The 144,179-nt window shown below is 33.5% G+C and overlaps 3 protein-coding genes across 6 annotated transcripts in view; all 3 read left to right on the top strand.

The window, feature by feature from the left end:
* Positions 1 to 22,328: 22,328 nt before the first annotated feature.
* Positions 22,329 to 57,298, top strand: LOC143239600 (uncharacterized). Of its 4 annotated transcripts, XM_076480846.1 has the most exons (4): positions 22,349 to 22,594; positions 27,549 to 28,269; positions 49,275 to 49,342; positions 52,507 to 57,298. In XM_076480846.1, exon 4 carries the CDS (start codon positions 53,248 to 53,250, stop codon positions 55,879 to 55,881), a length of 2,634 nt encoding a protein of 877 aa, XP_076336961.1. In that variant the 5' UTR covers positions 22,349 to 22,594; positions 27,549 to 28,269; positions 49,275 to 49,342; positions 52,507 to 53,247; the 3' UTR covers positions 55,882 to 57,298. The 4 variants fall into 4 exon arrangements, with proteins under 4 accessions (XP_076336953.1, XP_076336961.1, XP_076336971.1 ...); XM_076480838.1 differs by lacking the exon at positions 27,549 to 28,269 and having other exon boundaries at positions 22,329 to 22,594; XM_076480856.1 differs by lacking the exon at positions 49,275 to 49,342.
* Positions 57,299 to 84,560: 27,262 nt separating this feature from the next.
* CCT5 (chaperonin containing TCP1 subunit 5) lies at positions 84,561 to 115,719 on the top strand. The gene is made up of 11 exons (XM_076480881.1): positions 84,561 to 84,858; positions 88,923 to 88,983; positions 90,309 to 90,473; positions 95,101 to 95,299; positions 96,808 to 97,000; positions 104,342 to 104,491; positions 105,727 to 105,846; positions 107,817 to 108,002; positions 111,227 to 111,364; positions 114,071 to 114,251; positions 115,385 to 115,719. The coding sequence occupies exons 1-11, from the start codon at positions 84,754 to 84,756 to the stop codon at positions 115,510 to 115,512; spliced, it is 1,626 nt and encodes a 541-aa protein (XP_076336996.1). The 5' UTR covers positions 84,561 to 84,753; the 3' UTR covers positions 115,513 to 115,719.
* A 15,465-nt stretch (positions 115,720 to 131,184) lies between these two features.
* LOC143239613 (protein ABHD8-like) overlaps positions 131,185 to 144,179 on the top strand; it is a 22,287-nt gene continuing 9,292 nt past the window's right edge. The window contains exons 1-3 of the mRNA XM_076480895.1: positions 131,185 to 131,318; positions 136,468 to 137,462; positions 144,162 to 144,179. The exon at positions 144,162 to 144,179 is cut by the window's right edge and continues 144 nt beyond it. Of these exons, the coding sequence (XP_076337010.1) occupies positions 136,555 to 137,462; positions 144,162 to 144,179 (926 nt within the window). The 5' untranslated portion in view covers positions 131,185 to 131,318; positions 136,468 to 136,554. The remainder of the gene's footprint in view (positions 131,319 to 136,467; positions 137,463 to 144,161) is intronic.

The following is a 144,179-nucleotide window of genomic DNA, read 5'->3' on the forward strand; positions in this document are numbered from 1 at the left end:
GTGAATTCTTTCATCTTATCGTTTCGCATGAATAAGATTGAATAATTTATATATTAAATAATCAACTGTGTTCATTCTTGTTTGTTTGTTTGTTTGTTTGTTTGTTTGTTTGTTTTGGAATTTCGCACAAAGCAACTCGAGGGCTAGCTGTGCTAGCCGTCCCTAATTTAGCAGTGTAAGACTAGAGGGAAGGCAGCTAGTCATCACCACCCACCGCCAACTCTTGGGCTACTCTTTTACCAACGAATAGTGGGATTGACCGTCACATTATAACGCCCCCACGGTTGGGAGGGCGAGCATGTTTTGGCGCGACTCGGGCGCGAACCCGCGACCCTCAGATTACGAAGCGCACGCCTTAACGCGCGAGGCCATGCCAGGCCGTTCATTCTTGAAACTGTCAATTACACTTAAAACTAGAACAACAAGATATTATTTTGTTACAATTCTAGAAGCTTATTAATTAATTTGCTTAAATGTGTAGGAAAGAGAAAAACAATCTGAGAGAACCCGACGAAACGTTGTTCGCTCCTCTACATAAAACAATTTTCTCAACCCATAGTAGCCGTTTTTATATATATATTGATCTGAGGTAACGTGTTTTTTGTTACGAGCCAGGCACGTACAATGAGATTGGATATCTGTGTTTAATGTTATTGTACGTTCGCATCATATAAGGAAATGCATTGTTTATAAAGCTAAATGGATACTCCAACAAAATCAACTATTAATAATGATAACCTATATAATTTAGTATTTTACTGTAAAATGAACAAAATGTTAAGATAAGCCTTCTCTTTCTCGACGAATTAACGTAAACTGTCGAGCTTATCCAAAATTTACCTTTAAACACACTTTAAAGGTTTTTATTTTATTACGGGCTTAACATAACAAGTCATTTTTAATGACGAAACTAGAATCTAGTATTTGATTACAAGTTCGACTAAATAATGTATTTTCGTTACAAACCTCTTTTTTGACCGGCGTTTCGTTCAGTTTATTTGTTGATTTCTTCTTCAATCAACCAGACTTTGGCTACAAACATCCGAACATATCTTATATTCTGTATTCTCAAGACGGCTGAAACGGATATTAAAACTTAAAATAAAGTACTGAGAAGCGTTTCGACCTTCTTAGGTTATCTTATTATATTAATTATGCTTATTATAAGACAGCGATTAACTTCAATCTGAATACTTATTAGGATTGAAGCCTAACAAGAAAGGTTTTCATGTTTCAAAGCTTACTAAATTTCGCAAATAGTTTCCATAGACGTTTTTGTTCCAACGTTCGAACAATGACTTCTCAGTCCATTTCACGATGATTTATTTTAGAATATACATCAGTTAAATGGTAAAATATCCACGGTCTCAGTTTCTAGCACAAAACTATTACAACTCGTATAATATTTGATTTCGTGTAGTTCTTTAATCATGATCAAAGTTTATATACAAGATAATCTAAGTTTTCTTTTTTCCTGTCAATAGACCTCAGTTTGAGAACAAATGAAAAATCACCACGCTTCGTTTTAATCGCCCCTCCTGATCGATCCGTCAAGAAACTGATTACTCCCCAAACATGAGTCATTCCCACAGTACTCTCGATGTCATTAGATGATTAGATCTGGTCATTTATTGCCACTTTTCGTCTTAATGACTCCTTCATAGAAACAGCATGCTGCTAATGAGTCTCCAAAGACCAATACAACTCTCGTAAAAGAGCACTTCATTCTTCGATAATACCTGATAGAGTCATTAGGGTTAATATTTTTGTTTGGTGAATCATGATTTAAAAGTTACATTTCAAATGGTAATTATATTTTAAAGTATCGACAAAAAGTTTACATGGTTCTGGTACTTTGTGTGGAAATTATGTCTGCACATTTTCTCAGAGGTACACTTGTGTTTAACAAACCATTTCCAAAATCGTCTTTTAGTCAATCAACACGCCCAATGAAATAACTTCTAGAAGATGTTAACTGGATCCATACTGTGGTTTGAAACCCAGAGCCTCCTGGTAGCTTAGAGTAGGAAGCTCATTTGATAATTGTCGTATATCTGGAAGTTCATCTTCTAACTGACGCTAAACGTACTGTAGAGATACTGTTGTGCTCCGAGAATTTCCTTATTTTTCAAAACTTACAATGACATACAATGGTAACTCGATGTCCAATAAGAATAACAGTTGTTTAAGTTGAAAAAAATATAGATAAATAAAGAAGAAACAAGTATACATCGTAGAGACTTGTTAAATTTTCTTCTGAATTTTAACAAAATATTCCATGTGTTTAACTAAAACCAAAAAAGCAGGATTTTTGCTTTCAAAAACTGCGATTGAAGTAGAAATGGTTCAAATCAAAAATTGTGTCTAAGGAAAGAAAATGTTCCCAAGGAAACGACATGATATAAACACATTATTCGAAGCCGTTCTCGTGGATGAGTAAAATTCACATAAAAACATAATGCAAGAGACTGAGTAATAGATGTTATAATGAAATATACTGTACTCATACGTACAGGGTTTCCATCATCAGTGACGAGTGTTATGTAAGCTGTAAGCATAATTGCAGAATATATTAAACTTTTTCATGTGAAACTGCTTGACTCCATTTTTATTGGCTACGTAAGAAAGTTATGAAATACTATTCTTACAAGCTACAACTTACACTACGATAACCAAAAACACAAAACATTAAAATTATTACCAAAAGCACCTATAACTAATCAATGCTGGACATACAGGTAAAAAAAAAACATTATGAATGTCACTGCGTGAAGTTAGCCAAGCTCAACAAATAGGCTGCTTACACGTGTTGACACCAGTTTATAGATATCGCACGCAGAATAATACAAAAACAAAACACACGTAATTCGAAGCACGTGGGAAGAGCTTCTAACAAAGTTGGTAGCCATAATGAGAGTTAGACGTTAAGTATCATCTGCTGAACACTCATTGTGAATAAAAAAATAAAAACAATGAGCGTCTACACTTACAAAACAACCGAAAGGCTCTAGTTTATTTGTATTAGGCTGTTGCTGGGATACACTTTAGAAGGAAGACCCTCTTGTTTATTTGTACTAGGCTGTTGCTGGGATACACTTTAGAAGGAAGATCATCTTGTTTATTTGTACTAGGCTGTTGCTGGAATACACTTTAGAAGGAAGACCCTCTTGTTTATTTGTACTAGGCTGTTGCTGGGATACACTTTAGAAGGAAGATCATCTTGTTTATTTGTACTAGGCTGTTGCTGGAATACACTTTAGAAGAATGATCATCTTGTTTATTTGTATTAGACTGTTGCTGGGATACACTTTAGAAGGAAGATCCTCTTGTTTATTTGTACTAGGCTGTTGCTGGGATACACTTTAGAAGGAAGACCCACTTGTTTATTTCTACTAGGCTGTTGCTGGGATACACTTTAGAAGGAAGATCATCTTGTTTATTTGTATTAGACTGTTGCTGGGATATACTTTAGAAGGAAGATCATCTTGTTTATTTGTACTAAGCTGTTGCTGGGATACACTTTAGAAGGAAGATATAGTTTATTTGTATTAGGGTGTTGCTGGGATACACTTTAGAAGGAAGACCCTCTTGTTTATTTGTACTAGGCTGTTGCTGGGATACACTTTAGAAGGAAGATATAGTTTATTTGTATTAGGCTGTTACTGGGATACACTTTAGAAGGAAGACCTTCTTGTTTATTTGTACTAGGCTGTTGCTGGGATACACTTTAGAAGGAAGATATAGTTTATTTGTATTAGACTGTTGCTGGGATACACTTTAGAAGGAAGATCATCTTGTTTATTTGTATTAGACTGTTGCTGGGATACACTTTAGAAGGAAGATCATCTTGTTTATTTGTTTTAGACTGTTGCTGGAATACACTTTAGAAGGAAGATCCTCTAGTTTATTTGTATCAGACTGTTGCTGGGATACACTTTAGGAGAAAGATCATCTTGTTTATTTGTATTAGTCTGTTGCTGGGATACACTTTAGAAGGAAGGTCATCTAGTTTATTTGTATTAGACTGTTGCTGGGATACACTTTAGAAAGAAGATCATCTAGTTTATTTGTATTAGACTGTTGCTGGGATACACTTTAGAAAGATCATCTAGTTTATTTGTATTAGACTTTTGCTGGGATACACTTTAGAAAGAAGATCATCTAGTTTATTTGTATTAGACTGTTGCTGGGATACACTTTAGAAGGAAGATCATCTTGTTTATTTGTTTTAGACTGTTGCTGGGATACACTTTAGGAGAAAGGTCATCTTGTTTATTTGTATCAGACTGTTGCTGGGATACACTTTAGGAGAAAGGTCATCTTGTTTATTTGTATTAGTCTGTTGCTGGGATACACTTTAGAAGGAAGGTCATCTAGTTTATTTGTATTAGACTGTTGCTGGGATACACTTTAGAAAGAAGATCATCTAGTTTATTTGTATTAGACTGTTGCTGGGATACACTTTAGAAAGAAGATCCTCTAGTTTATTTGTATTAGACTGTTGCTGGAATACACTTTAGAAAGAAGATCCTCTAGTTTATTTGTATTAGACTGTTGCTGGAATACACTTGAGAAGGAAGATCCTCTAGTTTATTTGTATTAGACTGTTGTTGGAATACACTTTAGAAGGAAGATCCTCGTGAATTAGTTTTTGCAATATAAAATGTTTAAAGTTCCAGTTCCATTTTTAGATACATATTGACAACAGATTTGTCTTACACCTTAAGTAAAGTCAATTCTAATTATATTGCTATTGTTATAATTGTTGTTATATAAATTATATTAGCTTCTGTTTCCAAAATTGGCTACGGCTGACAGGAAGAAGTGGCCCACTTATAATGGCGTTATTGTGTTCTAATGACATGTAAACACTATAAACAGGAAACTCTTGTTAACAATGTCATCGTCGTAAGAACCATTAAAATAGGTTCACACTCAATTTTTTGCCTGCTAACTTTTTCATGTTCTAAAGGCACTCATAACAATTACTAAATGACAGTAGTAGTAGTAGTCACAAGTTTAACAGTAACTATAACCACAATCATGTAACAGCAACAATTACTAAAAACTAATAGCCAGAAAAGAAAAAAATAGCAATCACAAGTGTTACATGATTAGGACTATTAATTTCTAGTGACTGTTACTGTTACACTTGTGATTGCTTTTTAGTCACTAGAAACTAATAGTCAAAATTATGTAACAGGAATAGTCACTAGAAACTAATAGTCGTAATCATATAACAGTAACAGTCACTAGAAACTAATAGTAACAATAATGTAACAGTAACAGTTACTATAAATTAATAGTCACAATCATGTAACAGGAAGAGTCACTAGAAACTAATAGTAACAATAATGTAACAGTAACAGTTACTAGAAATTAATAGTCATAATCATGTAACAGGAATAGTCACTAGAAACTAATAGTCATAATCATGTAACAGGAATAGTCACTAGAAACTAATAGTCATAATCATGTAGCAGGAATAGTCACTAGAAACTAATAGTCATAATCAAGTAACAGAAATAGTCACTAGAAACTAATAGTAACAATAATGTAACAGTAACAGCCATTAGAAATTAATATCAGAAATAATATCAGTCACAAACGTGTAATAATAACAGTGACTAGAAACTAATAGTTACAGATGGTAGCAGTTTCATGTGTGTAACAGTGAGTATAAATTAAATCTTCTAAGTGTAGCAAACACAAGCATGTAATAGTAACAGTTATTAGAATTTAAAAGCCAGTTATAATGTCAGTCACAAGCGTCCCAAGATAATAGCCTCTAGAAACTAACATCCAGTAACAGTAACAGCGACTACAAACTAACAGCCACTAATAATAGCAGTCACAAACGTGCAACAGTGACTACAAGGTAAAGCCATTAATAGGAGCAGTCATAGGCATGTAGCAGTCACTGAAATTTAACAACCAGAACAATAAAAATGACTACAAACTAACAGCCATTAATAGTTTTAGTCACGAGCATGTAATTGTAACATTTACTAGAATCTAGAAGCCAGGTATAGTAGCAGTCACAAACAAGTAACAGTCACTGGAAACTAACGCCCAGCAATGCATGGAAAAGACAAAAGCAAATGGAGAAATTCAGATACTTAAGGATGTATATTACCTTAGGCCGAAATAAGGAATCAGAGATAAAAAGGAAGGTAGCATCGCCCAAGGAAGCTATTCATGAAATAGGAAATTATTTGAGAACAAAATTTCAGCGTGTGTTCCAAAATACGTGTAATGAAATGTTTTGTCTGTTTCGCTTTTTTCTCCATGTGTAAAAGTTGGACAATTGGTAAAGCTATTCAAAGCAGTTTAGAAGTAGTTGAAATATGGCACTTTAGGAGGATGTTGAGAATCTCTCGAACACAGAAAAATGACAAGTGAAGAAATGTTACAAAGGTCAAGAGCTCAGAGCTCCCTTGTAGCAGCAGCAAAATGTAACAAACAATCATTTATAATAAGAGTAAATAGTACTTAATAACCATTAATAACAAAAGAAAATTGTACCTAACAACCAGTAATAGTAGCAATAAATACTACCTAACAACCAGTAATAGCAGCAGTAAATAACATCTAACAATCAGTAATAGCAGCAGTAAATACTACCTAATAACCAGTAATAGCAGCAGTAAATAATATCTAACAACCAGTAATAGCAGCAGTAAATACTACCTAACAACCAGTAATAACAGCAGTAAATACTACCTAACAACCAGTAATAATAGTAGTAAATACTACCTAACAACCAGTAATAATAGTAGTAAATACTACCTAACAACAAGTAATAGCAGCGGTAAATACTACCTAACAACCAGTAATAGCAGCAGTAAATACTACCTAACAACCAGTAATAATAGCAGTAAATACTACCTAACAACCAGTAATAGCAGCAGTAAATAACATCTAACAACCAGTTATAGCAGCAGTAAATACTACCTAATAACCAGTAATAGCAGCAGTAAATACTACCTAACAACCAGTAATAGCAGCAGTAAATACTACCTAACAACCAGTAATAGCAGCAGTAAATACTACCTAACAACCAGTAATAGCAGCAGAAATACTACCTAACAACCAGTAATAGCAGCAGTAAATACTACCTAATAACCAGTAATAGCAGCAGTAAATACTACCTAACAACCAGTAATAGCAGCAGTAAATAACATTTAACAACCAGTAGTAGAACAATAAAGAGTACGCAACAACTAGTACATGTAACAGTAAATAGTACCTAATACTTAATAATAGCGACAGTTAATTAATAAAACTTAACACCAGTAATAGCAACAAGAAATAGTGCCTAACACCCAGTAATAGTAAAAATAAATAGCACCTAATAACCATTAACAAAAGCAGTAAATTGTACCTAACGGCCTGTAATATTGATAGTAACTGTAGATGTTGGATACTTTGCAATATTAGCATTTCAAGGAATTAATATGAATGTGAAAAAAACTATTGGAATGTTTATAAGGCAGATCCATTTACATCTCAAGCTGTGGATATATTCAAAATGTCATTGAGACGTTTCACAATATAAAATATCAGTTAGTGTTTCCAAGAGGCTCTTTTGTTAGATTTTTTGTATTTTCTTTTCTTAGTAGACAAACATTTGAATGGCGTCCAGCAAGATTACAGTTCTAGCGGTTACAGAAAGGAGATCTCTGTCAAAGCAGGCAGTTTTGTTTTATATTGCGGTATCCATATATCACTTGTTCTGGTGTATGTTGTAGTTGTTCTAGTGTCGTAAACAAAAAAATATAGATTTATTAGATTATATTTTACAATGAAATATCGTGGCTGTAAAAATAAAGATATTCAGCACTTTAAAGCAAGCTGCTCTAATGTTACAAACTCTACATAAGTTTCCTTTAAAAATGTAATTTCGTTGAAAAGATATGGATTTTGGTTTATTTTGAAGTTAATTTTCTTTCTAAAAATTCCGAAGTTGTGGACATCGATAAGACAAAACTTCTTGCTCTTCGAGATGCAAACGATTTGTTTATGTCCACCTGGCTTCACCCGCAAAGGGAATTATGTCAACTTCAGTTGAGCTGCTTTCAAAATACCCATCTAGCAGATAGAATTTGTAAAGCCTTCCGTTAACTTATTGGATTATAGTGTTTTAATACTTCAAATTACTTCCACTAAGTAACATTCTCCTTTTTATAAGGATATTTTTTTTGGGGGGAAAACTCCTCCCGTAGATTTCATAAAACTTCACATTTAACCAATTCTGAGATATATAATTAAGTGAAGCTGGTTCTGGTGATGAAGTAATTAAAAAAACTTTTTTAACTATTATTTTCTGCAGTTATATTCCTTCATCGTCAAGGTCTTGATTTCACTTGTAAACATATTAACAAATATTTCAAACACCCGAAACCCCGGAAACCGTATTATGCGTATTTCCAATTAGGATTCTGTTTGACACAATTTAAAAAAAAACAAACAACTAATTCGATAAGAAATGTGAAATCCAATTATAATACCATGCTTCGCAGGTGTCCCTTCCTTTCATTTTACGGGATCTTATACATTCCAGTAATAATCCGTTTTTATGTCGATTTCATATCCAGACTACTAGACTTTTCCTACACTCTTAGTACTACGTTGTCTACCTCCGCTTGACTAAATAGTCGACGTTTAAAGGCACTAATTGTGGGTCTTCCACAACAGTGAGTATAATATAATAAATTCTCGTGGCGAATGAATACACAAGTAAAAATACCCTTAAACTCTTGATGCAAGTGTAAACGATGTATAAAATCAACCCCTTCTAGATGAGCTTACAAAACTTTCCAACGCAATTTTTTTCTATATTGTAATTACAAAATCTTGCAAAGCATCACATTTTAAGGCATAAAGCAAAAGGACAGATTTAGTCTTGAACAATAGTGATAAAGCTGGAAAAGACGTAATTTCAGCAGAGGTAAAAAGATTGTTCCACAAGTGACTTCCAGTGTCACACCGAAAGCTAAACATCTTGCTTCTGGAAGTAAGTCAAGGACAAAATGGCCGTTTTCATCTAACGTAGTAACCTCCCCTAAACCTGTAACCAAGATAATTGAGATGGAACACCAACAGTTGACAATTGTACAAGTAGCATACATCATACAACAAACGTATGTCGTCACACTACACGTAGTAGTTTGAAACTTAAATATCTGCAATAGGAGCTGATCGATGTATTATTGTGCTACCAATAACATTTTAAACATGATACACAGATTTCTGGTTGATTTCTTATTGTTGTTGGTGAAAGCTGTTATAAAGGTTAAACATCCACGAAGTCGATAAAGATAAATAGAGAAGTTTTTAGTATTATCTCGCTAACCTGTTCAAACCACCATACTCTAAGAATATATTATACGCTAACGTTCTCATATCACTATAACCTAAGAATATATTATCCGCTAAGCTGCTCGTACCACTATACCCTAAGAATATTTTATCCGCTAAGCTGCTTAATCCACTATATCCTAAGAATATTTTATCCGCTAAGCTGCTCATACCACTATACTCTAAGAATATATTATACGCTAACGTTCTCAGACCATTATACCATGAAAACATATTATCCTTGACATTGCTCATACCAATATCTTTGAGAAATTGCCATTTTCTTGCTAACTGGATAACAATTAATTATGCTTCTATCAAGACAACGTATTCAACGATTCGTCCACGCCGACATGACAGTTCTTCTCCAAGATGCAATTAAAAATGAGAATCTGTGATATACCATTTACAGATATCTTCCACTGACCTCTGTGTCTTTACGGCGTTCAAACGTAAAACATCGTCCAGGCATGACTAGTGCATTCTTAGAAAACACGTAAAGACAAGGGATATCATTGGTATCAGAGTATTATTGGCATCACAGATTATATTTTACAAACTTATAAAGTTTACTTTAGTTTTAGATCAACATTATTATTTTTGTTTTATTTCTTGGTATTTTATAATAGGACCCGGCATGGCCAGGTGGTTAAGGCACTCGACTCGTGATCTGGGAGTTGCGGGTTCGGATCCCCATCGCACCAAACATGCTCGTCCTTTCAGCCGTGGGGTCGTTATAATGTAATAGCCATTCCCACTATTCGTTGATAAAAGAGTAGTGCAAGAGTTGGCGGTGGGTGGTGATGACTAGCTGCCTTCCCTCTAGTCTTATACTGCTAAATTGTGGACGACCAACGCAGATAGACCTCGTGTAGCTTTGCGCGAAATTAAAAAAACAAACAAACTGTTCATAAAATGTAAACATACCTTAATGGGAAAACACAAGAACATGTTTTAATTTTAACCCTCTCTTAGCAAGTAATATTTGAGTAGCATCAAATATACAAAGACAAAAAAGTTAATTTGAGAGATAATAAACTTATATCAATGAAGATATTTCTTTACAGGTATATTGGAAGAACAAGAAACACTAGAGGTAATATTCGATAAGCATTTACACGTTCAGCAATACATAAAAATACAGCTCATTTAACCTAAATAATGATGTATCGAAATTGTATCTCAGGACTGCTGGTAGATGTATTAAGACTCTTATGAAAATAAAGCAAAGAACAACCGTATCATACCTATATAAGCAGTCTTGAGATACATTTTTACTACGAGTAAGTTTCTCGTCGTCACGAATATGTTGAAATTGGTGTAAAAGACGATTCAGCCATGCAATCTTAATGTGTGAAAATATATTTTATGTTTCAGCATATTTCTTGCCTTTAATAAATCCACGTGAAGAGTATTGCCTAATATAATCCACTATATATATCTGTTAATTTCTATTTTTACTGTTCTTGTTGGACGAAAACAATGAAGGCCAATTTCAGTGTGAACGTTATATTACTAAGTGTACTTTGCTCTTTTTGAAGTTTATATGTTTGTAAAATAAGAGTCCTATTTAAGCTACAAACAGATTTAATTCGTCATTATCGTTTTTTCGAATCTAGAATCCATCTGAAAAATTCGTTTCTCCTTTTATGCCACCTGTGCAAATACATAACAGAACAGTGTCGTAACGTAACGAAAATGATACTATTTTTTAAATAGATTCACACATACGTACGTCGTCGACAAGTTCTATTTTCATCCCTTCTGGTATATTCCCAGCTGAATAAATTAGTGGAAGTAAACTGTAGCATCGTAACTTTAGTTACTTCGTATACATTTGGGTAAGTTTAATAAAAAGGTAAAACTAATATACATTGACTGCGTGCTACACAGCTTTTACACAAACACCTGGGGAAACCAGTTTTATTATATTTACTCCATTCTTATAAGTTTTACACTCTTCAATAATGATTCTAGTAAGAAATTGGTGAATTTGTTTATGTATTCTGGCAAAATGCTACGCTGTTCTGTGACTGTTACAAGAATCAAACCACAATTCCTAGCGAAATAGGAAGAATGTATTTATGTTTAAAATTATTTTTCGTCACGAAGCACCGATAACGAAACTGAGTTGATTGTTCTGTTAGAGAATTGTGAAATTTGTCGCAACTGGGAATCAATTATTGATCACAAAATGTTCTCTGATGTTTAATTATATAAAACTTGAACATTTGCGTTTCTGTGCAAACTGACGTTTAGCTATGCATTCACAACACAAGACTTAACGAACGTGAACTCGACAGAATAGCTTCTCTAAAGATTTATTAGAAGACTACAGAGAACCTATTAAAGCACATGCAATGATTATTGCTGAATGTCAGCGACGTCAAATTTATTGACATCAGAAAGTTAATCTTAAAATTCCAAATGGATCAGTCGTCTAGCATGCGTTCCTGTGAAGGCAATAACCATAACGAAAGTACGAAGAGCAGGTTCAAATGTTATATATTTATCTACCAGCCTTCTGTTAAATCAATATATACAACCACTTGAGATGACCAAACATTTCAAGCTTCGAGTGACTGGATGTTTCTGAACGCTACTGCACGAAACTGAAGCACGTTCTAACGGAACTACGTGGCACACGGGTACTTCATTGCTCTGAACTGTAATTAGTGTAGAGAACTTACACATCGCAAAAAGAAGAGACCTCTTCGTTGTCATGGAAACTTAAAAAAACGAAAGAGCTATTAAAATCGTGGTCTTACGCCAGTAAAAGCTGGAAAGTAACTTCACGTATCAGCTTTACATTCCACGCGACAGCATTTCCAGAACTATTCATTACAGAAAACGTTATTTTATAAGACATCACAGGACAAAAAACAAAATTAATATTTGTGTTATGAAACTATTTAACCATAATTTGTTGGAATTATTAATTATAAGTTAACTCTTCAATACGGTTATCAATAGTAAACGAGATCTATACCATATCAGCCGACAGTTTGTTTGAATTTCGCACAAAGCTACTCAGGGCTATCTGTGCTAGCCGTCCCTAATTTAGCAGTGTAAGACTAGAGAGAAGGTAACTAGTCATCACCACCCACCGCCAACTCTTGGGCTACTCTTTTACCAACGAATAGTGGGATTGACCGTCACATTATAACCCCCACACGGCTGAAAGAACGAGCATGTTTGGCGCGACGGGGATGCGAACCCGCAACCCTCAGATTACGAGCCGCACTCCTTAACGCGCTTGGCCATGCCGGGCCGCCGACAGTTTGTACTTCAAGGCAAGAAACTCGAACATAAAATAATATAATAGTTAGAATACGTTTACTTTCGAACATTCGTCGTCCACTTTCGTGAAATATTATTTCATCAAAATAATCTATATGTTTACAAATTTAAATTCGTTCTACTGTATAAGATATAGCAAGTTAAACTTAAAGGTTAAAAGTACATGAAACATACATGCAATCTTGCTTCGAAAACTATTACATTTGGAATTCGAAACCTCTTAGTACAAAGTTAAAAAAACTTATTCGGGAAGCCAACTTTTACATTGATTTTTTTAATTTGCACGCAAACTGATTTATTTCAGGGCATGAATAGAAAATTAAAATTGTAGGGTATGAGAGCGAATATAGGCGTGTGCAGCAAAGAGGCTAGAACCACTTCATATGTCTTCTTTACTGTAATTATGTAACGACCCCCACAGAAGTTAATTTTAAAAAGCTGTTTGCTCGCTAAACTTAGGATATTTCTAAATTCAGCCTTTAAGCACGATATCAGTTAGATATTAGATAGATTAACAGATAGATATCAGTTATATGGTATATGTAGATTAACAGATAGATATCATCTATATAGTATATAGATTTACAGATAGATATCAATTAGATAGTAGATAGATTAACGGATAAATATCAGTTGGACAGTAGTTAGATTAACAGATAGATATCAATTAGACAGTAGCTAGATTAACAGATAGATATCAATTAGACAGTAGTTAGATTAACAGATAGATATCAATTAGACAGTAGATAGATTAACAGATAGATATCAATTAGACAGTAGATAGATTAACAGATAGATATCAATTAGACAATAGTTAGATTAACAGATAGATATCAATTAGACAGTAGATAGATTAACAGATAGATATCAATTAGACAGTAGGTAGATTAACAGATAGATATCAGTTGGACAGTAGACAGATTAACAGATGAATCAGTTAGATAGTAGACAAATTAACAGATAGATATCAATTATACAGTAGACAGATTAACAGATGAATCAATTATACAGTAGATAGATTAACAGATAGATATCAGTTAGACAGTAGATAGATTAACAGATAGATAGACAGTAAGATACTGAAAGTACAAACATGTACATCTCACGCCACTTCATCTACTAAATTGTCAGACCACCAATTATGATGACTCAAAAATCTGGAAAATATTAAAGTTAGAATTTACTAAAATATATAAAATTGGAAGTAAAATTATGGTATTATTGATATAAGTTTATCAAACAAAAGCATTTATTTAAGAGTAATTTGTGATTATTACATTTCTGTTGAAGTAAAACAACAACAAATAATTCATATAAGAAGCAAAACCTTGAAGAATATTCTATCTTTCCTGACGCATCAGGGGTTCGATTCCCCTCGCTGGACAAAGCAGATAGCCTGGCTTTGATGTAAGATAAAACAGACACACACCCTGACGCATCACTCAACAGAAACTGAAGTGTGCGTGCTGTAAAACAAAAGACAGTTATTAACAGATTCACCTAGCGGGTTTTACATGTACTAAATTTGTATCAAACGTTTCTATATATTGACATAAAAAAGCATCAGAAGGTATGTAAACATTATTGTGAGCAAAGGTTGAATTATCAAAGCAAGCAATTCAATGAAAGAACTGAGCTAAAAGAGACCGATGGATGAAATATTTAAAACAATAACAAAAACACACATTTATAGGCTAAGAAAACGGATAACCTCATGTACTGTTTTAGGACATAATAGATAAGACAAACTAATGGACCAAATGTATATGCGGAGAAGAGAAAAATAGTTTGTATTAAATAACTTCAACGCGAGATAATAAATAATTTATATACATAATAATGCAGTCTATGAGTTATAGGTATTACTAGTCACAATACTCAATTATGTTAACGTAATGTTTTCTTAAACCACTTTAGTTTAATTTTGTTACTCCAAAACTACACATTTTGTTTATTTTTACGGTTGTTTAGTGTTGTTTCTTTGCAAAACTACACAGAGCTGTACCCCTTCATAGCCTACTCTCTTTGTCAATGCAAAATGAGACCAACTCTTGACTATAGAAACATCAGCTAGTCGACAGAACCACTGACCAACTCTGACTATAGAGACATCAGCTTGTAGATAGAGCCACTGACCAACTCTTGACTATAGATACAGCAGCTAATCGAGAGAACCACAGACAAACTATTGACTCTATTGACTAAAGAGACATCAGCTGTTCGGCAGAACCACAGACTAACTCTTGACACAAGATACATCAGCTTGTCGACAGAACCACAGACCAACTCTTCCTTATAGAGACAGCAGCTAATCGAAAGAACCACAGACTACCTCATGAGTTACTCTTTGTCGTCTAATCGAAGATAAAAAATTTTGCCTTAGCCGCAAAGTGTTGAGCGTGTTTTTATTTTATTTTTTGCGGGAAAAGGATACAAACCAGAAATCCACGGATTTACAGTTCTGACGTATTTATTGGTCTCTAGTCTAGACTCCAAAACTGAGACACAAATGGTTTACTTTTAAGACGTGATTGGTAAATTATCCTGTTAAAGTTGCCTTCAACAAAATCCTAAGTTTTCAAGCTTCCTTTGCGTGTACAGAAACGTTTATACTACGATTACCACTTTTTTTTTACTGTATTGCAACAGTGAAGTATATTTATGAGTAAGCACCTGTTACCACATAACTACTAGCGATACTAAAAAAAATATGTTGTTTTTATTTACATGCCTATCCTGTATTTGGAAATGTATTTCTTTGATTATTTTAAACAAACAAAAACTGACAATCACTGTCACCTCTCATTTGGATTGGTTTGTTTTGAATTTCGCGAAAAGCTACACGATAGCCATCTGTACTAACTGTCCCCAATTTATCAGTGTAAAACTAGAGAAAAGGCAGCTATTCATCACCACCTACCGCCAACTCTTGGGCTACTCTTTTACTAACGAATAGTGGGATTGACCTCCACATTATAGCGCTCCCACGACTAAAAGGGCGAGCATATCTGGTGTTACGGAGATTCGAACCCTCAACCATCATATTACGAATCGAGTACCTTAACAAACTGGCTAATCACATCTGAAGCTTTCTATGATAAAAAACAAAAAGTGTAGTGAAATGCACTGTAATTAATTTCCCGTGTCATGTTATGACAGTAATATAATGACAGTAAAATATTGAAATAGCTTTTGTCACACATTTTTAAAATGAAGTAATATAAGATTGATGAAAGCGTTTATGAAAACTAATGACGTGTTGTGACGTATGAGGACTAATGAAACGCTTATACGCTCTTTGAAGAAAAAACAACTTAATTATACAAACCATATCCCTGTCGTAATACAAGCACACACGGAGTCAGAAAATCACCTCGTCAACAGAGACAAAGTCGTTTTTCACATTTTTTTTTTTTTACTTACTGTAGAACAAGAAGTGTAGAAATTGAAAGAAGCTGTGATTAGCTTATAATCAAAAGAATCATTCATATTTAATTATACAGTGTAATGATAACATGTAGCGAACCGTTACTGGCCGCAGTTGGTTCTCCAATTGTAAGGTCATGCGAACTACATAAGAAGCATTCAGTTTCTACTATGAGGTATCAGACGGTTTTGTATGGAAACCATATTTCAGAATGCAGCATCAAATCGAAACCAATTACAGAGTAATCAAACATGTAATGTATATTTAAATTACTGTTTGGTGCGTGCTTAAGATGTTATCTTTACAAATATCTATTTTGTAAAACCCTAGTCAATATTCTAGATCAGAAAAAGAAACTGCCTATATTTGATAAATACATTTTTAAAGAGTTTGTTACTGACTTAGATCTGCATCATTATAAGAAAAGAAACAATGAAGATACCTTGTCACCAGCTGGTGGCTGGCTATTCAAGTAATCTTAGTTTCTAATTGAAACATGTCTTACTGACTAAAGTCAGTGGAAGCGACACGAGAAAAATAATTAGAATAAATTTAGTTAATTTTCTCGCTAGAAACGTTTCATTGAAAGATTTTCTCCATTAGTTGTGAAGTGAGATTAGGTCAATAGAAGCTGAGAGCTAAGAAGTAAAGTAGGCTTAGCTAACTCTCCCACTACGGACTGGTTAATTAGGTGATTTTACTCATCACTTGGAGAGTGGGATTTAAACAGTGCGAACAGAGAGACAAGAAGTAAAGTAGGCTTCGCTAACTCTCCCACTACGGACTGGTTAATTAGGTGATTTTACTCATTACTTGGAGAGTGGGATTTAAACAGTGCGAACAGAGAGACAAGAAGTAAAGTAGGCTTCGCTAACTCTCCCACTACGGACTGGTTAATTAGGTGATTTTACTCATCACTTGGAGAGTGGGATTTAAACAATGGAAACAGAGAGACAAGAAGTAAAGTAGGCTTAGCTAACTCTCCCACTACGGACTGGTTTACTGAAATGGTTTACCTGTAGTTGAAAAGTGAGTTTATTCACTTGGCACAGTGGAGGCGAAGGAAAGGGGGAAAATAATAATAGAGCTTTAATTCAACACAATCACAATAGTTGTGAATTTTTCTCATCTGGAAAACTTCCCTGGCTGCTAAAGAATAGAACAAGACAATTCTATTATTTTCGCAAAGTAATGGGATTTAAGGAATCCATCAGGAAACGTTCATTGTTTGCTGACAATTACTTATCTATTGATATAAATATTAATCCCCATATCTTTTGGATTAATGTCCATTTTGAATTAATTCGCTTTCCATTGACCCGACGATTTGTCTGTGGACTCACACTGCTAAAATCCGGGTTTCGAAATCTGTGGCGGGCAGAGCACAAATAGCCCATTTTGTAGCTTTGTGCTTAATTCAAAACAAACCAAACTAAATTAATTCACAAAACTATATGCTTGTTATATTATGTGTTAGAATTTATATCATATATATTATATGTTGTTTGCTCGAGCGTTCGTCTGTGTTCCATATAAAAAGCTGCGCTCGCATCCACAGCTCAATATTTACAGGAGAACAGGCATTGGTGTCCAATTTTATTTCGTAAACAGGAAATTCTATACTAAACTATTAGGAATTAACCAAACTATCAATCACATTTCAAACTGTGACATACCTTAAAGAATAAAAACATAGATTAACCTTATGTTAATGTTGCGCGACTTATTAACCATATATTAACTTAAATTTTTCCCGTTAAGTTAGGAACGGGTACGTTTCTCATGTGCACATGCGCACAGAAGGTTAACTGAGCTATATAAAAATGTGTGTGTTTTCTTATAGTCACATCGAGCTATCTGCTGAGTTCACGTAGGGGAATCAAACCCCTGATTTTAGCCTTGTAAATCCGTAGACTTACCGCTGTAGCAGCGGGGGACATATGAAAATGATTTTAGAAACTCACCTCTATACCCAGCATGACCAGGTGGTTAAGGTTCTCGACTCGTAATCTAAGGGTCGCGAGTTCGAAATCCAGTAACACCAAACATGCTCGCCCTTTCACCCGTGGGAGCGTTATAATGTGACGGTCAATCCCACTATTCCTTGGTAAAAGAGTCGCCCAAGAGTTGGCAGTGGGTGGTGATGACTAACTTCCCTCTAGTCTTACACTGCTAAATTAGGGACTGCTAGCGTAGATAACCCTACTGCAGCTTTGCTAGAAATTAAAAAAGACAAACAAACAAACCTCATCTCATCGGTAACGCCCCATCAATTCATGCTCTGTTACACATCTTTAAATAACCCTGCAGCGTAGTTTCCGATGAAGCAATGTCTTTGTAAAGTTTTCTATCGAAAACACGCCATTCATCTTTGCTTACTTCCAATAACACTATGTAAAACAAGTCTTGTTCCTGGATAGTATGTGTTATTTTTTAATTGCTTATGTTGTAAAAGTGCTTAAAATGGCCATTATTCCTTTCGAACTTTGCTTTTGTGACCTGAATAATGAAATTTAGAAATTAACCTATTTTATATATAAAACTGGCAAATTTGCACATTTTCATTTACATAAGGTCTTAATAAAACAACATATGAATCAAGATTTACATGTATTTATACTAAATTTATACAAAAATGTTTAGAACTGAGTAGTTTTTCGAGATTTGCGACTGTAATGTAAATCACTTTCACGTATCAGCTCCCAAATATAGTCTCTCATAATGTTTTCATTATACGCTCCCAGGTCACAAAAGTAAAGTGTGAAGAGCAAAATACCGATTTCGAAAAAAAAATCTTAATTATACATATGGTATGGCTGTAAGTGTGTGTTTTTCTTATAGCAAAGCCACATAGGGCTATCTGCTCAGCCCACCGAGGGGAATCGAACCCCTGATTTTAGTGTTGTAAATCCGGAGACTGGCTGTAAGTAAAAAACAATGATAAAATATCGGTGCATAACGTTAATGCAATTTTTTAACCGTTCAAAACACAATTAAAATAACAAAGGTTTATAACGAACTGAATAAACTTCATCTTTTCATAAAAACAACATATCAGAAACATTTTTTTATCTTATAATAGCTTTAATTAAGGGCCCAGCATGGCCAAGCGTGTTAAGGCGCGCGACTCGTAATCTGAGGGTCGCGAGTTCGCATCCCCTTCGCGCCGAACATGCTCGCCCTTTCAGCCGTGGGGGCGTTATAATGTTACTGTCAATCCCACTATTCGTTGGTAAAAGAGTAGCCCAAGAGTTGGCGGTGGGTGGTGATGACTAGCTGCCTTCCCTCTAGTGTTACACTGCTAAATTAGGGACGGATAGCCCTCGAGTAGCTTTGTGCGAAATTCAAAAAACAAACAAACAGCTTTAATTAATAATGACAAAAGTGTTTGCGAATTCATATGAATACAAATGTACAAGAAATTAATTTTTTTACATTTTTGACGTGGTAACATTAGTCTTTAGTTTTGTTAACTGTAAATATTAAAGATATGCCTTTAAAAAGATGAATACCCTATCTGGTTGAGATTGATTTTTCAGTCAGAAGGTCTTGTGACAATGTCATCAAGAGAATTGCATGTCCACAACTCAAACGACAAGCCTTTGACGTACTTATGACCTGTCATTTTCATGACAGGACAATACATTAAAACTTTATAACCTCTATCTTTAACAATTTTCTGCCAAAGAGTTATCATAAAGCAGTTCCAGCTGTGTCTGAAAGGTATGAAATACGTTTAGTCATTGTTTCACTTTACCTACTCCTAATAAGTAACCTTACCTACATTTATCATACCGAAAAAATACCAATACATTTCTAGTACTGACTGTTTAAACTGACAAACTGTTTGTATGTTAATACACTTCTATAATAAAGAACAATGTCGAATCATTTAATATTTCAAAGCTCTTTGAATCAATGGTTACTAAATATTTCTAGTTTCTTTGCTTAAAATGTAACCTATGTAAGCAAGACCTTAATAAGTCAGTCTTATGTAAGCAAGTCTTAAAGGAAACTGGTCCTATGTAACCAAATCCTCAGTAAACTAGTCTTTTGTTAGCAATTTCTCAGTAAACTAGTCCTATGTAAGTAAGTACTAAATAGATTAGTTTTATGTAAGCAAGTCGTCAGTAAGCTAGTCCTATGCAACCAAGTCGTCAGTAAACTATTCCTACGTAAGCAAGTTCTAAGTAAACTAGTTTTATGTAAGTTCTAAGTAAACTAGTTTTATGGAAGCAAGTCATAAAATAAACTGGTTCTGTGAAATCAAACAAACAATGACTATTTATTGTGTCGTTTGTTTCACACAATACTGAAACTAATGACATCATGTATATATATCATTTTAGTAATCTTTTTTGAAGTTAGCCATACTATTGTGCTCGTTTTTTATGATTTGGTGTCATTGTAGTAACCAACTGACATAGTTATGACACATCAAGTTTATTGGGGTGTCTTCCAATAAATTTATCCCCCCTCCGACTTGGTCCCACGGTCTAACTTATCGCCACAATTAAACCATCACATGCACAACGCATCTAGCACATTTCAACCATGTTTCCTTGATACCTTTCGCTTTACAAATTAACTTCCTTGTTTTGGTTTTCATGGTCTCGAGTAAGGTCCAGGTCCAGTCCAGGTACCTAGGCCTCAAAAATGGTGCAAAAGTCTTCATTTTGCCTTATCAAAACAACCCAAACATTTCCGGAATGGCTAAATGTTTTTTTTTTTTTTTTTATCCACATCAAGAGAGCGGGCCGACTGCTGAAGCAGACGTTAAAATTTTATAATCAGTAAGTATTAAAAACAATATAACGTTATCACAAAGACAACTCCAAGATATTCGTTTGTTTCTTTTGAATTTCGCGCAAAGGTGCTCGAGGTCAAAATGTGCTAACCGTCCTTAATTTAGCAGTGTAAGACTAGAGGGAAGGCAGCTAGTCATCTCCACCCACCGCCGACTCTTTTACCAAAGAATAGTGGAACTGACCGTAACATTATAACGCCCCCACGGCTGAAAGGGCGAGCATGTTTGGCGCGACGGGGATGCGAACCCGCGACCCTCGGATTACGAGCAGCACGCTTAACACGCTTGGCCACGCCGGGCCCATTTTTAAAGAAACAGCATTATGATCTAGCATGGCTTGAAATGAATTAAACCCATGAAAGTTTTCTCAGAAATACTTAATTTTAATTTATGTATTCGTTCGTTTTGTTTTTTGTTTTTGAAATTTCGCACAAAGCTACTCGAGGGCTATACGTGTTAGCCGTCCCTAATTTAGCAGTGTAAGACTAGAGGGAAGGCAGCTAGTCATCACCACCCACCGCCAACTTTTGGGCTACTCTTTTACCAACGAATAGTGGGATTAACCGTCACATTATAACGCCCCCACCGCTGGGAGGGTGAGCATGTTTGGCGCGACGCGGGCGCGAACCCACGACCCTCGGATTACGAGTCGCACGTCTTACGCGATTGGCCATGCCAAGCCTATGTATTCGTTCAAATTTATGTTTAATTTGTTAGTAATCTTTCTAAAAATTTGTCGCGATGTCTTCTTCATTTGTCTCATGTCCTTGTAGAGGGTGACTGTAATGTGACATTAAGGGATAGACGTACAATTAGTGAACGGGTTACACGCTTCTCAGCGACAAATATTATCTATTTATTTGTATCTGTCTGTTTATTTATTTATCTGACGTTTCTTGGGTCAAATTCAATTATTTCCTCTTGTGTCCCCTTTTATAAATAGACTGCGTATCCGAGATCACGGGCAGCACACTTTAGAAGGAATTTTTGGAACTTATAAATAATTTATTCCAAAGCCTTTAATAAGATTTTACTCTATTATAAAATCGTCAAGTTCTCTATAGTACCACTGTTATTACGTTTTTAGCCTATTCGTTTTACCTTATAAAACACAAACTTTTTCGTCAGCTGTTTGAAATTATTTTTCTTAGAAACACTTCGACAACACTCTTCAGTTTTATGTTATATTTAACATGCATAAGTAAGTGAAACGTCCAAATACAACAAACGTTTCGGCTTTCTTAAGAGCTGTACAGTTGAGTAAGTTATGTCACCGGAAGTTATAAGTAAAAAAAAATAACTTTTTCGAGAATACACGTTTTGGAGATTGGGTTAAGTTAGCGCCAACTGGTGTTCAATTACGATCTGACGAATGAACAACAAGCGCTGTTTCTTAGAGAAATCACGTGGCAAGTGTTCGTGAAGCTAGGCGTCAACTCTACCGAGTAACTCGCCACGCACTGAGTGATTGAAGAACAGAGCGGTTAGATGAAACTTCGTAAATGCTGGATATTACCAATTCTTTATCTGTACACAGTAAACTTAAAGCTACTTAAGTTCACGATTGTTCTTTTTACCTTATAAAAGTAAGCTGAATACATTAAAGCTCGAAAAACATTAAAAAGGCCGAAGATAAAAATATATCAAATTTACTTTTAGAGCATATAAAGAAGTTACAGCGTGACTCTTTTCAGCCAGGTGTAAGTATGTATTTTCTTTACAATAAAATTATGTGGTACCACTTTCTCAGAAGTAGTCATCTAGAAATATAGTTTCTCTGTCGTAGAACAAGTGAAATTAAGGTTTGTACAGCACTTTCAGTAATAAATCTGTTTCTCTCTATATATATATATACGTATGTATATGTACTGTGAACTGTCATTATTTGCATTATGTTTTATCTGAAATAGTCGAGGGATATTAACATGCTAACATTGAAAGCCTTTATTTGGCTTTATTACATTAAAAAATAAAGTTGTACAATAATACGATGGTATAAGTAAAGTAAAAAAGCATAAAAACGTCATAAAAAGTATATTTTAATTACGCTATTTAATTACAGTTGCTGTAATATTTTATTTATTATTTGAAAATCTCGTTGATAAATAGTAAAACATAGTAATTTTGTAAGTTTACTGGGCTTATTTTACTGAAATTGACCAGTTTTATGTGATTATTTTTACGAAATTATTTTAAAAGTTTCAGCGTAGGACCTTAAAGATCGAACTATTAAATAAAAAAGACGTACTTTAAATAAAATGTATCCATTTCAAAGCACTGAAATATTTCTATGGTACATCTTAACGTAGTGAAATTCATTAGAATTTCGTATTGTTGTAAACAACTAATTACGCATGAATGCTACTCTTAGGTAAAATCGATAACACAGTTAGTTATCTAAGAGTTTAAAATCATAATTCGTATCACTCGTCTTATTTTCATTCTTTATAAAAATAAGAACATTAAAATGAATTGTTAGCGAACCTGGAGTCAGTAGAAAATAAACATTTCTTTTGTGATTTAAAATCTGAATTTATCTTTATTTGTCTAATTGTGTCAAAATTAGTTTAGTAATACAATATCTTATATTTTCAAACATCTATTTTAAAATTTGTTATAAATTCTAGAAACAATTAATTTTGAGGTCTCGTCCCTCCTGGGCGTCCCCCGCTAGTACAGCGGTATGTCTACGGATTTACAACGCTAAAATCAGCGATTCGATTCCCCTCGGTGGGCTCAGCAGATAGCCTGATGTGGCTTTGCTATAAGAAAACACACCCCTCCTGGACTTATATCTGTATAGAAACTATTTTCAATAATTGAATTCCATCTACACCAGCGTTAGTGTACATTCTAAGTAAACAAAATACAGAGTGTTCGAAAAGTCATTGTGCACTTATATATTTATTAACACATGTTTCAATATAGAATACAGGAGGTAAATATGAATAACAATTATAAAAAATGTTAATAGTGACATCCGTTGGCATCAGTATAGGCCTGGATCCTTCTTATTTTGTTTCTAAACACCGCTATCAGTTGCTGGCTTGAAATAGACTGAATAACATATGATTACAAAACTGCACAGTGACTTTCCGAACACCCTGTATAACAAAAAGATACCACTAAATACGCCCAGTTATCTTAAGAATCGATTATAAATTACCATATCGCCTCTGTGCTAATTAATTCGTGATGTTTTAAGACATGCATATATTATGAAAAAGTTGTGCATTGCATTTTATAACTTTCTAAACAATAAAACAATTTCCGTATCTAATACAAGTATAAAAAAATGCGAAAGTCTTTTCAAGAACCTTTGAAGCATCACTTGTTTCATATGTCTGTTTGTGATCAGATTTCAGAAAGAAAAATGAAGCTTGAAAATCACCAGGCATATTTCTCCTGAAAGCAAGTTCTAGTAATTTGCTTGTCTAGACTTCATTTTCAGAAAAGATTACTTTTCACGTTCGTTTTCCTTCGAGATTATTAAAATCAGTTTTTAAAATTAATGATACTATTTACTCAGAAATTGCAAATAAGTTTCTGCTATTTTTATATATATTCGTTTAGAAGACCTTACTTATGATTGGAATGAAAACAAAATCAATTCATTGTTGTTTTTGTGTTTTAAAGAAGGCTCACATGGCCCTGCATGGCCAGCTGTGTTAAGGCGTTCGACTTGTAATCTGAGGGTCGCGGTTTCGAATCCCCGTCGCACCAAACGTGCTCGTCCTTTAACCCGTGGGAGCGTTATAATGTTACGATCAATCCCACTTTTCGTTGGTAAAAGAGTAGTCGAAGAGTTGGCGATGGTGGTGATAACTAGCTGCCTTCCTGCTAGCCTTACACTGCTAAACTAGGGACGACTAGCGGCAGATTGCCCTTGCGTAGCTTTGCACGAAATTCAAAAACAAACAAACAAAAAGGCTCACTTAGAAAATTGTACACACACCAAACATCTATTATTTGGCTTCAAACGAGCTCGCTCTCATTATAATATACATAGAAAATGCATGCAGTAAATAAAATCATTTACAGGATTTGTAAGTATCAATAACATTGATAAGTTTCAACAGATCCATTATAAAGTTGTGGCAATTTTGTATTTAACTATCTAAAATACCCGTACGTTTGTCACTTGTCATCTATCTTTTTAACATAATAAACATTAAAAGTGCAATAAATATACAAGAAGGTACCAATACTAAACATGAAGACATCAGTGTCAAGAATTCTATCAACATGGAATTAGATGGGGGGTCAGTCCTGTAACTCTGTGTCAGGCTATGCTGATTTAGTATTGGTTTGTTTAGAATTTTGCGCAAAGCTACACCAGGGCTATTTGCGTTAGCCGTCCCTAATTTAGCAGTGTGAGACTAGAGGGAAGGCAGCTAGTCATCACAACCCACCGCCAACTCATGAGCTACTCTTTTACCCACGAATAGTGGGATTTCAACCGTGGGGACGTTAAAAGAGCGAGCATGTTTGGTGTAACAGAGATTCGAATCCGCGACCCCGGATTACGTATGAGTCGAGTGCCTTAACCATCTGGCCATGCCGGGCCATACTGATTTAGTAGTTTTTCTGAAATTAGATGGAGTCATCCCACCTCGACTTTCTTCCTGACATCCTGTTCTGCTGTACCAAGTCTGATACTGATTGATCAAGTGTAAAAACATATAAATAACAGACGCACACACACATAGTAACATTTATTTATATAGATTACATTTTTGTAGTCGTAAAAAGATCTGTATCTTTTGAGAACTATTTAATTCTTACACAATTAGTAAGTTTGTGAGAAAACACAGATTTTCAACTTTCAAGGCTCGGAAAACTAAAACTCGCTCTCCTTTTAATCCTGGTTTACATGTGAACTTTTCTCTTGCGTCTTACACGTAAACAGTTTTCCAACACGCATCTGATTATGAACGCATCGATATGCTTTTAAGTGAAATATAGCCAGCTGTGACGTAAACAGGTTGCTCAGAGTTAAGACTAAGGGCTTATCAGGTTTCAATATTCACGGCTGGCAGAAGACGGCCAGCTCATTATGCAATTAAGAAATTACTTAATTGGGTTTTTGATTGTTTGTCTTTTAGGGAAAAAAAACCACATTAGACTATTCGACTGAATAAATGTCCGAGTATAACAGATCAGTTGATTTCTTGCTCGTCATTTGAAAAACATTGTGAACGTGTGGTTAATTTGAGAAAATGTATCATTTGTCCTTTTAAACATGAATATGGGTAGAAACAAAATAATTACTTTAACGTTACACGAATATATTAAAAACTATGGTATAGTAAGTTATTGTACGTTGAAAAGGATGATTGATTTATGAATACAACAGTTTGACGTGTTTTTAAATTTTTTTTAAATATTTTATTGTTTTAACTTTTACTTCAGATATTGTTAGATATGCACGAGTATTTCCGTTTAAGTAATTGTCCATATTTGCGTTTACGTATATTTACATTTTAACACATATTCGTTTTGTGCTAAAGAACAATGGTGTTATCCAACATAATCTCTAACTGGCTCAGTGGATAATGAAATATCCGCGCTGGGATCTTCACTCAACCCTTTTACCATTTCTATTTTGCAGAGTTTAGATGAGTATAATATTTTGACTTGAAGTCTCTCTCAACAATGAAGACTTTTTATTTTTTAATTTACCTTTTACCACTATGAGCTTGTTGATTTGTGTAAAATACTTTTCAGGGTAAGGATGTTGCGCGAATCACTGAACTCTTTCTAGAACAAATTATGCCCAGGGCAAGAATCAGTGAACACTGTCTAGAACAGATGATGTCCGGGGCAATAATCAATGTAGACAGTCTGGAACAGATTAGGTCTGGGACAGACTAATAACAGCTTTTCTTAACACTGGGTGGGACTGGGGAGTTGGAGGGTCAATAAAACAATTACATAAGTAAAATATGAAATACATCTAAGATTAGATTAACGGACGGTATTAGCTTAGAGCGCCATCTGCACTGCAGGGGAAGAGACCCTCTGTACACTACAATAGCTCCGGCTCGATATGCTGCTTAAAAATAATAAATATTAAATACCTTGTTTCATGTATATCGTGTACCACATTCAAGCTTTCCTAACTAAAGCTTATGATTCTCATTGTAAGTTTTGAATTTCGCGCAAAGCTACACGAGGGCTATCTGCGCTAGTCGTCCCTAATTTTGTAGTGTAAAACTAGAGGAAAGACAGCTAGTCATCACTACGCACCTCCAACTCTTGGGCTACTCTTTCACCAACGAATAATGGGATTGACCATCGCATTATAACGCCTCCATGGCTGAAAGGGTGTTAGTTTCTCTAATTTTTAAGATACGCTAGTTTTAAATATTGGTTGTTGTTTTTTATAATCACCCTGTACATCCACTTTTTCGAACGCACCATCTACGCTAAAGTTAGAATAAATTGCAACATATATAGATTTGTACAGCGCGTGCATTGACCACTTCCACAGTACTGCCACGTCTTTTGCTTCACGCGTAACTGGCTTTTTCTTTACAAATCTCTAAGAGAAAGAGGATTTATGAATTTAACGCTTAAAGCTCTATAACAACATAGATCGCGAGTTTCTACAAAATGGCGTATAACGTGCTTAATTTGTTTCCGTTTCAATAGGTTGGTAGAAAGAAAATCCCAGAGCTTCAAGCCATCTTCACATTGAGGATTCACTTCGCATCACTAAATCTTACTTCTCTTGTAATCCCCAGCTGCACACTTTATGTATGATAAAAGAGCAAGGCTTGTGCTACACCACCTACAGGCGACTTCTTTTTTCTATTGTTTTAACATGCTACTTTACTGGAATATAATAAGTATTTTATCTCGGACCGATTTACTTAAAGTTTTGTGAAATAATGCTGGCATTTCTGCCCAAGCATTAAAACAAGTAAACATCCAAGTTCGTTATCTATTATAATACACTGCAATTTCGTTGAATAAAATATAAGTTGTACTATATACGATGTTAACACTAGTAATAAAACAAAACGACTAATCCGCGTTTATTGTAACGTTCAAGTTGTCACGTTGTTGTCAAAAGCCATGAATTAAAATTCTTATAACGTTAGAAGCTACTCGTTTAAGGTGCTCACTTACATTCGTGATAGTCGTCCCTAATTTAGTAGTGTAAGACTAGAGGGTGGGCAGCTAGTCATCACCACCCACCGCCAACTTTTGGGCTACTTTTTTGCCAAAGATTGACCGTCACATTATAACGCCCCCATGGCGAGCATGTTTGATGTGACGAAGATTCGAACCCGCGACCCTCAGATTACGAGTCGAGCGTCCTAACTACCTGGTCATGCCGAATTACCATGAACAAGAATTGTTAAGAAAGGTATGTAAACATTTTTTTTACCTTTTTTTTTATTATTGAACTTCATTTGTATTGATAGCTTCTTTGGCCGTGTCAAAAATATGTATCTATCTTTTAAATTATTGAAAATTTATCTGTGGAGAATTAGAGTTTGAAACTAAACTAACTTTTCATTCTTTTAAAGCTCTCCGCCCCCGCTAGTACAGCGGTAAGTCTACGTGTTTACAACGTTAAAATCAGTGGTTCGATTTCCCTCGGTGGGCTCAGCAGATATCCCGATGTGATTTTGTTATAAGAAAATACAAATACACTCTAAAGCTTTCCGAATTTGTTTCGACGTCTTGATTACATGTAAGTGTAAGAAAAACACTGACAAATACGCTTTACTGATTTGTATACTTCTTTGTTGTTAAGCACAAGGCAACAAAATGAGCTATCTGTGCTTTTCTCATCTCGAGTATTGAAAGCCGCTTTTTAGCGTTAAAAACCTTTAGACTTCCCGCTGAGCCACTGAGCGGCCTCACTTTAAGGAAAGAAATTTTATTTATAAACTCTATTTATAAAATTTTATTTTAATATACAAGTTATATTGTTGTGATAGGCACTATTTCTCCAATAATATATTGTCTATCTTGTTGTGATAGACAGTTATTACGTATTATGGTTTATCTCGGACCAGCCTTTTAATTATGCTACCTATTGCGATTCTTAACAGTTTAAACTGAGTTACATTGTAATTTTTATTTAGAAATTCAATAAATATTGATATGTATCAACTTTATGACATTTTGCAACAAGTTTGATACACAAAATTTTCTTTCATAACACTAATATATTTTAATATACAAGCAATAATACAGCTTATAGTAATGTGTATTACAAAAAATGATTTATATACACATGTTTTACAAACTTACAAACAATACTGAGCCTTCTATCTGGTCTGGAACTGAATATTGCATCGACGGTTCACGATTAGCGAATTAATTTTGTGTTGATGCACGGGTACATTTCACTTAACGGGAAGCTAACTAACTTCTTCATTGATTTTTTTTCACCGATGAAGCGGTGAAATGTCCTCGTAGAAATGCTAAAATTGAAATTAATTTACTGAAGTTTGCAATGTTCGAAATCTATAAACCTTACTGGTCAAATATCTGTAGTTTCGCGATTAATTACTGCTATAGCTTCCAAGGTTTATAGTAAACCAACTGTAGCAAACCAACAACAATATACTGTCTCTCCGCGAGTAACGATGGCTACGTTTTTTAATAATTAGGCGAGGTTCTCGAGATTTGAGTTGACAGCAATATTGGTGTTTACATACATATATATGCATATACATTATTGATTCTTACGCTCGAGAACCTTCTATAAATTTAGGGAATAAGCGGAAATTTCGCAATACATTTTTAACAGTATAAATATATATATATTTAACTGAAACAAACATCAATGTTAATATAAATATACAATAGTAAATCCATAACACATTACTTTGTTTTAAATATACAGTCTACATTATTCTTATAGATACTACTTCGACACTGATATATTGTACATTGTTCCGGTAGACGTTACTTTGGCACTAATATACATATATTATACATTGCTCCGGTAGACGTTACTTTGGCACTGATCTACATATATTATACATTGTCCCGGTAGACATTACTTTGGCACTAATATACATATCTTATACATTGTTCAGGCAGATGTTACGCCAGTTCTTATACTTACTATGCTTTAATCTGGTAAACACTTCTTTGAATTGTTCCCACAGACAGTATATCTTCTCTCTTTGTCGTCCACATTGTTTTCACTTGTGATATACGCTATTGATTTATGCAAACGCTACATAAAATCTCTATTCTGTACATGTATTTCTTGCACACAAATGGCGTGCAAGTTTATGTCTATAGTTTAAATGTATCGTGAACAAAGCCACCGGATATTAGAGTCGAAGTGATAGTAGTTACGATCACTGTTAGCATTTATGAGAACAGATGTAGTGGATATTATAATTAAAACGGTGCAAGTGTCAGAACTGATGTGTATGTTGAACTGATGTGTTTCAACTAATCTAGTGTGCTTATGAGCAGAAGTAATGTGTAACCATTATAATGTGTAACTGAACCAGGTAGAGCATGATTATATCATCATAATACTTGTTAGAACCGTCTTTGTGCCCCCTCCGAAGATGACAATTAATTGTGGTCGATTCTTGACCTTAAGTTTCTATACGCATCAAGTGTCTGACGTTTGTTCAAAATAAAGTCACGTGCTTGCATTTAAAGGCTACTTGACAGAATTTGAAGTCGTTTAAAACAGGCAAAAGTATTCAGTTTTGGTGATACAGTTGAATAAAGACAAATGAATGAGACTCGGAATGGCCAGGTGGTTAAGGCACTCGACTCGTAATATGAGGGTCGCGGGTTCGAGTTCCCCATCACACCAAACATGCTCGCACTTTCAGTTGTAGGAATGTTATAATATGACAGTCAATCCCACTATTCGTTGGTAAAAGAGTAGCCCAAGAGTTAGCGGTGGGTGGTAATGACTAGCTGCCTTCAATCTATTCTTACATTGCTAAATTAGGGACGGCTAGCGCAGATAGTCCTCGTGTAGCTTTGCGCGAAATTAAAAACAAACAAATGAATGCATGAAGCTCAGTGGACGCTACGTCCAGTCGCTAATAGGTGTCACGTGATATCGATGTTTCTTAAGGGTGGCCAGGAAGGTTTGTTCATGAGGTCCGAATTTAATTTTTTGTTTCGTATTGAAGTTGAAATAATTATTTTAACTGTTTTAGTAAAATACTGCTATTTATCCTTATACGAACATTACTTTATAGTAAAATAGAATATACACTTAACTTCATATTCAATACTGCTTTAAATATAATTTTATTCTTACCGACTCACTTTAGAAGCAAATAATCACAACTAACAACTTGCACTAATTTCCTTGTCAGAGAGATAGTGTTCATAGAACTTCTTTTTTAACAGAAACGAAACGGAAAATATGCACGAAATGCTCCTGTTTTCTTGACCTTTAGTTGTAAACGTTTCATATTCGACCGCCATCTACTAGTACAATAGAATGTCTGTAGACATTCAACACTAGAAACCGGGTTTCGATAACTATGGTGGTCAGAGCACAGATAACCCATGCATGTAGTTGTTTGTTTTAATTTAAGCACACGACTAATATAAGTTCACTTAGCCAATTATACAGCTTGTATGTTTATGAGATACGTTTCTTTATAAATAGCTGTACTGTTTGTTTGTTTGTTTTACTTTCGCGCAAAGCTACTCGAGGGCTATCTGCGCTAGCCGTCCCTAATTTACAAAGCCTCGGCATCGACGTCTTTCCGACCGCCAACCTCGACGTCGCGTCTTTACCTACAAAATTGTCCGCGGCGTGTGAGGTTACTATCGGTAGGCGGCGCGCGTCAGTATTCGCGCCAGCATTAGTTAAATGTGTGAGGATATATCTCGATTCGTGGTAATAATAGTATCAAACCCACACAGACTGATTGACACTAATCCATACAAACTGGAAAATGTTATCCTTATTTATAGCAGCTCTCACCAGCTAATGTAAAACGTCACTACTTCATGTTCTAGCATGCTCACTGCACCTGAAGTATCACCTTCATATTGATTGTTTTTAGGCGCAGATAGTCAAGCTGCTTTGTGCCATAAAACACCTCGTTTTCTAGAGAACACAGGTGTTACAACAGTCTTGCTCACACACTTTTATTGAAGATGCTACACAGACAAGATTATTGTGGTACACCTGTAATACTGTGGTGCAAATGTTCTCAAAAGGAACATCACGTTCCCATCTTGCTTAATGTCTTAAACTTCATCCCCCTATGGGGTCTACAAGGCCGTTTTAACCAATGAGCAAAAAGAGCAGCTGTCTACGGCCTCTTGTGCATTGAAAGCAAAATAATAAATAATAAGATATGACCTTTCTAATACAATATTAATAATAAACAAGTTTTTAAAAGTATCTTTTCATATTATATTTCTCTGCATTTTCACTGCTAATAAATACAATTTATCAAACTGTATGGTGTTTTATTAAACGTTTGCATTTCTACTTGGGGTTAGCATTGCTTCTACGCGGCACTGAGTGCCTAGTTCACATTCTATGACCCCATTTGTTGTTCCACCTATTTTATAATTACTATGTTTTTTAACTCGTCAAATCAATTCATAAATATAAATATCTTAAAATAACTTAAGATAATGTTTTCTAATGGATTAAAATCCTTAGGTGGAAGCAATAACGTATTCACTCCTGCTTCCAGTTTATAACGATACCTTCAACGTTATTTTAATATCCATATCATTTTAGCCAAAATCACTCTCCCTAACCCGACGACTCAGCGATAAGCTTTTAAGAGCTTATAACGCTTGAAATAGGAGGTTCGATATCCTCTGTGAGCACAATAGAGATAGCCCATGATATAGCTTTTACGTTTTGTTGGTTTTTTTTTTTGCGTTGGTGGAGATGACGTAAGAAACATGGCAATGTACCATAAACCCCAGTTTGCTGTATCTCGTCTGGCCCATCAATAGCACAGTGGTATGTCTGCGAACTTACAAACCTTAAAACTGGCTTTTGATCGCCGTGGTGGGCAGAGCACATATAACTCTTTGTGTAGCTTTGTGCTCAATTACAAACAACATTTCTCATCTGTATGGAATTTTCACTCAAATGAAGAGATGGTAGCTAACGAAGGTGTGAAATTTGAGTTTTAAATCGAATTCGATTGATGCTTATGAATATGTGTCCTATAGTTTTTATTTTCCTCATTATTGAAGGACTTAAATGTGTCGATGTCGCTTGCTTAGGACTAGGTAGAATATATGCTTATATAGTGAGAAAGGTTTTGGTTTTAGTTTAAGAAATGATTTTTATTACTTTTCATGACTAAATTGTATTGTCATTTCACAAGGCCCCCCAGTGGCTCAGCGGTATGTCTGTGGACTTGCAACTCTAAAAACCGGGTTTCGATACCAGTGGTGGGCAGAGCACAGATAGCCCATTGTGTACCTTTGTGCTCAATTCAAAACAAACAAAACAAAACATTTCACAAGCCTCTATGAAAAGTAATTCAGTTGATATGGTAACGAAATATACCGAAGTTCAAATCGCCTTCTGATCAATTAGCCTGTTGGGAAAATATTTTAGCAGCAAGTGTTACTGGAGTTACAGTAAAACTATAGCTGCTTAAAATAATATTAGAAGCTTTCTTCAAAATAATCTTTGTTTGTTTTGAATTTCGCACAAAGCTACACGGGGACTATCTCTGCTAGCCGTCCCTAATTTAACAGTGTAAGACAAGAGAGAAGACCCATTGCACCAAACATATTCGCCCTTTCAGCCGTGGGGACGTTATAATGTGACGGTCAATCCCACTATTCCTTGGTAAAAGAGTAGCCCAAGCGTTGGCAGTGAGTGATTATCAGTAACTGCCTTCCCTCTAGTATTACACTACTAAATTAGGGACGGCTAGTGCAGATAGCCCTCGTGTAGCTTTGCGCGAAATTCAAAAACAAACAAAAAAACAAATTTATTGGAGTAAAAGAAAGAAAGAAGGGTTCGTTTGCTTGAACAACCAATGTTTATCAAACTAAATGACTTTTTGTACCGGAGACTGTGAACGCATGAAGTACACTCTCTCCTTAACTTAGACGAGAACTTACGTTTTTTAATTATGATTTCAAGATTTTGTCGTCTGGAAGGAAAGACTTAACCCTCTAATTACATCCTTCCTTTCAGTTAGTACACCATTTCATGATCTCCTTTGATCTTTCTACAAGAAATGTTGATATATTGATGGATGCCTTATATTTACTTTAGGGTTTTTAATTCTTCAATAGTCCTTCTGGAACAGTGGCTGAATCTGCTTACGTTGTCAAGAGAATATCACAAGATGTAAGGCTTGTGAAACTGTGTTATAATTAGATGTAAGGCTTGTGAAACCGTTATAATTAGATGTAAGGCTTGTGAAACTGTGTTATAATTATGTTCCAAAAAGAAAATAAAAAAAATGTTTTACTGAATTCTTTGATTGTTTGTTTGTAGTTAAACACAAACCTACACAATGGTCGATCTACTCTCTGTCTGCAAATTTAGACTGTTTCATTTAACTATACAGATCACAATGCCGTCCAAAGTGGGGGCTGAAGATCTATCCAGCTGGTATCACTTTACCTGTTTGTGTTTATTTCATGAATTATATTGTTTTGGAAACTTCTTATAGCAATTTTAACAATATACAATGGTTGGTCCTTACGTTCCGGGCCCCCAGAGGCACAGCGGTATTTTTGCTGACTCACACCACTAGAAACCGGGATTCGATATCTGTGGCGAGCAGAGCACAGATTTCCCATTGTGTAGGCCCGGCATGGCCAGGTAGTTAAGGCGCTCGACTCATTATCTAAGGGTCGTGAGTTCGAATCCGCATCACACCAAACATCCTCGCCCTTTCACCCGTGGGGGCGTTATAATGTAATGGTCAATCCCACTATTCGTTGGTAAAAGAGTAACCCAAGAGTTAGCGGTGGGTGGTGATTACTAGCTGCCTTCCCTCTAGTCCTACACTACTAAATTAGGGATGGCTAGCTCAGATAGCCCTCGTGTAGCTTTGTGCAAAATTCAAAACACAAACAATCTTCTGTGACATTTCCATCTTTACATTTTAGGGTTTTCTGTTTAACCCTAATATCCCCACTTCTAATATTTAAGTTAATTATATTCGGTGAACTACCTTCATCTTTTAATCCAGAATCTGTATATTTTCTGAGAAACGTATATAAATATATGTACACGCATCTTTAAGCACAAAGCTTAGCTGTTTTATTAGGAAAGTTACCTTTACTTAGAAGTGTAATTATTATTCTCAAGTTTAAGATTAATTATTTTCACTAATTTGTAAACGTGTAAACACGGACGACAAATCTTCTTAAGTATCAATTGCAGTTCTTAATTTTACTTTATTTGAACACAGACTTAATAAAAAGATCATGTAGATAAAGGTTTGTGTTCGTTGTTTGTCCTCCTACTTCATCCGACACCTTTATTTCTTTAAATTTAAAAATGTGTTTTAATTCTTTAAAATCGTGACAAAACTGCGTCAGCGATGTCTTTATAAAGTAGCTTACAATGTCTTGAAACTGCTAACTCATTCTTCCGAGTAAAAGAAAATCTACATATTATTTAGTCACATACTTCCGTATCTTAAAGACTGCTTTATACCTCAACGATTATCCATCTTATATAAAAATAAAACAGGTTTTGGTATAATTTTTGCTCATTAAAATATTTCGTTAGAACACACATTTGTACAGAAGAATGAACTGTGTTAGAACCTGTTCTTGTACAAAAGAATGAACAGTGTCAGAAAAAGTTATTTTATAAAACAAATGAACCGTGTTAGAACATGTCACTGTACAGAAGAATAAATAGTATTAGAACATGTTCTTGTACAGATGAATGAACAGTGTTAGGACATATTATTTTATAGAAGAATGAACAGTGTTAGGACATATTATTTTATAGAAGAATGAACAGTGTTAGAACATGTTATTGTACAGAAGAACGAACAGTGTCAGAACATGTTCTTGTACAGAAGAATCAATAGTGTTAGAACATGTTCTTGTACAGAGGAATGAACAGTGTTAGGACATATTATTTTATAGAAGAATGAACGGTGTTAGAACATGTTCTTGTACAAAAGAATAAACAGTGTTAGAGCATGTGTTTGTACAGCAACATAAATATCCATTGCTGTAGTAACAAATGGACAAAGGAAATAATAAATGAAAGCAGAAATTCCTGAGTTCATTTATTTAGCTGTGGACGAGATTAAGTTAACTGTTTCATTATTAACGTGTTTTGGGTATCAGATTATCTACATCTTCTCCAATGACAAAATGGTAAATACAGCATATAGGCAGGAATCTCTTCTTTGCTTACCTAGCATAATCCACCTAATTTACAAAGATGATTTTCTAGCACCTATTTTAATAGTCCAATCGCGCAGAAATCCATAGAGATAGATTGCGGGGACTTGAAACATGCGACAGTTACGTTGACAGATTTTTTCTATGTTCGTTGATTATCACCTGGTACAAGACGCCGCAGTTTTGCTTACTATTTTTTCAGGTCTTTTCCTTTATGGTCCTAGTATCCCAGGTTGATCCATATTCCTGAGTTTTACAATGTTATTAAATGCAGGGATATACCTATCTTGGAAATTCTAAATCACTGATCTGAACATATATTTATGATATGATTGTATGAATATGTTATGTTGGAAAGTGTTGTTAAGTACCCTTCTTAAAAGCGATCTTACTTGAAAGTATCACCCTACCTATATAACGCTAAATATTGACAATTATAGTTCTGCTACCTTCTTTTCCACCGTGATTGTATATCGACTGTAGTTACCATATCACTTGCTGATTTTCGTACTCAGAACTGTTTTGGTATAACGAACAGAACGTTTCTTGATTGGTGCTTGTTGATTTAATAAAAGCGAGCATATAAACTGTTGAATGTCCGAGAACGTAAATAACGTTTCTAAAATGATGTTTATTTTTATATTGTTAAAGTTTATATTCTTCTTAAGAACCATTTTGTGTCAATAGATATTCTTTATTATCAAGATCATTTTAGATAACAGCTGAGTACCTTTTCCTAATAAATGTAATTTACCTTTTCTATCAAATCAAATGATAATATAATCAGGTACTATTTGTTTGTTTTTGAATTTCGCACAAAGCTACTCGAGCAAACTAATACATGTGCTTACAAGGTACATAATTCTTCTTGTGATTCCTGGCATAAGCACGTTTTACTGACGTCACGACAGTACGAATGGCAACGTTGAGCGTCTTTCAGGTGACATATTGCTGTATGTTGGTGCGAGTGGTTGGCACAGGCGGCCTTTGGCACCATTTCGGAGAAACAAACACTGAGAAAACCGCATTTTCTGAACAACATTTTGCTTTTCTTTACTGTACAGTATCAAACGTGAACCATATATTTTAATTTAATTTTTGGGCATAGATACCAAAGTTTGATTGAAATGCGGAAACATATTTTATAGCTCATTTGCGTTCATGAAGGTTTTGGTGCTGAGATTAATAGTTAAGGGTTTTTTTTAATATCATAAAAGCATGAGGTGAATTGTTTACATGTACTTTACAAATGAGTCCTGGCATGGCCAGGTGGTTAGGGCTCTCGACTCGCAATCCGAGGGTTGCGGGTTCTAACCCCCACGCATGAAAGATGCTTGCCCTTTCTGTTGTGGTGGCATTATAATGTGACAGTCAATTCCACTATTCGTTGGCAAAAGAATAGTCCAAGAGTTGGGGGTAGGTGGTGATGACTAGCTGCCTTCCCTCTAGTCTTACACTGGGTCCATTACCAAATACAAATCTTTTTCTCTTTGTGAACTGAATTGGTGATCAAAACTGAAGTTCTAGAGGAATAAGATAAATAAAACTATGTTCGATATTGTATTAAAAACTACAAAAAGTTTTCAAAATAAGTAGCTAAGTAGACCCTACTTGCGAACCTGAATGTTTAACAAATTGAATAGGTGGAGTCATATATTTCCAATAAAATAGTTTTTACTGGCAACATATCGCCTTTTTATTCTTGTTGGAAAGTTGTACGTGTGACTACAGCTGGGCAGACGTTTAAGAATTCATTGGTAGACGAAAAAGCTTATTTGTAGCTTAAGTGAATCTTTTATTTGGGAATACTTTTATATAAACTTATTGGAATTTTTGTTGTACTCAATTTCCAAAATTGCAAAAAGTAATTTTTTCGGTTCACTACCACGGATGTACCCTTATCGGGTGATTTTGTCCATCCAATAACAGTCATACATATATATATATACATCCTAATCCATCTGATGTTCTTATATTTTCTCAGGATCCCAATTTCATCTTGAATTATAAAAGACCACCAGGAAAACATTTCTTCGCATAGACTTTTGAAAATCATTTTTTGGGGGCCCCAGTGGTAGACGTCATCCACAGGTTATCCCTTTTCAACTAAAACGGGCTTTAACTTTGCACTTGTGTTATTTTATGAATATCCAATAGGCGTCTTGTACATCAAAAGATTTACAAAACAAAATTTATTATAAATGTCCAATTAAATGGAAAGAGGCAAGACAAAAGGAAAACACTAAAAATAAAAATATGTAAATAAGTAAAACAATATTTATTTTAAAAATGAGTTATTTATTATTTATTTATTTATTATGCCAAATTAATTTTACTCACATTTTTTATCAACTCTGTTTATCATGTTTATCGTCGTGGATATGAGGATAGATTACTTCCCGATCTGTTTATATTAAAATAAAATACACCATTCACATTACGTCTACCCCTCTGGTACAACGGTAAGTCTTCAGATTGACAACGCTCAGATCAACGGTTCAATTACTCTGGGTGGATTCCTTACATAGCCCAATGTAGTTTCGCTATAAGTTATTTAGTGTTTATGTCAAAGCTAAGAAAATAATAGCATTCAACAAGATTATGTTTCAACATAAGTACAATAAATATACACATTCAAATTTTAGTCCTAGTTACAAATAAATTATACTTAGTATTTTACTCTAATTGACTTTTCCTGATAGGTACAACGACACGACATGGCTGAAACAGAAATTTCCTTGAAATATTCAGATAACAGATACTGCTAAGATGTCTTAAAGATTGTTTGGGAATATCGTTTGTTCTATCTGTAAAATTTTCATTTTAAAAGCTCACTTGGCTGGAAGTTAAGAGGAATACATATAACAGCATTCTATAATGCAAAAACGGATGTTATTCATTTTTTGGACTATGTTGACAAAATTATGTTCACAAAACAGAAAACTAAAAAACAACCTTTCAAAAAGAGACATTAATTCCATTAAAAACCTAAAACAAGACAAAAACATAAAAATTCTAAAAGCAGATAAAGGTAACGCTATAGTCATAATGAACCCGAATGAATACATCCAAAAAATGAATAACATCCTATCAGACACGAACAAATTTAAACCAATACACACAAATCCAACAAAGACACACGAGACGCAACTGAACAAATTACTACTACAAATGAAAAAAGCCAACACAATTTCACAAACACTTTATTCCTACCTACGTAAAACCGACTCACGCACACCGCAAATATACGGCATCCCCAAACCTCATAAACCAGATTTCCATTACGACCAATAATGTCCACATATGAATCGTTTAACTACAATCTTGGTAAATACATAGCATGGGCATTCTCCAAATATGTAACATCAGCCAGCTCATTCATCAAAGACTCTTTTAATTTCAAGTCTAATCTTAATCAACTTAATCATAAAGCCTTAATGGCCAGTTTCGATGTTATATCTCTCTTTACAGAAGTTCCAACCACTGAAGCCTGCAAGATAGCCTTAGAACTCTATATCCGAGACCCTAACCCAACTATAGAAATTCCGAGTAACCAGTTAGCAACCCTCATAGAATTCACCACGATAAAGACAAACTTCATGTTCAACAACCAAAACTATATACAAACAAATGGCCTAAGCATGGGCAACCCAGTATCACCAGTTCTAGCCAATATTTTTATGACACAAGTTGAAATACAAGCAATTAACACAGCATTACATCCACCACTATACTGGTACAGATATGTAGATGACACGGTTGCGGGATTCAAATCTACAGAACACATACTTAATGTTTTCAATCACATTAACTCTATACATCCCAACATTAACTTCACATGTGAACAGGAAGAAAGCAATCAAATATCATTTCTGAACCTCAAAATTACAAGAACCGACACACAATTCAAAACAGAAATTCACCGAAAAATCACCCATAATGGACTATACATTTCTTGGGACTCAGCACATGAAACAAAACAAAAGCTCAACATACTAAGAAACCAAATAAACACTGCCATAAAACTATGCTCACCAGATAAAATTAACGATGAATTAGACAAAATAAAACAATACTTCATCAACATCAATAAGTTTCCTCCACAAACCGTAGAAAACATTATACGCACACACCTAGACAGAAAGCAAAATCAACCAACTAAAGTAAATATATCTCACGAATCAAAAAATCACGAAACCATATACTGCTGTATACCATATATTCCTGACATCAGCAAACAAATAACCAACATTTGGCAAAAATTAGTAACAAAATATGACATTCCAGTTAATACCAAATTTATACAAAAACCAGGCACAAAATTGAGGTCTATACTATGTAAAAACTACACTGACAAACACCACACCAACATTATTTATAAAATACAATGTGATAACTGCCACGACTTCTATATTGGAGAAACAAGTAGAAAATGGAAACCAGATTCAAAGAACATAAAAAGTCACCTTCACACGTTTTCGAACACTGCAAGTCAAATAAACACAACATAACCATAGAAAACACTCAAATACTAAATAAAGAAACAAACATAAACAAACGCAAAATTAAAGAAGCCTTACTTATACAACAATTTAAACCCAAAATAAACCAATATAAAGGAACGCCTTTATACCTATATTAAAATAATAAAATAAATAAAATTATATATTCAAACATCTAACACCGCCCTCTACATTCCTACACTCAATTACACAACCACCTTCAAACATGTTGACAGCTTCCGGTCAGTTACCTCTTTCTTTGTGAACCTGACGATGACCGAAGAAGGTCGAAACGTTGTTCGCTCTTCTATGTAAAATATTTTCTCAACCCAAACGAGCCGTTTTTGCATATAAATTTCTCAACAAGTGGGTTTCTCGACATCACTGATTACAGCATTCACTTCTCTTTTCTATGATATCGAACGTTCAAATTACATGAGAATGTACAAGTTAGGTTAGTGAAGTGTAAAATAGATATGTCAGTTTTTTTTTAATACATTATTTTTGAAAGATAGAGAAAGAAGTATTTGTTGCTTTGTTTGTTCAGGCTTAAGTTAAACTGTAATTTCAATGAATAAAGAAATAAGGGGGGACATTCAGTTGATACTTGTGTTACGCCACTGAACAAACAAGTCAAGTTTTTGGTTTGAAATAAAGAACACGGAAGCAACATTCGTGCTAACGTTTCTGCTTTCTGAACGTCGCGAAAAGGTGTCGCTGTTACACTAATTTTGACGTTTATTTTACGTATTATTCTGCACAAAGGTGGAGAACTGTGTTTAGTAGTGTAATTAATGCAACAAGCAAACATTTCTCTTTCACACTTACTTAGAAATACATTATTAAATGTTCCTAAACGTGCATTTGATAAATGGTTCTTGTGTGTAAGCACTGAAGATCTGCACGTGAGCACTCAGGAGAACTTGAACTACATCTAAATAAACATCAGTTTCGGTTTATATATCATGTTTAAGTTACCTTTTAGTTTTAATGTAACTATATCATTTTCACAATAAATAATGATTTTTAAGAAACATTAATTTATAAATGTATACCATTTTATGTATAATATGTCTAGACGTAAAAGTAGCCTCCAGTGGTACAGTAGTATGTCTGCGGGCTCACGCCGCTAAAAAACCAGGTTTTGATACCCGTGATGAGCAGAACACAACTAGCCCACTGTGTAGCCTTGTGTTTACTTCTAAACAAACAAACAAACGTAATAGTATTGGGAAGATGAAGACATCATCCCTTGGCACAGCGGTATGTCTATGGAATTGCAACGCTAGAGACCAGCTTTCGATACCCGTGGTGGGCACACCACAGGTAGCCCACTGTATAGCCTTGTGCTTAGCTTCAAACATCAAACAGTAGACTAAGTCATTTCCACTACAAAAACAAGACAGAAGTTTTTAAAGTATATTAAAAATGAACACCTACAAGCTACAATAATTCAAGGTTATTTCATTTTAGGGACTAATTATTTTTTAATTAGCTGCGTATACGATTTTGTTAATCAATGCTAATAAATTAACAGTGTTGTCTTCAAGATTGGTTTGTTTTAAAAAACACCTCCAAAACATTTAGCAAGAACCTTTTTCTGAAAAAGTTATTTTATGATTTAAAAATGGAAATGAAAGATCGGTCATTAAAATGAACATTAAACATTTCTTCGATTCACAAGCATCACAACCGAAACAAACCAAATTATCTTCTTATTCAATGTGAGTAACGTTTGATATATAAAAATTAGGTTCCAGTTTAATTTGTGGGAACAATATAGACAGTCTAACTTATTGCTTTCTGGTTAATAACAAATACGCAAACGTGGAAGCAGAGCAAAGGTTTTATTATTATTATTATTTATGCCACTCGATTCCATGAAGGAACATAGGGCTGCAATCTCTTGCGGATTCATCAACAGGCTGGTTTTTTAAGTGAGTAGATTGTTAGCCCACCGCACAACCCCCAACCAGGAGGAAAAACCTTAGCCGTTCCTAATTTTGCAGTGTAAGACTAGAGGGAAGGCAGCTAGTCATCACCACCCACCGCCAACTCTTGGGCTACTATTTTACCAACGAATAGTGGGATTGACCGTAACATTATAACGCCCCCACGGCTGAAAGGGCGAGCATGTTTAGCGCGACCGGGATGCGAACCCGCGACCCTCGGATTACGAGTCGCACGCCTAACGAGCTCGGCCATGCCGGGCACAGAGCAAAGGTGGCTCATTGCATAGCTTGGAAATCAGGAAAAAAAAAAAGAGTTATAAAGTCTATTTCACTGTACCAAAGACGCTTAATCGTTCCACTAATTAGGGGAAACTAATGTATTTGTTGTTAATTTATTAAAATATTTGCTTATTTTCAATAAAACGAGCTAGTACATGCTATGAATGCTGATAGTCTCATGAAACCTGATTCAGGATTAGAATTCAATCAGATATTGGATGTTATCCACAAATATCGCTGGTGATTATTAGTACCTTTACTAAGGTTACACCGCATTTATCTTCTAGTTTGTATAGCACAGTAGTTGTTCATAATTTGCTGTTACAGCACATAACTCTATATCATATTCGTAGTAAATAATAATTTATAAGCAATATTAAGTTATAAATGCAAACGATTTTCTTTTCAGCATAATTTGTTTAGACGTAATAATGTACGATAGATGAAGACAACTGACAGTACCACATCTTTACAATGGCCTTATGGAATTCAGCATCAGTAATTATTTTATTATTGTAATATTTATTATCTATAAAATAGTATATGCTTTCATTACGCAAAAAAAACAATGTATATACCTTCACAGAAAATTATGTGATTTAAATTTCATTACTAATTAGTTATGAATTATCTAAATAATTGGGCCAAAAGTAATGGAAGCGATAGGATCCCAGGACAGCTAAATCCGACACTGACAAGCAACCAACCTGCATTCATTAAGAGTTAATCCTAGTATCAAAAAATGTGTTCGTTTATGTCCATGGTACCATGCAACAAACTATCAACTACAAACTTAGTATAACAATTTATTAACTTGTGTATCAGAAGTGAAGAACTCTTCTATTAAGTCTCGCCAGTAAAGAACTCTTTTGTTACGAGTCTACTCCTTTGCAGGGAATCTGAAAATCGAGATTAACGATACTGTTTCAGCTTAAGTCTCTGATGTTTTTTTACACTTACGCACTCGGTGTTATTGACCCGCACATCTTTATGGAATTCAACATCAACACATTTGTTCTTTTTTTCTATGTTATTTTCCAGTGATTCCATCTTTGGCCGCAACGTTTGTCTCTTTTTTTCTCATTATGTATTTCTTGTAATTCAGGTACAGTAGAAAAAAAAAACATTTGAACGAACTTAATTACTTTTATACTTTTAAGCGCCACTGAAGCTCATTCTCCTTTGTCTTCAGGTACATCAAGGATTTTGGTGACATTAACAGCCCTTCACTTATTCTGATATCACATATCTGTGGGATCTATTGCGGTGCTTAACTTCACTCTCTTAATGAGGCATCATTTTCCCTTTTTTATTTTTATGAAGATGTTTTCTAACGTTTCATCCACATGACAATTCATGCAAAGTTTCTAGTTAAATGGTAAAGGTTCAGCATCTGATATGAATGATATTCTAACTAAAGATGCTTCATAGTTCTTTCTTGGACATTACTTTGTGAGTTGTATTTCAGTAACAACTTCAATGCCATGTTGTCCCTAACGAGATAAGTGTCCCTGTGTTTTCATTACAAAGGTTACATTGATATTTCTGGAAAAGCGTTGTCACCATACGCGACACATTCTACGACACACTTCAAAACCTTTCATAAGAGAACAGGCATTCTCTTGAGTCTTCTGCTGTAGATGTTTGGTAAATTATACATAAATTCTTTTTCTTTAAATGAAGTATTTGGCTGGATAACCGAACTGCATGTTATCAATCCAAACTGCTTAATTTTAGTTATGATAATCATTATTTTGTCCTGATAAGAAATTATATTTGTTAATGAGATGACTGGCCCCGGTTAGCTGTTTGTTTATTAATGATTCTCAAACCTTTGGCTTGCGGATCTCTAATGGAAACTTTCCCACCAAACATCTATGGTATTAACTCAACATTACGCTTAGATTTGTTCACGTTCGGGACCCAGCATAGCCAAGCGTGTTAAGGCGTGCGACTCGTAATCTGAGGGTGGCGGGTTCGCATCCCCGTCGCGCCAAACATGCTGGCCCTTTCAGCCGTGGTGGCGTTATAATGTGACGGTCAATCCCACTATTCGTTGGTAAAAGAGTAGTCCAAGTGTTGGCGGTGGATGGTGATGACAAGCTGCCTTCCCTCTAGTCTTACACTGCTAATTTAGGGACGGCTAGCACAGATAGCCCTTGAGTAGCTTTGTGCGAAATTCAAAGCAAACAAACATTGTTCACATTCGGAAAGATTACTAGTATCATGACGTAATTCCTGACGTAATCTCTATAGAAACACACCCCACTGAAAACTGTGGTGATCTATTGATAACTCTGATAGAAATAAAAAAGTAAAGTTATACTTAAAATATAGTCTAGACGTATAGAAGTCTGGAAGGCGTCATTTCTGAAACTTTAATAGTTTCTGCTACTCAGAACACGGAGTGATAAAAAGGGACCATTAATTAATTAAAAATAATGGTTATTTCTTCTAAAAACGTTGTTCACTTCCTCTCTTATTTCTTTCCGTCTAAAGCTCTTTTATTGTTATTCGATCTTTTTCATACTGGCTCCAGTGGGCCACAAATACGTTTACAGACATACAACGCAAAAATCCGGACTTAGATTTCCACGATGGATAGATATCCCATTGTTTGGCTTTGGGAAGAAACAATTACACAAAAAACGTTTCTATTAATTCGGCAAAATTTACTTTTATCCCAAATTTACTGTTTACGTCGTTACGATACACGTCAGAGTTCACTGACACATACAAGAAGCGACGTCGTTTTGTTACACATTGCAAAGAAATGTGCAAAATAGTTCGTTCTTTATTATTAAACATCCGCTGCCGTATAAACCCGAAACTCTATCAAGTTTAAGACTATCCCATATTTCAAAGGTAGCACAGTCCTTCATTTATTTATTTTAACAGAGAAAACTAAAGCTCAGAATTAACTTTTTATTGCGCTTACTTTGAAATTTAAATGTATTTAGCCCTAAATTTCTTAGGGTCTTAGATGAAACACATAAGTATACTAGCCGATTACCAGCGGTGTCAGTGCATTAGATCCGCGTATGACGTATCAATGACGTCATATCTGCACCCTGTGTGTTTGTAAACAAATAGCACCGTTTCGAGAACATTTTTACAAGTTTTTCTTAATTTCTGGCTACAAATGACAGTTATTTGCTTGAATACTCGGTAGATACTTGAAAAACTGATAATACAGAAGTGTTCCTGACACCAATCATCGCGTTGTAACTTTTTCATTTTCCTTTTGCCCACTTTTTCGAATGGACAAAAATAAAGTTCTCCGTGACGGGAAACAGAGGAGAAATGGAAAAATCGTGACCCCTGTTACAAATCTAATTGCACACAGGATAAAAATTTCACGAAGTTGGGGAGTTGCGCGTTTTTCCACTAACATACATACAAGCAAGAGTTCCATCATAGCATGATGAAGGATAATTTTGGAAAAGTGGAGCTAAGCCTTTTGATCTTTGAATTTTAAAGTCAATACTTCATCGTAGAAAGAAATGTCTCATGCCAATCTGGTAACTCATCCTTACTAAACATGCAAGAGTCTTCATTATAGAGAAATTTTGCAAGACATTTTAGTTACTTATCACTACTTTGTCAACAAATTAGTCATGATTCAAACTGTAAAAACCGAGCGTGGCTTAGTCTTTAGCAGGTGCTGAGCTGCAATCCCAAGAAACCACACTTTGAGAAAAGTGTGAAATCTCAGAGTGAGAATCGTTGAGACAGGAACTAAACCCCAAAAAAGTGTGAATTCACACCCTTCTTTTAGAGAAAGTGATTTCACACCTACAATAGATTTATGACTTATTAAATACTGATTTTCTTAAAGTAGTCAGAAAATAATGTGGTCGTAAAGTTTATGCACTCACAAAACTACTTTCATTAATTAATTAATTTATTAATTGTAGTTTTTTTCATATGGGTTGTTTCAGGTATCTCTTACAGGATTTTGTTTAATAATTCGTGCCCTTGGATCCATTATTTGATCTTAATTTTAATCCTTCCGACAACAAGGAGTATCTTTGTATCTCAGAGTAAGTGGTTAAATTTTTTTAGTACAGCAGCAGAAGATAAAGTGTTTGGTTTTGCTGGTTTTTACTTAGTTTATCAATTCAGAAATCAGAGACGATATAGCGCAGGCGGCCTTCAATATCAAACAGAAATACATGCCATTTTCGATTGTTATGTTTGCAGAAATCTAATTACGTTACCAAAGCGAAAGACATATTACAAATGTGAAACTGGAAGTCGCTCCAGGAGTAGGAAAAACCGTATACGTGTGTACGCGTAGGGATTGTTTGTTTGTTTTGGAATTTCGCACAAAGCTACTCGAGGGCTATCTGTGCTAGCCGTCCCTAATTTAGCAGTGTAAGGCTAGAGGGAAGGCAGCTAGTCATCACCACCCACCGCCAACTCTTGGGTTACTCTTTTACCAACGAATAGTGGGATTGACCGTAACTTTATAACGCCCCCACGGCTGGGAGGGCGAGCATGTTTGGCGCGACGCGAGCGCGAACCCGCGACCCTCGGATTACGAGTCGCACGCCTTACGCGCTTGGCCATGCCGGGCCCACACGTAAGGAAAGTAGCGGTTAGCATACTTTATGTTTCGTTCACACATATACGTTTTAAATAAATAAAATAAAAATAATGTTGTTGTTGAATTAGGCACAAAGCTACAGAATGGGCTATCTGTGCTTTGCCCATCACAGGTATCGAAACTCGGTTTGTAGCGTTGTAACTCCGCAGACATACCGCTGAGCTACTGGGGGTCAAAATAAAAATAAACCCTTTTAGAATTAATTTTGTATGATGCAACTCTTGCCCGCTATTTTCCTCCTTATATAATCGATAAACCCTATTGATAATCGAACTCACAAGCGATTCGTTAATATTTCTTTTTACAGGCCGAAACTCACGTGCTTTGCGCGAAGAAACGCGTTAGAAAGCCAAAAAAAAAAAAAAAAACTTTTCGCTGTACCTCATATAAGAGAAGTGCTGAGTCACTCAATAAACACTTGTGTAAAGTTTAAATGGTGCCACAAAAAATGATCAGCGAAGTTTATTTTAAGTATGGTTTACAAGTGGCACATTATTTGATTTATGATGATGAACATTCTTTTATACTTAAAAGTTTGTTTGTCGAGTGAACACATTTTATTTATATATCTGAATTACAATACTATCGACACAATATGATGCATGTTTTAGGATATTTTAAACCGTTGAGAATAATGACATGATCTAGATTTCAACATGATACAATTGGTATTAACGGTTACTCGGTTTCAAGAGAACACTACACGCCCTCTACATTCCTACACTCAATTACACAACCACCTTCAAACATGTGGTCAACTACCTGTCAGTAACCCTTTCTTTCTTTGTAAACCTGACGATGACCGAAGAAGGTCGAAACGTTGTTCGCTCCTCTACTAGTGCTTTCTCTATCCATACCAGCCGATTTTACATATATAACTACACTTTTGATAATTTTCAAGTACCCACTAACGTTATAACTATATTTATCAAGATGGTGTGTGGTAAACAACGTGGTGCAAATAATCTTCATTCCTACTTTAAGCTTTCATTAAATAGTAGAGTATATGATAGGTGATTTAGAGTCGTGTCTACATTATAATGGTTCATAATAGAAGTAGAAACGTTACTACCATTCTCTTTAATAAAGGAAAGACTTGGAAGTCGATTTTGTCAGCATCTTCCATTTTTAGTTTCTAAAGAAATAAAATACCTAATAGCTTCTGATATATGTAGAGTAAGCCATTGGGACATTTCTTATGAAAGTTTGCTAATAGATTTTACTGAAAGTGGTTCGCCTGAAAGAAATCCATATTATTTTAAAAATGTGATGGTTTAGTCTCCAGAGTTTGAATTTTGAAGCAGAGGTAATTGCTTCATAAAGAACGTTTTTGCTTTACTTACGCTTCCCCGTAAATACAATCAGCAGAACAGAGAATCGTTTTCTTGCTGTACTGAACCATAGGAGAAAATAAAGTGGAAATATTTGATGATCTGGTATTCGCTTTCCTCGAATTTTACTCAGATCAATCACAAGGTTCTCCTGTCGATCAACTATTTCGTTTCTGTTTTTCTGGACCGCTAATGGGCTTTTCAATCCCAAAAGAGTATGAACTGTAAACAGAACACGGTAAGTCCAACAAAATAAAATTATTTTAAGCTATGTATGTTACATTATTTTAGATGGTAAATCGTGGATAATAAAACTCAGAACTGGAAGTATAGTTGCTTTTAAGACAAATATTTTATCTTTATTTTAGGCGTTAAAACATTGGAAATGAAACTTATAACAGGAGCAGCTGATTTGGAGTAAACGATGCACTGAGCGGTAAACTGTGTTGATTTCCTATTAGAATCAATCTAAATATATCGAGAATTTTCAGCAGTTAAATGTTGTAACAAACGTCTGTAAACACGTTTTAGCAATGTAATAATCCTATTGTAAGTCTAATGTTTATTTATTTGTTTCTGAATTTTGCGCAAAGCTGCACAAGAGCTATCTGCACTAGCCTTCACTAATTCACCGGTGTAAGACAAGAAAAAAGGCAGCTAATTATCACCACCCGCCGTCAACTCTTGGTTTACAAGAAACAAAACAAAATATCTAATCAAAAACACCTTATGTGTGAAAACATATGTTCGGTGAGAAAAGGAGCAACTTAAAGGAAAGAATCTCAAAATCAGATCTAATGAAGTGATTCAGTTATAATTATATTAAAACAAAAATAAATAAATAACAAAAGGACAAAAGGTAAAAATAAAATAACACAATTTCAGATAGAACTGGTTCACATACTGAAAGTTAAATTAAAATGAACAAGTTAAAATGAACGTGAGAGAAAATCTGTAACTGGAGAAATGCATCGAAGCTGAGGTAACATGGACCATTCATGTACAGGTCTTAGTTGGAACGTTACAATAAAACGGTTAAAAATTTAAATTTTAGTAACAGTTATTCACTAATGTCTCTATTTTTCAATGGATGTGTCATTAAAATCCACCCACAGTTCAGGTCTTTCTGAGTGATTGTTACAATATAGTTTACTCCGCATGACAATATATCTTATCTAAATGACTAAATACAATTATTAGGTGTTAAACAGCATTAACATTGCCATGGTGATATTTTGTCATCACTTTATATGAAAAAAAAAAACACAAAACTAATTATCCACATTAGTGTACGTGGTGCTCCAAACGTTGCTCGCGGGTCGCGCTGTCCAATACTTCTCACCGAATATGTTCGGCCGAAAAGGCGTTGTAAAGCTCGCATCAATCCCACTATTATTTAGAAAAAGAGTAGCCCAAGAGTTGGTGGTGGGTGAAATGGAATGTCAGCCTTACATCTAGCCTCTCAAAGCTCAGTTCGGGACAATTAGTGCAGATAGCTCTCTATCTGCTTTGCAGGAAATTCCAAACCAACTTTTATCAATAATTAAATTATTATGTAGAAAAATATATAGTAACGGCCACTGGCATAAGAAAAAAACAACAATAACTTTTTATGTATTTTCCGCTACATGTTAAATGTTATTTTGTCCTTCAACGGGTGTGGTTCGTTTTGAATTTCGCGCAAAGCTACTCGAGGGCTATTTGCGCTAACCGTCTCTAATTTAGTAGTGTAAGACTAGAAGGAAGACAGCTAGTTATCACCACCCACCGCCAACTCTTGGGCTACTATTTTAACAACGAATAGTGGGATTGACTGTCGCTTTTTAACGACCTCACGGCTGAAAGAGTGAGCATGTTTGGTGTGACGGGGATTTGAATCCGCGACCCTCAGATTATAAGCCAAATACACTAACGAACTGGCAATGCCGAGCTTGTGGTTATGAAAATCAATGGTTGGACTATGTTTAGATCAAAAATATTCCTTTAAGAGAGTAGAATTTTTTCATACACCTCGCATATACCTCATATTAAATTAGACAGTGGTCATTTAACTTAACATTTTACATTTAATTTTAACTTGAAACTGAATGTTTAAAACTTTGATAATTACAAGAGTTCGTTTGATTAATTAATTTTGAGCAATTCTACATTTGTTCTGAAAGCCCAAAACTGTGGGATTAAGTTACTGATTTATTAAATTAGATTTGTAAAATAACAGTACCTTCTAACACAATACTGACAACTATCTTTTATAACCAGGTTTTTAATCCGTTCGAAGTTATTAATTTTTATATAAGCATAAAACAGATTGGCCTCATTTTTTGTTTGTTTGTCTAAAGTTAACCACAAATGTACACAATGAGCTATCTGTGTCATGCCCACCACGTGTATCGAAACCTGGTTTCTAGCGTTGTAATTCTGAACACCTACAATTGTGTCCTATTGAAGGGCCTCTGCATGGCCAGGTGGTTAAGGCACGTGACTCGTAAACCGAGGGTCGCGGGTTCGAATCCCCGTCGTAGCAAACATGCACGCCCTTTCAGCCATGGTGGTGTTATAATGTAACGGTTAATCCCACTATTCGTTGGTACATGAGTAGCCCAAGAGTTAGCGGTGGGTGGTGATGACTAGCTGCCTTTTCTCTAGTCTTACGCTGCTAAATTAGGGACGGCTAGCGCAGATAGCCCTCGAGTAGCTTTGCGCGAAATTCGAAACAAACAAATATTTGTAAAATTTAAAAAATACTTTACCTTTTGAATTAATACCTTCAGATGAAGACCTATTTAAAAAAGTCACTATTATGTAACATAACATGTATAAAAGTTACGTGTAAATCCAACAAGTTCTGATCTGGTACTTTTCATTTTATTTTAGGAAAAGTCTGGTGACTTATAATAATAATAATAATCGAATTTTCCTACCCAAGGTAGACAGAGCACAAATGGTCCATTGTGCAACTTTGTGCTTATAAACAAGTAATTTAAGGTGATTGCCTTTTCGTACTTTTCTGATTTTCATGGTGTGTTTTCTTGTTAAGCATTAGCAATTAATGTTCAAATCAAGAATCTTCAGCAACGTTTTATAGATTTTTATTTTTGTGATTTTCCTTAATATTAAAAAAATCGCTTATAACCTAATATAATTTTGATTTTAAAGTCTTGCTTCTAATGACGAAAACACACGAGGGCTATCTGCGCTAGCCGTCCCCAATTTATCAGTGTAAGACTAGAAGGAAGGCAGCTAGTCATCACCACCACCGCCAACTCTTGGGCTACTATTCTACCAACGAATGGTGGGATTGACCATCACTTTATAACGCCCCCACAGCTGAAAGGGCGAGCATGTTTAGTATGACAGGGATTCGAACCCTCGACCCTCGGATTATGAACCGATTGTCGTAACCGCCTGGCCATGCCGGGCCCAAAAACATGCATCAGCTTTCTTGTTCATTGTTTAGTTGTTTTATACTAAGGTACTCTCATATTTCTGTGTAACAAACCTTGTTTTAACTGATAGATATAACATACAGACAAATATCTATCACACGAGATTGTGAAAAATAATTCTTCTGATAAATTCTTTCTTTTCGTTTATTTTCAGGTTTCAGTGGATGAAAAGTTGTATCCAAGCCCATTAATGAAATACATTACGTTAGAAGCCAAGTTACTAATCTTGTGGCTGAACAATTATATAGTAGCGCAAGTTCCAATTTGGCTTTTCGTTATATGAATATAGGCCATAAATATTTGATCGTTTATTGCTTAGTAGTATAAACTGATTTATTTTAGTTGTCATATTTTATTTAGAGACATAGAAAACTGGTGGCACTGCTATAGACATCTAGGAGTATGAAACACAATGTAGAGAAATATTTTATTTCTGGATTTTTACTTTATAATTTCTAACCGGCCGAGAAAAAGGTTTTCAAATGTTTTGCCTGGAAATAATTTCTACAGTATCTTTAACTACTTAGATGAAGTGCATTTTCCTGGAACAAATACAAATGCCACATTGAAAACCTAATAATCGATTCCAACTTGCTCTGGATAATTGACTTTACAAATTTTATCAGCGTGAAATATGTTATGACCCATTGTACATTTTGAGTACAAGTGCATTTCTGCTATAATTTCAAATAAATAAATAAAATACTGATTCCACGAGGAAATACGCAATACAAATACATCAATAAAAAAGTTCGTTAAATCGAGGTAAATGAAACTTACCTCAAACGAAACTTGTGTTGTATTAAATTCATAACCAATCAACTGGAGTTTGTGTTTCGGCATCGATCTTGGTTATTGAGTTTTAATATAGGATATGTATTAAAATAACTCAGATATGGCGGCCTACTTATTTGATCAAGTGCGAAGAAATCTTGTTTCTGAAATTTTATGTTTCATGTTGATTTATCTTATGATTGCTCTAACAGTCTCTTTATTTGAATGTCCAGACTCTTGTGTTTGCGATGACAATGGCCAATTTGTGAGTTGTATCGGAGATGGCTTATGGCGCATTCCTTCGGATATACCTCACGTAGTTAAAAGACTTGAACTTCGAAACTATATCATACTAACTTTGTCTGCCAAAGCCATAGAAAACCTAACGGAACTACAAGAACTTAAGATTCAACAATCTGAAATAGAACTTATCGAAAATGGAACATTTGCCAATTTTAAAAAACTCCATCGGCTAGATGTAAGTCTAAATATTTTACAAAACATAGAATATGCCACATTTTATGGATTGGAAGATCTAACATATTTAGACCTATCCTCCAACAGATTAACCAGTACTGAAGGGGCTTTTCAACGTTTGAGGCTCGTGGAACAGTTGAATCTTAGGGCTAACACACTAACTACAATTACATCAGAAACTCTCACTGGGCTTCAAAGTGTTCAGCATCTCAACATGGATTCAAATAATATCTCTGTGATTGAGGTAGGAGCCTTCCAGTTTCTTAACAGTCTTGCCCATTTGATACTCAGCAATAATCCTATAACCAGCTTATCACGTCTGGATATTTTTGGTTCCAGACTCCAATACATTGACATCTCAAACACTGGACTCAAGCGTGTACCAACAAGTCTAACCAGATTTGTACGAGATCTTAGAATGGGAAAGAATAATCTCACACAGATTGGCACTGGAGACTTTGACAGTTATTCTTACCTTAGTCTACTAATTCTTGACGACAATAATATCTCAAAGATAGAAAACGATGCCTTCGGACGACTAGAATACTTGGCACGTCTTTGGTTAAATGGGAATGCACTAGATGGAATACCTAGTAACTTGCCTTCGAGTCTGCGTGCTTTGTACATTGAAGAGAATTACGTAAAGATGATCTCTGCGTATAGCTTCCGTGGACTTGGCCTCCTGGAACGACTTTTTCTCCAAAGAAACGTTATTGAGAAATTGGAAGAATGCGCTTTCTGTGATCTGATCCAACTGAAAATTTTGGACTTAAAAGCTAACAATATTCAAAATCTGTCTGAGGGAATTTTCTCAAATTTAACAAATCTAGAAAGCTTAGACATTTCGCAGAATAAATTGAAATATTTGGGTTCTCACTGTTTCGATGAGTTGGTCAATTTGAAAATTCTCCAAATTTCTCGTATTTCTACTTTTGTTGTTTTCGGTGAGTCAATCTTTGACCCACTGAATAGACTTGAAGTCCTTGAAATGTATGACAGTTCTCAGTTTGCGACCAGAATTTTAAACTCCACTCGAGGGTTACATGGTCTGCGGAACCTGAAGGAACTCAATATCATGTATAATGGGATAATTAGTCTGCGTCAAGATTTACCTTCTTTTTTGCCTATGATTAAAGTTCTTAAGATGAGTGGAAACAGATTGCACTGTAACCAAAATATCCTGTGGTTGACCAGATGGATGGAAACAATGACCATTCAGTTTTACCACAGATATGATATCAGATGCGCCTCCCCCAACAAATTTGAAAACAAGCCAATCATGATGCTAAGTGAAAAGGACTTTATTATCCCTAGCTACTCTCCCAAAATAATAACAGTTAGTGAATACGTAAATCAGAAAACGACAGAAAGCACAGCTACCACAAATCCTTCTGCGAAGAAAATATATTCAAAAGGGCTTTTAACTCTGATAAGTTTTTATTCTACTTTGACCAATTCTACAGAGTCGCCAGAAGGCTTTTTTAATGAAAAAGGCGTGATTGGTTTATTTGAAAACAATACAAATTCACCAGAGTTTACGATGTACCACCAGATATACAGTGAAGGAAAAGAAAACAAAACAGTCAATGGTGATAATAAAGACAGAATGCAAAATGAATCAAATCAAAAATCTCCTGAGACTGAAAGTTCGAGTAGCAAACACGTAAAGAAACTTTGGTCTGTGAGTGTTAGTTCTTCGCATAAAAGAAAACAGAATAGTAAAGATACAGAATGTTCTTCTCATTCTAAGGAGTCAAATACAAGTTCTCAACCTTTCAAGCCCTCTGTCCATGGTGGCTCTAACATAGATCAGAATGGCATGTTAGATATGTCGAAAAGCTATAAAAAATTCCATCGAACAGGGGATGTAGCTTCAACAATAAAAATATATCACAAAAGTTTCTCAGCATTTAATAAATCCAATCTATCTTCGGCAGTAAATACTAATAACGTAAAATACCATCCAGATGAAACCAGTACATCGATGTTATCATCCAGTCTGGCTGGAGGTTGTCTGCTAGCTATGACCGGGATTTTAACTCTTATAGTCATATTGAAGTATCAGAAACGATTGACCATTACTGCTTGCAATGTGCGCAGAAGCAGCAACATATCATATTGTCCACAGCGAGACGAGGTGGCGATTATAACAGTGTCCGAAGGCACCGTGAATCTCAAAACACACACTCACTGTGGCCTCGGAAACAGACTGTACTACTTAATGGAGAAAGGTGAACATAATGACGAACCGAGTAAGACTGCAATACCCGATCCATAGCTTTAAGAACTACTGTCTGAAACAGCTGAACACGTCGTGTCACGAGTTTCTATGTGATCTGTATTGTGAAACATAACATTTATTTTGCGTTCGTTATCAAATCTCTTCAACAAAGAAATATAAAAAGTATTGCAATAGAAAATGGTGTTAGATGTGCTGTATAATGTCTCAGTGTTTAAAGAAATAACATACTGATTCGTTAATAAAGAACCTAATATTACGAAACTTGTGAACTCTAAAATGTTTTGTGATTATTGTAACGTAATTACGAAATAATTTATATAACTTTCAGGTACTTAGCTTATTTTCCCTAACTTTGTAATATGGAAATCTTAAATGTAATCATTCATTATAAAGCTTAAAACACATTGTCTTACCAATCTAAGGGGCCTTCTTATATTTTTTATTTTATAAGATTTTTTATCTAATTAAAATAAATGTAGTAGCATGTAGCAAAAACGTATACTTAAGGTATTTTTGTAATAACAAAATGGAAACCTTTGGTCTTTTGAAAATCATCTTAACTTCTGTGTGAGGCTTAATAACCTGTCAGATAACACCTTCGTTTTTTTTAATTTGAGATATTCCAGTTATTAAAAGGTAAACTTAATGAGTACTTGTTTGAAAACTTATTTTTACAATAAATTATGTAGATCACGATAAAAACGATTTCCTGGAGTCACGTCTTAAATAAACAGCTTTCTTCCCTAATCTATGTCTATAATACGATATTTTTTAGTATTGTGAATAACGTGTAATAGTAAAAATGATATAACTTGCAGGGTTATCGTACGACTATGTAATAATTGCTTTTGTGAGCGTCATTTTTATGAATGAGCATCAGTTGGATCAATATTTTTATATTTACGTTAAAAATCGGTTATTATCCGTAGTACTAGCTTGTAATTATCAAATAAAACCGCAAATATGTTTGTCAAACTTGTGTTAACTAACACATTGTAATATCTATGCTGTTAATATATCGCAGACATTTAGTGATTGCTAATGTTGGTAATACGTTTCGTGTATGAAATATTTCTTTACCTGTTAAATAAGCAAATACTTCTGTTAACCTCTGTTTTGGCTAAGAGATGACATAACTAAGTATATCTTTGTATGTAATATGTCCTTTTCCCTCGCTTTCCACCTTCTTTGTTTTAGTTATTTTTGTTCGTCAACTACGCGGAAATGAAAGTGGGAAAGAGCATTGCAATTATATTTGCACGGATGTTTTATTCAAGCCAGACAGAGAAAGACGCGTATTGATTATAGCTACTAGGATAAAAAAAGGGTCTCAGTTTTCTAAATGTTACTTGTGCTCCTACGTGTCTCAAAGGCAACAACAACTGCATAACGTTGTAAAAATATAATATTGACTTGAACTTAAAAATGTTAATAAATATATTGTCTTTTCTAACGATTATTTTCAACTTTTATGGTGTCAGACTTTCATAACTCATGAAACCTTCTACATTCTCAGCTGTTTTTTTTATCATCAACTCGTCTATCACAAAGCTGTTACTAGTGACAACAGTATTGCATATATAGTTGAAACATATCATTCAATACTTGTTGAGTTCTCTTCAACCCTCAACTCGTCTATCACAAAACTGTTACCAGTGACAACAGTATTACATATATAGATGAAACATATCATTCAATACTTGTTGAGTTCTCCTCAACTCTCGACTTGTTTATCACAAAGCTGTCACCAGTAAACATATCATTCAATACTTGCTGAATTCTCCTCAACTCTCGACTTGTTTATCACAAAGCTGTTACCAGTGACAACAGTATTACATATATAGTTGAAACATATCATTCAATACTTGTTGAGTTCTCTTCAACTCTCGACTTGTTTATCACAAAGCTGTCACCAGTGGCAACAGTATTACATATATAGTTAAAATATATCATTCAATACTTGTTGAGTTCTCCTCAACCCTCAACTCGTCTATAGCAAAGCTGTTACCAGTGGCAACAGTATTACATATATAGATGAAACATATCATTCAATACTTGCTGAATTCTCCTCAACTCTCGACTTGTTTATCACAAAGCTGTTACCAGTGACAACAGTATTACATATATAGTTGAAACATATCATTCAATACTTGTTGAGTTCTCCTCAACCCTCGACTTGTTTATCACAAAGCTGTTACCAGTGACAACAGTATTACATATATAGTTGAAACATATCATTCAATACTTGTTGAGTTCTTCTCAACCCTCGACTTGTTTATCACAAAGCTGTTACCAGTGACAACAGTATTACATATATAGTTGAAACATATCATTCAATACTTGTTGAGTTCTCCTCAACTCTCGACTTGTTTATCACAAAGCTGTTACCAGTGACAACAGTATTACATATATAGTTAAAACATATCATTCAATACTTGTTGAGTTCTCCTCAACTCTCGACTTGTTTATCACAAAGCTGTTACCAGTGGCAACAGTATTACATATATAGTTGAAACATATCATTCAATACTTGTTGAGTTCTCCTCAACTCTCGACTTGTTTATCACAAAGCTGTCACCAGTGGCAACAGTATTACATATATAGTTAAAATATATCATTCAATACTTGTTGAGTTCTCCTCAACCCTCAACTCGTCTATAGCAAAGCTGTTACCAGTGGCAACAGTATTACATATATAGTTGAAACATATCATTCAATACTTGTTGAGTTCTCCTCAACCCTCGACTTGTTTATCACAAAGCTGTTACCAGTGACAACAGTATTACATATATAGTTGAAACATATCATTCAATACTTGTTGAGTTCTCTTCAACCCTCGACTTGTTTATCACAAAGCTGTTACCAGTGACAACAGTATTACATATATAGTTGAAACATATCATTCAATACTTGTTGAGTTCTCCTCAACCCTCGACTTGTTTATCACAAAGCTGTTACCAGTGACAACAGTATTACATATATAGTTGAAACATATCATTCAATACTTGTTGAGTTCTCCTCAACTCTCGACTTGTTTATCACAAAGCTGTTACCAGTGACAACAGTATTACATATATAGTTAAAACATATCATTCAATACTTGTTGAGTTCTCCTCAACTCTCGACTTGTTTATCACAAAGCTGTTACCAGTGACAACAGTATTACATATATAGATGAAACATATCATTCAATACTTGTTGAGTTCTCCTCAACTCTCGACTTGTTTATCACAAAGCTGTTACCAGTGACAACAGTATTACATATATAGTTAAAATATATCATTCAATACTTGTTGAGTTCTCCTCAACCCTCGACTTGTTTATCACAAAGCTGTTACCAGTGACAACAGTATTACATATATAGTTGAAACATATCATTCAATACTTGTTGAGTTCTCCTCAACCCTCGACTTGTTTATCACAAAGCTGTTACCAGTGACAACAGTATTACATATATAGTTGAAACATATCATTCAATACTTGTTGAGTTCTCCTCAACTCTCGACTTGTTTATCACAAAGCTGTTACCAGTGACAACAGTATTACATATATAGTTGAAACATATCATTCAATACTTGTTGAGTTCTCCTCAACTCTCGACTTGTTTATCACAAAGCTGTTACCAGTGACAACAGTATTACATATATAGTTGAAACATATCATTCAATACTTGTTGAGTTCTCCTCAACCCTCGACTTGTTTATCACAAAGCTGTTACCAGTGACAACAGTATTACATATATAGTTGAAACATATCATTCAATACTTGTTGAGTTCTCCTCAACCCTCGACTTGTTTATCACAAAGCTGTTACCAGTGACAACAGTATTACATATATAGTTGAAACATATCATTCAATACTTGTTGAGTTCTCCTCAACTCTCGACTTGTTTATCACAAAGCTGTTACCAGTGACAACAGTATTACATATATAGTTGAAACATATCATTCAATACTTGTTGAGTTCTCCTCAACCCTCGACTTGTTTATCACAAAGCTGTTACCAGTGACAACAGTATTACATATATAGTTGAAACATATCATTCAATACTTGTTGAGTTCTCCTCAACCCTCGACTTGTTTATCACAAAGCTGTTACCAGTGACAACAGTATTACATATATAGTTGAAACATATCATTCAATACTTGTTGAGTTCTCCTCAACCCTCGACTTGTTTATCACAAAGCTGTTACCAGTGACAACAGTATTACATATATAGTTGAAACATATCATTCAATACTTGTTGAGTTCTCCTCAACCCTCGACTTGTTTATCACAAAGCTGTTACCAGTGACAACAGTATTACATATATAGTTGAAACATATCATTCAATACTTGTTGAGTTCTCCTCAACCCTCGACTTGTTTATCACAAAGCTGTTACCAGTGACAACAGTATTACATATATAGTTGAAACATATCATTCAATACTTGTTGAGTTCTCCTCAACCCTCGACTTGTTTATCACAAAGCTGTTACCAGTGACAACAGTATTACATATATAGTTGAAACATATCATTCAATACTTGTTGAGTTCTCCTCAACCCTCGACTTGTTTATCACAAAGCTGTTACCAGTGACAACAGTATTACATATATAGTTGAAACATATCATTCAATACTTGTTGAGTTCTCCTCAACCCTCGACTTGTTTATCACAAAGCTGTTACCAGTGACAACAGTATTACATATATAGTTGAAACATATCATTCAATACTTGTTGAGTTCTCCTCAACTCTCGACTTGTTTATCACAAAGCTGTTACCAGTGACAACAGTATTACATATATAGTTGAAACATATCATTCAATACTTGTTGAGTTCTCCTCAACCCTCGACTTGTTTATCACAAAGCTGTTACCAGTGACAACAGTATTACATATATAGTTGAAACATATCATTCAATACTTGTTGAGTTCTCCTCAACCCTCGACTTGTTTATCACAAAGCTGTTACCAGTGACAACAGTATTACATATATAGTTGAAACATATCATTCAATACTTGTTGAGTTCTCTTCAACCCTCGACTTGTTTATCACAAAGCTGTTACCAGTGACAACAGTATTACATATATAGTTGAAACATATCATTCAATACTTGTTGAGTTCTCTTCAACCCTCGACTTGTTTATCACAAAGCTGTTACCAGTGACAACAGTATTACATATATAGTTGAAACATATCATTCAATACTTGTTGAGTTCTCTTCAACCCTCGACTTGTTTATCACAAAGCTGTTACCAGTGACAACAGTATTACATATATAGTTGAAACATATCATTCAATACTTGTTGAGTTCTCCTCAACCTCTCGACTTGTTTATCACAAAGCTGTTACCAGTGACAACAGTATTACATATATAGTTGAAACATATCATTCAATACTTGTTGAGTTCTCCTCAACCCTCGACTTGTTTATCACAAAGCTGTTACCAGTGACAACAGTATTACATATATAGTTGAAACATATCATTCAATACTTGTTGAGTTCTTCTCAACCCTCGACTTGTTTATCACAAAGCTGTTACCAGTGACAACAGTATTACATATATAGTTGAAACATATCATTCAATACTTGTTGAGTTCTCCTCAACCCTCGACTTGTTTATCACAAAGCTGTTACCAGTGACAACAGTATTACATATATAGTTGAAACATATCATTCAATACTTGTTGAGTTCTTCTCAACCCTCGACTTGTTTATCACAAAGCTGTTACCAGTGACAACAGTATTACATATATAGTTGAAACATATCATTCAATACTTGTTGAGTTCTCATATCTCAACCCTCGACTTGTTTATCACAAAGCTGTTACCAGTGACAACAGTATTACATATATAGTTGAAACATATCATTCAATACTTGTTGAGTTCTCCTCAACCCTCGACTTGTTTATCACAAAGCTGTTACCAGTGACAACAGTATTACATATATAGTTGAAACATATCATTCAATACTTGTTGAGTTCTCCTCAACCCTCGACTTGTTTATCACAAAGCTGTTACCAGTGACAACAGTATTACATATATAGTTGAAACATATCATTCAATACTTGTTGAGTTCTCCTCAACCCTCGACTTGTTTATCACAAAGCTGTTACCAGTGACAACAGTATTACATATATAGTTGAAACATATCATTCAATACTTGTTGAGTTCTCCTCAACCCTCGACTTGTTTATCACAAAGCTGTTACCAGTGACAACAGTATTACATATATAGTTGAAACATATCATTCAATACTTGTTGAGTTCTTGTTGAGTTCTCCTCAACCCTCGACTTGTTTATCACAAAGCTGTTACCAGTGACAACAGTATTACATATATAGTTGAAACATATCATTCAATACTTGTTGAGTTCTCCTCAACCCTCGACTTGTTTATCACAAAGCTGTTACCAGTGACAACAGTATTACATATATAGTTGAAACATATCATTCAATACTTGTTGAGTTCTCCTCAACCCTCGACTTGTTTATCACAAAGCTGTTACCAGTGACAACAGTATTACATATATAGTTGAAACATATCATTCAATACTTGTTGAGTTCTCGACTCAACCCTCGACTTGTTTATCACAAAGCTGTTACCAGTGACAACAGTATTACATATATAGTTGAAACATATCATTCAATACTTGTTGAGTTCTTCTCCTCAACTCTCGACTTGTTTATCACAAAGCTGTTACCAGTGACAACAGTATTACATATATAGTTGAAACATATCATTCAATACTTGTTGAGTTCTCCTCAACCCTCGACTTGTTTATCACAAAGCTGTTACCAGTGACAACAGTATTACATATATAGTTGAAACATATCATTCAATACTTGTTGAGTTCTCCTCAACCCTCGACTTGTTTATCACAAAGCTGTTACCAGTGACAACAGTATTACATATATAGTTGAAACATATCATTCAATACTTGTTGAGTTCTCCTCAACCCTCGACTTGTTTATCACAAAGCTGTTACCAGTGACAACAGTATTACATATATAGTTGAAACATATCATTCAATACTTGTTGAGTTCTCCTCAACCCTCGACTTGTTTATCACAAAGCTGTTACCAGTGACAACAGTATTACATATATAGTTGAAACATATCATTCAATACTTGTTGAGTTCTCCTCAACCCTCGACTTGTTTATCACAAAGCTGTTACCAGTGACAACAGTATTACATATATAGTTGAAACATATCATTCAATACTTGTTGAGTTCTCCTCAACCCTCGACTTGTTTATCACAAAGCTGTTACCAGTGACAACAGTATTACGTTACCAGTGACAACAGTATTACATATATAGTTGAAACATATCATTCAATACTTGTTGAGTTCTCCTCAACCCTCGACTTGTTTATCACAAAGCTGTTACCAGTGACAACAGTATTACATATATAGTTGAAACATATCATTCAATACTTGTTGAGTTCTCCTCAACATATCTCAATACTTGTCAAAGACTTGTTACCAGTACCAGTGGCAACAGTATTACATATATAGTTGAAACATATCATTCAATACTTGTTGAGTTCTCTTCAACCCTCGACTTGTTTATCACAAAGCTGTTACCAGTGACAACAGTATTACATATATAGTTGAAACATATCATTCAATACTTGTTGAGTTCTTCTCAACCCTCGACTTGTTTATCACAAAGCTGTTACCAGTGACAACAGTATTACATATATAGTTGAAACATATCATTCAATACTTGTTGAGTTCTCCTCAACCCTCGACTTGTTTATCACAAAGCTGTTACCAGTGACAACAGTATTACATATATAGTTGAAACATATCATTCAATACTTGTTGAGTTCTCCTCAACCCTCGACTTGTTTATCACAAAGCTGTTACCAGTGACAACAGTATTACATATATAGTTGAAACATATCATTCAATACTTGTTGAGTTCTCCTCAACCCTCGACTTGTTTATCACAAAGCTGTTACCAGTGACAACAGTATTACATATATAGTTGAAACATATCATTCAATACTTGTTGAGTTCTCCTCAACCCTCGACTTGTTTATCACAAAGCTGTTACCAGTGACAACAGTATTACATATATAGTTGAAACATATCATTCAATACTTGTTGAGTTCTCCTCAACTCTCGACTTGTTTATCACAAAGCTGTTACCAGTGACAACAGTATTACATATATAGTTGAAACATATCATTCAATACTTGTTGAGTTCTTCTCAACCCTCGACTTGTTTATCACAAAGCTGTTACCAGTGACAACAGTATTACATATATAGTTGAAACATATCATTCAATACTTGTTGAGTTCTCCTCAACTCTCGACTTGTTTATCACAAAGCAAAGTTGTTACCAGTGACAACAGTATTACATATATAGTTGAAACATATCATTCAATACTTGTTGAGTTCTCTTCAACCCTCGACTTGTTTATCACAAAGCTGTTACCAGTGACAACAGTATTACATATATATTGAAACATATCATTCAATACTTGTTGAGTTCTCCTCAACTCTCGACTTGTTTATCACAAAGCTGTTACCAGTGACAACAGTATTACATATATAGTTAAAATATATCATTCAATACTTGTTGAGTTCTCCTCAACCCTCGACTTGTTTATCACAAAGCTGTTACCAGTGACAACAGTATTACATATATAGTTGAAACATATCATTCAATACTTGTTGAGTTCTCTTCAACCCTCGACTTGTTTATCACAAAGCTGTTACCAGTGACAACAGTATTACATATATAGTTGAAACATATCATTCAATACTTGTTGAGTTCTCCTCAACTCTCGACTTGTTTATCACAAAGCTGTTACCAGTGACAACAGTATTACATATATATTGAAACATATCATTCAATACTTGTTGAGTTCTCCTCAACTCTCGACTTGTTTATCACAAAGCTGTTACCAGTGACAACAGTATTACATATATAGTTAAAATATATCATTCAATACTTGTTGAGTTCTCCTCAACTCTCGACTTGTTTATCACAAAGCTGTTACCAGTGACAACAGTATTACATATATAGTTGAAACATATCATTCAATACTTGTTGAGTTCTCTTCAACCCTCGACTTGTTTATCACAAAGCTGTTACCAGTGACAACAGTATTACATATATAGTTGAAACATATCATTCAATACTTGTTGAGTTCTCCTCAACCCTCGACTTGTTTATCACAAAGCTGTTACCAGTGACAACAGTATTACATATATAGTTGAAACATATCATTCAATACTTGTTGAGTTCTCCTCAACCCTCGACTTGTTTATCACAAAGCTGTTACCAGTGACAACAGTATTACATATATAGTTGAAACATATCATTCAATACTTGTTGAGTTCTCCTCAACCCTCGACTTGTTTATCACAAAGCTGTTACCAGTGACAACAGTATTACATATATAGTTGAAACATATCATTCAATACTTGTTGAGTTCTTCTCAACCCTCGACTTGTTTATCACAAAGCTGTTACCAGTGACAACAGTATTACATATATAGTTGAAACATATCATTCAATACTTGTTGAGTTCTTCTCAACCCTCGACTTGTTTATCACAAAGCTGTTACCAGTGACAACAGTATTACATATATAGTTGAAACATATCATTCAATACTTGTTGAGTTCTTCTCAACCCTCGACTTGTTTATCACAAAGCTGTTACCAGTGACAACAGTATTACATATATAGTTGAAACATATCATTCAATACTTGTTGAGTTCTCCTCAACCCTCGACTTGTTTATCACAAAGCTGTTACCAGTGACAACAGTATTACATATATAGTTGAAACATATCATTCAATACTTGTTGAGTTCTCCTCAACTCTCGACTTGTTTATCACAAAGCTGTTACCAGTGACAACAGTATTACATATATAGTTAAAATATATCATTCAATATTTGTTGAGTTCTCCTCAACTCTCGACTTGTTTATCACAAAGCTGTTACCAGTGACAACAGTATTACATATATAGTTAAAATATATCATTCAATACTTGTTGAGTTCTTCTCAACCCTCGACTTGTTTATCACAAAGCTGTTACCAGTGACAACAGTATTACATATATAGTTGAAACATATCATTCAATACTTGTTGAGTTCTCCTCAACCCTCGACTTGTTTATCACAAAGCTGTTACCAGTGACAACAGTATTACATATATAGTTGAAACATATCATTCAATACTTGTTGAGTTCTCCTCAACTCTCGACTTGTTTATCACAAAGCTGTTACCAGTGACAACAGTATTACATATATAGTTGAAACATATCATTCAATACTTGTTGAGTTCTCCTCAACCCTCGACTTGTTTATCACAAAGCTGTTACCAGTGACAACAGTATTACATATATAGTTGAAACATATCATTCAATACTTGTTGAGTTCTCCTCAACTCTCGACTTGTTTATCACAAAGCTGTTACCAGTGACAACAGTATTACATATATAGTTGAAACATATCATTCAATACTTGTTGAGTTCTCCTCAACCCTCGACTTGTTTATCACAAAGCTGTTACCAGTGACAACAGTATTACATATATAGTTGAAACATATCATTCAATACTTGTTGAGTTCTCCTCAACCCTCGACTTGTTTATCACAAAGCTGTTACCAGTGACAACAGTATTACATATATAGTTGAAACATATCATTCAATACTTGTTGAGTTCTCCTCAACCCTCGACTTGTTTATCACAAAGCTGTTACCAGTGACAACAGTATTACATATATAGTTGAAACATATCATTCAATACTTGTTGAGTTCTCCTCAACCCTCGACTTGTTTATCACAAAGCTGTTACCAGTGACAACAGTATTACATATATAGTTGAAACATATCATTCAATACTTGTTGAGTTCTCCTCAACCCTCGACTTGTTTATCACAAAGCTGTTACCAGTGACAACAGTATTACATATATAGTTGAAACATATCATTCAATACTTGTTGAGTTCTCCTCAACCCTCGACTTGTTTATCACAAAGCTGTTACCAGTGACAACAGTATTACATATATAGTTGAAACATATCATTCAATACTTGTTGAGTTCTCCTCAACCCTCGACTTGTTTATCACAAAGCTGTTACCAGTGACAACAGTATTACATATATAGTTGAAACATATCATTCAATACTTGTTGAGTTCTCCTCAACCCTCGACTTGTTTATCACAAAGCTGTTACCAGTGACAACAGTATTACATATATAGTTGAAACATATCATTCAATACTTGTTGAGTTCTCCTCAACTCTCGACTTGTTTATCACAAAGCTGTTACCAGTGACAACAGTATTACATATATAGTTAAAATATATCATTCAATACTTGTTGAGTTCTCCTCAACCCTCGACTTGTTTATCACAAAGCTGTTACCAGTGACAACAGTATTACATATATAGTTGAAACATATCATTCAATACTTGTTGAGTTCTCCTCAACCCTCGACTTGTTTATCACAAAGCTGTTACCAGTGACAACAGTATTACATATATAGTTGAAACATATCATTCAATACTTGTTGAGTTCTCCTCAACCCTCGACTTGTTTATCACAAAGCTGTTACCAGTGACAACAGTATTACATATATAGTTGAAACATATCATTCAATACTTGTTGAGTTCTCCTCAACCCTCGACTTGTTTATCACAAAGCTGTTACCAGTGACAACAGTATTACATATATAGTTGAAACATATCATTCAATACTTGTTGAGTTCTCCTCAACCCTCGACTTGTTTATCACAAAGCTGTTACCAGTGACAACAGTATTACATATATAGTTGAAACATATCATTCAATACTTGTTGAGTTCTCCTCAACCCTCGACTTGTTTATCACAAAGCTGTTACCAGTGACAACAGTATTACATATATAGTTGAAACATATCATTCAATACTTGTTGAGTTCTCCTCAACCCTCGACTTGTTTATCACAAAGCTGTTACCAGTGACAACAGTATTACATATATAGTTGAAACATATCATTCAATACTTGTTGAGTTCTCGACTCAACCCTCGACTTGTTTATCACAAAGCTGTTACCAGTGACAACAGTATTACATATATAGTTGAAACATATCATTCAATACTTGTTGAGTTCTCCTCAACCCTCGACTTGTTTATCACAAAACTGTTACCAGTGACAACAGTATTACATATATAGTTGAAACATATCATTCAATACTTGTTGAGTTCTCCTCAACCCTCGACTTGTTTATCACAAAGCTGTTACCAGTGACAACAGTATTACATATATAGTTGAAACATATCATTCAATACTTGTTGAGTTCTCCTCAACCCTCGACTTGTTTATCACAAAGCTGTTACCAGTGACAACAGTATTACATATATAGTTGAAACATATCATTCAATACTTGTTGAGTTCTCCTCAACCCTCGACTTGTTTATCACAAAGCTGTTACCAGTGACAACAGTATTACATATATAGTTGAAACATATCATTCAATACTTGTTGAGTTCTCCTCAACCCTCGACTTGTTTATCACAAAGCTGTTACCAGTGACAACAGTATTACATATATAGTTGAAACATATCATTCAATACTTGTTGAGTTCTCCTCAACCCTCGACTTGTTTATCACAAAGCTGTTACCAGTGACAACAGTATTACATATATAGTTGAAACATATCATTCAATACTTGTTGAGTTCTCCTCAACCCTCGACTTGTTTATCACAAAGCTGTTACCAGTGACAACAGTATTACATATATAGTTGAAACATATCATTCAATACTTGTTGAGTTCTCCTCAACCCTCGACTTGTTTATCACAAAGCTGTTACCAGTGACAACAGTATTACATATATAGTTGAAACATATCATTCAATACTTGTTGAGTTCTCCTCAACCCTCGACTTGTTTATCACAAAGCTGTTACCAGTGACAACAGTATTACATATATAGTTAAAATATATTATTCAATACTTGTTGAGTTCTCTTCAACCCTCGACTTGTTTATCACAAAGCTGTTACCAGTGACAGTATTACATATATATGAAACATATCATTCAATACTTGTTGAGTCAACCCTCGACTTGTTTATCACAAAGCTGTTACCATGACAACAGTATTACATTCAATACTTGTTGAGTTCTCTTCAACCCTCGACTTGTTTATCACAAAGCTGTTACCAGTGACAACAGTATTACATATATAGTTGAAACATATCATTCAATACTTGTTGAGTTCTCTTCAACCCTCGACTTGTTTATCACAAAGCTGTTACCAGTGACAACAGTATTACATATATAGTTGAAACATATCATTCAATACTTGTTGAGTTCTCTTCAACCCTCGACTTGTTTATCACAAAGCTGTTACCAGTGACAACAGTATTACATATATAGTTGAAACATATCATTCAATACAAACTCGTCTATCGTTTATAACAAACAAAGAAAATACTGACAGTTGTTTCGGTTTAAATTCTCCATCCCCTGAGGTAACCGGGGGGGGGGTGCTCAGAAGGATGTTTTCTCTTCACCCCACACTTGATTTAAGAATGAGATTGAACGACTGGAGAATGAAGAAAAAAAATTATAAGTCAATATATGAAGTAAAATGAGATCCTCCTGATATTAGAGTCAAGATAGTGAGCAGACAAAAAAAGACGAAAAACCGACACCGAGCACCAGCTATGCGTGAATATCACAAAGTCAACGAGAGATATATGATTTAGAGTCCTTCAGGGCAGCTGGGATCTATAAATCCGATGCCACAATTTTGATGTGGGGTAAACAAGAGAACCCCGAGAAAACCCACTTTCATTGGAGCACTCATCACAGTATTACTGTCTTTACTTTTATAAACATTATGCTGTTGTGGCGTTCACTTATTGGTTGAACGACGGTGTGAACTAGCAACACATGGTGCAGTTCGTTTTCATACAGTAGGTTGGAAACCATCCCAAAGTTCTTTTATGTCAACGTATCACTTATTGCTCCTGTAATAATTTGCAATACTGTAAATCGATATTAGTGTAAAGTTATTTGTGTGCCTGTTCAAATTTTGAACATAATTTGAAAACTCAAGAAATTCTTGCCTGTTTCACTCTCTAGACACGCTACATAACCCTCGTTCTCGGTTTTAGTCTTGAAAAGAATAATATTAGTTGCACATTCTGATAAAACGAAATACGATAAAATAAATAATTAAAAATAATGAATATTGCAAATTAATATGGAAATTCTGGAAATAAATTCACGAAGAATTATATTCCTTAATATTATTTTTAATAATGCAAAAACATAAAATCTGTTAATATTTAATGCAAATATCGCAAAGCAATTACATGCTGATATGACAAGTTGGAGTAGGTAATGATTCTGTACTACACGTGTATCTGGAAATAAAGCTGGCACTTGGAGTGTTACATGTTAATGTGCCAGTGAAAAAGTAAGTAAATTAATTACTCGTGTAACTTCAAGAAAGTTTATGAGAAACCTGTTAGCTTATCATTATTAATATCACCGTTCCTAACATACTGGCTTTACAAAAATATCCAGTTCATGATTTGTAGGTGAAATCACACAGTATTTTATTTCAGTATGAAAAGCCAATCAATCAAATGTGTTTGCAAATATTTTCATCCATATTTTTATATATCTTCAACTATACCAGCCATATTAAGGAGCTTATTGTTGTGATTATAATAACAAAATGCAAGACTATCGACATAAATTCTTAGTGCACTAAAATTATCCCAGTGTAGGAGACAAATTTTGTTTGTTTGTTTTGAATTTCACACAAAGCTACACGAGGGCTATCTGCGCTAGCCGTCCTTAATTTTGCAGTGTAAGATTAGAGAGAAGGCAGCTAGTCGTCAGCACTCAACATCGACTCTTAGGCTATTCGTTTCCCAACGAATGGTAGGGAATAGTAGGATTGACTGTCACATTATAATGCCCCCACGGCTGAAAGGGCCTGCATGTTTGGTGTGACGGGGTGTCGAACTCGTAACCCTCAAATTACTAATAAAGCGACCTAACAACTTGGCCATGAATAGTTAATAAAACCACAAACACCACACAAGATAACTTTTACATTTCTTATTAATCAACTTTCAAGCAAATGATGTCCAGCTTTGAAGCAGGTTTTGAAAGTTAAATCAAAAGAATAACAAAATATGTTCCATTGTTCATTTGCTTGCTTCGGAGCAAAGCCACATTGGGTCATCTGCTGTGTTTATAACAGAGAATCAAACTCCGGACTTTGCGTTATAAGTTACTAGACTTACCGCTGTCTCATCAGGATCCCGGCATGGCTCGGCGGTGAAGGCACTCGACTCGTAATCTGAGGAACTCGGGTTCGAATCACCGTCACACCAAAAATGCTCGTCCTTTCAGCCGTGGAGTCGTTATAATGTTACAGTTAATCGCACTAGTCTTTGGTGAAAGAGTAGCCCAAGAGTTGACGGTAGGTGGTGATGTCTAGCTGCCTTACACTGCTAAATTAGGGACGGGTAGCGCAGATAGCCCTCGAGTAACTTTGCACAAAATTCAAAACAAACCAGACCAAACCCATCGGTAGAGAGGTTCATTTGAATCAAAACTGTTAATAGGATATGTGTTTTTGTGAAAGGCCCGGCATGACCAGGTGGTTAAAGGCGCTTGAGTCGTAATCTGAGGGTCGCGGGTTCTGCTTTTTCACACAGTTAACATGCTCGCCCTTTGAGCCGTAAGATCGTTATTATGTGATAATCAATCCCCAGGGGCGTCGAGAAGCAGGTCGGGCCCCGGGAACAATTATGTCACCAGGTCTCTCTTTGAAATTTTCGTAAATTCATGGTACATTCATGAGCGTATGAAATATTCTTCTGGTGGGCTAAAGCCAAATGTGTTGAGAACTTACATATTTTTAATGAAAAGGTATTTTTGAGGCAAAGTAATTTTCCTCAGTACTGCGATTTTTCCTTCAGTATATTATGAAAATAAGAATACATTATTCTTATCCCATAATTCCCCGGGCTCCAGGAAATGTAGTCCCCATGACCCCCCTTCTCGTCAGGCCTGTTTATTCCACTATTTCGTTAGTAAAATGAGCAGCCCAAGAGTGAGAAGTGATTGGTGATGGCTACCTGCCTTCCAGTCTTACACTGCTAAATTAGGGACGGCTAGGGCTGACAGCCCCCGTGTAGCTTTGCTCGAAATTCAAAACAGAGCCACCGCATTCTTTATTAAATCAAAACACCCAAATAAATTGTACTTAAACTAGGTTATTACTTTCAGAACATATTAAATGAGTTATCACTAGAAATGCACAAGAACACAGCTGCATTCAAAGTAAAGACCTCCTTCTTCACAATTTATTATTCACATTAATTTAGGTCTATAAAAGTGGGAAAAAAGCTTATTTTCATAAGGTTTCTAAAGACCAAATAGTCGAATGGAAGATTATTTGGCTAATTATATGTGTACAATAATCTGGGCGACTTATAACTGATGACACAACATTTCAGAAATGGCACAGAACAAGTCACAAAAGTTTTTCTTAGATGGTTGGAAGATATGACTCTAACTAAAAAAACGAGGACCTAGATTTAAATCACATGTACAGTTCAACGTGCCTCTTCATCGCAAGATGCGGTTCATGTTAAATTATTTACAGACTTGCCGGTTAAACTCAGTCGGTTTCAGTGCATTTTATCTCTTGTAGGTTTCAGTGGATTTTAAGTTCTTCTAACGAGTCCTCGTTAGTCATCACGTGAACACTGTTTCTAAGATGTGAAGCAGGGGTGACACAATATTGTCTTTAGTGCACTTCACAAACGATTCCTGTTAGTTAAAATTATGCTACAGTAATTCACAACGAAAATCATCACATAGAGAACTATCAATGATAGAAGGGTATTCATTCTTGTCCTTGTATTGTTCCTATAAATCTAACATCCCTCTATAAACATAGCATACACGTACAGCTTTCAACATTGTCTGTGAAGGTTTTGTTTTCGTTTTTACCTTTACCCTTAAAACAAGAGAAAAAAGTGATGAAATTTGCTTTAAAAAATTATACCTGTTAAAAGAGCCACGAATACCTTTCCATATTACGACGTTCTGGACAATGAGACGTTTTCTTCAGTGTTAACATTTTTGAACTAGGAACACACTTCTTTTAACAGTATAAAGATCATGCAATATTAGAGACAGTGCAACTGACTGAAGCAAATAACATCCAAAATGGGCCCGGCATGGCCAAGCGTGTTAAGGCGTGCAACTCGTAATCTGAGGGTCACGGGTTCGCATCCCGGTCGCGCCAAACATGCTCGCCCTTTCAGCCGTGGGTGCGTTATAATGTTACGGTCAATCCCACTACTTCGATGTAAAAGGAGTAGCCCAAGAGTGGGAGGTGGCTGGTGATGAATATCTGCCTTTCCTTTAGTCTTACACTGCTAAATTAGGGACGGCTAGCGCAGATAGCCCTCGTGAAGCTTTGCGCTAAATTAAAAACAAACAAACACACAAGAATTTTAACTATCTATGACACATCCTGAAAATTAACACGTTCACTTTGGAGAATGTTTTTGTACAGACAATGGATAAAGTACATTTTTCTTGCATTTACTTGAGTGCAAAATGTATCACAAACATAAACAAATATACCATAAGTTAATTAGTTAGTTAGTTTGTTTGTTTTAAATTTTCGCGCAAAGATACAAGAGAGTTATATGCAGTAGCCGTCCCTAATTCACCAGTGGAAGACTACGGGGAAGGCAGTTAGTCATCACCACCGACCGCCAACTTTTGGGTTACTCTTCTAGCAACGAATAGTGGGATTGACCGTCACATTATAACGCCCCCACGACTGAAAGGGCGAGCATGTTTGGTGTGACGGGAATACCACAATTTAGTATTGTTTAAGTTACAAATTACTTTCAGATTTTATTATTGCATTAGCAATCGTAAGCAGATGAATTATGTTATAAAGATATGAAAGTTCAATTTTATAAAAATTCTAAATATATATTTTTAGCTTTTCTAATAAATCTCGGCAGTAACATTTTTCCACATCAGTAACCAGCGCCTTTTGTGGCGAGATCGAATATTAATAGGAATAGTTAACCGGTCGGAAGTAGCACGAAGAATATTCGTCAAAATGCAAGGTAAATTTTAATTTTAAAATCTCTTTAAAAACTATTCATAATGGAAACGTTATTAAAGGAAGATACTTACGTTTTAAAATCATGTTACCTTCCATTCGGTTTCGTCAAATTATTAAATTCATCTGTCTTGCTTCACTGAAGCTGGAATGTTATTATTACATTATTAATTATATTCCAATGATTCCTTTTCCTGTAATTTTTATAAAACATTCAACAATGAAATCAATAAGTTAGATTAGAATTCATTTACTTTGTTGAGATCAGTTCTTAAATAACAAAATATGTTTCATTATTGTAAAACCATTAAATTACACAGTACTGTACAAACGTGTTAGGACAAAGTCAAAAATTATATTTCAGGCTACTTTCAAAGAACAGTGGAAGATAAATCACAGTTGAAATATCAAAATGTTATTAATATTCACATTTAGTACAACAGAACTTCAGTGGAAGAGCTTGATTTTAGCAAACAGTTAGTATTTTCTGTGTCCACTTTTGTTTTAATAACTACAGACAATATTTCAAGAATTGTTGCAACACGTTTAATTAAAGTGTCCTTTAGAATTTTGCTCAGGTTGTCTCTAATACACTTCTTAAAAGTTTCTTTGGAACTGACTTTTGATTTGTTAAGCTTTTGATCTATCAAATCCCAAATCTGTTGAACTGGGTTGAGATAGGGGTTCTTTGCATCATTTGAATAACTCCAACAACCTTCTTTCTTAGTTAAGTATTATAATTGCTGCATAGGGTGTATGAGTGTTTGGGATCATTATTTTCTTGGTTGTAAAACCCTTTAATGAGTTGATTAGTGAAAATATCATTAATTTTAGCATGACCCGGCAGGGCCAGGTGGGTTAAGGCGTTCGACTCGTAATCCGAGCGTCGCGGGTTCGAATCCTGGTCGCGCCAAACATGTTCGCCCTTTCAACCGTGAGGGGTGTTATAATGTTACGGTCAATTCCACTATTTGCTGGTAAAAGAGTAGCTCAAGAGTAGGTGGTGGGTGGTGATGACTAGCTGCCTTCCCCGTAGTCTTACACTGCTAAATTATGGACGGCTAACGCAGATAGCCCTAATGTAGCTTTGCGCGAAATTCAACAATAAACAAACAAATAGCATTTATATGCGTCTTTTTAACATTTACTGTCACAAGTTATAATAAGTTGATAAATATGCTACACATAACTCTGATAGTTTGTACAGCAGTACTTGGTATACTTTGATGTTATAGGAACTTTTTTATAATCCATGAAATTTGAAACTAGTGATGTATATACATATATTTTTTTTTACTTTTACATCTGCCACTATGACAGGTTTTGTTTATTCGTGAAGATGACCTAAGAAGGTCGAAACGTTGCTCTCTACTTTATTTTAATAAAAGTTTTAATACCCATACCAGCTGTCTTGAGATACAGACTGTTGTTTAGAAAGGTGATGCACTAACATTATTACACATACTTAAACACTATACTGAACACGTGTCCTTTTAAACCGGAAATACTCGATTCAAAATTACCTCTTTCAAAATAGCAATTCAATACTAATTGTACTTGTTTGAGGAAGTTCACCATTTGTTGACGTTAAAATCTCTAAAAAATGCCTTCCTCTTCCTAACACACTTTAATTACACTTTCTGATGCCTTTAACGGAACCTCTTCTGTTTTTCTTTGTTCTAAAACTAACAAGCTCCTCATTTTTCAGAACTTCCAAACAATCTGAACAATGATTCAGAACTTCCAAACAATCTGAACAATGATTCAGAACTTCCAAACAATCTGAACAATGATTTCTTTTTAGCGTCATTTTAGCTACATAGTTAACCATGTGTCCTATGATTGCTTTCTTAATTCGAGGAAGAATGTAATGTGCAGTTTGGTGCACCTACATGACCATTATCACCATGTACAGAACCACGTAGTTAAACATCACATGTCTAATACACATCTACAGAACCTCTTGAATGTACCATGTCATCTTTTCCGATACGTAAAATCTACGCTTTGTGCTGAGCAATGCAGTTTGCTGTTACTTTTATTTCATGAGCCATGAGGAATCTTCTATAAGCAACTGTGAAATCTCAGCATTAAGGTTGTTATTACAACCACAAGATGGCTTAACTAACAGTAACCAAAAGAAAAGAGAAAGAGAGAATACCACGTGATTGTGGCTTGATTTATGTATCGAGAGAATACCACGTGATTGTGGCTTGGTTTATGTATCGAGAGAATACCACGTGATTGTGGCTTGGTTTATGTATCGAGAGAATACCACGTGATTGTGGCTTAGTTTATGTATCGAGAGAATACCACGTGATTGTGGCTTGGTTTATGTATCGAGAGATACTTTAAAGAGAGTAAAGATTACGACACTAAACCTTCATATAACAATTGCAGAGATCTTATTGCATTTAGAAACCCAACAAATACTATTTTATGTCGAGTTGTGTTCGTGCTTTGCCAGGTGATGTATGCTAACCGAAAATTACAAATGTATTCCTTACTAAAAACTTTCCCAATATGACTCATTGAAACGTTTAATTAAACAATTGTAATTTTTATTCAATGTATTTCTCGAGTTGAAGAAATCAAACAGTTTATCAGATATTCTTATAAATTTAACTGTGGGCTCACTTCACTTAAATGTTAGCATATTACATAGATCAAATATGATATAGATTTTAGAATTTTCATTTCTAAGATGCATTTAAAAATGCATATTTAAAAACAAATATTAGCACTTATTTCCTTTATAATAAAGACGTGACGACTTGGACCATCGAAAACCACCTATAAACTCAACATTTGATAGTTTTTAAGCGTTTTCTCACTTGGGTTGGTTGTTTTTGTCTTCTGGGTTTTGTTTACAGAAACAACCAAAAACACCAATTAATTGCTGGCAAGAGGAGCTCCACCATCTTCTGTATCTGCACCAACATCAGTATAACCAAGGAATTTCTCAACGCCTCATTCTGTGTGTTTCCTTATGACCATTCCATCTTGCATTGGAGCACAAATAATATTACTAGTTCCTTCTTTTCCGGAATTTTCCCCACTTATTTTAAAGCATTAAACGCTTATTGTTTTGAATAAAGTCTGGTGCTTCATTTATACTTTGATACCACTTTCAAATAACAGATAAATGTGATATAACGAGATTGAAAGAACGTCTTACATAACTGTACGTTTTAGTGGAATAAAACTCCAATGCCAACCAAAAGAATACAAAAGTGGAGGACACACTTTTAGAGACAATATCTTTTCCTGTTAATAAAAAATACACTTTTAAAGATGTATAACGGGCTATCAAAAACGTTTCTAATCAGCCTACTAAAATCATTGGTCAATATTAAATTTTCTTTTTCAGAACTTGCACAACCACCTTTAAAGAAAGAAGTTCGTTTCTTTTGTTGTGAAGATAAATTTTCCCTAAATGTACTCAAATAATCAACATATTTGTCGATCTTTTTCACATAACTTCATGAATATCACGCACACAATAGCAATGCAAGAGAAGTGCATGATCTTCAGAAGTGTTCTCTGTAGATGTTGCGTTTGATCTGGAGCCCCATTTTCACGTGTACTGAAATTGATGTCCTTTTATACTGACACCCTCTTTTTGGTAAACTGCAAAAAAATCACAAAATATAATTAAATCACTAACTTACTGAAGTAACATTTGCCTAGTTTTTAATTAGTACTTCATTACTTGGGCAACTTGATTATTGTAATTATTATCACATTTCTTATTAACCAGTAACTTCTATAGAAATGTTATGGTGCCACTCAATAACAAAACTATGTATTTTTTTTGCTAAATTCCCAACAAACAAACAAACAATGTGAACAACCTTAGCAAATACGACCATTGTTTGAGCTTACTTATAAAAATAAATGTTCGGTAAATGTGAAGTTTCTTCTTAATAATTTCACAGTTTTTTAAACTAAATTATTAATAAAATACCAAATGTATTACTATGAATGCTTAATTTCAGTTATACTAACAATTTTCTCTTGACTAGTTTCTTGACAACACCATAGGCTTATGTATGTTATTTCATTTACTTATTTAGATTTGTTACAACAAACTTTAACTACCAAAAGTTTTCAGCAATTAAAAGTATTGATAATAAATTCAGACAAAATTAGAAAGTTAAATACTGACAAAATGTTTGTTTTTGTTAGAATAAACACTTAAACCAATTTTCAACAGTCTAAAATATTATAGAAATTAGAGAAGCGTATTACCAAGACATAATAACGATATACCATTTATAGGCACTCGGGAAATAACAACGCAGTAAGCAAAAACATTGTTTCTTAGATGAATGCAGTATTCTGTCAAAGCATCCTTCTCCAAAATGTATAGAGCATAATCTGGGGGCTATTGTGCGATACCAATTGTCTCTTTCGAATGTTTACAATCCACTTGTTTTTTTTCAATGGTTTGAAGATACATGAAATAGATTGAATTGTCAACAACTATATCATGTTCAAAACTCAAAGTTCTCAGGGAAATAACGTTACTCTAGTTAAGCGTGTGATATGCCTAACAATAAAATATGTTGACAGTGATATACCAATTCATATTAATTTACTTACCTAGTAAAGCAAAACATAACAAACGTGAACTTAGCAGTGAAAAAAAAAGGACCAACTGTTTGTCTGTTGTTACAATTCCATGCAACATACATTGGCCTATTTTTATATTACATATAAGCCGACCTTGAAATCTAACCTCTATATTGTGTCTTGACACCTAGCGACATAAACTAATATTTTATGCCTTCTGATGACACTGTGTGAAAGGATCGATATTCAGTATAATACAATATAGAGGGCGGTAACAGTGTACCGATAACCGGCTTTGAAAATAGGTGATTTTCTTTTTGTGTTAGTTAAACGCTGTTAAGGTCTATTCCCTCCTCTTGCATTTCATAACTTTCCCACAGAAGTCGAAGAAATAATTAGTCCTCCACTAACCTGTTCTCCAGTAACATTGACTTAGAAACACCTAAAGGCTCGCTTATCTATTATCCCTGATGGGTCAGCAGCATGAGCGCAGAAAACTAGCTTTGTGTTAAAAACGAAACAAAAACACGAAGTACTACTTGTTTTTGCTAATTGTTGACTATGTGACAAATGGACTTATAATATTTGACTCTCTGTCTATTCAGATATAACTAGAAATGTTTTCTTGATATAAGTTCTGTTAACACTTACAGTGAATAGCTTGTCTCCATCGACTCTGTGCACACATCTATCAACTGAGTCGTATTTATTTGTCCTGTGAGTTAAATAAATTAATTGATTTTGCTCCAATATAAAGTGTGAGTCCAGTATTTGTTTTCGATTTATTCTTGTCAGGGTTCAGTTAACCTCTGAATTATATTTTCTGACGAACTTCTGCAAGATCGGATATTATTCTTTACTGTAAGAAATAAGTACACTTGAAAATACCACAAAATAAAAAATATATATATAAACATAACAACAATGAGTTAACTGTTAAAAGCGTTATACATTTCATAATTTAATTCAACAAAAAACCTTTTGTAGCAATGTTTAAGATTTTAAGAACTATACGTTACATGGAGAATGCCTTCTATTGCAATCTATAACGAACAAATCATGTCTTCATTGCAATGCTGAGGAGTCCATACGATCTTTTAAGATTAAATTAGTAATTATATATTATATTTTTATAATAACTGATTAACATTTAGTCATTGTATTTAGAATTCCATCTTCTTCTACGACTTACAATTTTATTAGGACTACCCTGAAGACAACAGCAGATTACAGATGAAAGTTAGGGTAGTTTGTGAATATACATACGTAAGGTGTGTTTTTCTTATAGCAAAACCAGGTCAGGCTATCTTCTGAGCCCACCGAGGGGAATCGAACCGCTGATTTTAACGTTGTAAATACGTAGACTTACCGCTGTACTAGCGGAGGACGTTGACGAAGTAGAAAAATACATTTTTAATGTACAGAAGACTTGTAATGCCAAACTTGAAAAGGCACAATAAGAAATCAGCAAGGGAGAAAATAACACTAATGAAAGAATAATACAATTCAAACACAAGTTGTTAAATGTGAGGACCAAACCAACTGTATCACTTTCCAAATATGCTGTATGATTTGAACTCCAAAATCTAGGAGATATAAATATGAAAATGGACAACCCAACCAGTGTACACATATCACTTTTACTATTATGCCACTGATGGCTTCGGATCTTTTATGGGCTACTCTAACTACATCACTACTTCATCATGTTCTAAAACATAGCAGGCTGGTTTAACAATGGCGCATAATCTACAAACCAACAGACTATGACGGGAAGGTGTAATAAACATTATATCGGGCTCAGTTTCAAATAATTTCCAAAATTATTCTATGTGATAGCGAAAAGGGTATTCATAAAACTTTCCATTTAATAGGCTTGTTCGAATCCTCGTCACACTAAACATGCTCGCCCTTTCAGCTCTCGGGGCGTTATGATGGGACTCAATCGCGCTTTTCGTCGGTAAAAGAGTAGCCCAAGAGTTGACGGTGAGTGGTGACGACTAGCTGCCTTCCCTCTAGTCTTACACTGTTAAATTAGGGACAGCTAGCGCAGATTGCCTTCGTGTAGCTTTGCGCGAAATTCAAAACAGACCAAACTATATCCATTTAATAGGACTAGACTTAACAACAGTCAGCAATCATTCAACTAAATATTACAAAAATATTAGTTATTGGCAACTCTTTGGAGTTCAGGAGCGTGGTAGGAAGAAAATATATATTATGTACACCTTTAAAAGCAATTTTCCGTCCGGTGGTGAACCTTGAATTAATTAAAGTCGCGGATAAATACTTACTGAGATCATCATGTCAAAATGGTCTAGAAACACCATTTCTTCTTAAAAATATAGAAGTAAACCGCAAGCTATAACTTAAAATGACACATTTGTAATCTGCTCCCAGATGATGATAGTGGAAGAAAACTCCAGCAAGTGTGGAAACAATATGCATTAATTCGAGACTGTGAAGAATCATTCATTGTCATAAAATCAATGAGACAGTATCGTTAAAATAAAAATACTACATCTACCTTAACAGCTAATGGATGTAATGTTTGAAGAAACCAGTCCACGAGTCAATGGATCTATTGATGAAAAGATTTGCAGTATGTTGAACAACACTGGTTTTAACGCCACAGTTGTGGGATATGACTGGTAATCAATTACCAAAGAAGGAGAAAAAGATGGATAGATGCAAACAGTAAGTAGGCATAAAGTTTCAGCAAGAGGAACGTTGAAGTTCTAACTGTTAGAAGCTTACCAACTCGATATATGGGTAATTAACATCGATGAAGAATGCATATTAGGAACTAATTTCAGGATGAAATATGAATGCGAAGTTGGACTTGTTTCAAATAGCTTCATAATTTATGTCCGTACATTAAACAAACAACAATGATAACAAAGAGTAATGGAACCTGTCAACCTGGTGTACTGCTGTTCAATAGAATCAAGAAGAATAGGTAATTCAAACTAATGGACATCAATCGTTACTGTCTTTGAAGGCTCGTCGGTGAAAGAACAACCAATTCCATAACTCACTCAATATTTCACATGAAATAAATTAATCTATTTGACAGCCAGAGATATTACGTCTAGAACATTACCAGAAATGAATCAGCTAGTGGATTCCCTCTAACATTCATTAAAAGAAAGTTTCCGATGCGTAAAGATGACAAGAAAAGATATAGGAAAATAGCTATTCCGTCATTTTTACAGTAATCTACAGAAAAGAACCCTATCAAGAAATACTGATTGGATAGATTATACAGTAAATAAGATAAAGAAGAGGATTTTGATTTGTTTTTTTATTCAATATATCGATTGCACTTGGTTGAACGAATTCAATTAATAATATAGAACTGTGATAACTATTTACGAGCAATTGTTTTTACTAATTGTAAATAATGACTTTGTCACAAATTATTTCAGTTTAAGTTTACATATTATTGATTTACTTGTATATTACTGTTGATCAAGATACGTCACAATCCAGCGAGAGGCATTATTGCATATTATGTTTTCAATATTTTAATGTTCACTAGAAAAAGCTTTTGGCATCATGTAATGATAATGTATACGTCTAAAATTTTCCTGAATGTCTGGATTCGATACACCGTCACGAAGTTTATGGAAGTTTGAGGAAGACAGTTTTGTGATATATAAAATCACGATTGAGCTAGTCAACGAGTTAGTGAATTATCCAGTCAGAGAATTAAAGAGTTAAACACTACCTTATCAGGCAGTGAATAGTTAATTAATTAATAAATGAGTTAGTCTGTTAGTCATCCATTTTGAATTTGATTCAAAGAAGGAAATTGAACGTGAAAATGAGTGTTAGTTTTATTTTTGAGTTATGTCTATCCAAAGGCAGTGTAACGGGGAGCATTAGAGACACGCGCCTCCAATTTTAGACCCAGTAGTGAAATACTCTCTTCAGTAGGGAATAGAAACTTGAGTATAATTATCAGGGAAAGTTACTGTTTCAAGATAGCAAATAATTTAGTTTGTGGTGTTCAGTTATCGTAGTTCATGAATGTTGTAGTTTTGTTATTTGTTTGTAAGTAAGCACAAAACTACACAATGAGCTATCTATGCTGTGCTCACCATGGGTATCGAAACCTGGTCTTTAAAGTAATAAGCTTTCAGACTTGCTGCTGTGCCATTTGTAGGTACATACTTCTTGAAAAAGTGCAAGTTGTGGAAATTTTAGTTAAAGCAATGAAATAATTTTCATTAAGAGAACTGTATTTTTTTACATTATATTTACCTAAAAATAAGAGAAAACAAACTTAACGAACGATAGAAACTGTCTTTGCTCATTGAGGGGTTAGATTTGAAAAAGAAAATTACTAATATGTCGTTGGAAACGGAACATAATCTCTTTATCACGTTCAGACTCCACTTTGATGATTTTTAGTCGCAAAATATCTATGTATTCCTCTTCTACATGGTTTTCAGCATTTGACACAAATATGTGTGGGGAGGAGATTCCAGAAATTAAAAAAATAATAATGGAAAAATATGAAGGTAAAATGCAACCTTTATTAAACTTGACATGTTAATAAATTATCGTAATTTCATTATGAAAGTTTAGTTTTGGCGAGTTACTAGGTGCCAAAACCACGTTAATGATGTCATGAATATGAGTAAATTTTGCCGATTTTTTCTTCAGTGCACTATTTGTTCATCATATTCACCACTTTATAGACTTCACTGTAGATAGTAACAACAACAAAAATTTTGATAATACAATATTTTTATCTTAAATAACTGAAATACTAAATGTGTTTGAATTGTAACTAAAATTTGTAATGTAAGTTTTACTTTTTCTGTTGAGGTGATATAAGTATTTTTGGAAACATAAAAAATAAAGTAAATTTTCTGACATTGTTCATTAAATATTTAGAGATAATTGAGAGAACACAAACTGTCTTTATTAGTGTGTTTTTTTTAACATAATTTAATTCCAGTATTTGTTTTGTATTAGGCCTGGCATGGCCTAGCGCGTTAAGGCGTGCGCTTCGTAATCTGAGGGTTGCGGGTTCGCGCCCGAGTCGCGCCAAAACATGCTCGCCCTCCCAGCCGTGGGGGCGTTATAATGTGGTGATCAATCCCACTATTCGCTGGTACAAGAGTAACCCAAGAGTTAGCGGTGGGTGGTGATGACTAGCTGCCTTCCCTCTAGTCCTACACTACTAAATTAGGGACGGCTAGCGCAGATAGCCCTCGAGTTGCTTTGTGCGAAATTCCAAAACAAACAAACAATGTTTTGTATTATTGCTTTACATGTAACCATACAAGTTTCTAATTTGATAGTTAATAAAAAAGTGGAAATAGAAGGCATTCAAATAATTTTCTGCTGAAGTTAATCTAAAATCAATCGTCGACATCGTTGTTACAGTTTATAATACTCAATTATTTGTTTATCTATTCTTTGAAACAGGAAAAAGAAATTACTTAAATTTTTTGAGTTAGAATAACGTGCCAAAGCGTGACCTAGTGATTAGTGTATCAAAGCACGATTCCGATGATTTCGGGTTTGAGATGGATTGCTTTTATATTCTTAGGTATGAACGCAATGCAAGAATGATAACCAGTCCCACTATTGTATTAAATAATAGCAGTTGTAAAGATTGGGTGTTTTTGACTTTCCCTTTCGTCTGTCATGGAAAATTAGGAACACCAATGATTGAACAACAGGGGCTATTTGTACCTAGACATTTAAACCATTGTATGTGTAAGATGCCGATTAGGTGATTAAACAAACAAAGCAGAATACCAATGCTGAAATTTTAGACACATAAATATTAACTTTAATATTTTACCCTTTGCTTTAGTGCGAGAAACATATTAATTAACACAGATATAAAATGATTTTAAAATGCTTCTGAAGTTTCATATCTAATTAGGTTTGGTATACGTTAACTTGTGAGTTATCTATTTTTTCATCAATGAGAAAATTAATAAATTACTAAAATACATGATAATAAGTACATTTATTTTTTATTTACAGGAAATGTTAATAAAAAATATATATTAAAGTTGAGGAGTAACTACTGAGGCGGCTATGCCTTACATTGCTGAAGCGTTGTTTTGTTCAAGTGTATGGGAAGGTTCTGGAAAGGGTGGTGTCGTCTTAAATTTGTTTCATAGCAGCTGCTTTTAAATCGATAGTAATCTTTATAATAAATTAATTACCAATTAATATATTATAAAATTTAGAGATGACTGCGGTTGGACATTTAGCATTTGATGAATATGGAAGGCCATTTCTCATTCTTAAAGATCAAGAACGAAAAAAACGATTAGTTGGTATAGAAGCCTTAAAGGTAGGTTAGGCCTAAAGATTTCACTAACCACCCGGTACTAATAATATCTGCAAATATCTCTTCGTGTTACAAATACATCAGTTATTGTTTTTATGAGTTACAGAAGATGAAGAAACCTTAAATTAAGCCAATTAAAAAAAATACTATTCAAGGTTATTGTGTTGATTGAAGTGGTAAATTTTGTTAACGTAATGATGTAGTTTAAATATAATATGAAAGCTTTAGTCTGTTTAAGACTGAATTTTTATTTTAATACTACAGTAATACTGATAAACAATACTGTCATAGAAAAGCCTATTTGGCCTTTCAAGATAGTCTTTGCAACTTTCACAATCACAGACACCCTTAAGTCAAAAGTTTTATTTTTTGGTCATGATCAAGAGCCTCTCTTTCTCCCTAAATCTTAAACCTTGTCATCTTATACTAACTACTTTTCAGGAAACAGTGCATGTAAATAAAAAATCTTTATCTTATTGGTCCTCAGTATAATCTGGTAGTAGGTATTAAGCTTACCACTTAACCTTTTAGATTTGTCTTGAGAAAAGTAAAAGGTGTCTTTTATTTCTGGTGAGGAAACTCTCAACTCTAAAATTATCTTAGTAGCTCTCCTGAATAATTTCTAATATGTCATTGTCCTTTGTTTGATTTTACTAATTATAACTCTAAAAAAAAAAAATTGATATGGTTAAGAAAATGAAAAGGTCCAATCACTGATCTATGATGCACTTCTGATAGTTGATTAGATTCCATTATTCCCTTTCAGGACTGCACTGGTGATGTTTGTCAGCTATTGGTTTTATTTTTATACTTACTCAGTGCACGAAATTCAGTACACACTTTCTAATAACATTCAGTTCAAGTCTGAAGAAAAGGTTGTGAATTTTCAGAAATTTTGTTTCAGAAATTTTAGAAATCTTTATTAATTGAAAGAAGGAATTTGGCACAGTATTAATCTAGAAAATTAAATTACTGTATGTAGTCATGATAAATGTAATTATAATTTCTTATTCTGTTTTTTACCCAAAATTTGATTATTCCTGGGTGTACAGATAAAAGCATCTGGCAATTAGAGTGCTTATTTATGCAGCTTTACTGTATGAATTGTAAATAAACTGTAAGAATGTGCACATTAACTACTGTACTTCCATTAAACCACCAGGAGCTACATTTATCTTTTCATCAGAGTAAAACAACTTTATTTTTAAGGCTATAAATGGCTACTTTTTGGATGGAAATTAAGCCATTACACCACTTATCTGGAGCACTTTGTTAATTTTAAAACACAGGTAAAATTACTACAACCATAACTGTAATCAAGACAAATTATAAACAAAATATACTAAGTTTGTGAGTTTTTAAACTTTGTATTTGAATCCTTTGCTCTGCACTCTTAGCTTTCACTTAGTTGCTTAAAGAAAAATTGTGTATTAGTTTAAGTGAGCTTATTTTATAATGACATAATGTTTGCTATCAAATCATTTAAGTATTGATTCTGTCTTGTCTGGAAGCTAATATTTATTAATCACTGTTTAACCAACTTGTTTTGGTATCATAATAGTTTGTCAAGAAATTATTTGAAGAATAATTTCTTAAAGGAATATCACATGACAAATCATGTGCAAGGGATACCAGTGCCTGCATAAATATAAACCTGTACTTTGGAATGGGTTGCTTTCAGGTATGATGTATTTAGTGGGTTTAAGAGTTTAAGGAAGGTTTTATAAATGTTTAAATAATTAGTGTAGTAGATAGGAGTAGCTTCTTGTTGGCAGAGCCTGCTCTCAGGATGGTGGTGGGTGTGAAACACTCAAGTCCTCCCCCCTTCAATGAAGGGATTCCAAGTTCCCAATCATCTGAATCCCTGTTGAGTTCATTTCACTTGTTTTATTCTCTTGATGCAGGCTTGGTCAATTTGACAGCCCTGTAATCTCTTTGGACTTGTTTAGACTATATATAATTTATAGTTTTGATACAACTCAATATGGTATGCATATTTTCAAGTTTTGTCAGAACTTTAATAAATTTTCTTTCACTTATGAAAAATCATATTTTTAGTTAAGTATTTTTAATAAACTAAAAAAAGATTTGTCTGCAGACTTATTAATTATTTTGTACTAGTCCATGCACAAAATGATTTTCATCTTAAAATTAACATTTTTTATCCCAAAAATCTCAAATTGCATTTGCCTAGTCTTTAAAACCTCAGATACACTTCATATGTTTGTTGTTTTTTTAGAAAATTAAAATAAACCAAAATTACAGTCACAATTTCAAAAACCTTTTAAAAGTGGGCCAGTGATAGTGCAAGAAAATTTAATTTTACTTGAACTACTACATTTTCATCATTATTGCATCTGCTTCTGTTTTCTTATGTCTGAAAAATGGGTGGGCTGTTGACAAAATTGAGTTTTAGATGCTTGACACATGGTTTTGTCTCTAACCTTCTGATCCCTTATATATAATTGTGCATCCAGACTTCCTGTACTGTAGAATTGGTCCTGCTTGTTGGATTTGAATATGATGTTATACAATAATATTAGATGTTTGCACATCCTGGAGTTACTTAAGTTTTGAAAATCGCAAAATGATTAGTCTATGATCTTGAGTCAAGTGGCTTCTTCATAAGCTTTCATTGTCACTATGGGAAATCTTTGATAGACATTAAAAAAATTCAGATTCTAAAACAAAATGAAGTATTTTAAATAATTCATAAAGACAATGCCTCACAACAAAAGTTTGAACATTTCAGATTACTAGAGGTGATAGAAAAGCTTAGTCAAAATATATGATTTTCTTTAAGTTAAAGAAAACATTAAGTATGTTGGTTCTTTGTTGAGTGCAAGTTAAGTATTTTCATTGTCAGAAGGTAAATTAGAGGCATACCTTCCTTCAGTAAATAGGGTTAAGATGGGCATTATGTTCTGGTGCAGGGTGCACTTTCATTCCAACTGCTGTATTTCATAACCATGATCTAAGTTTTTATTTAAACACAACCACTGCATCCTTTTAAACTTGTGTGTACCCAACATTTTATTTATGGCCATTTGGCACATCAGTTTTGTACTCGGATTGAATATGTGACTTTGATATAATTTATTATTGTGAAATTTGGCATTAAAAAGTACAAGGCAAAGAATATTTTGTGGTGACAAGAAACCCACTAGAAGTAAAAACTCTCTTTGTTAACCTGAAGATGACTTGTGGAGGTCGAAATGTTGCTCTGTATTTTAAAGTTTTAATACCCATACCAGCAAAGAATATCTGGTATACACCCATAATTTTACATAAGTGGAACAAAAACATTGAAAATCTTTAAATCTTATGAGAGATTTCAAGACACTAACATTGGATTTTATCACACATTGTTCAGTTGGTTTATTGTAAACATATTTCTGAACATAAACAACTCTAGAACTTTGAGTATAGTTTAATTTAAACAAATTTCCAGTAATATAACTGTACATTATAGAACTAAGTTTTCCTCACTAAAATGTTCTGGTCTTTGTATAATGTAGATAGACTGAATTTTTGTCCAAATGGTATTTGTTTTAAAAATACAGTTGAAACCTTTTAGTCTGGCACTTGGGACCTGACAAGTTCTGGATTATGGAAAATGCCAGACCACAGAATCTGCCCCTAAGAACCTGTTATGTAAACATGCCTTTTTCCCTAAGCTTGCCAGATAGCTCTGCATACTTATTGCTATATAATAAAAGGTAGAATAAAGCTTAAAACAACACGAACATCACCTTCCACAACTCTTGGTTTCTTGGAAGACGTAATGTAGGTTTAAGATACAGGCAAAATATAAGCTAAAACAGGAGTGTATAACCAAAACACTCAATTTCAGATGTAAACAAACCTGGCACCTTGGTGCAACTAACAGCAGTATTCTAGTGGCCAATTTACAAACTGATGGCAGCAGATTTAAATGTACTGGACCACAGAATGTAGAACTAGAGAGTTTTAACTGTAATAAATTTTATACCCATGTGGTTTTAGTCAAACTTAGTTTTAAAGTAACAATCCAATGATTAATGGATATTTTCATTTTCTTTTTATAGTCGCACATACTTGCTGGTCGAAGTGTTGCTAATACTTTACGGACCTCCTTAGGGCCTAAAGGTAAGATGTATGCTTAAAGTAGCAATGATTTTCTTCCTCATACACATTAGTTCTACCAAACAGTAATAATAATAAATGAAACGTGTGTGTTTAAATAAGTCTGAATAGAGAAAGATCAATAAGAATAAGTGTTAAAAGTATATGTAGGTGAACCTAAGAGATTTAAAACTTTACATATATATCTATGCATGAAATCTTCTGATTAACAGTATAAAATGTTTACGTGCTTATAATGTTATGTGGTTATTATTGTATGCCAATGATTATAAACACTGAAACTTAGTGCATTATTTTAAAAACAAAGTTTGATAAATAACTATAGTAAAGAGACAAAATTCTGCAGGTACAACTTACAAGAAAGTTGAACAGGTTGAATGATGCCTTAAAAACATAATAAAATCTTTGACATTTCTAATCTGTGAAGCAAGGAAGTGTGACCCACAGATACACTCATCACAGTAAAGTGAACACTGAAAGCTCTGGGGTCCTGAGTTAAATGTTTGTGGAGCCCCTGGTTTTGTTGAGTGATTTTCCTAATTTTGATGCATTTTTCACTCAAGCTGATTAAAAAGTGTGCTCCGGGTGTCATACAGTTGATAAACTTGTAATTGTGATGAATCTAGAAACCAACCTTTTAGTTGCAGTATGGTTTAACAAACAACTATACCAGTTAGTTGGGTAGCTGTATTGTTTTCATAATTTTTGAAGGCATTAGTAAGTAACTGCCTTGCACTCAGCTGGGATTGTAAGCTATCATGATGCCAGCAAGTGAAATTGTGTTGTTAATCTTGACTACAGTAGTCTTATATACTCAGAACATGGCAATATAAATAACTGAAAATCATATGTTTTGTTGATCTGTAACATTATCTGTGAATCTTCTAAAAGGTGTACCAGCATTTTTTTTCCAGTGCTTCTATGTTATAACAACAAAAATACTTTATCATCAAGTAATTTTTTGTGTTAATTTTGAGACCAAAAAGCAAGTGTGCTTTGAACAAATTTTGTAAATATTGTAGTATATTTAAAACAAATATTATATAAGCAGGGTTGGTTGTGGTGAAAATAAATTTTGGTTGATAAGTTTCTGGTATTACTGAACACTGTGTGATATTATCATTTATGAAATGTATTGTTTGTTTGTCTTAAAAACTAATGTAAATTACATTTGAACACCATTTTTTAAAATTAGTTTGTTGTTTGTTTTTTTTGTTGCTATAAAAATGCCTGGTATGATACATTTGTATACTTGGAACCTAAGTATTTACAATCTAACAAAGATAATTTTGTTGATAAACCTTTGGGTTACATGCATCTTTTTCTAGGTCTAGACAAAATGATGGTATCTCCAGATGGAGATGTAACTGTAACTAATGATGGTGCTACCATTCTGAAGATGATGGATGTTGATCATCAGATTGCAAGGTTAATGGTTCAGCTTTCCCAGTCTCAGGATGATGAAATTGGAGATGGTACTACTGGAGTTGTTGGTGAGTGCATAATATGGTACAAGCAATCTATATATATAACAAAGGTTAAGCTTAATTACGGTTGTTTTGCAGAGACTCCCAAGAAAATTAACCATTATAACCTTAAAAACAGAAGATTTTATTACAGACACACAAAGGTTAAATTACAAAAAATTATCTTTAAAACATAGAAAACTATCAAATTAGTGTAACATTAATTGATGGTGATCTCAGGAAAAGATATTTTTACACACACAAAATAACAAAATATTAACCTTTGTACACAGTTTTAAAGTAGAGTAAAACTAAATGTGAGGTGTTTTTGTTGCTATATTTAATAGTTTGACATTCCTAAGTTTGTTCTGCATTTGCAGTTCCATTTGTTGAGTAGTTTTCAGAAACAAGTTTCTGTATTGGAGGGTATATGTAGTTAAATGGCTAAGCCACAATGATCATTTATTATAGTCTGGAGGAATTAATACACTAGAGTTTAACATTGATTTTCATAGTTCTGTTAAGAATGTTTTGTAACATTAATTCTTGTGTTATTTCTTCATTAAACTTCGGTCTAAATATACAGTTGCAGTTTTTTGTAAGTTTGCTTATATCAATCTTCAGCATTTTATACACATTACTGTAGGTGACAATTTTGCCAATTGACCATTTGAAGATGGGTTATGGGTCGAAGGCCATAGTTTGATTTGCATTCAGTATTTTATCTAACATATTTTATGAATTTATCTCAAAGTTTTGTAACAAACTGTAAATTTTACGTTCATATTATACTTGTTTAATATTTTAAATTAACTACTAAACAAACACTTAAAACATCAGTTTTTGTGTCACGGGGTACGTTCAATGCAGCACTGGTTAAAATTAGATATTACTGGTATTTACAAGGTTGGGGTATAAAATAAAAATATTTTATTTTTCCATATGCTGAGCTGTCACTGCATAGTGAATCAGACACAGTTCCACCCCTTGCTCACGTCTTTCCATTTAGGGAAACTGTCCCTAATACGCAATTCTATATATGATGTGAATAACCAATCAAAAGACATGATGTCCCCTTAGTGATTTTCAAATAAACTGTGCCACTTCTTTCTTTTGAGACAAACCTTCGAGCTCGTAACTTGAATCTTTAGCCTGTTTGTAATTTCGTATCTTTTAAGATACGGCTTAGCTGTTATGCTTGATAAAGTATAATAGAATTCTGTGGTATGTATAAAGTAACTTATTATTATTTTGGTTATGTAGGTGTAACACCTAAAAACATTATTTCATTTCACATCCTTCAGGTGTGAAATTTCTTGAGGCTCAGCAAGCTAAGGTAAGCAGCAACAAGTACAAAGGCTGTACAGTTACGACAGAAAGTGTTCATACCCCTGCGTCCCAAGTAATTTTTTGTTCATAACATAAAAAGTATCATGATTAGAGTTATAGACCTATGCTGTATTATAAATATTATACTAACACACATTTACATAAATTTTTTTGTAAATTAAACGATAAATAAACTGTTTATAAACAAATAACCAAAAATAGGAGGAGCAGAAAGTGTTCATACATTTCAGAATGTGTGGAAAAACTGATATTCCCATAAACATTTTGCTTAGTTTTGTAAATAAACTACATTATACCATTCCAGAACTAGACACTGGGTTCATAATTATTGGAATTTAGTCAGCAAAAAAATGTACTTCTGGCAATTTAGCACCGTCTCCGTCATTATCTGCTTGGTCATCATGGCAAACAGGAAACAATTGTCCAGTGATTTAAAAAACAGATTTATTGTAAAATACAACTCGTGTGTCTCTTTACAGTATTGCTACACAACTTAATGTGCCGAAATCTACTGTTCAGAGCATAATTGCTAAGTTTAAACTTACAGGATCAACTGCTAACCTCCCTTGTTCTGGACGCCCTACCAAAATTCCAGAGAGAACCAAGGGGAAGGTTCTCAGAAAAGTTAGTAGGAACCCTCGTTTAGCACGTAATGACATACACAAACTGGTAAGGGAAACTGGGGTTGAAGTAATTACCTCTACAGTTACGAACATGTCATGCTCTTCTGGGTTCAAAGCACGCCGTCCTCATAGAACTCCATATTTAAAGCCTGTTTATTTAGAAGTACAATTGAGGTATGCAAGAAGGCATGTAGATATATCCTTTATTTATTGGAAGAATATTCTTTGGTCAGGCAAGACTAAAATCGAGCTCTTTGGCCACAATGATGTTCACTATATATGATGCTCGGTACTTGCGACTTGGGCGTCATTGAATCTTCCAGAACGACAATGACCCCAAGTACACATCGAAATATGTGCAATCCCGGTTGCAGAGGAACCATATAAGCATTCTGGAGTGGCCATCACAGTCACCTGATCTCAACCCAATTGAAAACGTTCGGCATTAGCTGAAGACCAAGGTTCATCAGCATCATCCGAAAAAATTGCAAGGGTTGAAGGCCTTCTATAAAGAATAATGGAAGAAAATACAGGTCGAGCACTGTCAAACAATCATGGGGGGGGATATGAGGTGAGATTGCACTAAGTAATTCAACTGAAAGGCTACACAACTGACCATTAAAGTAGACACACAAACACTTTCTGCCCCTCCAATGTTTGGTTATTTGTTTATAAATAGTTTATTTGTCGTTCAATTTACATAAAAATTTATGGAGATGTGTGTTAGTATGATATTTATAATGTACTATACTTTCATTATCCTAATTGTAATACTTTTTAAGTTATGAGAAAAAAAACTCACAACACATGGGGTATGAACACTTTGTTGTAACTGTAACTCTAAGAGGTGCTTGTGTGCATCAGTTCTTTATTTACTGTTCTATCTTTTAAGAAAAATAAGGTGAAGGACTTGTTTGTAAATAGTAATAATCTATATAAATATACAATATATAACAATTGAAATTTAATTGTATTTTACCAAATACCAGTAATTAAAACCTAGCAAAGAGAGGCCACTCTGTAAAAACTAAAGGTCAGTTTATGTTATTGGATATGGTAATATGAGTGCTCATGTTCCAAGTCATTGTAGTGTCTGTATTGTTAGCCAAGCATGGCTGAAAAGTTAATGTAATAAGAAATAAATCTTTATAAATGGATGATGTTATAAGATTTAAGCTATTTAGTCTGAAACATTTATGTTTTTGTTTTATAATCTGTTGTCATTTTAGAATGAAAATGTCATAATTTATGTTGATTTCCTAATTTTACATGGTGGTTATGAGATTGGTTAAAGTGAATGAACCATAAAGAAATTTTTAGTGAAAATAAAGTTTTCTTAAACATTTGATTAAACTATCTGAACATAAAGATTTTGCATGTGAAAATTGAACATTTTCTGGTGCATAAAAGTATTTTTAATCTCAAATAAAAATCACTTTGCATGTCAGACAGATGTGCAAAAATAAAGGCATGAGGAAACCATTGCTTAATAAACCTTAAGACTAAGACTTGATTAAAAATAAAACCTGTTATTTTGCTTTGTAGTGTTAGTTAATAATCTTTCAAATTTTTTAAACATATACTCTCTAATTTACAAGTAAAAAATAGAATTTTGTATTTATATCATTGTGTTGTCCTGAGTTACCCCAGGTATGTACAGAACTGGATTTGAGAAAAAAAGGCTTAATTCTGTCAGCAGAAGTAAGTCAGTGATGTATCACATCATCAGCACAAGGAGTTCAGTATAATTTGATTATTAAGATGGGTAATGTTTTACTTTAAATATCAGGACAGCTCTGGATATACATAAACAATTACAAAGTTAGCAGCAAATTGAATCTTTGTGCTTAGTTTCAGATAAGCTTACTTCCCTTACCTTGCTTGTAACATTGCAACAGTCAGTACTGGTTGCTCTTGATGAAATTGGGTATTTAGTTAGCCAGTTCCCAACAACTTCAGAGCTCTTGGATAAAGCTGCATACTGTTTACCCATTTTGTGCTATAGAACATACAGTTGTTCAGAGTTTATTACTGAGCTTGAAATCCAAGTATTGGTTTTGATTTTGCTTTTCCAGGACAGACATGTTTGTGTGAGAGCATGCTAGAACATGAATTTACCTGCTGGCTTTTTTTCTGTCAGTTACTAATAAATATTGAGGATTATTTACTAAGTGTTGTCTGTTTTATGCAGTACATAAAAGCTATTTGAGCTATTCAGTGCTACTAAGAAAATATATTAATTTTAGAATGAATGATTGATAGGTGAGTCATTTAAAACCAAATAAAAAAATTATTCTATTTTTTTAATTATGTTGCAAACAAATCTTCAGGTTAACAAAGGTGACCTAGGATGGTTTAAACATTGTTCTCTGCTTTATCAGTAAAAGCATTAATACCCACACCAGCCATTCTGAGATATATTTTTATTTCATGTGGGTTTCTCATCATCAAGAAAAGTTAACTCATTTTATTTACTTAGTTTATCAATGAAAGTTTGTTTTTTTTTCTCAGAGATTTGTGAAATTTTGTGTAATTTGATATTTTCATTGGTTGTTCATGTACTTCAGTATTATTGTGATAAAATCCAAATGATAATTAAGTTGATCTGTTGCCTTTCTTTAATTTCTGAATTATTATGAAGTGTTTTAACTAAAGCATTATGTACATTTTTACATAAATAGTTTTGGCTGGGGCACTACTTGAACAAGCAGAGCAACTCTTAGACAGAGGAATTCATCCAATAAGGATTGCTGATGGCTTTGAAATGGCAGCTCGTTGTGCTATGGATCATTTGGAGAAAATAAGTGATAGTTTTTCTGTGGATAAAAACAACTTGGAACCTCTGGTGCAAACTGCAATGACATCTTTAGGATCGAAAATGTAAGTAAAATAATTGAAGAAATTAATTCTTTTTCAAATATAATCCTTGGAATAAACTTGTTTAGATAATGTCTCAACTTTTATCCTTCATGTGTATTATTTAAGCATTTTGTGATTGGTAGTGGAACTATGGCTATGTCATTATGTTGTTGACTTGTATTAAAAATTTTATTGAATTACTATTTTATGAATTTGTAAGTTTGGTATCAAATTGTAGATTATAATTCAAACTTTAATATTATGTACAAGTTAATTTGTTAATTCAAAAGTAAATATGAAGAGAACATACCTAAATATTGACTTTTGTGAATACTATGGTATGTTGAATGCAGTAATTGTTGGCTTAGATGTTCATGATATCAAAATACTAAGTCTATAGCTTCATATCCTCCATGTGCAAACCCTTAAGACTGCAGTCTACATCCTGCAGTAACTGGGTTCAGAGGTTTTAGCTAGAAGAGATAGTTACTTTACTTCTTTATTTGTTGCTTTCTCTTAAGAAAAATGTTTAATAACATATTTTGAAATAGTAATAAGTTTCAGTTATACATTATGTATGTACATAAACTGACTGTATATTATGAAATGCTAGTTTACCAAAACACAGCTAAGACAGGACCACTTTGTAAAGACTAAAGATCAGTTTTATATTTTAAATATGGTAACATGCTAGTTATGTAATGTTAGCCAGACACATCTGGGAGGTCAATAAATATATATAAATACACAATGTCATGAGAGTTATGCTACATAGGCTAGACATTTGTGTTTTGAGGTTATAATTTGTAATTCTACAACAAAAAATGCATAGTTTATATTTCCTAATTTTTTATGGTGGTTACACAGTCAAACAAATTGAGAGTACCCATTCTGTCAGGGTACAGGAAAAAAAACAGTTGAAATGTACTTAAGAGGTTTTAGAGATTATACAAATATTTGAGATTTCTGGGACAAAGAATAGTTTTTTTAATCATAACACGAAAAATTACTTTGCATTCGGTCTGGTAAAAATACAGACTTGATATTTTCATAAACAAAGTTTCAGTAAAAGTACTTCAAAAAATCTGATTTTTTTGTAAACAAAACATATGTACTTTTTACTAAATGTCACACCAAATCTTGTCAAGATACATGTACTGCATCAAACGTTATAATAATAATAATAATACTTAACGTGCAAATTTCTGTATGAGCTGGTATATATTATACTGAAACCATTGTGAAAGGGCTGAGGTGCTTGTGTAACAAATTTTGAGCTTCTTAAAAATGGAAGGGAAAGAGAATATGGCTGTTTCAGTTTTATTTTTAGTGCTTGTGTTAAGATGTTTTAATACAATTTATAGTCTTTTTCTTTTTTGACCTGAATTGCTGGGTATTTGATAGTTTATGGGAATATTTCTTTTGTTGAACTGTTATAGAAAAACAATGCATTCAGTAGTTTACTTTTATATTTAAACAAGTACATGTGCATGACAGGTAAATTCAAGTTAAAAATGTTTTATTTGCAGAATTAATAGGTTTCTGCGTCAGTTTGCCGAAATAGCCGTCAATGCCGTGATGTCGGTGGCTGATCTTGAGCGTAAAGATGTGGACTTTGAATTGATTAAGGTTGAAGGTAAGGAAGGAGGAAAACTGGAAGACACTATGCTCGTTAAAGGTGTTGTTGTGGATAAAGATTTCAGCCATCCGCAGATGCCAAAGGTGAGATGATGCGTGATTGTTGTTAAACAGCATAATAAATTAACTCTGAGTGATGATGAGAAAACCCACTTGTAGAGAAATGTGTAAAAATGGCTGGTTTGGATTGAGAAAATTGTTTGTGATGGAGCAAACAACGTTTCAATATTCGAACTTGAAGATGACTGAAGAAGGTCGAAACGTTGTTCGCTACTTCATATAAAAAATTTCTCAACCCAAGCCAGCTGTTTTTACATATATAATAAATTACCTGTTTTTAAATAGGTATGCCTGAAGAAGTGTTAGTCATGTGGTACGGTGTTTGGTAAGAATTGGTGTACTTGGATCATAATGATCTAGTCATGACCTGCTAATTCATTTTGAATAATTTTTATCTGTGTTCTGTTTCTTTATTTTTCTTAACTATGTTGTTGGGCATCAAGGCTTGTTAAAATGTTTGATTTTCATCATGTAACGTTTTCATTGTTTGCCCAGTTTTAACTCTTCCTGAATGAGTCTTCCTATGGTTCTGGTCAAAGGCCATGTCATTGCATTTGTAGCCTTACATTTAAAATTTTATAGAACTACTATTTTGTGAATGTATGTTAATAAGTTTGGTATCAAACTGTAGTTTATAATTCAAATTTTAGTGTTATATGTCAGTTAAAAGTATTAAAAAAAAACAAAAAACTCTAAATATCAACTTTTGTTAGTCATGGTATGTTGAATATAGCTTTGGCTCATTATATGTTTGTGATGTCCACATACAGAATCTTAGGGTTGTTACAAATTAGATACTCAAATTAGTGAAATTGACAAGCTGGAATATAAAATAAGAACTTTGTCTTTTCTAGTTGGTAAGATATAACTATATTTTCTGATTCAAACATAATTGCCATGCTCACCTCTTACTTTTTGGGAACACATTTGTTTTTGATGCATGAATAACCATATGAAAACTTGGAACGTCCCCCACATGGTTTTCTGAGATATTAAGTATTTATGTGGAAACATTTCTAAGTGGTAAAACATTTATTGTGCTTGTATCATTTTTTTTTTTAGACCTAAATACAGTTTGGTTTCTAAGCCTGGTAAACTATAATGGAATTCTGTGGTATTGATATGGTATCTTTTAATTTTCTGTTATTTCATAATGCACATGTAAAACCTAAAACTTTTTGTTTTACATTATGTGCAAAATTCGATCAGGCTTAACAAATTGTGGCAAATATGTAAGTAGAAAAGATAACTGGTTTTTATAATTCTTTGTATACTGTTCTCTTTTGAGAAAAATGACTAAAATTTATTAACTTGTTTGTAAATAGTAATAATGTATATACTTGTATAATGTAAGTATTATAATCAAAATATGACCTATTTTATAAAATATTGGTTTACTACAACACAGCAAAGATGGGTCACTTTGTAAAGGCCAGTTATACACTATTGGATTTGGTAACCTGTGTGTGTTGTGTCATTCTACTTCTGTAATGTTATACAGACTGCTAATTGGTAGATTAAAATAATTTTTACATGTGTATTATGTTAGGAAACTTACACTACTTAAACTAAACATTTGTGATTTTGTGGTGTAATTTGTAGTAATTCTAGAACAAAAAAGTGACTTTTATTTATTTATTTTTTCATGGTGGTTATGGCCATGCTGTTCAACTGTTTAAATCCATACAGAGATTACAGTAGTGAAAATAAATGTTTTTCGAGAAAAAAAAAAGTTTAGTAATTATGTGGAGGATATTAGACAATTGTAGAGATTTGACAGTTTTCTGATGGATCAAAGTAGTTTTAATCTTCAAATCAAAATTACTTTGCATGTTGAACAGCCAACATTCAAAAATAAAAATGCAGAAACTAATAATAAATTTAAGTGTTAAAACTTAATTTAAACATCTGATGCTGTGTGTGCAAATGCTGTGTAATGCCTACTGATAATTAGCCAAATTTTGTAAAGATACATGTACAGTTTAAGTTACAATATAGTTGCTTTATGGTTACTTTGGAATCAACCTGTCATGTAGAAGGGCTAACCTGTTCTGTAATTTATAGAAATAACAAGTCTCATAGTGGGTTAAATAACTAAATATTTATGATGCCTACACAAGAATACAAAAACTATTTTTATAGTCTTTGGTTTTGTTTGGTTACAGGCTATCAAATAAAAAAAAAAATCAGAACTCTTGGCACATCTGTCTGTCCTCTTTCATAATTCATTAATAGTTTTTTCTTCCATTTAATTATATATTACCTATAACTACTAGGAAGTCAAGGTTTTCATCTGTCAAATGACATATGGCCTTATGTTCTAAACTGTTAAATGTCAGTTTCACTCAGAATAACAACTAGCTTAGGTGAATTTATAACAACTTTTGTCACATAGTTGTGCAGCCAGAAAAGTTTTGAGAAGTAAGGGAATTTGGTAACGTTTTGCTTGTTATTAATCTGTATTGGCTGGTGTATTTAAATACAAATTAAGTGCATTACTATCATTAGTATAAAAATTTAGGGTTAACACTCAACAATCAAGAGCAAGAAAAGTTTGGTCAAATACTATTTTTTTTTCCTGGTTTTCATATTTATTGTTAATGTATAATTATAAAAGTGACTAAATTGTGAAAATAGGGATCCTTTTTTGGATAGTCAAGATTAGAGTGGGTAAATTAAATAATAACTTATAATAAAAATGTTGCATGAGGCACATGTGGATAGCTCATGGGTAGTGTAATCTATGAGCATGACATGAGATTCATGTGCCCTGAGTGATTTACAACTTATTGTGACACTGATGGTAGTTAGACATGGTTCAAAGAGCAATAAAACAAATGTAGTTAATAAATACATACAGTAAAAATAAGTATATTTAAGGGTTAGTTAAGTTAATATAAGTTATAATATAATAAAAATAATTCACGATAAACAGGAGGCAATAAAACAGTAAAATATAATTATACATAGATGTATATTGTTATAAAGTTAGGGTTAATTGGGATAAATGAATGTAGTTTCATATTATAAGATGAAGTCATTCTAAAAGGAAAAAGTATAATTTAGATTCGTTTATGGTTACAAAACCAGTCATTGACTGATTCTGTTTTGAGGTAGGGTAGATTTCATTAAAAATTCTTCACTGAAAATAACTTTATGCAAAAGAGTTATATAATATTAATTGAATGTCTGTCAAGTTTTGTGAAGACTTACACACTGTATTGAAAGTTAAAGTATTAAATCTAAAGACAAAACGAGTACAAAGAGGTTATGTGGTCAGTCAAATCAACCAAGACTGTATTGAGAGAGTTTAAACTTGATGCTGCATACCTCATACAGGTACTGTTAGTATGTCTGTAGGTAGTACAACTTTTGGTTCACCCTTCATTAGTTCTGTAAGGAGAAAACTTTTAAATCCTAGTTTTAAACAATGTTTTAAAAGAATATAAACAATATTATTTGTTATTCATTCAGAAAATTTTCACTAACTATAAGATAGAAAACATATTTTATAAGCATTATTATTAGAATGTGTAAATGATTTTGAAATAACATTTTATTTTGTCAGTTGAGAACCATAAATGATGCATGTTATGTCTTACTCTGTTGTATTGCCAATGCAGCAAAAAATTAGTTTTAAAAGTAAAACTAAATGTAGCACAACTTTAGTAAAGCCTCGATTATAGTGGATTTGTTAAACTCCAATAATCTTTTTTTTTTCGTAAAGAGTAAGTAAAAGTTGTAATATCAGTGACAATTTTCTTAGCAAAAAAGTTAAATGGTAATCTAAAGTAATCCAGTTGTTCGAAGTAAGTGTAAGAAGTACTGTAAGTTTAGAATACATACTAAATATAGTAATACTTATTCCTTATGCTTCATGAAATACTGTAGGAACATGTTTTTAGATGTATCAAATCAGTATTGCCATTGCCCTAGTGATGGATAATAGTACTGTGTAATGCATTGTCAGTTTTAAAATACGTAATCAGTATAGTAAGAATTGAATGTTTTCATACTTTATTAAATTACTATTAGTTCACAATAGACTTGTCACTAACTTTTGGCAAAGCATGATGTCAAATGTTTAAGTTTCAGCTGGTTTCTTCACATAAATTTAGGCAATATATTGGGTTGAGGAATAATTCGTGAGCGTTTTTTCAAGTTAAAAATATATTCATAAATGAAATGCTTTCGCAAAATATTTCATGTCATTTGGTAGATAATTTTTTGCTCTAATAGATGGTGTGTTTGGTTTTCATATGTCTTTAATTTTTGCTTTCATTTTCAGCTCATTAAATGGAATGTCAAGTGGACAAAATTGAGCATTTTTGACACCATCTGCTTTTCGCATTTAATTTCTTGCAATTTCGTTTAAAACAATGCATACTATATACCTAGGTATTACATGAAATAAAGTATCATAATAAATGTTTTGGGTGTAATGTGTTCATGCATTGAAGTATTGTATAGTCTTGCATGTAATGCTTGAATGAAATTATTTAAAAACGCTCACGAATTATTCCTCAACCTAATATAATTATTTCTACAGAGTAATTTTCTGTTTAAAGTGTTAATTTACATATTCTTCCCCCTATTTTCTGTGATGTCTAATGACATATTTCACTCAGATATTAATTTAATACATAATATAAATTTTATGCATAGTTGAATTCCTGCCAAAGCTGTCAGTACTTGTGTTGGTCAGACACTATGCTATAACAACTTTGACCCAAAAATATGTTTGTAGACTCAAGCATTTAGTTTACGCATCTGGAGTCAATACAGATTGATCATAATAGTACATAACATGCATAATTTACTTTCAGTTTTACTTTGTAAATTAACTTTTATATATTATTAATATGTTCATTCTTTTTTATCTTCATGTTTAACTCTGGTGTCAGTTTGAAACACCTGTTGTGTGATTTATTTTATTGTATATTTAAAACAATTCTGAATGAAATGGTTTGAAGCTTCAGAATTATGTTTCATAAGTTATGCATCTTTTGCAAATAAAATATTTTTATATTTGCTATTTGTATGCATATGCAACTTTGAAATTTCAAAGATATTTCATTCAATATATTTTAGATTCAGATAAATATTTAACTTTGTCACAGATTTTAAAAGTCAATGTTTTGTGAAAGATAACTACATGTTATTGAATTACAATAAAAACATGTTTGCCAAACAAACATCATAAGGCAACTTTTTAAAAAGGTTAGTTGAAGGTTTAATATATGAAATGATCTTGAAACCTAATTTATATTTCTTTTGGGGGGGAAGGGGCTATCTTCTCTGCCCATCCAGGCAGCTACTTAAGCCAAATTAATAGGTTAAATTACTTAAAATAGTTAAGTACAGATTGATCTAACTGTACCTAATCTTGATTTTAAGAAAACTGGCATTTTTTGTACCATACTACATCAGAAGTTGTATGGAATGATAAAGCATTATTTATCCACAAACACCTTTTGTACTTATACCATCAAGCTAAGTTTTTGTGACGTCTGTACATAAAGCCTTACCAGCTACTGCAGTTCGAAAGAACATAAGTTTTTGTGATATGTTTAGATCTGTAGCCTTAAGACTTCTCAAAACTTGGATATAGGCAGTTACAAAACATTGTGATAACTGAAGTTGAGAAACAGTGATTTGTCACAGATTGGTAAATCTATACTTGTTTTAAAATTATAATGAGAAATTAGTGCTGTTTAATTCAAAACTTGTAACATTCTTTTTGAGATTACGAGAGCCATGTTATGCCCAGAAAAATTTCAGAACATTTGAAGGCTTAATGATTCTGTTGAAGGCATACAAGAAACATAAATGTGTAAAAGCAACTACAACTTTATTAAGCTTGAATGATATACTTAAATCACTGGTGCAGTTTCTTTGATGTGGACTGCATCCATCTACATGTGGAAAAGTTAACCTTATAATGAAGTTTTCAGTATGTTTAAGAATAATTTATAAAGTAACGGTGTCTCTTGTGTCCTGAAAATCTCACATAAGATGTACCAACTGTTTTATAATATATTCACCCTGATGAAGAGGTTTGTAATGATTTTAGTTAAGTTTAGAATGTTCACTGTACGTATACTTGTCATAAAATGTTTTTAGTATTTTTTAAACTACATCATTTACTTAGTCCCTTCCAGATGTTTAAGTATTATGAGTGTATTATGTTATTATTCCAACCATATTATGTTCATATAGTCATGATTGAGAGGGTATGTGTGGTAATATTTAAATTTCAGGCAAGTTTTCTTTGGCTTGCCTGTTATACTTAAAATGAATGATCACTTGGGAATATTTATTTCTGGATATTGTTATATGTCAAACAAACATCACTTTTAACTTTTTAAAAATATTTTCTGTTAAAATATTTGTCTTCAATTAAACCAAGATGGCTGATAAAACTTTTTTTAGCTCTAAATCTTCTCTTGGTGGATGTAAAGCTGTACAGTTATAGTTGACTTTTTAAGTTATTAACTAAAGCTCCTGCAACCAGTAGGCCAGAAAGTTATGATAAAATAATTTAAACTGCAGATTTTTTATATCGCCTTGTGAACCTGACTATGACTGAAGAAGGTCGAAATGTTGTTCGCTCTTCTATGTAAAATATTTTCTCAACCCAAACAAGCCATTTTTGCATATATATCGCCTTCCTGTTTAATTCATCCAGTTGTCTGACATTTAAAAATAGTGTTTCAGAACTGTCTTCTCTCAAATGTTGCTACCTAAACGATCTTCCATTCAATACCAGAATTCATCAGTTGAAACACTATTTATGTTAAGCAGTATAATGCTTTAAAATTTGTGGTTTAAATGCTAGGTGGCTACATATTACAAGCCAGTCGGTCATACTGGTTTTAATACATATTTTATGGCTATTTGGTTCTAATTATTTAAACCGTTTTTCTGATAATGTGCTTTGTGTTAGAAAAACATGGGTTCAAGAAATCAGTCTAACACAAAAATACAATACCATTTTACCCAAGCATTTTTTTAAGGTCCACCTTTTGAAAGTGCTTAGATCAGTAGTTCCCAACCAGGGTGCAATATAGCATTCCAGGGAGTGCGAGATAACATTTGTTTTGGCCACCTTCACCTTTATTCTTAAATAAATATTTACTGTGAGGGGTGCGAGAACATATTAAAATTTTTTAGGGGTGCGGGGCATAAAAAAGGTTGGGAACCACTGGCTTAGGTTATAGGGTATTGTAATTCTATCATAACGTGCTTTCAGGCTTCCTAAAAACCTAACACAGTTGTATTGTGTTGCATTGATAAAATTAACATCACATTTTTTGATTAAAAATATATTTTACTTGGTTATAAAAGTTGACTTTTAATCTCTAGGAACTGAGGAATGTTAGGTTAGCAATCCTCACTTGTCCATTTGAACCACCAAAACCCAAGACCAAACACAAGCTAGATATTACCTCAGTGGAAGATTATAGAGCTTTGAGAAAGTATGAACAAGAGAAATTTCAAGAGATGGTACAACAGGTAATGTTTTTATCTTTATAGCTCAATACATTTTAATCTGGTTGCACCTACATATGAAATCAATAAAAATATTGTACTTCTTAAGTTTGTTTTTCTTAACTGAAAAAAAAAATTAAATGTTTGAAGTACAACTATGGTATATTTCACAAAAGTTCTAATTGTTATTTCTGTCTCGTATGCAAATAACTTGTTTATCAGTATTTATTTGTTTTTTAAATTATCTTTTGTAACCATAATGATCCATGTTGTGTGTTATTTTTCTTTGTTGCTTCAAGTACTTTTTACAGTAGATCAAACTACTACTTATGACGGTGAGTTTTGAATATAGCTTTAGCTGAAAGTAGAAAACTGTTGGTTATAGCAACAGTGTATATAAAATTATTTTAGTAATAGCTTGAGTTGTTGGTGTATTAGCTGGTCAGAATTTGTGTATAGTGAACAAAGAGTCTGAACATGAAAGTTTGAAAACTGTAGTTTCTATTATAACAAGGTCAGTGTTAAACCACTCATCTTGGAATGCTCTCAACAGACTTTCCACCATACATGAATGTTAACTACAGAGACTACATATAAGCATTTTAGAGTCATAAACTTGTATAGGAACAACAACATAACATTCAACAAGTATTTGTTCTGATTGAATTGCTGTAATTCCAGCTTTTGTTTGCTCTCTCTCTGCATGAAAGAACTGTTTGCTTTCATGTTGTTTCTTGAAGTGTTTGAGACTTTAACATGTGTAACCATTGCCTCCAGTTTTCAGAAAAGAGTATTCTTGGTTAGCTTGTTTGGTTTTATATCCCATTTATTCTCCGGATGTTTTGCTGCAAGAACACTTGCTTTTCCAGAGTGATCTTGTTTGAATTTTGTTCCAGTTATATGATTATTAAAATATCATTCTTCAAAAACAGCTGTGACAAAATGCACTAGTCATAAATCACTCGTGGCAAGATTGCATTATAAAATAAGTGATTTGCTGCAAACGATATATATCGTGTGAATGTTTAGGATATTACATTACTTGAAACCCAGACAATGTATGGATTTAACTGTTTAATTTAAAACTACTACAGATAATTATAGGGAAGAATTTTCAGACGTGTGTGTTGCTAACTGCCAGAAGGTGAGAACATAACATGGACTGATTCTCAGTAAAGTGTTTTAATGATAAGAGAACAGCAGTATAGAAGATATTATATGTACTTCCTTTATTATTATTATTATTACTACATGTGTAGGTTAAAGACACTGGTGCAAACCTAGCTATCTGTCAGTGGGGTTTTGATGATGAAGCCAATCACTTGTTACTACAAAAGGAGTTGCCAGCTGTACGCTGGGTAGGAGGACCTGAAATTGAAGTAAGTCATAATCTATCTTTGTGATACACAATAAAAAAAATGTATTGAATCAAATTCCAACTTTTTCTACTACTGTGCTTTGAAGGATCTTACTACCTTTTTGCCAGGTTTTACAGGAGTGTATTAATTTTAACAGATGTCATGTATACAACTGTTAGTTTTTTTTAAATAAAAGTAGCATTATAAGGCACCAATTACATACAGCAACATTAGTATAGAAAGGTTTTGCGATATTGAGATTCTGTTTTATTATTTTACTTTGTGTGTGTAGAACTGATAGGAAAGTGCTAGTACTACTTTGTTCTATCTTCTCTATGTATATTTTGTTGGACTATAAGGTTGTAATTCTAATATATGAAAAAAAGAATGATGGTTTTAAAATGTCATAAACAATGAGATAATAAAATGGAATGATACTCGTGAATGCAAATTGAAATTTGTTAAATATAACCAGAATGTTGTGTCATAAAGAAGAAAATACTTCAGATTTTTAGATAATTGTATATTGTATTTTTTACAATAATTTTCATGGCTCTGGTGTTCATCCTTCAATTTTTTCTGTGTAGGTAGAAGATATTACCAATAATAAAAGTTATGTAGAAAATTTACTTGGATATAGAAATTATGTAATAAGAGAACTTTTATGTGTACAGGATATTTCTTTTCAACCACATTATTTCATGTAATTTATAAGATCAAATTACATTATTAAGTTTTCAGAAAGTCGGTCTCTTCTCTCCTCTCACATCACTTCTAAATTAGCACAGTTGAAATGTTCATATTTAGAATTGGTTGTTTTGGTGTATGTGTTATTAATATTTGTTTTGGATGAAGTAACTTAAAAAATCTATATTTGTAACTGACTGATTTTCTCCTGTAGAAACCATTATATCTTTTATTTTGGTAATGAAAATTTGTGCTTCTCATCTGTGTAAGTGAAACTTGTCAACCTACAAATAATTATTTGTATATTTGTTGTGTATTTCTTGCTCAAAGATGTGAAATTTGTGAAAACTATTAAATACAGCCTGCTGCACTTTTGTTTTATAAGTTTCAAGCTACTAATGATAAAAGAACATTACCGTGTGTAGCAATTAGTGAATAAACCACAGTAAATGGAACAAGTTGTCAGAAGTCTGATGTTAGAGGAACTAGTTTTGACACATTCGTATGCCCTCTTTTCAACATCACTTAAAACTTCCTGACCTCTTGTGTCCTTAACAGTATTTCAAGGTCAGGGTCACATTGGTATTTATTGACCAGTTTCTTTCCTGCCAGAAGAAAACCGAGGCCGAAGAGGACACGTGAATGTGTGAAACTAGTTTCTCTGGTGTCAAGCTTCTGACAATTCTGTTTACTGCAGTTTTATCACCTACTAAAAGTATCAAAATTATAAATTTATTATCTAGAATCATAAATTATTTTATACTCATAAGAACTATCTTGTTAGGACTTTCGCTTGATTGTATTCCTTGAACTGTTTAATTATATTAAGGTTTTATGTTTTTGGTTTACTAAATAAAGGTAACAAATTAATTTTGTTATTTTCAATATTAAACTGACTTTGACAGTACATTTGTTGGCTGTACAAAAACATTTGCTTGCAACTTGAAATTTAAAAGGCTAAAGGTGGACTTTGCCTTGTCATGGACTTAAAGATTAGTTGAGGAACTTTTTGAAACTGCTTTATATAATTTTAAAATGAGTACAGAAATGGTATTTTTTCTTACTTTATCTTATTTTTGAAAGTTACGTGTTTCCTTTTTTTAATGATGTGAGCATACTTTATTGAAACATTTTAGTGGGCCAGCATATGGTATCATGAGGTCTGTGATTATATATTAGTGCCAATAAACTTTTATGAAACTTAAGGTCAACAGTTACAGGTGTTCATGAGGAAGATTATAGGAAATTATCATGTGTTTTTAATTGTATCTTGATTTGATGAATAATAATACATATCTTGTTAGCTTATTGCTATTGCCACTGGTGGTAGAATTGTTCCTCGGTTCAGTGAGCTAACTCCTGAAAAACTTGGTAAAGCAGGCCTTGTGAAAGAGCTGTCTTTTGGAACAACCAAGGATCGAATGTTGGCAATTGAAGAATGCCACAATTCTAGAGCTGTCACAATCTTTATTAGAGGAGGAAACAAAATGGTAAGTTGTGTAAGAGGTATGTGAAAATAGATCTAAAGAAAGAGGGTTATGTTGGATAGAATAGGGTTAAAATTCACATAGATATTCAATATATCTATTAAAATATTTACTTAATACTGCTCCATGCCAAGTAAGTATCACTATGAATAATTTTTCAGTAAACCTTGCTGGAAATACTTTAAATATTATGGAGAGATTCAATGAACAACTATAATGTAGTATTTTCATGAAATTGTTTTTGTTTGATATAGTTTCTGTAGTTTCTCCTGATGTTTATCTTGTCAATTTGTTCAAGTGTTTAAGGGGGGAAAATGAATTTTCTGATATTTCATTCAAATAAACCCATTTTAAGAACTTAATTTCAAAGATTAAGAGAACTGCTTTTATAGACTCTTCTAAAATTTGGTTTTCATGGGTCAAAACCCTTGGTGATATCAGTTTGAAAGTTTTGAGTATTTATTGGTCCAATTTTCTTTAGATTTCCATGCCTAAACTCTTAAATTACCATTTATACACATTAAAGTTTAATAAGTGGTTCAAAGTATACTTGAAGTGTAAGTGAATTGTGAATACGTAATCAACCTAATGACAAATGGATATAGTGTATAATTATCCATTTGTCCAAATGTGCATGTTATAATTATTTTGTAGAGATAAACTCAATTTAATTGAGCATCAAACTATTGTTTATAATTCAAACACTTGTGCTCTTAAGTTTTCATTTCAGTAAATTCTGTTTTTGAATACCCTGAATCCTGTGACAAATCTAGCATGCTGATATTCTCCCTTTTAAATTTTGTGCCTTTCAACTAATAAGAAACAAACTAGATATTTAGAGGCTGGAAAATAAAAATTCCTATCTTCCTGATTGGTTGAAACAAATTTGTTTATCTTGCATAACAAATAAAACTAAATTCTTTTCACTGTCTTCTCACATTTCTTTAATTTTTGAGATTAAAGGTTGTAGTTTACAATAAGATTTTGAAGTATTCAGTTTAAAGGTGGTGTCCTGGCAATAATGAAATCTTTAACTATTTATAGGCTAGTTAGAAAGCGAGATAAATTATAATAGTGTTAGGACACTATTCTAGTGTCTGAATTATTTTTGGATAATTACTGTAATAAAGAAAACACTAGCCTTACTAAACTGCAAGAAAATCTCAAAGCTAGGGTAAATTAAGTGCTAAATTTCTAAACTTTTAAACATTAATTTTTTATGTACACTTTTAAATAAAAGTAACTAATAGGTAAAGGTTAAAAACATTAGGGAAGAAACATTTAGTTTTCCATGGCCACTCATTCATGAAAATCATACAAGTTCTTTGACACTGTGATGTAACTGGGAACTTTATTTACTGTAAGCTTTCAGCTGTTCTTCTGGGTGATACATTAGTTGTCATGGTACTAAAGACAGTTTATTGTATAAGAATAGAGCAACAAAACTGAAAGGAATCGTATATTTTCTAAATATTAGAAACCAGACATTTTTAATGTAGGTAATTTTGTTTGTTACAGTCTGCAGACATTCTAGAAAAATTGTATTTTATTTTATATTTTCAGTTTTTCACTTTACATAGATGGATTTGTAAAGTTAATGTAAGGGAAAATAAGAGATGAAATGTAAAATTTTACTGAAAAGAAAAGTAAGATTCTAAAGGTTATGCAAGTGAAATATAAGAATGTAAAAGTTATTTTATTTGTAGCTTCGAAAAATCACCTTTCACACAGGTTAATTTGGTAAAGGCTTAATAAATTTACAGACAAATCACTTGTAAGAAATACTTTACTAAATGATCTGATCTTGTATATAACAGTATATGCTTAATATGTTCAAAGATGTGCATTTTTGTGGTTATGTTTTGAAGATTGATCAGGCTCATAACCTGCCTATATTTCTAAACTTTATTACCAGTGTATGTGAAACAGCTTGGCATCAATACAGTTTGTAATTCATGTTTTTATATTATCAAAGTTAAACCTTAATTGCAGAAGGATATATTTAAATGAATTTTCAGCTTCAGAGCTTTTCCCTTCAGTATATTAAACCAGTTTGAAAATGCACAGTAGATATTGACTAACTAGATTATGAAATGTTAGCACAGTAGATGTTTACAAACTAGATTGTGAAATGTTAGCTCATATTAATACATTCCTCCCATATTTTCTCTTAAGAAATGTAATTCTTTTTAATATTGCTGCTGGTATCTTTATAACCAATAGAAAGAAAATATATTAAACTACATAAACCAGATGACTGTCTGTTTTCATGGCTGAAACTCATAGTTAACTAGTGTAACTTGATGTGTTTAGGCTAAAGGCATTACCATGAACAGTTATGGAATATTTTAAATATATTTATAGGTTAGTTGGAAAGATGGATAACTTGTAGTAGTGTGTTGGGTATTCTGTTCTGGTACATGATGTATTTTTTGTGTTTGGAAATGCATGCTGAAAACTACATGAATTATTTTTGGACAATCCACAGAGTGAGTTAAAAAACAGGTTTACTAAACCAGGTACCTGAAGACCAAAGTAAATACTATGAATACTAACTTCCTTTAATTTTTTTGTTATATAATTTTTAACAAAAGTAATAAAAATGTGAAACTGTAAGACCAAGTCTTTATTCTCTGCATGAAAATCACTTTTCACTCAGATTGATCTGGTGAAGTCTTTGTAAATTCACAAATACAAATGTAATACAAGTGCCCTTATCTTTTTGTGTGTGTGTGTGTGTACAAGATACTTTTAACGGGTACTAAAAGCTTCCCATATTTTGTGAAGATATGAATTGTACTAAACATTTCTCTGTGGCTTCACAGAAATGGGGTTGGTTCTGGCGACTGGTACCGTTGTTAGATGGTTATGGAAAACAGTTGTGCTAAGTATGTAGTTTGAAAGAGCAGCAAGGCACTTTCGTGATAACACAACCTCGTCTCGTAATGTTGAAACCAGTGTATCATTCATAGCATCAGTCTATCTGAACATTGAACTGTTCAGAAATGTGTGCTGACAGTAAATAAAAAAGTCTCAAAGTTTAATGTCATAATAGTTATTAAGAGTATTGTTATACATTTTTGTTTTAAAACTAACGTACAAGATATAAATAAAAGTAAATATTGCCTTATTTAATTGTTTCAAGGAATTACTGATAAAATAGACATTTCTGACAGTGAATAGCTGGAATATAAAAACAGAAAAACAAAGATTTTTGTTGGTTTTAGATAGTAGAAGAAGCGAAGCGAAGCCTCCATGATGCTCTCTGTGTTATCAGAAATCTTGTGAAAGATAATCATGTGGTCTATGGGGGTGGTGCTGCTGAGGTTGCCTGTGCTTTGGCTGTTAGTGAACAAGCAGACAAGGTAAGGTGGATATGTGTTACATGTAATAGAATTCTCTTTACTCTGGTTCTCAGAATTATAAATTGTAATCAAAGTTGTTGTTGTACAGAAAAGTCCAAGTATATATAAGGCTTTAACTGGTTTTATGTATCAGAAAATGTAAGGTATAAATTGCTGTCTCTTAACCATGTGGTTAATAATGTGTAATGACACTCTGTGAACAGAACTTTATATCCTTGTTCAAAACTCTGATGTATTTCAATAATTTTGTGCCACACAGTTGCACAGAACAATCGTTGAAATGTTGTAGTGTGGTGATTTTATTAACTTGGTAAACAATTCAAAGTTTTTTGGTGTCATTATGTATTCAAAGTCATCATGGTGTCAGTAAACTTCTAAGCTGTGGGTGATGTATATTGTCTTATGTCTACCATTACAAAGGCAATATGTATATCTCTGAGATTGCTAGAAATGGTACAAGCTCAGTTATGGTTTTCCATTTCATTGATTGAATTTACAGAAGAAAATGTATCAATAAAATAGCAAGCAATGTATATATATTTTAATGGATATAAAAGTTAAAATTTATATTTCAGGCTGATAAAAATAAGTTAGAATTTAACGTATGCTTTTATTTCAATATCTATAAGTTGTATGAAAGAAAGTAGTACTTAGTTTCAGTTGATGAGTAGGTAGTTTACAGTCTTGGATATTTACATCTTAGTATATCATAAATTTTGCACCCTGACAATATAAGGACTTTTATATCATTATTGCCTAAGGACATTTAATTTGAAGAAACTTTATGGCCTCACATCACTACAAATTAGAGTATTTCAAGACGTGATTGATAATGTAATTTCCTACAATCATAAGTGACACAGGATCTGTGGAAATGAAAATATGGCATTAAGTTGTTGAAGGAGGGGTGACAGTAAAAGTACAGCCTGTAATTGTGTTTAAGAACACAAAAGAAATAACAGGTGCAACTAAGTTGATTACCTACTACTGAACTTTTTTATATGGACTTTAAAAAGTGATTCATAACAAATTTTTAGATCTTTCACATTCAGCACAGAAGTTCATGTATCAACCCAAACTTTCCATAACAGACTTAAGCCTATTTTGTGTTCACAGAAAGTATGTATTAAGGTGTCTTTGACCCAGATATATAACAAGACAGTTGGGATTCAGTTTAAAACTAGCTATCTTTGATTATTCAAGACTGGATAACAGAGTTCTTTATAGATTAGTCCTGGACTTTTCTTAATCTCACAAACCATCTTATCAACTTGAGAATGGCCTTTGCAGCATTAAAATGTTAAAGATAGCTAAACATTCATTATGGTTTTTATTCCATTATCTTCTTGAGGAATGTCAGCATTTGCAGCCATGTTTTTTCAAGGTGGCTTTTTAAAAACTGCAATACAGGGATGTGTTAGGCCTTTACAAGAGGCTGTATTAGTAGTAAGTTTGTCATTGTGGGCAACTGTTGCCCACATCCTGTTTGAAACATTAAAGACATCTTTTGAAAGGAGACTACATTTCTCTGTAGGGTGGCACACAGAGTCTAAATATGAAGCTTGTCAGAGTACATCCAAATGCTATTTTGGTTTATTTTATACAACACAACTCTATGAGCTGGGAGTTAATCTTTGCATGGAATTGGACTGCTTGTTACAAATCTTTATATTGAATGTTGTTAGGAACATGTGTAGACAATGCTAGGTAGGTGGTGGTGAATGCTTCTGCAAGACAGTGGCTGTTACTTAGATTTATTTTCTTATTAAATTTCAGGAAAATTTTCATGTAACTAAAATGTCCCAGTTTGAATGGTATCCTCTTCCATGTTTTTGTTATTCAAAGACACTGTACCAAAAGATGCAATTATAAGTTGGTTATCTACTACTGATTTTCTCTTTAGTGATAAATAACGGATTTTGAGTGGTACGTTTTCTTGTAGTCACACATACTGTAGTTTTGTCTACTGTGACTGACACACCAACTGTAAAACTGTACTTTGAAATATTACTATCTGTCAGAATAGTAATTTGACGGTATTTGAAAAACTTAAATGCTGACTATAGTGTGAATTTTGCCACTGAAAATGTTAATTAATCGAGTGAGCTTTTGACAGACCTGCTTACAATTGACCAGTAAGATAATGTAAGAAAAGATTCTTGTTGGAGCATTTGCATTTGTCTTGTGAAGATAATAATATCATTGGAAAAACAGAATGTCCAGCATCATCTTAAACTTAATATTAACTAAAAAAAAATGTATTTAGGTCTGTTTTTATCAAATATAATGTATTCAATGAATTAATTTTGACATGTTAATTTGAGATATATAACCTTGTTATTTTTCTGTACTTTTTTGTATTGGTATAGTGTATGTGCATCAAAAGTTACATGATTGTTGGTGTAGTACATGTATTAAACACTGGGGAAGTGTCTTAACCTTCACGTGTAGGTGGGTTTATTAATTGTCTTAAATCAACAGGTTGTATATGATTCAACAAACCATTATATCATAAGTTTCATAAAAAAAAATTTAATGATTTATGTAATAAATATTTTTCATGAAATGAGGTTTATATGAATTAAAACAATCTTCAAAAAAAAAGTTTGTGTGTCTATGAAAACCTTAAATTAAAAAGTGGTGCTTGAGTAGCTTGGAAACAATAGCTTTAAAATATTCACGACAAGAGAGAACATCTTCTTGCAGATCTCATCGTTAGAACAGTATGCTTTCCGAGCTTTTGCTGATGCTTTAGAGAGTATCCCACTGGCATTAGCAGAAAATGCTGGTCAACCTCCAATCCTCACTTTAACTGAGGTAAAGGCAAGGCAGGTCAAAGAAAATAATCCTTGGCTTGGTATTGACTGTTTGAACAAAGGAACTAATGGTAAGCAACATTAGGTGTTTCTTTGTGCATGTTTGAGATTTAAATATAACATTTTATTTGTAGACCTTTCTTTTCAACCTCAGGAAAATTCATAATCCTTTTAATTATTTTTTGATGTTCAGACTTCATGAAGTCGCGTCCTACTACAAGATGTAACTGTTTTGTTTTTTTTAGGACCAAGCTTGGCTACTTGGTTATTTTAACTGAAGTACAAAAGTAACATTATGTAGGTTTGTTGCAGTGATGAAAAAGTTCCCAACAGTTAGATACAGGGTGACACTGAATGTTTTAGTGTAATCTTGTATTTCTATCAAACCTTTACCATATTTCCACTGGTAAATAAAAGGAACACCAATGCAACAATTGTTAATTTTCAAAATGTTGGAAACCTATACTAGTGCTGGTGATCAATTTAAATATAACACAATGTTTGATTTATGGAAAATGGAAATTATTTTTTGTGTATTTAAGTATTTTTTTAACAATTAAGATTTTTCTCCTATTTGTGTGGAATATCATGTTTGACTCATTGATTCATGACTACTTCTGTAACTTTTTAATCTCAAATTATGACTGTTGTACATAACATTATAAAATTATAAATACAATAGGGTTAGCTGCACTGTTATTACATGTTTAAAAAAAAATAAAAGCATATTCTTGCATTTTAACTGGTTTTACCGACCATCAACTACAGATTGAGTGAAGAAAGTTTGATTGTTAATAGTAGAATATACTATCACAGTATGTGGTTTTGGTACTTGTTGGTAATGAAAAAATAACAGTTGCACATCAAAATAACTAGCATATTTTTAGCCATTCATAAAATTAAATGTTACACCACAGTTTAAAAATTTTTAACTTTGCACATATATAAAACATTGTCAGGAGTCACATCCAGTAAGGGTTACTTCAGTCAAAAAGCACTACATAATTTAGCTTAGGATGTTGGATAAGTGTTTTATATTGACTAAGAAAAATGTAGTCTTTTCGTGAACTTCGATTATCTTGGTGCCTTTCTTTTGTTTTAAATACTTTGTTAAAATTTCTCATGTAAAGTAAGCTCAGCATTACGTTGATTATTACATATTATACTTTCCATTTGTTTACCCATGCATTTGTTGACATTACAGACATGAAAGAACAGAATGTCATAGAAACCCTTACCAGCAAGAAGCAACAGATAAGCTTAGCTACTCAACTTGTCAGGATGATTCTCAAAATCGATGACATACGTTCACCAGATAACTTAAACATGTAATTGATGTTTTTGTTCTCTTTCTCATTAAGAATAAATCCTTTGGCCTGCTATATACATGTTATAGATTGAATTCTCTTTGCTGTAATGGAATATTTCCAGTAATTTAATTTTTTTTTTTTGACATAATGTCAGTCTGTTACCCTTCAAAGCATATTATGTTGGTTTTATTTTTTGTACTTCAGAAATACATTTGGCTACTAACACCAATACCTTGTCAGTTATTTTTGTTGTATTTGTCACTATAAAATAACACAATTTCCAAGAATATGGTTATATTTGTGATTTTGTGATGTCACGTGGACATGGCAAATCCCCTGATCATCACATTGAAATTTTTCTAATGGGATATTATACTTATTTTATAATACAGCATATCTCAACATACGTATATGTACATGTTTCTTAAATGGAAGAACAGCTGAAAGTGAAAGAAACATTGCTCATGCTTTACAACAGTGGAACAACTGATAGCTTGAATTGGTTTATAACTGTAGAAGTATTGCCCTTTCAGTATACATAGATAAAAATTCACTTAATACAACTTCCTTAGTGACATTCAAATTGTAATTAAACTACATAATTTTGTGCATGTGTGTGTACACAAATAAACTTCAAATCAAAATGTAATTCATAAATCAAATTTTAATTTATTTAAATGGGGATATTTGAATACATTTTCAGTTAGTTTTTATGGTACAAAATTTATTTACTCCAACTTGTCCATTTTCTGTTTTTTGTCATTCTTTGATGTATTTAACATAATTACATGTTTATAATATAATTGATTTGTTTCTCTTCTAAAGATAAAATATATATTAGTTTCACTTTTGTAAGTGGTACTTTAATAGACTTGAGAGTGATGTATAAATTTATATTCATATCTACTTGACAACCTTATAAGTCGAGCTGTGCAAATAAGAGTGGTTTTCGAGAAATATTTCTACATTGTCAAGTGTCTGAACTTGAAATTTATTAAGTTTTGTGGCAAGGGCAGCGAAATTTGAGATGAAGGCAAATACAAGTAGGTGTAACTTTTCTTTAAAATTCCTAATGAATATTTCACTAAATTTTTACAAATGTTTTACCTTGGTGAAAAAGCATCAATGCTGATTTATTGTAGTGCCTTTTGTTGGGTCGAAAAAATTGTTTTTGACAGTTTCAGTTCTTGATGTTTATTATACAATATATTATCCCTGATTTAATCTATAATTGTTGAAATGTTCTAAAATTTTGTTGCAATTACGAATATTTTATTTTATTTTATTATTAATATACCCGACAGAAGTGGAACTTGAATGCGAGACTTCCACATGACAGTCAAGCACTGTACTGTCGGGACATCTGGTCTTTGTAATTAAACATTAACAAATAATTCAGATATGTCATTTAAACCATCACATTATTGTAGGTTTTCTTAATATTGTAACATGTCATACTGATTATAATGAGCTTAATTTTAAAAATCCCCACTATACTAGGATTTGAATTTGAGACTTGCACAACCACCAAACAAATTTGAGTGATAACAAAGAGAGCATATTACTAAGCAAAGTCTAATTTGTATAGCCTCCAATCTTTATTTATAAAGATATAAACCATAAAGTCAAATCCACGTGCCACATTCTCTCGCAGAATGTCAGTAATGCACTTTGACATTTACTATTACACCATTTACAACTAGTAGTAATACAAAGTTTTGATTTACTAGATGATGTGTAATCCTAGCTTGTTGTCATGACAGGTTTTGAAATACTTAACTTCCAGATTTAAATTTACTGTTGTTGAGTTCAGGCTGGCCATGTAAAGAAATTAATTCAAGGCACTTAGTCAAACACCCAGGATTGTATGCTGTGTGCATGTTGTTATTGCATTCTGAAGTATATATTTGAAATACACACAATTTTATATTTTACCACTACTGTTATTACAAGAAAATTTCAGTGGTGCTAACAGTAATGAAACAAGATCCAATGTGTTATATTTCTTGCTTTTTATTTTTTGTTATAAAAGTAATTAAAACAAGTAACAATTAGAAAGTTAATTAGAAATAGTAATAATAAAACTTGTTTATGTTTGCTCCCAGCTAGCTTGTATGCTATTCATTCAATAATTTAACTTGAGCTATGGTATTTGTAAAGTAATTTGCAAACTTGTGTAGCAGTATTCTAAGTTAGATACAGTTCAAAGGGCAATAGAATTAAGTGTAAGTAGATAGACTATTAACATGCCTTAAAATATTTAGAGTAAACAATTTTAACGTTTATATTATAATTTGCAGTACTTAAAACCAAAAAGTAATTTTTATGATTATTACAGGATCATTCAAATAGACAAGTCCATATAGTACAAGGTTAGAGAATAAAATGGGTAAATTATGTTTTAAGAAAACAACTCTTGTTGTTCATGTAAGAAGTTACAGAAGTGAGATTTTAAGATAAATTAATTTTAAGATAAATATTACTGGACTCTGACTAGTCAGTGTCAGAAGTTGCATCCTGACTCCATATATTCACAAACAAATCTTATATTTTTGTGTACAAAAGACCTGTAGTGTCTACTACAAGCCAAATTTTGTGAAGATACTTTCTATATTAAAGTTGTAGTGTGTACACTGTCATGGTCACTTGGTAGTTACGAGGTCAGTCAGAATGATCAATCCACAAAATGTATTATACTTAGTAATGCCATCAATGAATAAGAATGATTTACAAGCATCATGATTATCACAGAAGTGTTCTATGACATCACAAACATAATCAGTAATCAGCTTGTATCTAGTGATATTTTAAATTGTATGTAGACTTATCTGAGAGCATGTGTGTAAGCTGTTTTGATCTCTCTTTGGGAAAAATCAAGTTCGTCATTGCTTTTGTGCCCATAGAGCTTCTGAACTTTTGAGATATAGTAACAATATTTTTGAAGCTATATGAATATTGTCTTGCTAAAAAAGTTAACATTTGACCTGCAAAATAATATCGGACAAAATGATGCAGTAAATACTCTTCAGTTAGTCATTAGGGATTCAGCAGTAAAATGTTTTATTTTAGTTACAATTTACAAAATAAAAATCCTCTCTCTTTAATGATATCCCTTGCATGTGAAAACAGGTTTATTTTGTTGTTTCTAACTTAAAAAAACCCCCTTGGTGTGAGCGTTAATCACTTGAAGTCCATAACTGGAATTTGAACAAGCACAGAATATTAACACACAATCCCTGTATTAATTGTTTTTGCTGCTCACAATCCTAGAAGAAAGAAAATGGTAGAATTACAGAGACACAAGTTGTGAGTAATGGAGTGTCATTCTTTTTATCAGAATAAATTGGCATTTATGAGAGTTTAGTATGTATTTAAAGAATTTTTATATGTATTCTACATTTGGAATGTTGCTGAAAGTTATCTCTCTTGAACTTATTTAAAATATTTTAGTTCATAGATGAATTTTCTTTGAAATCTTACACTGTGCAAGTACATTTTCTTAGTTTCTTCAGTAATTTTCCAGAATAATGTAAAATCATCTTCTTTGGTTCTTTCTGCCTCATTTAACTGTGATTTGAGTCATTTATTTTGTAAGTGATGTGACCTAAGGAGAGAGGTCTATCTCAAACTAAGTAAACTAAACAAGTACCGAGGTCAACCTTGTTTCTTCATTTATTCATAGTGTAACTGAAGACTTGGTTATATGTGGAATTGTTTAAATGTATTCTGTAGGTTGTAAGACTATTATCAGTTGTCTTCAGTGTTTCATAAATTTAAAATTATCTACTTGACACTGATGGAAACTATTTTACAAGATGGTGTAAAATCATTTTAGAAAGTTTAATACAGGATTTAAACCTTGAAAGAAAGGTAACTTGGGTAGGAAATTAAGATTTAGCACTGGAATCACACTGTTCATTATTTAAAGACTGGTATTTAGGGACTAGATTTAAAAGTTCATTAGTGAATACTAGGTATTCTGTTGCTTTTATTGGCCAACTTGTTAAGGATCACAGCACTTAACCACCATTTAGTTCAACATGAGACTTTAATTGATGTGTTTGATTCAGTTTCATATTTGAAAAAGCATGCCATCATTAATAATCTTGGAATTCTATATTAAATAGTTTTGATATTCTGATACTAATTGTAGTTGATTGCTTACTACTAATTTCTGTTTGGTATATAGTACGAGTACAAAAATCCGAGGGTCACATGTTTGAATCCCCTTCCCATCAAATATGCTTGCCATTTCAGCCATGGGAGTGTTATAATGTGATAGTCAGTCTCACTATTCATTGATAAGAGTAGTAGCAGTGGGTGGTGATGACTAGTCTTCCCTCTAGTCTTACATTTGTAAATTAGGGACGGCTAGTGCAGATAGCCCTCGTGTAGCTTTGCTCAAAATTCAAAACAAACCACACAAAAGATCTGCAGTTATAAAGAACTTGTATATTACAATTTAGTATACTTACTGAAACATTAATTCTGTACTACACTCCATCACCTGCCTGTTATTATGTTTACGACTGCTGTAAATTCTGGAAGGTTTAGGCCTATATATTTTATTTGGTCCAGTTCATTTAAACGTTTTGTTTTCTTCGTAATTTCAACAACTTCCTGGGCCTTTTCTTTCAATCTGAATGAAAATAATATAGTGGTTTTGTATTTTTTAAAATCACGAGGTCATCCTTCCTAAAGAAGAAAAGATACTTTGCAGTTAAGTTTTACTACAAAATTTTCCACATGATTAAAACATGCAGGGACATACAAATTTCATAGGTGTTTAATAATAATTCCAAAGTTCATAAATATTCTTTTGTTATAATAACTATTGTGATGTAAGAAAGGTAATAGAAGAACAGGGTGATTTTTTTTTTTTATTTTGAGTAAATCCTGATTTGTTTACTGAAACAAATTTAAGCTACATATCACAGATCTGCTCTAGAGTTGTGGAATCAATACGTACAACCTGCCGATCTCCACTTATGGCTTCAGCCTTGTTTTGTTTTCATGACAGTTAACACGTGAAAGTGATGTGCTGTTTTCATCAAGGTCGTTCCCTTCATTTGTCCTGGAACGACAAATATTAGTTGGTTTTAATAACAGTATAACAAAAACGTTACTTTTTGTTTCTTAAAAGTATTTTAAAATCTTAACTGATAACAAGCCATGTTAATTTACTGGGAGATATGGTAAGACTAGTCAACTTTGGTTTTGTGAAAGTACACCAACCCTGAAAAACGTGGATTGTAAGGAACGGATAATACGAGCTATGAATTTGATATATTTTTGCACAGTTGAATACTATTAGTCAAATGGCAAGTTCATGTGTCAAATATTTAATGTTAAAAATACTACTTATCTAGTTAGATAGTTAGACCTGCCATTAATTGCTATAAGATACTTCAGCTTTTTATATTTGTTGTATTCGGGAAAGGTCGAAATTCTTTGTAATGGAATATTCGATACATAATGAATTGATGAATTTTATGTCAAAAGAAAATAACCAATCTGGATTTCTCACAAAGGCAATCAGCACTAACTGCCTTAAATGTTAAGTTAATGGGATAAAAGAAAGGTAACTAATTTACACTACCTATCGTGACGGACCGAATATAGGGATTTTACCGTCACACTTGTATTGCGCCCACAGCTTCAAGTGCAGAGTGCAATTTTTGGCTATGGTAACGGGACACGAACCATAGTATCTCAACTCCACAAACTGGCTAGATAGCAATTGGGCCCTGAGAACCAGATTGATTTCTGGTGTTTAAAAATATAAAACTTCAATTTTGTTCATAGTGACAAACAATGCGAAGATGTTAATAAAATGTACAAATATAGTTTTGGTTTTGCTTCATCACGTAGGAACTCTGAAAAATAGACAGTATTTAATTGCGTTTATGTTTGTAATACACTATTAAGTTCAACATAATTGAAAGTGTTTTGCTCCTGATTTTCGTTTGTATTCAATGTCCGGTGCATCACGTTGCAGTGTCCAACAGCAGTCAGCAAGCATTGACGGATTCCAGTTGCCCTGATATCGTTTTTTCATTGTAGCAATGTGCTGGTGAAACCTTTCATCGTGTTCGTCACTGACAGCACCGAGATTTACGGGGAAGAAGTCCAAGTGTGAGTGGAGGAAATGAATTTTGAGTGACGTGTTGCACTTCATTGTTTTGTGTGATTTGAGAAGTTTTTCTACCAGTTGAATGTAATGTGGGGCTCTGTAATTGCCAAGAAAATTGTCAACAACGTCTTTGAAGGCTTTCCAGACAATCTTTTCCAGCCCAACTAACAGATCTTCGAACAGCTTATTACTCATAACATGTCTGATTTAAGGGCCAATAAAAATGCCCTCTTTGATCTTGGCCTCAGTTATTCTTGGGAACACCTGTCTTAAGTAACGAAAACCTTCGCCTTTTTTGTTTATTGCTTTCACGAAATTCTTCATAAGTCCCAATTTTATGTGAAGAGGAGGCAAAAAAAATCTTTGCCGGGTCGACAAGCGGTTCATGCACCACGTTTTTCTGTCCTGGAAGTAACTTTTTACGGAGTGACCAGCTCTCTCTAGAACAGTGGTACACAAAGTCCGGCCTGCGATGTCCAACGGGAAAGACAAACATAGAGAGTTCGCGCCTGCGCGAAGATTAAGCGCTATAAAAGAATATCCATTAGATTAGATACTGGATGGTTCCGTATTTGTGTCGTGCAATAAAGAAATTTTAATAAGCAAATCTTGTTAATGCATAGGCATTTAACCATTGGCGCAATGACGTAATAGTTCTGTAATTACGAAATCTCACGCGTTCCAATTGTTCTTCGAGATTTACTCACGAGCCTTATTTTGATATTATTTCGTAACAAAAAATGGCAGCTAATCTTAAAAGAAAAGTTAACGACGAAAACCGGTAGTTTCATGATGATTGGATTGCGCAATACTGTTTTGTTCAACAACAAAAGAACGCGATTTGTCTGCTGTATCATTCAATTGTAGCAGTGTCGAAGGTATCCGATATAAAGCGTTATTATGAGTCGCAGTATAAAGATTTCCACAACGTTGTAGGTGATGAATGAACAGCTCGAATTGAATCTCTGCGGCGGTCGCTGAATCACCAGCAGAACGTTTTCTCAAAGCAGTCAGCAGATTTAGGTGCAGCATGTAAGGTCAGTTACCATATTTCGTTGATGATAACGAAATCTGGCCGACCGTTCACTAATGGTGAATTTGTCAAGCAATGTATGATTACTGCATCAGAAAAGTTGTGTCCGGAAGCAGTTCGCAAGCTACAGACGGTGGCTTTGAATCCTATGACAGTTCAATGAAGAATTTCACATCTCTCAGCAGATGTGACAAGGCAGCCTGCAAATAAAGCAGCCAACTTTGTCTATTTTTCTTTAGCAGCAGACGAGTCGACTGACATCAGTTCAACACCACAGCTACTAGTTTTTGTTCGTGGTGTGTCGTCATCGTTTGATATCACAGAGGAATTTCACGAAACTGGTAAGTGTGACAACTGATAGAGCACCAGTCATGACCGGAGAAAGTAGCGGGCTGGTAGCACTGTTGATGAAGCATCGAGGAAAGCAGAACAGACAGTTGGTGAAGCTGCACTGTATTATTCACCAACAGAACCTGTGCAGTGAAGAACTTGGTTTTCAGGTACTGATGGCATTAGTGACGAAAACCATTAATTTAATCAAATCACGAGGGCTCGATCACTGCCAGTTTCGAAGTCTTCTTGAAGAAATTGATTCAGACTATGGTGACCTTGTGTATCACTGTAAAGTAAGCTGGCTGAGTCGAGGGAAGATGCTCAGAAGGTTCTGGGAGTTGATTGGTGAGGTGATAGAATTCTTCAGAAGTAAGAACAAAGACACAGAAGTGATTTCCATGCCATGACTGATCCAGCATGGCAAGCTGATTTGACCTTTCTTGTCGACATCATCTGAATTTGAAGTTGCAAGGCAAAAAATCAGCTTGCAAATCATGTCTCAGCTTTCAGAACAAAGTTGCAGTTATTCTGGCAGCAAGCAACATCAGGCAACTTCGTGCACTTTTCAGTCACATTTACAGAAGAATCAGGACATTGATACACAAGTTTATGTTGGGAAGCTATGATTCAATCCTTCAACTCACGGTTACATGACTTTGACCAATGTTGATTGTTGATGAAACTTTTTGCTCATCCGTTCAGTGTGTCAGTGGATGACTTGTCAACAGAATATCAGCTCGAACTTACTGATCTCCAGGCATCTGATGAACTGCGTGCTATTTACCGAGAAAACAGTTTGCTTGACCTACAAAACGTTGGCCGATACATTTGCTAATCTGAAAGAGAACAAACGCACTTGTCCACACCAGCGTGTTTGGCAGCACTTACTGCTGTGAACAGGCTTTCTCGCATATGACACTGAACAAAAACAACACTCGCAATCAGCTGACTGATGATCATCTGGAAGCAGTCTTGCGTCTTCCAACGTCAAACATCAAGCCGGACATTTTCTAAGCTTGTAGATGACTGTATATATAATATATTGCTCAAACGAATTAAAGGAACAAGTGCATATTTCTGTATATTTTTGTCATAATTAAATTTAAGTATGAAAAATATATCCGTTCGTCTACAAGTGTATTTTTTAGTTTGCGAGTGAACTTTGAAGCAACTCAAACGTAACTCATCTCACTCAAGGAGAATACAACTCAAGGTACCCTATATATTGCTGTTACGTGAAACTATGCATTCCTCATTAATCCTCGAAACAAACATCAACATGAATCTTTTGCGGCACGTTTTGTCAGTGTACCCAAGCAGTCAGATGCCACCTGACAGAGACCGAGGTGGCCAGGGCGGCTCAGATGCTGGAGGATGGCCAGACCCAAACAAGGATGTCACCAAGCGTGATCAGTCGACTTTGGCGACGCTACCAGGTCAAGACCGTCATCGCTGCACATACAGCCAGAGAGGGCCGCTCTGTGGGTCAGGTTAGCTACGGCTTGGTCACTGTGAAATTACCTTCAGCATTCCACTAGAATTCATGTGTCGACCCAAACAGTTCGCAATCGTCTGCACGAAGGACGTCTTAGGGCCAGATGGCCCGCAAAAAAGCGTTATTCTGACAGCGCGGCACCTTGCAGCCAGATTGGACTTAGCTCCTCAGCACTTGGACTGAGAACTTCGTCAATGGAGCACCGTGCTGTGGACAGACGAGAGCAGGTTCACTATGACTCGTGATGATGGACGTGTGAGAGTGTGGAGACACCGAGAAGAGCGATTTTCTGTCTGTAGCATTGTGAAAGTCGATGCTTATGGAGGAGGTTCTGTGATGGTCTGGGAAGGCATATGCTTGGGTGGCCGCACGGACTTACTCAATCTCGACAGGGGTGCTCTGAACGCACAACGATATAGAGACCAAATTCTGGAACCCATTGTGAAGTCTTTTTGCCGGTGCTGTCGGCGATTGGTTCATTCTCATGCAGGTTAACGCGCGAGCCCACGTCGCCAGACTGTGTATGGACTTCCTCGACGAGAAGGAATAGAGACTTTTGAGTGGCTCGCCAGATCTCCAGATTTAAATTCGAATGAACATTGTTGGGATATGTTGTCAAGGTGTGTTGGTGAACGGTAGCACCCTCCTCAGAATGTACAGGAACCCCGACAAGCCCTGGTAGACGAATTGGCTACCATACACCAAGATAACATCGATAGACTGATTCCAAGTGTGCCAAATCGGTGTCAGGAGTGTGTCACAGCCCGTGGAGGTCACTCTATATATTAAATTTTTCAAACATTTCTTGAATAAACGCATGTGAACTGTTTAAAGTATTGTTTTATATGGGATATCAGTTTTGGTAATATTGGTCATTTTTAAAAATTTTATTTCTCCATGGTTTACCCTTCATCACACATCAAAAAATGGATACAGATGGAACTGAAATGAGGCAAGTTACCTGAAAAGTAAAAAATATTATCACATTTAGAACATAAAGATAAATTTATATAAGAAAACGTACTTGTTCCTTTAATATATATATAAACTGCTCAAAAGCCACCCGCTAGTACAACGGTAAGTCTCCGGATTTACAACTCTAAAATCAGGGTTCGATTCCCCTAGGTGGGTTCATCAGATAGCCCTCGAGTAGCTTTGCGCGAAATTCAAAAAACAACTAAAAAACAAACTTTATAATTTAAGCATATAACTACACAATAAGCTATCTGTGCTCTGTACATCAAGGATATCAAAACCCGGTTTCTATTGCTGTAAGTCCGCAGACATACCACTGTGGCGGCGAAAAGAAACAATATAAGAAAAATATATGTGTCTGTAGAAATATTACAGTTGCATTTTTATGAACATTTTTCAGTTGTAACCAAACACTGATAAATAAAGATCAACGTTTTGTTGGGATAAAGCTTTTCTGCATGAATTTGTATTTTCTTAACAATGTGATAAGCTTTCTACAAAAACTACTAGCAAGAAAAAAAAAGGCATGATATATATGCGCATATTTCCAGTAATATTGAATTAAAGAATATTTCATGAAGTATTCTGATATATTCTATTGGTGTTATAGCTTAAATCGTGATAATGTTCTATCTGCGCTGAGTATATCGTAAGAATTGAACCTCGCACTCTACGGGTTACAAGCCCATAAGTTCACCAATGAGCCACCAAGGAAATTACAAATTGTATATTAGGTATTTCTTTAACATATTCAAATTTAAATTATCATTAATAGAACCTTTCCCTCGTGACCTTGCTAATAAAAGGAAAACGGTATAATTATCATTTATTAATTAGTTACAAATGGAAACGCCTGATTCGAAAGATAAGAAAAAATTTTCAACACGAAAAATACATAAATATTTATATAAATATGTGGTTACTTTATTGAAGCTTACTCGTCTTTCTATCATATAAAAAAAAAGCAACAAAAATACAACACTTATTATTGTTGACAAGTTTCAAATATTTATCTTTTACGAACACACGTAGGTTGCAGCACTGTGCTGAACTTATCTGTACAACAGCAGTGTCATCTAGTTTTGAAACAACTTTTTCCATTTCGGATATCAATACAGCGCTAAGTCTACAGATTTACAACGCTAAAAGCAGGGGTTCGATTCCCCTCTGTGGACTCGGCAGATAACTTGATGTGGCTTTGCTATAAAAAAACACACACACTCGGATATCGCAGGTTTCGACACGTTACGAAACATTCCATGGTCAATTATCCCTGAGGAACTTTAAATCCTGATTGGTTACCGTACAAGATTTACTATAATAGTAGTCCAATGACAAAAATTTCGGAGCTCGATTTCCCTCGACGGATAGAGCGTAAGGCCCTTCCACAGCACAGAGGTATTCTGCAGACTCACACGTTAGAGACCGGGTTTAAATACCCGTGGTGGGCAGAGCACAGATAGCTCATTTTGTAGCTTTGTGCCTATCATGAAACTTTGCACTAAAACAAGCAAGCTAATACAGTAATAACGGTTTGTCTTTTCGGAATTGTTGTGCGAAGCCACACAACTGGCTAACTGCGCATAACTGTCCTTAATTTTGAACAGATAAGTAGCTGACAACAGCATTCACTGGCGGCTCTTGAGGCTATTCTTCTTTGACAGAGCAGGGAGGTTTGACTACCTCTCTTTTTAAAGTGCGCCCTCAAACTTAAAGAGAAAAGTGACTGTTTAACGGCAACAGGACGCGAGCTCTAAATCATGAGATTCACAGTCCAGGTAACCCCAACCACGCGGTTATACCAGATACAAATGGTTTAAGATTGCTCTTGTATCTTAAACAATTGGCCAGGTGGTTAGGGCGCTCGACTCGCAATCCGAGGGTCACGGGTTTAAATCCCCGTCCCATCAAAATCAGAATAGAAAATCGAAATCGATATCATACGTTGTGAAAATTTTCACAAGTTTATTTATGTTTTGTAGACCTGGAAAGATCAGGCTCTAACTGATCACTTCTTTCTGCATTGTGGTAATTTGTATTTTTCCAATTGGTTTGATGTGTTGACTGTTATATTTTCATTGTTGCTTCCTTATTTCTTATTTATCTCCTTCTCAGGGCCATGTCGATGTATCCTATCTAATTTCTGTTGAGTTTATTGTGCAGACTTATTTTCTTTCTTGTATTGTTGTATGTTATGATTTATGTTTTGCAGAGTTCATGAGCTGTTGTATTATGGTATTCTGTCTCTTCCTTTCCTTTTTTTCAAATTTATCTTTCTTGGTCTCACGATTTATGATGTACGTTACAATGTTTGGGGAGCATTTCAAATCTGCAGCAAATTCTTGGAGAGTCCAACCAGCATCACGTAAAACTTTTATGTGAATTCTGTGCTTTACTGATAATTCTTTACGCATTTCGGGTTGTAGAATGACAACAAAACTTAATATATAGAGTTAAACATTTTTTTAACTAAAGTTTAATTGTGGATTGATATTGAGTTGATTTCTTATTGTATATACTGTACCATGTGCTAGCTTCTTTCTGTATAGTTAAGACACTGCATAGTGTACTATGACAGTTGGCCTAGCATGGAGAGGTCAATTAAGGTGTTCAACTCGTAATCTGAGGGCCGTGGGTTCGAATCCCCGTCGCACCAAACATGCTTGCCCTTTCAGCCGTGTGGGCGTTATAATGTACAGTCAATCCCACTATTCATTGGTAAAAGAGTAGCCCAAGAGTTGGCGGTGGGTGGTGACGACTAGCTGCCTTCCTTGTACTCTTACACTACTAAATCAGGGACGGCTAGCACAGATAACCCTCGAATAGTTTTGTGCGAAATTCAAAAACAAACAAGCAAACAAGTTAAACATGCCAAGTCAAACGTTGACAAGAACTGCCACAGTTTTCAAATGCACACTGGTCTTACCAGGTACGTTCTAAGGATATTGATAAAATACTTCTGAGCTATAATTGTACGATTCTTTTCAGAAATGAAATCTTCAACAACTACTGGTCTTTTAATAAAGCTGCGCAAATTACCTACAATGTACTAACTACTTGTTTCTGTTCCATTTTCTTCTTAGCGCTTCCATAAACTGTCCCACAAAGATAACCTTGATCAAAAAAAGCCAGTAATTAAAAAGAAAGTAATATGCAGTACGTTAAAGAATATGACAACAAATGAAAAGATAAACGAAACAAGTGAAAAAGCAATGGATTTGTACACTGGCACCCAGGAAACAGCACTACATAGGAAACAGCACCACACAGGAGAAAACAAAAAAGAAAGGTCGATTTCGTGGTTGAACTGCAGGTGGTGTACCGTGTGTAGGTAAGGATGTCAGCAAATCAAATAATACATAGATGAAATTATTCTATTCTTGTTTAAACTGGACGCTTTCTTAACTTGACCATGGTTCTCTGGTATTAAAGCAGAGCTAATAATGGGAACTCAGACTTGCAGTCTGCTCTCACGTAACTCTCTGTAAAGAACATAACCACACTTGCTAAATACTGGAAAACAGAAATAAAGCCCAAAGATGTATCGTTACTTAAAATAATCTATACTGTAAACAAAATAATGTGAAAATCTTACCACTGATGATATGTACCAGCTTTTAGACTCTATCAATGGTTGCAACGTTAAAAGAATAAAGTGGCACAAGTTGTATTAACTGTCCTAGTAAGTAACTGTAGATGTGAAGGTAATTCAGTATTTTAAAATGTCTATTATTTTGAATGAGAACCAAAATACATTATATGACCTTTTATTGTATTTAAATCTATACCTGAGGATGATACCATTGTCGATAACTATAAGTAAGATATCCAGTTATGTGTTTGTAAATTTACAGCTTCTATGTGACTGTTTAAATTCACTTAACATACTGTATAGCTTATTTTATTACAATTTACAGCTTTTACATTACGTACGATATACTGTGTAACTTGTTTCACCTTATTAGTGTGGTTTAGTACATTATATCATCGTATTTTGTCTTATGTAAAATACTTGTTCTTTCTACTGTGGAAGTGGAAGGCTATGATCATGGTCCTCTTATCTTTTAAGTACCTGGTGACGCCTTTGGCATATAGTTAAATTATCTTCAAAAATGTTTTACATGTACAATATTTTTTAGAGAAGGTATTATAAGTAAAACTGTTATCAACTCAGCTCTTTCTCTTCTTCTTTTTGTTTCTTTGATAAAACATGTCGTAATAAGCTCCATTTTTGTATTTAACTTTTCTTGGCATTGTAGCTCTAGTTGATTCATTCTTTACCACACTCGTTCCAACTTTGTTCTGCATATTACTGAAAGAAGTCCCTATATACTCACTCCCTTTATTACATGGCTGTACAGCTTTTTATGTGGTATTCTGAATAAAACATGCACTATAGAAACAGGGTCCTTATACGTTTATTTTGTTCATAACAAGCTGTACAGCCTAAAGCTGTCATATTCCGACCACGTGAAAGAATGAGGACATGCATTACATAAATTAGGGCCTTCATACTCCACTCCCTCATTACATAGTTGTATCTCTTATATGCTGTCATATTCGAACTATATGAAAGAACATGGACGTATGCATTACAAACACTATGTTCTCTGTGATAATGTGATATGTTCCCCCCAAAATGAAATGAAACACGTTTTTTATATAATGAAACATAAATGATGGCACTAAATTTTAAGTAAACACTTTAAAATGAACTTAACTAAAACGTGAACAGCAGTATTAAAAAGGAAAAGTCTTTAACCAGATAAGTTGAAAAACTCTTTAGCTTTCTGTAGTAAACATATATTACGAGTTTTGTTTTCATTTGGTATTCTCCTCGTCAATATTTGGATTCTACGAGCCAAATAATGATCCCAATATGATTCAGACAATATCTTTCATTTTTTACATTGTCGTGTTTGTTTTATATTAACATTGTACACTTGTTATTGTTGCCAGTGCTAAAGATTCCATACATTTTTAAACTACTAGACTCGTTTCACGTGTCATTCCAAAATGAAGGACACGACACATCCTTTAAATATTTAAGCTTTGACAAAACTGAAAACTCACTTATAGTTATCTTCATTTACAATTTCATAAAATACTGGTAGAAATAAAATGATTCTGGCAAATTACAGGAATAATATACTTTTTGTAAATTGATAATTAATAATAAAATCTTCTCAGTACTGGTTTTCAACAATGTAAGTAGAATGGAGGTAATGATGTTGGATTTTGGCCTAAATGTCTAGATTATAGACTCAAGGTGAAAGCACTGCTACCTCTAAATTAGAATTGCTGACGAAAAAAAGTATAACCAATAAATAACACCTATACCTTATATGGTCACTCATAACCGAATAGCTGTGTTGATTACCACTTTTATAATACTTCCACAACTCAAAATGCAGGCTCGAGCCTAGAACTAATAATGTTGAAAAATTCTGATGTTTTTCTTGTTGAAAAGCGGATACCTGAAACAAAAATCGATAAATTAACTACCTGTTTAACACTTTCATAGCCAAAAATGCAGAAATTTAAATGCATATAATTGAAATGTATGGTTGACAGTTGCCAGTTTTAAGTAATTTTAAAACAGATAACGTTGTACGTTAAAGAAAGTAAAACGGTATTTTTCCTCTGGTGTTGCTTAAATCATTTCACCATTTATATTTAGCTTTGGAAACGGAATCATACTAATACCTTTTACGACAGGATGAACACTTCGCATTTTCAATGAAGCTGTAGATCCGAGTCCATAACAGGCTCTAACTAGTAGGGAACTCCGTGAACCCGAGTAGAAAGATATGTGATGACAATTTCCATTTCTAAAGGGAGTTTAGAATGCGCGTTAAGGTATGCACATATATGTTCTATTTTATTTAACATCACAAAAAAAAATGTTAACGATTCTTGGAAGGGGTGCACAGATTTCAACACGATGACATTTAAACATCGCTAATGTAAAGTATCATTTGTCAGGTTTGCATTTATAATAGAATTTAATATTATAACTTAAAACAAACTTAAGGAAAACTCGATTACAGAATATTTGTTTTGCCATTATGTGGACAGTTCTTAGTGCTGTCTGACACATGCAGTGTTGTGTAGTTCAGTTTGAAATTAATGTACAAGTCATTAAATGTTGTTTTGTTGTTGCTAGTTAGTTGTTTTCTTTACTAAATTTATAACGTCATTTCGAGAGAGTTTCCTTTCTCAGGACAAAACGAAGAGGGGAGTTATATCAGTGAAACTTTTGTACCTTTGTAAGGTGTCTTCATGTGTAATGTATTGATGGCTTTCTAACATAGCAGGTAGTGATAACAGTGAAGCTATTCTTTGTTTCATAAATGACGCACGCTGTCATACCAACATTGCTCATTTACAGCCTTTTGTATAACTAATTCACTTCAACGTTATCAAAGTAGTCAGTAATTATCACACGAAACATAGAAACTTGCAATCGTAAATAGCCTCATATTAAGTTATGTGATGATGATATCAAAAGTTTTGTTATATTTTTTCTGCTTCCACTCGAGTTAAAAGTAGGAATTTGAAGCGATGTCAATAAAGTAGTTTCTTTGTTTTTGATTGATATAAAACTAGTCTTACTACCATTATTCTAGTACATTATGTGTTAGTCAGCCATAGTACATGTGTGAATGATTAATTTATATCTTTTACATTTCAACTCTTTGAGGATATACTTTCATAATTGTCATTTTGTGACATGTCAGAATAAAGATTTTGACAATGTTATCAAATTTTATTTTACAAAATTATTCATTAAAAGATATATTTATTTTCCACTAATAAATCATCGAGTAACTGTAAAGGGAAAACAAGGAATTGCTGACATTAAGTAGCACATCAGTGACATAAACAAGTTATGAGTATCACATCAGTGACAGAAACAAGTGGTATGAGTAGCACATCAGTGACAGAAACGTAGCACATCAGTGACAGAAACAAATGGTAAGTAGCACATCAGTGACAGAAACAAGTGGTATGAGTAGCACATCAGTGACATAAACAAGTGGTATGAGTATCACATCAGTGACAGAAACAAGTGGTATGAGTTGCACATCAGTGACAGAAACAAGTGGTATGAGTATCACATCAGTGACATAAACAATGACAGAAACAAGTGGTATAAGTATCACATCAGTGACATAAACAAGTGGTATGAGTATCACATCAGTGACATAAACAAGTGGTATGAGTAGCACATCAGTGACAGAAACAAGTGGTTTGAGTAGCACATCAGTGACAGAAACAAGTGGTATAAGTATCACATCAGTGACAGAAACAAGTGGTATGAGTAGCACATCAGTGACAGAAACAAGTGGTATGAGTAGCACATCAGTGACATAAACAAGTGGTATGAGTATCACACACGACAGAAACAAGTGATATGAGTATCACATCAGTGACATAAACAAGTGGTATGAGTATCACATCAGTGACATAAACATGAGTATCACATCAGTGAATCAGTGATATAAACAAGTGGTATGAGTAGCACATCAGTGACAGAAACAGTAGCACATCAGTGACATAAACAAGTGGTATGAGTATCACATCAGTGACAGAAACAAGCGGTAAATGAGTATCACATCAGTGACAGAAAGTGACATAAACAAGTGGCATGAGTATCACATCAGTGACAGAAACTGGCATGAGTATCACATCAGTGACAGAAACAAGTGGCATGAGTAGCACATCAGTGACATAAACAAGTGGTATGAGTAGCACATACATAAGCAAGTGGCATTAAGTGGCATGAGTATCACATCAGTGACAGAAACAAGTAGCATGAGTATCACATAGTGTGATGACATAAACAAGTGGCATGAGTATCACATCATGACAGATCAGTGACATAAACAAGTGGTATGAGTATCAGTGACAGAAACAAAAGCACATCAGTGACATAAACAAGTAGTATTGCACATCAGTGACATAAACAAGTGGTATGAGTACTGTATCAGTGACATTAACAAGTGGTATGAGTTGCACATCTGTGACATTAACAAGTGGTATGAGTGGCACATCAATGACATTAACAAGTGGTATGAGTAGCACATCAGTGATATAAACACGTGGTATGAGTACTATGTCTCTGACATAAATGAGCAATATGAATACTATATCAGAGACATAAGTGGTATTGTTTAAGAATTAACTTATGTTATTCTACCGATTGTACCAATCATTTTGTGTGCACCCTAAAAATGACGTAAAAACCAAAAGTTCAACAAACTGAATTACAGTTTATTTGGAGTAAATAGTGTTCTTTTTTCTTTCCCCAGTTGATAAATATTCTCCAGTTGGCACTTCAAACTATAAGCACATAATAGGAACAATTAGTCTAAATCATAAAATTATGGAGCAACAAATTGGTGTTCGTTTCAGTTTTTTGTTTGTTTTAGTAAATGCACATGTATCACTGTTTGTTTATTTTTGGTGATTTTTTTTTCTGTATTTATATTCCCCATCTCTAGTATTGCTTGTGTTTATTTATAGAATTTAAAAATATTTAATAAGTATTTGTTACCTTTTACAAATGACTTGAGCTTAATTTCAACTCTTATTAGCATAGTATTAACAAAACAATATTTTAAAATTAGATTATATTTCTTTTCTCCTGTCTTTAAAAGTCAATAAAAACACAATTAATGCAAATGAGATGACATATTTATTAAAGAGGTTAATAATGAAGTTGGAAAAGCTAGTATGAATTACAAATACTAAAAAAATTAATTTGAGAATTATGTTTAACCAGCAATAAGACAAGTTAAACAAAAGTAAATGAAAGTAATATATGACATTCAGATGGCAATGTTTAAGGGAGGAATGAGTGTTGCAACAAGAAACATTTGGTGTGCAAGATGGCTGCAGAGATTTAAATTTTAATAATTTTACATTTTAGAACATACTTATTTCATATTCAGAAAGCTACATCCTATTTTTAAATTTATTTAAACCTTTTTACTTTGTATTTTAATATGCAGTTTAAAAATATTTTGAATTTTGTAAATAATTAAAATAGCTTACTTAAGATGGAAACTTTCAACTTCTACTAGTTCACTGATTAAAATACAACAGATAGTAACTTATTTTATATGCTAGTTATCCATTAAAAAGTAAAACTGGCTTAAGTTTAACTGGAGTTTAGTGTGTATTTTTTCCAAATCATAAACTTTTGTTTAGGTAATATAATATCTTCAGAATAAGCATTTGATCAGTCATTTAGACAATTTTGTAAGCTTCTGTAAAATTACTTCTTACACGTAATATTTCAAGATAAAATAAGTTACAGAGATCAATCTTGTACATGTAATAAATATTGGCTACATACAGGACAGTTTTACACTTACTGTTCAAAAGGCTATATACAGGAATTCCATATGTCTTATTGGCTTGTATACACCATTACTAGGCTACATTATGATTACTCTCTTATGCAGGTATTCTAGTTTCATATCACATTGTATCAAGTTGTGGTATAATTATAAAACTAAATCTAGAGTTTAGTATTGAGATCTCAGACAGTACAGTCTAAACTGTAACAACTGATAAGTGGACAGTTGTGAGTGGTATACTTTTTAATTATCTAAGTAACTGTAAACTAGTAATACATGAGGTTAACCAAAACAGTCAAGTCTAGTCAAAAATATGGATTGCCAGGATAATTATCATCTAGTTGCTTTTGTTTAATTATATACATGATTACTGTGTACATAAAATTAGCTTCCATAAATACATCATAAAATTCTATTAAATTTAGTACTTTTAACTATACACTGCATTAGTGTTTGAGTGACTTATCCATCAGTGTGCTAAGATCCTTTTACTTAGTTACTGTTAAACTTGTGATATTAAAGTTCTCACTTAATCTTAATTATTGATTTTCAAGATTTTACGACAGTTTGTCAGGGCTTGGATTTTATTATTAAAAACCTTCTCCTCACATATAAAGTTTCAGAAAAAATCCTCTTCAGTTTAAAAAAGTACATTGTAGTAAATTATTGAAAAATTGTATTTAAGTAGCCATTTCAAAATCTTTTCTAAATTCACGAGAAGAGTAATCTTTGATTGCTGCCAACCAGAAGTGCATTAAGATAAGTTTTGGAAAGCTTATGATGTGAGCCTCATGGTAATAAATTTTCTAAAAGAGCATTGTGCTTTTTTTCTAAAAATTTATTGGAACTGTCAGCTGACATTCACTTGTAAGTAACTCTTCACATCTGATAATTTTGCATCAAGGTGCAGTGATGTGGTTGTGTAGGACAGTGACAGTGTTTTGACATTTTTTAATGCTGCTCTTGCTCTTTATAAATTTTTGCAATCTTCCTCTAATCAGAGAAGTACATGTGTGTAATTTGTGATCTTGCATGTATATGTGTATTGTCTTGTTGTACTTTTCATAACCTGTCCACTGTTAATTGTAATCACATATAAACAATTACAAAGAGTAACCATGTAATATCATTTCAAGTTGTTTATCAGCAATTGAGAGCGAAAGAAATATGGGTGCATTTGACAGAAAAACAACAACAAAACACGTCTTTACTTAGTCATATGAAATCTTATATAATTAAATAATGTGTCATAAATCTTCATGAACATTGCATATAACTGAGTTTATAAGAGTTTATGTTGGTTGAAAATCTAGTCCATAGATTACAAGAACTTTTGTCTAATGTTTTCTTTACATTCCACAGTGAGACTAAATTATCTATAGCTCAGAGCAATTTTATGCCATTATTTTGTGTGCTGTTAAAATTAATATTCATTAACAAAGTTTGGTAAAAGTTATTTTAAATATATTTTTGTCTGATATACAGTTATAAACAAGGTATCATTATGGCCTTTGCACATAAAATTGCTTTGTATGATCATTAACAAAGATTTAACTAAATTCTGTTGAGCTAGAAAAACAAAATTATTAAGTGTATTTTCTAACCACTTGATGAGACAACCACTGATTTCCCTTTATTAGGCTCATAAACAATGCCTTTGGAACATGGTATGCTGATTTGGATTACATGTACATATAGATGGGAAAGACTTGGAAGAATCATTTTGAATGAAGATGACAAGCAACTTTTTTTGTCTATTATTTCAAAGAGGGTCTTATCGTATCTCTCCCTTGGAAAATGTAGAGGCAAACACTGAGATAGTAGAGCTCCATCATCACTGTAAGCTACGTTTGATTCACAAGAAACCAGCTTCCAGCCAGAGATACGACAGAAGAAATTCTGAGGATTGTGTAGTTGGAAGCTCAGATGATGGACGAGAACACAGCATGAATAAGGTGTCAGTGTCATCTAGTATTGCTAGTAGTCTTATTGAGAATGTTTGGTTATATTATACATCAGTTGATTACAAGAAAGTTTTTAAACACAGAGTATTTGCTAGCTTAAATGTAGCAAATTTTGCAGAATTTCTGGCTAGTATCATAGTAGCAAATGCTATTCAGGAAGCCTCACAATACTCAGCAGCACATAGTGGTATTGAGAATTCGTGCCTAAGCAGAGAAGAAACACCAGTATTTGTTCTAAATCGGAAGGGTAGTTTTATCAGATACAGGGGAAACTCAATAGATAGTCTAGAAATGAAGAAACTTGGTTCTAATAAGAAATTATTCCGTCAATATTCTTACGGAAACATAAATTGTAGTTTTCTGTCAGAAAAAGATAAAAAACAAGCTTGGGTAATAAGTAAGTCGTTGGCTCATCCTAGTCAGTGCAGAAATGATGTGATGCTGTTTTTCATACATGGACTTGGTGGTTCTGCTGATATATGGAAATTTCAGTTGGATTACTTTTGCAAGAAAGGCTTTGAGGTGGTTGCATTAGATCTCATTGGCCATGGATTTAGTTCAACACCAGCTGTGAGAAGCATCTACTCATTCCAGCACATTATGGATGACATCTTAACAGTTTTTGATCGTTATTCAAAGCAATGCAATATTCTTATTGGACATTCGTATGGGTGAGTATTAGGTATACGTGTATTGATGAGACTTAATTTACAGTAAATGTTATTAAAAATGTGTAAAATGTTTTAAAATTTATTTTTATTTAGATATTTTAAAAATTGTATATTCACAAGAACACAGGATACACACAAGTTGACAGTCCCTGAACTTGAAAAAAGTGATGTTTTTATTTGAATATTGAAATTGCTAGAATAGGAAAGATTATTTAAGTTAATTTATTGTTTTATTAACAAAGTTGTTTGTTGTTCTAAGTTTTGTTTCTTTTTTGTATATGTATCTATTTATATGTATACTAAAAATATATATAGATTAGTGCTTGTATGCCATGCATCTGTACTGTTGTTTAAACTAGCACAGCTAAGTTTAAATAAATGTGCAGTTCCACTATTTTTGATAATTTTACCATATAAAGATTAATGTTTTACACTGCTTGTAGCTACTATAGCTTCAAATTGCTCAGTAAATTTTATGAAGTTTGTTAGTTACATATAATTTAAAGATAACAAGGGATCTGTTAGCCAAAACTTCAAAACAGATATTAAATTTGCAAAGCCAGCTGTTCTCATTCAAATATGAAGATTTTCCTTAAAATTCTTTAAAATAATACAACCAGTAAAGTGTCTTAGCTGCAGATGACTCCTTCCTTGCTACTAGAGAGTGAAAATATTTGAAAGTTTAGCTCTTGAAGAATTTGGAATAGCTTATTTAACCCTTTCGCAATGGGTCAGGGGTCAAATGACATATCATTATGTTTGTTGACTTGCATCCAAAATTTTATTTAACTACTATTTTATGAATTCATATCAATAAGTTTGGAATCATGTTGTAGTTTATAATTCAAACTTTAATGTTATAGATTTATTTATTTTTTAAATTTAAAAGTATATATTAAAAAAGCATCTAAATATAGATTTGAGTGAGTCATGTGGTATGTTAAATGCAGCACAGTTTAAAATTAGATGTTTGTGATGTCAAAATACCAATTCTATAGTTTTGTACAAATTAGTAACTCAATAACATTGACAAGCTAGAATGTAAAAAATAACATCATATTTTGTTATTTTGCTGAGATATGGCTTATATACTGAATCAAACATGGTGGCCCTGTTTGACTCTTTCTATTTTTTGAAATGGTCAATTATATACACTTACTTCCATATATAACAGATGTATAACCAATTAACAGCTTAGAATGTTCCAAGAGTGATTTCTCCCACCATTTTAATCTTTGAAAAGGGTTCCACGTTCTTGCAAACCAAGATTTAAATGAGGTAGGCTGTATCTTTAGATTGCTCAAAGTTTCACATTTTATAAAATCTAAATAAATCTTAGTTAGTAAGCACAATAAATTATAGTGGAATTCTATGGTATTAACATAGGTATTTATGATTTTTGGTTATTCAGCTGTATGCATATAAAACCTAAAAAAAAAATGTTTGATACTCTCCATGTCTGAAATTTTAAAATGCTTAGCAACCTATGTCCAGCAATAACTGAGTATGAAGGTCATAGTGAGAAGAGATAATTGTTTGCTTCTTTATTTATTGTTCTATATTTTAAGAAAAATAAGTTTAATAATTTATTTTTAAATAATAATAATCTGTACATACATATATAATGCATATTAATTGAAATGTGATCGTATATTACAAAATGCTAGTCCACTAAAACACAGCCAAGATAGGGAACACTAAAGGTCAATTTTATATCACTGGATATGTCACTTGAGTGCATGTGCACTGTATCAATGAAGGTTGTGCAATGTTAGGTGGGCATGATTGGAAGGTCATTATTATAATAAAAAATGATAAATATATATGTTCATATATAGCATTATGAGACTTAAGCTTCTTACACTAAACATTTGTATTTTCATGTGATAATACATAGTCATTCTAGCACGAAAAAAGCATTATTTATATTTATTTACTAATTCTTTTACAATGGTTACAAGGTTGGTTAAGTGACACACCCCACATAGTTAGAATATAGAAAATAACATAAAATATAAAGTCTTACTGAATATAAACATTTGAAATGTATTTAGGTGGTATTAGAGATTATGCAAATAATATTTGAGATTTATGGGACAAATAATAATTTTTTAATCATAACATGAATTAAATTTGCACTTAGACTAGCAATGGAACCAACTATTCTCACAAACAAATCTTTAGTAAAAATATTTTGTTAAAAAAATCTGATTTTTGGTATACAAAAAAAAACTTGTAATCTTTACTAAATGTCTTCCAAATTTTGTAAAGATACACATGCTATATCAAAAGTTATAGTGCAAATGTGTAGATGAACTTGTGTATATTACACTGAGTCTGTTGCAAAAGGATTAAAACTGTTTAAGGACTTGATTAATATTCGTGTTTATAGTAAAATGTACATTATGTATAACCAGAAAAGTTTTGCATTTATGTATACTTAACAATTAGCTTGTTATAGAATTGAAATTGGTGTCTTAACAAATAATGGATCTACTTTCGTGTAATTATGTTGTGTAAAAATTTGAACAGGTATTACTCTGTGTATTATAACTTAGCTTCAATTTGAAGCACTATATATGTTTGTCATTTAGAAAATATCACATGTTATGGCATATAGTAGATATTTAGTTAAGAATTTCTACACATGCAAGAAATTTTATTGGAATACCATGTCATATTATTAATTATTTAACTTGGTTTGTAATACCTTTTAATCTGGAATTTTTAATTAACACTGCCTCATTCCTTTGGACACGGGTTTGGGGTGCATTTTTGGGTAGCTGGCACTTACAATACAGAACCCAAAATTGGTATAACTGTTGAAAAAGTTGGCCACTATTTATCTAATCTATAATTTGAAGGAGGTCTTGTGAAGCTAGTGACCAAAAGTTAGTATTAAAAGGTAATATTTAAGTAGTATCACGTTGAAATAAAAAGAAAAAAAAATTGACACCCTATTTTAGACCAATGAGGCCAAGAGGAACAAAATAATAAATAACAAAATAATAGGTATAAATTTAGATTTTGTGTAAAAAAATTATGTTGTGTACAAAGATTTTTCATAGGTAAATAAGATGACAATAAAATATCAGTGTAGTATCTTTAGCTACTAATAAGTCACAATTTCATCATTATTTACCATAATTACAAGTTCACAATCATAAGTGTCCAGACTTATTTTTATAGAATACTTTGATACAGTGCTTTAAAAATGTGAGGAATAAAAGCTGAGGAGGTGTCAAATAATGAGGTTATAGGCCAAGAAAACTGAGCATAATAAACATTACATGCCTCCCCAGTGGAAGAGTTTTATGTCTTCAAACTTACAACACTAGAAAGTGGGTTTCAATACTTATGGTGGGCAGAGCACAAATAGCCCTGTGTGTAGCTTTGTGCTTAATTACAAACAAAAAATAATAAACATGACTCTGAAAGACTACTTTTGTTGCATGTGTCTTGATTCCAAGATAAAAGTCAGAATACTTTTTGTGAAACAACAGTGGAACATTTTGGAAATTACTTCTAATCTATTGACCATGTGTAAGTTAGAAATGAAAGAACAAGTTACTGTGCTTTACATTCTATATTATTTTTTTGTTTTCTCCTAAGTTGAAACAGTAATGCAGTATATGTGCCTGTTTAGAAATATATGAAAATTGGTTTAACGTTTATACATAAATCAAGCCTTTATGTTAAGTATGCACACAAAATAAAGGTTTAAACAGAGGAAAAAGATAGCCGAGAATCTTAAAAAGTTAATATTTGTGTGAACTGTTTGAAATTTGTTTTATACAATTTCAGTGAGTAGAGAATTTAACAAGGTAAAGAGAAATAATACAGTTTGATATGTGTAACTGTATAAGTCATTAATAGCTGATTTGCTCTTATTTAAACTGGAGAGGATGATATCCCTTGCTTGCCTTATGTTGCTGTTTTGTAGTGTACAGATACATTTTATTTTTCTTATTTAGCTGTCTGTAAGTGGGAAAGTCATAGAATTAAAAATCCAAAATTTGTATGCATATGAAACTAATATATAGCTTTTTTGTAAAGAGCTGTGTTTTAGTTTCTGTGTTGAATAAGAAAAAAACATTAAATTAAATTAGACTGCAAGAACTGTTTCATACTGAAGTTTTTGAAATACAATCAGTCATGATAGAGATTCTGTCTACTTAAAGTAAAACTAGATTAAACTTTTTTTTTTCCATTTCATTGATTGACAGTTCTCATCATGTAACAATTGACATTAATGTCACAAGAAAGTGTGCCATACGGTTTAGCCCCTGTTTTGATGTAACTGTAACATTTGTGGAAAACTAGACTGTGCAATATGGTGCTATCAGAACACTGAATAGTAAACATTGTAGCAGCCTTAGAGGAATACAGTATTCATATAAATGAGCTTGCAGGGAGTGTGGTGACAGCAGTGCCATGATGTTGATTATAAGGATGGAGTGTCTATTACTCTTTCTGTTTTGTCTGGTCTCTGCAGTGCACTGATAGTTGCTATAGTTCCATCACAAGCAAAAACTTCAATGCTGCATCTGAAGTTTCAAACTATGGTATGAAATATATACCTATTTTGTCCAGGGTCTCACTCATACTGTTGTGAAATACAGCAAACTAAAAAGGCCTTTATGATATTTTTCAGTTTGATTCAGCCTCCTTAAAGGAAAGAAAAACCATGGAAATGACTTCCATTACTACCAGTTGTTTAGGCCATTGAGAAAACTTGATCTGTCCAAGGGTGAAACTTTAATGGAAGGCTTTTAATTAATATAGCTGAAATGATAGAAGAATGCACCTTTAGAGAAATGAAATTAATTTGGTTTATGCTTAATCTCAAGTAGTTGTTTTTTTAAATTTACCCACAGTGGTTAACAAACAATCTATGTTTTCAAAGACTTTGCCATAACCTATCCATAATACTCCCAGTGTCACCATCTACTGAGAATACTTTACAGAAACTCAAGATGTTGGATGGTGACAATGTGCAAACACTCTACATCACTATATCTGATACTATCATAAATAATGCAGATGAAATTACATATTTGAGGGAGGGGAAGCAGTTGATTTTTCAAAATGCAAATAAAGCTTTTCATTTGATTTTAAAATTGTGAAAGATGGATACATTGATAACTTGATTTATAACCTTAATAAAAGGTTTTCTAAGGAAGAGATATCTGTTCATACTAGTCTATACTGGCTATTTTCTTCAAGTCTTCAATATTTTACGTAAAATATTTTTTAGAAGGTCGAAACATTGTTTGCTCCTCTACATAAAATATTTTCTCAACAAACGAGCCATTTTTACATATATATTTCTCTACAAGTGGGTTTTCTTGACATCACTGAAGTCTTTATCCTGCTAATATACTGAAAAGGGTGGGTACTTGACATAGGAGGTGGAAATACTTGTAAAGTACTTGTAATTCACTTTGAGTCCATTGTCAGTGCAACTAAGCTAAGAAATACTTGTAATTCACCTTGAGTCCATTGTCAATGCAACTAAACTAAGAAATACTTGTAATTCACCTTGATTCCATTGTTAATGTGACCAAACTAAGAAAGGGTTTTAGACAATTAAACTGTGTTTGAATGCTTGGGAAAAGGCTACACCTTTGGAGGTGTGTGTAGAAGAGCTTGTCATATCTACAGATGAGATACAAGAATTGTGCCATTTAGTAGCTGCTTTTGCAATACTCATAATATAATACTCATAATACAATAATATTGTATTGAAAGTGGTTTGTTTGGTCAAAATCAGTAGTCTGAAGGACATTCAGCTAAGTACCCTAATGAGGCTGACCCTCAAGGGACTCCCTTTAAATCATAAGTACATTAATAAGGCTTACCCTGAAGGGACTATCATTGAATCATAAATATCCTAATATATAAGTTATTTATCTATGTTCACATGTAAACTTAACCTTTCGTGTAGCTTTGTGCAAAAATTCTCAAACAAAATCAATGTGTACTTATCAGACATCACAAGAGGATGCACATTTCGATATATAGTTTAACTTAATTTGCGGTTTCTCAAAGTACGCATGCATTTATTTCTTCAAAAGGTGTCTACAGGCTGTCTGGAGGGGTCTCCCTTTGTAACTTATTACACCATTCTACGGTTATGTGTTGTCTGTTAGTCTGTCAATACACTAAAATTAAATCACAAAAGGGATGCTTACTGTTGTAATTTGTACTGTTGTAACATCAGTAAAACATGCACATGCCATTAATCATAAGAAGAATTATGCACTCTGTAGGCTACAACGCAATGTGACTTATGAACTTCAAAAGCAATAAATAAAAATATTTATCTTAATTTTGGTTTTATTTACTTTGAAACAGAACACTTTTATGGACTCTGCAGAAATATGTAGTTTATTTATGTGTATATGTGTGTAAGTATATATGGGTAATAAAAATATAGATATCATAAGTTGTCAGTTTAAAATAGGAAGCAATATGTTTTTTATCTTAAATTATATGGGAAAAGTTAATTTAATATGTATTCACATGTTTCATTACTAAATGTTAGTGGTGATTTATTTTCAATTAAAATTTTAGTGACTGAAAAAGATATGCATGTGAGACTAGAAATTCAATGATTTATTATAGAGTGTTTGAGTTTATTTTTGTTTCAACTGATCAGATTTGATAGTATTTATTTTATTTGATAATCCTTTCTAGTTGTGCCTTTTCCTCGTG

The sequence above is a fragment of the Tachypleus tridentatus genome, chromosome 2 (assembly GCF_004210375.1).
Source record: "Tachypleus tridentatus isolate NWPU-2018 chromosome 2, ASM421037v1, whole genome shotgun sequence".
Classification (NCBI taxonomy): Eukaryota; Metazoa; Arthropoda; class Merostomata; order Xiphosura; family Limulidae; genus Tachypleus; species Tachypleus tridentatus.

Coding starts and splice junctions, on each gene's coding strand:
- CCT5 (XM_076480881.1), top strand. CDS start 84,754: ATGACTGCGGTTGGACATTTAGCATTTGATGAATATGGAAGGCCATTT. Junction 90,474..95,100: donor TGGTACTACTGGAGTTGTTG/GTGAGTGCATAA, acceptor TTACATAAATAG/TTTTGGCTGGGGCACTACTT. Junction 108,003..111,226: donor TTAGAGGAGGAAACAAAATG/GTAAGTTGTGTA, acceptor TGTTGGTTTTAG/ATAGTAGAAGAAGCGAAGCG.
- LOC143239600 (XM_076480838.1), top strand. CDS start 53,248: ATGGCGGCCTACTTATTTGATCAAGTGCGAAGAAATCTTGTTTCTGAA.